The 142,452-nt window shown below is 31.1% G+C and overlaps 16 protein-coding genes, 1 long non-coding RNA gene and 3 pseudogenes across 34 annotated transcripts in view; 11 read left to right on the forward strand and 9 right to left on the reverse strand.

Moving 5' to 3' along the window:
- Positions 1–808, forward strand: part of LOC108328552 (uncharacterized) — a 1,266-nt gene extending 458 nt beyond the window's left edge. Inside the window, exon 3 of the mRNA XM_017562433.2 lies at positions 107–808. Coding sequence (XP_017417922.1) covers positions 107–505 — 399 coding nt within the window. The 3' untranslated portion in view covers positions 506–808. The remainder of the gene's footprint in view (positions 1–106) is intronic.
- Positions 809–10,032: 9,224 nt separating this feature from the next.
- On the forward strand, positions 10,033–12,303 carry LOC108327049 (probable protein phosphatase 2C 38). Its single transcript, XM_017560732.2, has 5 exons — positions 10,033–10,397; positions 10,482–10,874; positions 11,182–11,549; positions 11,668–11,904; positions 12,006–12,303. Exons 2-5 carry the CDS (start codon positions 10,586–10,588, stop codon positions 12,222–12,224), a joined length of 1,113 nt encoding a protein of 370 aa, XP_017416221.1. The 5' UTR covers positions 10,033–10,397; positions 10,482–10,585; the 3' UTR covers positions 12,225–12,303.
- A 1,154-nt stretch (positions 12,304–13,457) lies between these two features.
- Positions 13,458–17,724, forward strand: LOC108329720 (pentatricopeptide repeat-containing protein At3g53360, mitochondrial-like; annotated as a pseudogene).
- On the forward strand, positions 16,709–18,208 carry LOC108327566 (probable protein phosphatase 2C 79; annotated as a pseudogene).
- A 2,689-nt stretch (positions 18,209–20,897) lies between these two features.
- On the reverse strand, positions 20,898–23,858 carry LOC108329666 (protein MODIFIER OF SNC1 11). 5 transcript variants are annotated; one of them, XM_017563993.2, is made up of 6 exons: positions 23,402–23,858; positions 23,158–23,235; positions 22,934–23,062; positions 22,776–22,836; positions 22,289–22,361; positions 20,898–22,157 (listed from the first exon to the last, which is right to left on the reverse strand). In XM_017563993.2, the coding sequence occupies exons 1-5, from the start codon at positions 23,674–23,676 to the stop codon at positions 22,326–22,328; spliced, it is 579 nt and encodes a 192-aa protein (XP_017419482.1). In that variant the 5' UTR covers positions 23,677–23,858; the 3' UTR covers positions 20,898–22,157; positions 22,289–22,325. The 5 variants fall into 5 exon arrangements, with proteins under 5 accessions (XP_017419482.1, XP_017419481.1, XP_017419483.1 ...); XM_017563992.2 differs by having other exon boundaries at positions 22,289–22,364; XM_017563994.2 differs by having other exon boundaries at positions 22,289–22,348; positions 23,402–23,857.
- Positions 23,859–27,552: 3,694 nt separating this feature from the next.
- On the reverse strand, positions 27,553–30,617 carry LOC108328084 (uncharacterized). Its single transcript, XM_052872689.1, has 3 exons — positions 30,098–30,617; positions 29,865–29,933; positions 27,553–28,455 (listed from the first exon to the last, which is right to left on the reverse strand). Exons 1-3 carry the CDS (start codon positions 30,340–30,342, stop codon positions 27,957–27,959), a joined length of 813 nt encoding a protein of 270 aa, XP_052728649.1. The 5' UTR covers positions 30,343–30,617; the 3' UTR covers positions 27,553–27,956.
- Positions 30,618–33,769: 3,152 nt separating this feature from the next.
- LOC108329014 (glutathione S-transferase L3) lies at positions 33,770–35,775 on the forward strand. Its single transcript, XM_017562979.2, has 10 exons — positions 33,770–33,850; positions 33,940–34,011; positions 34,104–34,164; positions 34,424–34,510; positions 34,596–34,694; positions 34,778–34,880; positions 34,975–35,051; positions 35,257–35,364; positions 35,516–35,596; positions 35,683–35,775. Exons 1-10 carry the CDS (start codon positions 33,840–33,842, stop codon positions 35,686–35,688), a joined length of 705 nt encoding a protein of 234 aa, XP_017418468.1. The 5' UTR covers positions 33,770–33,839; the 3' UTR covers positions 35,689–35,775.
- Positions 35,776–35,856: 81 nt separating this feature from the next.
- LOC108329012 (pentatricopeptide repeat-containing protein At3g53360, mitochondrial) lies at positions 35,857–40,630 on the reverse strand. 9 transcript variants are annotated; one of them, XM_052872694.1, is made up of 7 exons: positions 40,491–40,630; positions 40,081–40,324; positions 39,715–39,777; positions 39,266–39,537; positions 36,515–39,106; positions 36,274–36,428; positions 35,857–36,165 (listed from the first exon to the last, which is right to left on the reverse strand). In XM_052872694.1, the coding sequence occupies exon 5, from the start codon at positions 39,051–39,053 to the stop codon at positions 36,762–36,764; it is 2,292 nt and encodes a 763-aa protein (XP_052728654.1). In that variant the 5' UTR covers positions 39,054–39,106; positions 39,266–39,537; positions 39,715–39,777; positions 40,081–40,324; positions 40,491–40,630; the 3' UTR covers positions 35,857–36,165; positions 36,274–36,428; positions 36,515–36,761. The 9 variants fall into 9 exon arrangements, with proteins under 9 accessions (XP_052728654.1, XP_052728653.1, XP_017418466.1 ...); XM_052872693.1 differs by having other exon boundaries at positions 39,715–39,782; XM_017562977.2 differs by lacking the exon at positions 39,715–39,777 and having other exon boundaries at positions 36,515–39,102.
- LOC108329015 (glutathione S-transferase L3-like) lies at positions 40,569–42,998 on the forward strand (annotated as a pseudogene).
- Positions 42,999–43,546: 548 nt separating this feature from the next.
- Positions 43,547–44,630, reverse strand: LOC128195390 (uncharacterized). 2 transcript variants are annotated; one of them, XR_008246832.1, is made up of 3 exons: positions 44,301–44,630; positions 44,040–44,120; positions 43,547–43,895 (listed from the first exon to the last, which is right to left on the reverse strand). It is a non-coding gene; the product is annotated as an uncharacterized LOC128195390 (long non-coding RNA). The 2 variants fall into 2 exon arrangements; XR_008246831.1 differs by having other exon boundaries at positions 44,040–44,630.
- A 160-nt stretch (positions 44,631–44,790) lies between these two features.
- LOC108329013 (glutathione S-transferase L3) lies at positions 44,791–47,354 on the forward strand. 2 transcript variants are annotated; one of them, XM_052872697.1, is made up of 10 exons: positions 44,791–44,957; positions 45,065–45,139; positions 45,219–45,279; positions 45,688–45,774; positions 45,862–45,960; positions 46,042–46,144; positions 46,232–46,308; positions 46,517–46,624; positions 46,853–46,889; positions 47,057–47,354. In XM_052872697.1, the coding sequence occupies exons 1-10, from the start codon at positions 44,947–44,949 to the stop codon at positions 47,095–47,097; spliced, it is 699 nt and encodes a 232-aa protein (XP_052728657.1). In that variant the 5' UTR covers positions 44,791–44,946; the 3' UTR covers positions 47,098–47,354. The 2 variants fall into 2 exon arrangements, with proteins under 2 accessions (XP_052728657.1, XP_017418467.1); XM_017562978.2 differs by having other exon boundaries at positions 44,797–44,957; positions 46,853–46,933.
- A 534-nt stretch (positions 47,355–47,888) lies between these two features.
- On the reverse strand, positions 47,889–51,227 carry LOC108329659 (probable serine/threonine-protein kinase PBL7). The gene is made up of 5 exons (XM_017563981.2): positions 50,689–51,227; positions 49,705–49,895; positions 49,309–49,498; positions 48,824–49,215; positions 47,889–48,492 (listed from the first exon to the last, which is right to left on the reverse strand). Exons 1-5 carry the CDS (start codon positions 50,786–50,788, stop codon positions 48,226–48,228), a joined length of 1,140 nt encoding a protein of 379 aa, XP_017419470.1. The 5' UTR covers positions 50,789–51,227; the 3' UTR covers positions 47,889–48,225.
- A 4,264-nt stretch (positions 51,228–55,491) lies between these two features.
- On the reverse strand, positions 55,492–62,251 carry LOC108326856 (WRKY transcription factor 44). Of its 2 annotated transcripts, none has more exons than XM_017560447.2 (7): positions 61,872–62,251; positions 61,659–61,758; positions 57,740–58,010; positions 57,532–57,663; positions 56,668–57,389; positions 56,129–56,287; positions 55,492–55,964 (listed from the first exon to the last, which is right to left on the reverse strand). In XM_017560447.2, the coding sequence occupies exons 3-7, from the start codon at positions 57,959–57,961 to the stop codon at positions 55,778–55,780; spliced, it is 1,422 nt and encodes a 473-aa protein (XP_017415936.1). In that variant the 5' UTR covers positions 57,962–58,010; positions 61,659–61,758; positions 61,872–62,251; the 3' UTR covers positions 55,492–55,777. The 2 variants fall into 2 exon arrangements, with proteins under 2 accessions (XP_017415936.1, XP_017415935.1); XM_017560446.2 differs by having other exon boundaries at positions 56,668–57,392; positions 61,872–62,238.
- A 7,006-nt stretch (positions 62,252–69,257) lies between these two features.
- On the reverse strand, positions 69,258–71,663 carry LOC108327754 (adenylate kinase 1, chloroplastic). Its single transcript, XM_017561450.2, has 4 exons — positions 71,310–71,663; positions 70,194–70,334; positions 69,788–70,060; positions 69,258–69,717 (listed from the first exon to the last, which is right to left on the reverse strand). Exons 1-4 carry the CDS (start codon positions 71,544–71,546, stop codon positions 69,574–69,576), a joined length of 795 nt encoding a protein of 264 aa, XP_017416939.1. The 5' UTR covers positions 71,547–71,663; the 3' UTR covers positions 69,258–69,573.
- A 1,693-nt stretch (positions 71,664–73,356) lies between these two features.
- LOC108329071 (thioredoxin-like protein AAED1, chloroplastic) lies at positions 73,357–76,395 on the forward strand. Its single transcript, XM_017563069.2, has 9 exons — positions 73,357–73,622; positions 74,030–74,171; positions 74,277–74,322; positions 74,821–74,880; positions 75,233–75,269; positions 75,361–75,440; positions 75,577–75,668; positions 75,927–75,987; positions 76,104–76,395. The coding sequence occupies exons 1-9, from the start codon at positions 73,430–73,432 to the stop codon at positions 76,161–76,163; spliced, it is 771 nt and encodes a 256-aa protein (XP_017418558.1). The 5' UTR covers positions 73,357–73,429; the 3' UTR covers positions 76,164–76,395.
- A 349-nt stretch (positions 76,396–76,744) lies between these two features.
- On the reverse strand, positions 76,745–85,710 carry LOC108329070 (pentatricopeptide repeat-containing protein At5g02830, chloroplastic). The gene is made up of 12 exons (XM_017563068.2): positions 85,132–85,710; positions 83,965–84,052; positions 83,543–83,747; positions 82,063–82,170; positions 81,509–81,673; positions 80,796–81,371; positions 80,049–80,114; positions 79,837–79,917; positions 79,440–79,537; positions 78,144–78,354; positions 77,434–77,494; positions 76,745–77,291 (listed from the first exon to the last, which is right to left on the reverse strand). The coding sequence occupies exons 1-12, from the start codon at positions 85,571–85,573 to the stop codon at positions 76,963–76,965; spliced, it is 2,430 nt and encodes an 809-aa protein (XP_017418557.1). The 5' UTR covers positions 85,574–85,710; the 3' UTR covers positions 76,745–76,962.
- A 1,827-nt stretch (positions 85,711–87,537) lies between these two features.
- LOC108328448 (uncharacterized) lies at positions 87,538–88,757 on the reverse strand. Its single transcript, XM_017562318.2, has 2 exons — positions 88,506–88,757; positions 87,538–87,968 (listed from the first exon to the last, which is right to left on the reverse strand). Exons 1-2 carry the CDS (start codon positions 88,636–88,638, stop codon positions 87,697–87,699), a joined length of 405 nt encoding a protein of 134 aa, XP_017417807.1. The 5' UTR covers positions 88,639–88,757; the 3' UTR covers positions 87,538–87,696.
- A 4,118-nt stretch (positions 88,758–92,875) lies between these two features.
- Positions 92,876–95,521, forward strand: LOC108328683 (protein REVEILLE 8). The gene is made up of 9 exons (XM_017562577.2): positions 92,876–92,967; positions 93,325–93,468; positions 93,702–93,759; positions 93,854–93,977; positions 94,064–94,195; positions 94,314–94,439; positions 94,532–94,641; positions 94,867–94,926; positions 95,153–95,521. The coding sequence occupies exons 2-9, from the start codon at positions 93,341–93,343 to the stop codon at positions 95,255–95,257; spliced, it is 843 nt and encodes a 280-aa protein (XP_017418066.1). The 5' UTR covers positions 92,876–92,967; positions 93,325–93,340; the 3' UTR covers positions 95,258–95,521.
- Positions 95,522–97,448: 1,927 nt separating this feature from the next.
- Positions 97,449–99,261, forward strand: LOC108326824 (60S ribosomal protein L4). Its single transcript, XM_017560400.2, has 2 exons — positions 97,449–98,613; positions 98,919–99,261. The coding sequence occupies exons 1-2, from the start codon at positions 97,519–97,521 to the stop codon at positions 99,030–99,032; spliced, it is 1,209 nt and encodes a 402-aa protein (XP_017415889.1). The 5' UTR covers positions 97,449–97,518; the 3' UTR covers positions 99,033–99,261.
- An 18,576-nt stretch (positions 99,262–117,837) lies between these two features.
- LOC108326842 (APETALA2-like protein 3) lies at positions 117,838–120,732 on the forward strand. 3 transcript variants are annotated; one of them, XM_052872698.1, is made up of 11 exons: positions 117,838–118,003; positions 118,111–118,566; positions 118,647–118,672; positions 118,755–118,785; positions 118,884–118,971; positions 119,075–119,220; positions 119,388–119,447; positions 119,566–119,672; positions 119,757–119,899; positions 120,054–120,167; positions 120,264–120,732. In XM_052872698.1, exons 2-11 carry the CDS (start codon positions 118,133–118,135, stop codon positions 120,513–120,515), a joined length of 1,401 nt encoding a protein of 466 aa, XP_052728658.1. In that variant the 5' UTR covers positions 117,838–118,003; positions 118,111–118,132; the 3' UTR covers positions 120,516–120,732. The 3 variants fall into 3 exon arrangements, with proteins under 3 accessions (XP_052728658.1, XP_017415912.1, XP_017415913.1); XM_017560423.2 differs by having other exon boundaries at positions 117,839–118,566; XM_017560424.2 differs by having other exon boundaries at positions 117,840–118,566; positions 119,403–119,447.
- Positions 120,733–142,452: the final 21,720 nt, after the last annotated feature.

Here is a 142,452-nt window from a genome sequence, read left to right on the forward strand (position 1 = left end):
AGATCAGGGAAACAAAATGACATAACTTTCTGGTTTCTGCTTGATAAACTTTATTCTGTGATTTTATTTTTGTCTCCCTAAAAATAAAAATCTTGGGTTTTAGCAGTTTAATGAGCTGGAAAAGAAGCTTAAAGAAGAGATTAAACTAAGAGATAAAGCAGAAAGAAAGCTTAAGCTTTTAAAGAAGAAGCTTGAATGTTTCAATGTGTCCACCGCGTCATTACAAAAATGTCATTCGGGTGAGAAATGTGATATCTTCTACGGATCATCTTTGTGTAGTGAAGCTTTGTTAGAAAATGAAGTCCGCAACCACAATGTTGCACTAGAACATGCACTCGTTCATACCCACAATAGTTCATTCACCACCAAAGATGGTGATTCTCTGTTAACTGATACTTCTAGTTGTAATTCAGACCTCGGTAACTTTCTCCCTCAAATTCCAGGCAAGACGCCAAATCAGAGTTCAGATAATTTGAAGAATGGCGAAAATAGGTGTTCCATTTGAAATTGAAGTCACATTGCACTTGATGAAATTTTGGATCTTTTAGTTGAATTTGTTGGCTGATTTCGGTTGTTTCGACCTTAGGCTTTCACTATGAAGCTCAAAATCACTGGGAAAAGGTTATAATTCTCAGGGTAGCTATGGCTATTATGGCTCAAATCTAAGCCCTGCTCAAGCTTCACCTGAAATGATTAGTCAGAATCCAAATCCTAGATTATAGTAGCAGGTATTACATTAGAAAATGTGGAGACATTATATTAGACGAGTAGTTTTTGTCCTTCGATTTAATTTGCTTGTGTTGACTAATTACCAATTTCAACTTAAGATGTGTTTCGGCCTTTCTGGGCTTCTAGTTTGAGCTCAAAACCACCATGGCACTGCCATTAGTTGCTGTGACTTTTCCAGCAACTTTGACATAAAACAAAACCAATCAATTAAGAGTGTTTGAAGTCATAAATGCATAAAGAACAAGTCCAACGATAAAAATTGGCCCACATTATAACTGCATATTGAGATATTAACAAAAAGTGTGGAATTTGTATTAGTGAATGGTGTGATAACTTGATTGGTGTGAGGCAGTAGCTTCCATTTACATTATAAAACTTGAACTTGCGAGCTTCAGCATACTGCTCAGATGGCAAAAAATCAGAATCATTGGCTGGCAAACTTGTCTACATCATGGATACATCTCACTCAATGTTCAAGATTATTCAAATTGATTAAATTCAAAACTTTAGTTTCCCGTGATTGTTTATTTTGCTGGATTTTTTTAAATGATATTGTATTTGTGAAAAACTTTCATTTTCTTTCTTCAAAGTTACTCTAAATGACACTAACCTGTCTAATTTCGAAGTTTTTTTTTGTTAATTAAGTTTTAAGCATGGATAAGTTTGAGTATTTTAAATTGAATCTTTATTAAATCTTTTTAGTCCATTGAGTACTCAATTTTTATGTTTTTTAATTAAATTTGTATAGTTAATTTTTCTATTAACGGAGCGGTGTAACTATTATTTTGTTTATGTGCAATACAATAAAAATTACGTACGTGATTAAATTTTTTATATTGAATATATAGATATAATATTGTATTAATAATGAAAAAATATGGACTAAATTCAAAATATAAATAATAATAACAAACGATAAAAAGAAAAAAATAAAATATGTATTTAATAACCTAATCGTTTGAGAGATTTGAAGATATATATTTAATGTATGAAATAATGTGAAATAACCGAATAATTTTTATTGTTCTCACGAAGTTATTGTGTTTTTTTTTTTATAATTTCATATAAAAAAATAAAAGTTATCTATTATGTTTTCAACAAAACAAATAAAAGTTATTCAAATGTTATTATTTGTAATACCACGCATATATGCATTATTTATTTAACAGTAAAAATTAAACAATCGATTTAATTAAAAATATAAAAATTTGAAGTATTTATTAAGGTAAATTTTTAATAAAATTTAAATAAAAATATTTAAATTTATTATGAATTTAAATCAAACTTTATATTTTATATATTTTTAATAAAATGTCATTCACACTATTTTTTTTTCCATTTTATGATTAAATTCTTAGTAAAATCAAGATAACAATACAAGATCAAAATGTGTAGACAGTAAAACATAAAACCCCTACTTAGATACATACAAGATCAAAATGTGCTAACGTCTAATTTCTATTTAGCAACTGAAAAACTAAAAGATAGAAACTTATCAATATCAAACTAACGCCAAAACAAAATAACACTAATCATTAAAAGGGATAGAAAGGGATTAGGGCCCTATGGAATCTACTAGATACAACAAATTAATAAATAAGAAAAGGAAAAAAAAAGAGGGATAGACTGAAGAGCCATGGAATGTACTAGATACAATATTTAATAAATATATGGTATGGTTTTACATTTCATGGTATATTGTATGATCTTGTTCCTTGTCTACTGCTAAGATGGTTTGAGATATGACATTGTTACGTGGTTACATTCTCATCATTATGACTTTATTTCATGTGAACATGTTACATGTCGTAGGTCAAATGTTGGTCTTGCTTTTGTTAAGCAAGTCATCATCTTAATTACTTTATTTAGAAGTTAGTGATTATTTAAAAGTTAGTGACAATATAATGACAATATAATGCCCAATAATTGCACAACTACTTAGATATATTAAAATGTTAAGATAAGCTTGTTGGAGGAATACAACTTCTGGAGTATAAAAATTATTACAATGATACCTTTGTTTCAATTCCAACGATATGGTTCAAAACGAAGGTTTTATGGTTACAGTAAAACGAGGTTGTTATCGATGTAAAATAATAAGTAATTTTTATTCGTTGTAAAATGATTTTTTGTGATAACTTATCTTAATAAAAATAATATAAATTGGTTCATGAAGTAAAAGTTAAGTTTAATCGTTCAAAAGTTTTTAATTTTCAAGTTTAAATGAGAGTTCTATCTCTTATCATTAATGTTATTGTTCTGTTGAACTAAAGTACTATTGATAGGAAACATTTATGTTAAAATCAATGTTTGTCTAACAATAAATGTGCAATCAATTTAATCAACTACCTAAATACCAAACCTATATTTATAGATTTTGGGATGAGCTTTTGATTAATGAGAGTAATGATCTAACTTATGGTTAATGTAATTATTTTTAATATTAAATTTGTTTACAATTCGACCAATCGGTTCACCGATCTGTTCATATGGGACCATAACTTAGTTGATCGTTCATGACTGACTAGACGATCATACTGTACATAAATTATTTTTATTTTATATAAAATATAATATCATTTTTGTGTTATTATATTCATATTTTTTTAATACATAGAGAAAACAAATAATAGATGAAAAATTATAAAATATAATTTTTGTTAGTATTTAATAAATAAAAATAATAATAAGACACGATTGAGAATACTAAATTTTATAAAAAAACTTCAAACTTAATTAAATCTAAAAACTAGAACAGTGTAAAATTACTTAAAGAAATATTTTTTTAAAATATAAATTTATATAAAATGGATTTTAATTATAATCCCAAATAAAATTATATCATGAACATTAATATAAATAAAAACTAAATTAAAGAAAATGTACTACGAAGTTTAAATTTAAGCAAAAATTTAATTTCATAAGCTGTAATAAAAAACATAAATCAATTAATCAAATAAAAAATAATAATAATGATTTTTTCATAAATCATTTTATTTGTTCATTTGATTCTAGGAAAGTATTTAAATAAAAAGTTACTAATAATGTGCATTGAAATATTTTAATCTTTTTAAAAAGGAAGGAAAATAACACTAAAAAACATTTAAAAAGGTTTAAACACAAAAATATTAAATAATTATGTCATTAGTTTGATTATCCAATTGATACATTATCCACATGAGAGACATTTATAACTATATAGCAAAAATGTGATCCTTCAACAGTGAAAGAAAGTCTAGGAATACTGTTTTTCAAGAAAGAAGGACAATTATCCATGGAGGTAGGACCCATTGTAGACAAAAAAAATTCACATTGCATGTCTTTTAGGAGGAAAATTGGTAACATGAACTTAAAAAAAAGTTGATTTTGAGATATTATAGATTAAGATTATACTCACTCACCCCAAAATATAGCACAAAGATATGTAATAACAATAAGATAATTAGTATTGCCTACAATTTAGTACGACTTAACAAAACAAAGTTGATATAGATAAAAGTAACATTTCATAAAGAAATATCAGATTATCGGTTCATAGCTTTTACATAAGTTTGTTAGATGAGTCCAATAACGAGTGTGTTTGGATAAATAATTTTAAAAGAGAATTTAAAATGTTTTATCATTATATATATGTTATTTGGATTAAAAATTTAAAAGAAATTTAAACTCTAATATTTTATTAGAGTAATCTAATTGCTTAATATTGATAATTTTAAATTTTATTTAAAGAAAATTCTTCATATTCTTAAATTCATTTTTTCATATTTTTTTCTTAATTTAATTTTAATTAGAGTGTAATTGACTTGATTAAAATTGAAACATTGTTAAAATTACTATTTTTTTTATTGATGTCGGTTAGAGTATTTTTTATTGATATTAATAGGAAATATTTTTGTTATTTAAGTTGTTAGATTTTTTTTGTAGGTCTTTACTATTTTTTATTTGATATTAATTAGAGTTTTCTTAATAATTTGGGAGATACTTTTTTTTCAATAGATTTTTTAATTTTTATTTGTCATGATCATTTGTTTTATAAATGTTAGAAGTAATTTTTTATTATCAATAAAAATATTTTGTTTCAATAATTTGTTAGATTTTTTTCTATTGTTAATTGGAAAATTTTCCACAGACATTAATTATAAGAATTGTGTTTTTCCTAATCTCAATTGAAGAAAAAATTCAGTTAACGTTGATAAAAAAAAAGTCTCCAAAAGACCTTCAATGACGAACATCATAAAAAATAACATTGATGTCTGTTTAAATAACTATCATCGACAATCTTAATTGAAGTCAATCTCAAGATCTTTGCAAATATCATTAACAAAAATCATTGATAATTAATTATTTTTTATTCATTTTTACCGTTTTAAAATAATTTTTACATATATTGGTAATTGAAATATTTTATTCAATTAACAAAAGTACAATTCAGTAAATTTAAATTATCTAATTGAAACAAAATATTGAAATGAGATGATCTTAGCCTTATTTATAAATAATAATTAGAAAGAAATGGAATAGAAGATTTGGCAGTGACATTAGTAGGGGAAATAACAAATGTGGTAACATGAATGGTGTCATTTGCTATGCCTCACCTTTCACACTACAAATAGGACAACACACATAATTATTAACATGTTATATGATACACAAAATGCACCAATTTTACACTTATAGGACTTCACTCTCCACCTTTCAATTCAAATTTCCTTTATGCCTTATTTCTTTCTCTTCCCACAAACATCACCAAAATCATTACATACGTAAACATGTTATGTTTACACAAATTTGATTACCCAACATGTGAAATCATTTCATACGTAAACTATTATGTTCTTATCATGTGAAATTTCAATACATAAATTTAACACTTCTTTAACTTATACATTAATTATTTTCCTTCTTTCAAATTTCTTGGATCGCATTGTTCTTGTCTTTTTTCATCAATCCCTTTCTCAATTATTATCATTTTTTTCTTTCACGATATTAACAAAATCCTTCATGAAGTAAATATTGGCTTTGTTGGCCTCAAATGGAAAAGATTTACACAAATCTGAAAACCAATTATCAAGAATTATGGTCGAGGTTTCTAAAATTAAAAATTAGGGATATGAAAGTAATTTGGAGATATGGGTGTCACATAATCATTAACATCAAATCAAAACCATATTATATGAGGCAAGTTGAATGTCACTTTCACAAATAATTGAAACAATGGAAGGATTATACCGAAGTGGAAAAATGGTTCTTGAGGAATTAGTTTGAAAAAATGTTAAAAAACTTATATTAATTAATGAATTTATAATATATAAATGATTATAAATATTATTAGTTTTATATAATTAAGTTAGATTTAAAATCTATTTCTTAAAATGATAATAGAATCATAAAAAAAAAATTTAATAAAATTTGTTATATTATTGAACGTGCTCATTGTTAAGTTTTTATCAAACTATTTATTAATGTCTATTTCGCATTCAAAATGTAAATATCTTAATTTTACATAACTGGTTAAAATTCTAAATAAATAAAAAGTAAGATGAATTTATTGAAAATAAATATGTGAAAACTTTATTTAAAAAATTTAATTTATAAGACTGAATTTAACTTAAAAAATATATATGATAAACTCTTTTAGAATAAAAATATTATTGAAGGCATTGGAGTATAATAAACTAGTTAAAGAGTTGTTGGGCATTCTAGTCTTAGCACCTTGGAAATAAAGAAAGCATGATGAGTTGCTTCAGAAAGAAAGACCAAAAATTGACCCATACGAGTAACATGCGTTCTAATAATCGAGCATCCCATGTACTAGTGTTATTCTATTATTAAAAATTTCGTTGCAAAGTTTTTCCTACAACTTCAGATCTTCCAAACTCTTAAATATGAAATTGACCTCTCACACCTTCAAATCTAAGAATAGATTGTCAATCATTTAAATTTACTTTTAATATTCTATCAGTAAATAAAATATTTCAGGAATTTATTCATATATTCTACGTTTTTTAAATAATTAATCACCTCAAATATATTTCTTCACGAATTTACAACTAGAGAAAATGGATCGTTATAAAAAAATTACATGGATGGACGTGCGGCTCATTTTTTAAAGTCTTAATGCAAAATCATTTATATTTATTTTTATGGAGAGTTACATAATATAATATGAACATTTTTCACCGAATAAAATAATATGAACTTATTATTATAATAAGTTATGGTTTTGAAGTCATATGTACGATTTCATTTATGAAATCCATTATTGAAAAAGAAAACACTGTTTAATCTTGTCGTACATGCAGGATTTAAAGATCAAGAACCATGTGTTTCTCTATCACAATCTTAATGAATTCCGTTATCCATTGTTTCATTTTTTAATCTATTAATAAATAAATGGCTTGAATAAATTTCAGTTCTGTGACATTTTTTGTTTTTAGAATTTAATATATAATTTTAGATAGTCAACATATAATAGTTTATTACTATAAAAATACATCGAAGGACAAAAACATAAACGTAAAAGTATTAAATTTTTTATTAAAAGCATAATAATAGAAGCGAAAGAAAGAAAAATTAATAGTCTTAAACAAAATTTCTATAATCTATTAGGTACCTAAATATTTGGTATGCAAAAACAAAAGTAGGTTTATATTAAACTTATTTAATATGTTTCATCCTCAAAATAATTCTCTTAATTAAATTTTTAATGATTCAATTATTATAAATTAGATTAAGAGTTAATGATTATATATATTGGACATATTAATTCAAACACTTGACTAGTTCAAAATCACAAAAGTTAATCAAAGTCAATTCTCCAAACAAACTTGTTGTGACAAATAAATCAAATCCAAAAATACAGTTATCTTAAGACAAACTACTATTAATTTCTTAGAAATTTAGTTCACAATAAATTTCCATAATATGTATTATGGGTAAAAAAATTAAAATTATTTTGATGATATGAGTAAGTGTAGTTAGTATTACTTGCTATTTTACTGGCTTAATAAAATTTTAACTATGCCATACATTTCCATTTTAATTAAAAAAATTATATTGAACGTTCAAAACTTTTATAACTTTTTAATTAATTTTACAGTTTGATTTTGTCATGATCATCATCATGTCTTCATTTTAAAAAAAAAAAAAAACAAAATAATTAAAATATCTCGTAGGTTCTATATTTTCAATGGAATCTTTGTTAAAAAAATTATTCTATTTAATGTCTAAATCTGTTATATTTTTAATCGAGTCCCTGTTATAAACTAAAACAACAAAACAGATTTATTTTGTTGTCTAAGCATAATATCACGAACTTAGCAATACAAAAATAAAATTCCAAAAACTAATTGTTTTACCAAATGACAATGTTTGGTTTCTACACATTGGTTGTTTGATTTTTGTTTACGTATTTAATTTAAAAAGAAAAAAAATCAAACAATGTAAATTTTTATAATTAAGATTCTAAACCTTAAATGGTAAATGTAATCAGTTACGTACTTCACTTGACATCAAAATATATAAAGAATTTTGGCACTAAATATAATAAATTATTTTTCTAATAGAAACTTAATTGAACTGGTTTTTTTATTGTTCGTGTGGAGACACATAAATAATGACGATAGAAGATAACAGTTGCAAAATCAAACCACATCTACTCAATTTAAAATTATAAAAAAATTAAACACTAAATAAAATAAAATTTGTAATAAAAGTTGAATTGAAAATATCTAACTTTACAATTGACTTAATTCTTAATTAAAGGTGAAATTCATTAGAAAGAAAAAGGTATTAAAATTACCTGAACCCTTGCTTGAAACAGAGAACTTGATGAAATATAGTAAAAAAATAAGAAACGATAGGTCTGAATCAGTGATTCACTTCAAACATGTCAACTTGGTCTATCTTGTATATATAAAATTGAATTTTAAAATAATTAAAAATAAATAAAATGTGAGGATATGAATTGATGTTAAAATGATGAATAATTTAATTTGGATGTATGTTTTACATGTTTCCATATTGAGTGAGGTTGAGTTGACAAGGCCACCTGCTAGCCTGACTATTCATTGAAAATCTGCTAAATACTATATATATGTTCTATCATGCGTCCTGTTTTCTAACTATTCTCTGAAGAGCACGCATCCAAATTTATTATAGGTGGAACCCATGCAAAACCATCATTCACTTTGCTACTATCCATAACCACAATATATAATCGACAAATCCTTCTATACCCACTTCTCTTTCCATAAACTATTGCTCGCTAACTAATACACCTTCACCAAATTATCATATCACCACTAATATTGAAGTTGACGGAATTTGAAAACCATACTCTGTTGTTTCATACAGTGAATGCATGCATCATTTCAAGTTCCAAGTTGTCTTCATCCGCGTATATACCTTTTCTGATGTCTACAGCTGCACTCTCTCCTCACCCTTCTCAATCATAGCTTTCAAACCTTATACACCAAAAGGGTTGTGTTTAGGACATGGATTAGTCTCAGCCAGTTAGGATTTAAATATCTGTTTAAGACAAGGATTAGTCTTTGCCTAACAAAGTTGTATCCAGAAAATAGTATTTATGAAATGAAAATGTTGCAGGGTTTATTAGACCATGATGTATGCTGGTAGGTGAGGTTTTTGACTGCAAAAATAAAAAGAAAATATCAGAATAATACAGATCATTATGCAGTGAGTCGGTGACAGAAAAATGAAATGACCACACAGGAGAAATTGGGTGAATGAATTTGGTACTGTATTGGCAGATACTGGATATGATAAGAGTCCATTTTTCTTTTCCTGGTTAAATTTGTTAGGTTAAAGCCAAAGTGAACTTTGCCATTTTACTTATTTGACCACCCCGGAACATGTTTGTGGAAAAAAGTGTTAAAGGACCACTTTTTGGACATATTTTATGTTGTGTTGTTCAGTTTCCAATTTTTCTTTATCACATATTTACACTTACCTAGATATTTATGTTTTGTTACAACTCAGACATATAGGAAAGTATTGCAGAGTTAAACAAAGTGATATGTAGCAGAAATGTGGAGATAAGTATTAGAGAGGAAAAATCAAGTGCATGAACCCATGATGGTAAAGGGTGAGAAAACCCGTGGGTCCTAGACTCTAGATTGGTAAAGTCATGCATTATCACGAAAGTTAAAGCAGGGAAAAGTCGACGTTTACCCAGAAAAATGGAAAGTGGAAGAGGTAGACAAGCAAAGTTACCTAACACTTAGGATTATACCTTTTTAATGTGATGGAACTGAAATCCTAGCCATGAAAGGCTTTTGGAAACCCACATGGCCTCAGAACATTAAAATCATGTGGGACAAATGAAAGGACATGAGTTACATTGTCAGAGTTTGTAGTTTAAATCTCTTTTCATTTTCTGATCTTAGATCTAGTCTCAGTGCTCTCAAGATCCTCTGTCAATAACATCCAAAACCCCTTTTCTTATCCATTGCTCCCTTTTATCACTCAAATCTTAGACCAACTCTGCCATATCGAAAATTTATGTGCTTTTACAGCTAAGTCTGCTGCTGAAAATTGGCACACAGAGAAGTTCCGAATGCATGCTGCTCAGGTTCAAGGTACATACCACCAAAAGGCCTCAGTATTCTCTGAACTTGCATGAGAGTTACTTGGCTTGTCATCCCAAGGTATACTTCTCAGTTAGTTTGCCCCATACCAATTTGGCTTTTAGCTAAAATTTGTTCTTATCCTATGATGTCTGCTTTTCCTAGGTATATATATAATATAACTTCAGGATAAGAGACCGTGTGAAGCATAAGCAGCTGAAGAAAACTTCTTCGTATTTTATTACTTTAAGGGTCTGAAAAAAAAAAGTATGGTTAGATTCTGCTGGAAGCCAGCTTCTGTGGGTGATGATGGAGATGTAAATGGGAGAGTTGAGGGACTGCTATGGTACAAGGATTTGGGAAACCATCTTTATGGGGAATTCTCAATGGCTGTGATTCAAGCAAATAGTTCATTGGAGGATCGTAGCCAACTTGAATCTGGACCCTTGACTTCTGACTATCTGGGTCCTCAAGGAACATTTATTGGTGTATACGATGGCCATGGTGGTTCCGCAGCCTCACAGTTTGTCAGTGACAATCTCTTCGCCAATGTCAAGAGTATGATATGCCCTCAACTTTTACTATAACCATATCTGTGTTTACTGGAAGAACAATATTTTTTTCTCTGATGCTTTTCGAATGAATTGAAGACTGTGAAAATCCGTTAGTATTTTCTTGCTTGACCCCAATATTCTGAAACTAAATCCATTACTTGGACCACAACTGCAAAGTAGCATAATTTGGACCATATTTTTGGCAGTGAAAACTGAAATTGTTAATGATTTTAAAAGTAAGGATCTATTTGAAAGTCAAATAGAAACAAACATCCATAGAAGTTTAATAACCTCTTTTCTGTGTAAAGCAGGTTTCGCAGCTGAGCATCAAGGCATATCAGAGAATGTTATACAAAGGGCCTTTTCTGCAACAGAAGAGGGTTTTCTGTCTGTTGTGAAGAAACAGTGGCTAAGCAAACCACAGATTGCATCTACCGGTACATGTTGTTTGGCAGGGATAATTTGCAATGGCATGCTATATGTTGCAAATGCAGGAGACTCGAGGGTGGTGCTGGGGAGAGTAGAAAGAGCAACAAGGGAAACAACAGCTATCCAACTGTCTGCAGAGCACAACGTTAACATTCAAATGGAGAGAGATGAAGTTCGGACAAGGCACCCCTATGATCCACAAATCGTGGTTAAGAAACACAATGTTTGGCGTGTGAAAGGCCTCATACAGGTAAAAATTAGAGAGATTCGTAGCATTAAGTGGTTCCTTGTTGATTTTTGAGAAGGTTATAAAAGCTACAAGAAGAAAAAAGATGAGAATTCAAAGTTAACAGATTTGGCCTTTGCAGGTTTCAAGATCCATAGGTGATGCATATCTGAAGAAACAAGAATTTAACAGGGAGCCTCTGCCGAATAAGTTTAGACTACCCGAACCCTTCTTTAAGCCAATTCTTAGCTATGAACCAGAAATATCAGTGCATAAACTTGGTCCTGAAGATCAATTTCTCGTCTTTGCTTCTGATGGTTTGTGGGAGCAACTTAGCAACCAAGAAGTTGTGAATATAGTCAGCAATAGTCCACGCAATGTAAGGTTCCTTTACTTCCACCAAAGGATATGTGTTTGTGTTCTTTTATCATGCAAAAGTTCTTTCTGAATATTAATGGTTGGTGGTAATTGATGTTGCAGGGTATTGGTAGGCGACTTGTGAAAGCTGCACTTCGAGAAGCAGCAAGGAAGAGAGAAATGAGAGTGTCAGACCTGCAAAAGATAGAAGAAGGAGTGAGGAGACACTTCCACGATGATATTACTGTTATTGTTGTATATCTAAATCCTAAACTCATAGATAATAGCTCTCTGTTGGCTTCTCCTCTTTCAATCAGAGGAGGTGGGTCAGCCAATTTTTAGTTCAAACAATCATGCTCTTCCTGTTTACAAAATTGTTACCGAAACAACATAGTCAAATAACATAACATCACACTTCCACAACCGCAGCAGCATGCTTCTCAAGTCCTTCAAGCGAAGCACTTTGTGATTGATTATTGTTGAAGCTTAAAATATGATCAAATAAATTTCTCAAAACCTTTTCTCAAGATGCTAAAGAAAACAAGCACAAGCGGTATTTGTCTGACATTGTGCTGATACAGGAATTTAAGGAAATAGTAAAAATTTACATCTACAGTTATGACTATAAAGAAGCAAGTTGAATTTCCAACTTTTGTTCCGTTGTTGAATTGATTAACGAGAAATAAATGTGCTCAAATTCATTCCTAGATTATACTCGATCTCCCTAAACGATAATTTTGGTGGTATCTTGGATGGCGATGCTACATTAAATTAAATGCACATGTGTCTACTGCATTTCAAAAATGTCGCGCATAATCTAGTGTAATATTTTATCCTGCAAACATTGGAACAAGCGAAAGGCAATGCATTAGAAACAGAGGGTGATGAAATTTCAAAAGCTTTGTTTCTGCAACGTTCATTAAGCTTTCAAGCTGTAGATTCCAAAATGAGCTACGAAGCTAACACAAGAACAAATAGAAAAAAGCTTCTTCAGATCACTTGAGTCTCTTTTATCTTATAGAGGAAGTTATCATCAAACAAATTAAAGACGTATCCAGAATTAATATTGAACTGCTAAAAACTAAATACTGCAGAAAAAGTAAGAGAAAAAATCTCATGAATGAAAATTGAATTTAACATCACAAGCCAAGCTAGAAAGGATGGCATAAGGAGCAATGGACTATTCACTTACAAGAAAAATTCCTACAATTAACTACGCAAGCTCTCATTCAGATACCTCCTCTAGCTTTGCCAGCAATAGCAGCCTTCTAGTTTGAAACCAAACAAAAATAGCAGTCAAAACTATAATATTGGACTTCTTTGATTCCCTTTTCACTGGTAATTAGTACAACACTGATGTCTATTTCCAGAATAATAGGAGGAACGGAAAAAAAATATGTAAAAAATCCTAACTTCATTTGTTAGAGTTACCAATATATAAAATATTATATTTATAAATAAGTATATTATTAAAACCATAAATAAGTATATTATGAAAATTATAAAATAGTCCATAATACTATTAACAAAATTCATAATTCATAAAATGTTCATATAAAAATAACTAACAAATTTACAAATTCATAAAGAATTTCATGCCAATTTTTTCAACTCTTGTCAGAACCCAGAAGACCAAAAGCAATAGAGGCGGGAAAGAAAAAAGAGTAAACAGAACGCAGCGAGGGCGGCGAGTTCCGGTAAGTGCGAAGGCGGCATCCGCCGGTGAGTGGGACTGCGGTTTCAAGAATGGTCGTCGTGAAGCTCGTGCCTCGTGTGGGTCTTCTCCTCTGGTTCTGATATGCGAAACAGAACCCTACCAGAAAGATCGACACGGCGCATGGTCCTCGGATCCAGCGAGCACCCTCGCATAATTGCTCCTATCTTCCAGCCTCCGCGTCAGCTCGCTTGGTGATGTAAACTCGCAGGACCGTACGAGTTTGCGAGTTTACTCGCGATTTTAACAACACTGCGCCCAGGTACTACATAATCATATGCGGTTTCTTGATATTCGTCCAATACCTGGCTTTACATAAGTGTTCCCAGTGGGTTCATCTAATTATGGATTTTTTATTTCATTAATCACAAACACTCATTTGTGTCCACTTCATTATCCTGACACCACACCCAGTAAGATTCTCAACAATAAGAAGAACTTCACTTGCTTTGTCGATATCCCCTGCCAATGATCATTCCAAGCCAAATTCGATGTATATATAATTGTACAAGACCTGTTGTATCAACAAGAGTAGTCTCCAGTCTCAGTACAAACTTATCAACCAACAATTACATCAACTTGATGTGCAAGCAACAGCATTACAAAGAAGCACTTGATGCATTTAATTTCAATCTAGAGAAATCGTGTATCCACCTTGAACCAAGCACGTATGCGAATCTAATACTGGCCTGTACCAACTTTAGATCTCTAAATTACGGCAAGAAAATCCATGATCACATTTCAAAATCCAAGTGTCAGCCAGACCTTGTTCTCCAAAATCATATTATTAATATGTATGCAAAATGTGGTTCTTTGAAGGATGCTAGAAAAGTTTTTGATGCTATGCAGCTGCGTAATGTGGTCTCTTGGACTATAATGATCTCCGGATACATGAAGAATGATGAAGAGAATAATGCCATCATCATGTATATTCAAATGCTGCGATCAGGTTATCTCCCAGACCAATTTACATTTGGAAGCATCATTAAGGCTTGCTGCATTGGGGCAGATATAGACTTAGGCAGACAACTACATGGTCAAGTCATTAAATCAGGGTATGATCATCACTTAATTGCACAAAACGCTCTTATATCAATGTATACGAAGTTTGGACAAATTGCACATGCCTCAAGTGTGTTTGCCATGATTTCCACAAAGGATTTAATTTCCTGGGCTTCTATGATTACAGGGTATACTCAACTTGGTAATGACATAGAAGCTTTATATCTTTTCAGAGATATGCTCAGGCAATCTGTTTACCAACCAAATGAGTATATATTTGGCAGTGTATTCAGTGCTTGTGGAAGCCTTCTAGAACCTGAATTTGGAAGGCAAATTCACGGAGTCTGCGCTAAATTTGGTTTAGGGAGAAACATTTTCGCCGGGTGCTCCCTCTGTGACATGTATGCAAAATTTGGATTCTTACCTTTGGCAGAAAGGGCATTTTATCAAATTGAAAGCCCGGATTTAGTGTCATGGAATGCAATTATTGCAGCATTTTCTGACAGTGGTCATGTTAATGAAGCAGTATCATTTTTTCGCCAGATGATGCATACAGGATTGCTCCCAGATGACATTACTTTTCTCTCCTTACTCTGTCCTTGTGGGAGCTTTTTGACACGTAACCAAGGCATGCAAATGCATTCTTACATTATTAAAGTAGGTTTAGATAAGGAAGCAGCTGTATGCAACTCTTTGTTGACGATGTACACAAAGTGTTCAAGTCTACATGATGCATTCAATGTTTTCACATATTTGGGTAAAAGAGCCAATTTAGTTTCCTGGAATGCAATTCTATCAGCATGCTTGCAGCACAAACATGCAGGAGAGGCTTATAGATTATTTAAGCTAATGCTCTTTTCTGAAAATAAGCCTGACAATATCACCATAACTATCATATTAGGTACTTGTGCAGAATTGGCATCTCTAGAAGTTGGGAATCAAGTCCATTGCTTTACTGTTAAAAGTGGGCTAGTGGTTGGTGTTTCCGTCCGCAATAGACTGATTGACATGTATGCTAAGTGTGGATCACTTAAACATGCCTGTGATGTTTTTGATTCAACCCAGAACCTTGATATTGTCTCGTGGAGTTTTAATTGTTGGCTATGCTCAGTTTGGACTTGGCCATGAAGCTCTTAATCTCTTTAGAATGATGAGGAATCTTGGTGTCCAGCCTAATGAGGTCACGTATCTGGGGGTTCTCAGTGCATGCAGTCACATTGGATTGGTGGAGGAAGGTTTGCACTTGTATAAAACCATGGAAGTGGAACTTGGTATTGCACCAACAAGAGAGCATGTTTCTTGCATGGTTGATTTGCTTGCTCGTGCTGGATGCTTGTACGAAGCAGAGAATTTTATTAAGAAAACGGGATTTGATCCTGACATTACTACATGGAAAACTCTACTCGCTTCCTGTAAAACTCATGGTAATTTTGAGATAGGAAAAGAAGCTGCAGAAAATATATTAAAACTCGATCCTTGCAATTCAGCTGCTTTAGTGCTACTTTCTAATATAAATGCTTCTGCCGGCAACTGGAAAGAAGTTGCGAGACTAAGGCATTTAATGAAACAAATGGGTGTACAGAAGGTTCCTGGTCAAAGTTGGATAGAATTTAAGGATCAGATCCACGTGTTCTTCTCAGAAGACAGTTCTCATCCAGAGAGCGGCAAAATCTACACTGTGCTAGAAGATTTATGGTTGCAGATGCTGGATCATGGTTATGATCCTTGCCAAAGGTTAGACATTAGCTTTTGATAGGCTCTCCCCAATGGTTATAATTCTTCCCATATATATGATGATCTTTTACTGATCCAATGAGTCAATGACACTTAATTTTTAGAGTGGAATCTGATCATCATCCCCATTTTATATTATAGTAATACTAATTAAAGGGGAACTGCAAAGCAGTGAATCATTACAGATACCCCTAAATTATTCGTTTTCTTCCACTCGCCAATGGCTAAGGACTAGTCGTTTTTGATTTAGCAGTTTTCTTTTTGTGATTTATGAATTCTCATATCTTACATTTTTGTATAGCGAGAAAATGCTGTTGATAACTTCAGAGCTGGAAAAACATGGGTTTTGATTGCTACGGATGTGGTTGCCCGGTAAATGGATTTCAAAGGTGTGAATTGTGTGATCAATTATGATTTCCCTGATTCTGCCTCCGCTTATATCAACAGAATTGGTATCAGCAGCTATGTTAATGTTGGTTTAGATCTGAGAAAAGTATAAGGATTATTTATAGTTAGTATTATTCTCATGGAGACTTTTGTTTCCTATATCCACGACTTATTAATATTGGCTAACATCATGTATAAGGACAAGTTAAATTGAAAACATAGATCTTTAGTAACCTTGCTGAAAAACAAAAATAATTTTGTTCTCCGTTAATATCGTTGTGGTGGTACATTTTTCTGTGTAAAGCAGGTTTTGCAGCTGAGCATCAAGACTAGACATATCAAAGAATGTTATACAAAGGGATAACCTTGCAATGGCATGCTATATGTTGAAAATGAAGGAGACTCAAGGGTGGTGTTGGGGAAAGTAGAGAGAGCAAGAAGGGAAACAACAGCTATCCAATTGTCTGAGATGAACTTCAGACAATGCACCCATATGATCCACAAATCATGATTAAGAAACACAATTTTTGGCGTGTGAAAGGCCTTGTACAGGTAAAAATTCGAGAGATTCATAGCACTAGTTGTTAACGAATAAGATTTTAGTAATTATTTCTTTTCTTCAAACCTCAAATTTGAGAAGTTAAAAAGCATTATATTTTCTCTGAAGATAATTGTTATCTAACGTTAGATTCAGTAACCAAACCCTTAAGCAAAAAGCCTTAAAAATCTAGAGTTAATTTGTTTATTTACTTAATGATAATAAGTGACAATAATTGGTTATGATTGTTGAGAATGTTATAAAAGCTACAACAAGAAAAACATGAGAATTCCAAGTTAACAGATTTGCGCCTTTGCTGGTTTCAAGATCCTTAGGTGATGCATATCTGAAGAAACAAGAATTTAACAGGGAGCCTCTGCCGAATAAGTTTAGACTACCCGAACCCTTCTTTAAGCCAACTCTTAGCTATGAACCAGAAATATCAGTGCATAAACTTGGTCCTGAAGATCAATTTCTCATCTTTGCTTCTGATGGTTTGTGGGAGCAACTTAGCAACCAAGAAGTTGTGAATATAGTCAGCAATAGTCCACGCAATGTAAGGTTCCTTTACTTCCACCAAAGGATATGTGTTTGTGTTCTTTTATCATGCAAAAGTTCTTTCTGAATATTAATGGTTGGTGGTAATTGATGTTGCAGGGTATTGGTAGGCGACTTGTGAAAGCTGCACTTCGAGAAGCAGCAAGGAAGAGAGAAATGAGAGTGTCAGACCTGCAAAAGATAGAAGAAGGAGTGAGGAGACACTTCCACGATGATATTACAGTTATTGTTGTATATCTAAATCCTAAACTCAGATAATAGCTCTCTGTTGGCTTCTCCTCTTTCAATCAGAGGAGGTGGGTCAGCCAATTTTTAGTTCAAACAATTCTGGTCTTCATGTTTACACAATTGTTACCGAAACAACATAATCAAATAACATAACATCACACTTTCACAACCGCAGCATGCTTCTCAAGTCCTTCAAGTGAACCAGTTTGTGATTGATTATTGTTAAGCTTGAAATATGATCAAATAAGCACTGGCGTTATTAGTCCGACATTGCGCTGATAGAGGAATTTAAGGAAATAGTAAAAATTTACATCTGTGGAAGCTAAAATAAAACAGTTATGACTATAGAGAAGCAAGTTGAAATGTCCCTACTTTTGTTCCTTTGTTGAATTCATTAACGAGACATAGATGTGCTCAAGTTCAAGCAAGGGCTGATAGCAGATAAGCTTAGTAATTCGCATACTATATTGTCCTTCTAAGCGTTGCTGTGAGGTCTTTGTAAATGTGAGAAACGATTAGAGTCCAACACACTACAGACACAAAATATGCACTTCACTTTAAGATAGTTGCGCAGTTCCCACTCGCATAAATTCCTATACCCACCAAACTCATCCACAAAATTGTGACTGAAGCATAAACCGCAGCTAGGAATTAAAGCTGAGTATTTCACTCTAAAAAAGATCGTTTAAGAAATTTTTATACTTTGTTACAACTTAGGATAACAACGAGTCGGTTACCGGAACTATCTATCGATTATCGATTCCGTCTAAAAAATCTATCATGTTATATGTTCTGTTACTTGTCCCTCGGATATCATAAAATATATATTTACAGGTTTTTTTATATATACGGATGTATAAGAATACCTGTATATAGACTTTTTAAATATATATATATATATATTTTAAATAAAATTATTTAAAAACAATTCATTACCATATAAATTTAAATAAAAATTAATTTTAAAATATAATTCAAATAAAATTGCACACTAAAATATTAATACAAATGAATTTGGTCTAAAAAAATTAAATGAGTTACATAAAAATATAAATTTAACTTTTATCAAAGTAACTTCAATTACATCAATCTAAATAAAAATAGAGATATTTGACGTTTTTTAATAATTAATATTTTTTTACTAATTTTGATCATTTTAAATATTAAAATAAAATTAGCCAATAATTATTAATAAATTGTAGATATTTGTGATTGGATGTTGTAATACCGGTGCTCACTCGTCAACAAGAGGATAATTAAATATTCAAATTCACTATTCACATATATTTATTTAGTATCTATAGTAGATTTTACTTATGAATAATTTTTTTTTTCATTCCTAATTAATATTACCAAGCTTCACCTTGAGAGTTTCACCAAATTATGGGAGCAAATGAACACCGAATTATGTGAGAATCAACTAGGGTTACGAATAATAAGGTGAAAATTACAAAATAAATCTTAAAACAATCAAAATGAAGGAAACAACTAAACATAAAATAAATGAAGGAAAACAGCTAAAAGAGACCGAGAATGTGCAACAAATTAAAAGTAAGAATAAAAGTGAAAAGAAATAGAAGGAGAAGAAAAACTATATTAACATTGGACAAATATTATTTTGTTATCTGTTCCTTTAAAATTTAACAAATGAAACGAACCCTAATTGGTTTTGTCTGTTCCATCAAAATTAGCTTGCACCTTCAGGACTCCAACCTCAGCTATGGGTTAGCATATGTACCCACCAAATTGCTTTGCGATCAAATTTTCAATTTAATTAATGGCGGTGTTTAGAATTTGATAAATAAATCTTATCCTCTTTATTTATGATTTATAGGACCTAATTTAAAAATTAAATTTAATTCTTTTCATAAGATCCAATCTAAAATATCTTATGCACTAATTATTTTACTCTTAATTATAAATATTTTCTGAATTCATTAAATAATAATGAAAAAGATTACGTTTTAAGTTTGAATAGTCTAAATTTCCTGGTGTATAAATAACATGTGGAAAACCTACTTTAACTATTCATATGAATAGCAAACAAAAATTGAAACAATGAATATATTAGTCATCAAAGAGATTAAAGAATTAAAAGTAAATGAATTTTTTTTAAAAAAAAAATTAAAGGTGTCTTGTATAGGAATATTTTGCAAAAGAGACCAAATATTATGAACTTTTTCTCACCTCAAGAGCCAACATTGAAGAAAAAAGTTGTAACGAAAATGTCTTACTAACTTGTGTTTTAAAAGTACTTACAGAAAGACTCCCACACAATATTTAGCATTTCGCCATCATACAATCATTTATACGGACACTCAACCTTCATTTCTTTTTAACAGTTGATGTTCACAATTATATAAAAACCTATTTTACTAAAATTTTAAACCATTCAAAAGATATGAAATATGATAATTATGAATTATAGATATTACAAAAATAAAATTATTAATAAAACTACGTACACGACAGTTAACTACAAACCCTAACATGCTATTACTAAATAAAACTTGAAAGCCACAACTATATTGTGATCCTTAATTTTATAACTTCTAATAAGATCTAACAAATAAAAACTGTCAACATATTTATAACTTTGGAGGCCTTTGATTGAGAATTAGAAGGAAATTCCTAGATTCTAATCGATCTCCCTAGACTATATTTTGAAGGGTATCTTAGATGGCGATGCTACATAAAATTTATTGCATTTCAAAAATGCTATGCAAAATCTGGCAAGGTCGTCTTCTAAGTGTGTGTGTGTGTATCGCACTATGTAATGGTCGATGAATTCATTTATACTAGCTAGCATAATACTTTATCCTCCAAACATTGGAACATACGAAAAGCTCAAATATAAATTACAAGGGAGTGATATTAAAACAATATGTAAAGAGTTCCCTCCACATCAAGCCCTACAAATGTGCAACTCTAAATTATGGCAATCAAGTAAACTACTAAACATCTTCATCGGGTTGACTTATCTTAAAGCAACAACAAAGATGATAAAAATTGGAAGCCACAGCCTTCAAAATAAACCCATTTTTAAAACACCCATTAAAACGTTTACACAATCCAGCATCGCCTTCAGGGTTTCACTTCGAATATTCAGCTTACCAGTATTCACCCTCATTTTTTTTCTTGAATGCCAGAAGATAATACCAGGAACTTGAGCTTTAACATTCAGCTGATCCATTAAAGTTGTGCACTAGCTCTAGACCAAACAAATTAACATATCTACACGCACCAAAACATAATCCATTGATCCATTCTCGAGAAACATGCTTCTAATCCATGCGATGTGCATTAATAGCTACAACTCTCATAAGATCTAATCACGATGAAAATCTAAAAATGGCTAATGACGCATAAACACACATTAACAAGTTAAAGAACACTGATCCAAGAAAAGTAATTCCACACACAAGCCACAGTAGTATTCCCATGATCCCCCCCTCTTCCTGGATTGAAGAGCAATTACTACTATAGCCATTGGAAAATCATAGAAGAGAAGTGAATCAAACATTACTAATGACGACATATTAACTAACTCTAGCCCCCACTTCCCCCACAATGCCCAAAAAATGTAAACAGCATATAACAAGTTTATCCAGCGCACATGCCTCTATTTGAGGGCATATTTTCTTATTCAATCATCATTACTCAACGACATATTAAGCAACATAATTTTCCTAAATAGTAGACTGGATCAGCATGATGTTGGATTTAAAAAACTACCTGGTACTACCTTCTGGCACAATGACAAAGGCAAATTTCATAAGCAATGCATTAGAAACAGAGGGTGGATGAAATTTCAAAAGCTTTGTTCCTGCATACCTTCGATCATTAGACTTTTAAGCTGTAGATTCCAAAATTCAAAACTTCCGCAAATTTTAAGATAAGTAACCCAATGAAGATGGACAAAATTACCCCAAAGCTGTCACCTATGAAGCCAATACTAAAATAGAAAACAAGTTTCTTCAGATCACTTGAATCTCTTTTATCTCATAGCTAAAGGCATCAGCAAACATATTAAAGACGTGTCCAGGATTAATACGCTGAAAAGTAGAAATGATGTGGAGGTTGCTCTGCAAATCTTGAACTGCTAAACTAAAAACTGCAGAAAAAGTCAAGGGAAAAATCTCATGAATAAAATTTGAATTTAACATCACAAATCAGGCTAGAATTGAACACACGCAACATACAAAAACAAAGGATGGCATAAGGAGCAAAGGATCATTCACTTACAAGAAAATTTCCTACAATTAACTACGCAACCAGTCATTCAGGTACCTCCTCCAGCTTTGCCTGCAATAGCAGCCTTCTAGTTGGAAACACAACAAAAAGAGCAATCACCACAACAATATCGGACTTCATTGATTCCCTTCTCACTGTTAATTAGAAGAAACAGTTCTCAAAGTAATTTTATTTTTCATTGCTTGGAAATCAAATCCTTCATCCAGAGTTTGGAAAATTGTTTCCAGAATAAATGATATTAAAACTAAAAGAGAGAAACAGTTAGGGTTACGTTTTCTATTGTTCTTTAGTTTTTCACTCTTTCCAACATTTTCCTCAATTACACTAAACTTCGTGTCCTGCACCATCTGTCTGAACAACCATTTATTAGTTGTGTTTTGAAAACTAAACTCTGTTTCGAAAACAGAAATCAAACAAACAAACCCGTAAATTTGTCTCTATATAACTCAAAGCATTGGAAGTGACCAAAAGTTCTTACCGGCTCAATGTTTCCTTCGCCATTACCACTAGCTATAGAAGTTGATGATGAATTCGCAAACCTGGGAACAGAAAATAGAAAGACCTAATAAGACTCCATGCATGGTCGATCTCTTAAGCAGCATGACATGGGAAAACCAAATTATGCCAAGCACCCACCTAAGTGCTCTAGCTTTCCTTTTATCTTCTTCTAGAGGATCAACTTTGGAAGCGGGTGCAAACCTAGCAAGTCGTGCTTTCTTCTTTGCCTCTTCATCTGCAGCTGTAGTAGGACTAGGCATTCCAAATCTGTGAAGCAGGATGAGTAACAGTGTTCATTTTCATTCACAGTGAAAAATAAAAGCTCGTGTCAGAAAAAAAAAAGGGAAACTTAAAAGTGGAACCTCTCTGCCCTGGCCTTCCTCTTCAACTCCTCAGATTTTGACGGCTCTGATCCCTGAGAAGCGGGAGCAGTGCCAAACCTACACGTGAAAAAAACACTCAACTGAGATAAAACTAATATTTGATACAGAAAATTAGGGTATATAAATCAATATATGAACACCGACAGAAAAAAAAAGAGGATAACAACACCGACTATAGAATGTACATTCAAAAACCAAATTGTTGAAAAGGATGGAAATTGACCTTTCGGCTCGGGAATTGCGCTTCTCTTTCTCGGAGAGCTGGACGGAAATACCGAATCGCTCGGCGCGGCGAATCTTCTTCTGAATATCAGAGAGCGGGGCATCGTTTCCGGCTTCGGGCGGCGGAGAAGTCTTGGATTCGGCAGCCTCCGTGGCGTCGGTATCTTCGGCAGCCTCGGTGGCGACAAGAACTGGATCTGGTAAGGTGGGGTCTAGGGTTTTGTTAGGGTTTTCCGGTGCAGGGTTGGCGTTATTGTTGTCAGTGACTGTTGCCATTGGAAGGGAAAGATCAATCGAATAATCAAGGGAACGAACGGGGAAGCTGAGAATGAAACGCAGCGAAACAGAGTTACAGCTGGCAAGGGATTCCTTTCTCTTCCGAAGACAAAGGGAAATTGTTCTGTCGTTCCTTTTCTAAGTTGCGAAAATCAGCCAAATGATTTTCTATTTATTATTAGAGCCGAGGAGCACGATATATACTTACCTACGCCTACATTTTCATTTGTGTGGGCTACTGGGCCTGAGCTAGAGTAATAAATGCAAAACAATATGACTTTTTTCTTCCTGCACCCCATAATTTCTTAGAGCACCTCATTATTTTAAAAGATGTTGTGTTTTAGTTATTTTTTATTTCAAACAAAAGTCTTTGTATGGGACCATCGAATTGTTTAATCTGAAGCTTAAGACGTATTTGACTTTTGTGACTTGATTTTTTGTGCTCATCTCAAAATAAACTGAGTAAGAATTAATTTATAAAATTTATGATTAATGGCATAATCTCTGGTTTTCACTCTGAGTGGGATTTTTTCTTATCTCTAAAGGATTCATCTAAACGAGACGTGGGGTTGCAAGAAATACGAGACTCTAATCAAATCTTTATTAACATACACAAAATAAAACTACATAGGTGGTAAAAAAATTATGATGACTAGTTTTAATTCTTAAATTTGTCTAACGAATTAATTATATATTTATAGGAATTAAAATACCTGTTAGTCATTATTTTAACTTGTTTATATTTTTGTTGTATTTTAATCTTATCTATTGAATGTTTTGATTAAAGATATTTGAACATTTTTTTTAATTTAATTTTTCATTCTTATTTAGTAATATATACAACAAGTATACCTTTTTTATGCACTTAACTCTATTATTTCATATCATTCATTTCATTCATTGTATATATACTACTAAAAACTTAAGGTGATAATGTAATAATGTATTAAAATTTTCAAATCAAAAATAAATAAATATAAGTAAAATATTATTATTTTTATAATATCCCAATTTAGTAGTATAAAACTACTAAAATATGACGTACATAAATGAAAACTTACAAGAAACTTGGATCTACTAAAATAAGATATTGTATTCTTCACATACCAAAGATTGTCTATCCTATTGGTTTTTCTCTCAATTAAAAGTTGAATCTCCTTAGAGATGTCCTCCCTAAACTCACACCGTTTAAGTTATCATCGCAAAATAGAAAACATACACAAAGATAGACAACACAGAAGCAAGGTAAGGTAGTGGATAAACAATTCATCTTAATCAAAGAAAGTTCCATCATACATTATATTACACCCACAAGATAAACATTCATCCTAAACATGTCACAAGCTTAGACTTAACCATCCAGATACAGTATGAATGTCGAGCTACGGTAGTCCATGCACTTGTGATGGCCTCCAACAAGACCCATTAAAATCCAAATACAAACACCAACGTATGTCATCCACAAGATTAATCCGTCAACACTTATGTCCCTAATCGTTGACCATAAACTAGGACTTCCTGCTACTCTCCATCACATAACAATTCATCTCTACTTGATATTGAGGTTATTGAGAGCGTCACGATAAATCTCAAATTAACTTCATACATTCATACAATAACAACAATACAAGGAACCACCATGTAACTCCTCTACGAGGATCATGGAATTACGTTCATCAACACTATTCAACTCATTCACAAACTACTCATCACAATATTTATATGCAAAATTTTCATTCACACAGTATCCCAATACATGAGACTGTTGATAATACATTAAAGACTAGAAACACGCTTACAAGCCATAAAAAATCACAAAACAACACAATTTTCTTTATAGCACCTTGATACCCATATTAGGCAAGGAAAATGGCTTCAAAACCCTTACCAACATTTCCGGAAGGGTTAAACCCCCCCTCTCCCCCCTCCCCCCCCCCCCCCCCCCCCCCCCCCCCCCCAAAAAAAATAACCTCATGAACATCCAAAACAAATGTCTAGAATCCTGAAAACCTCCTAAAACTAGTGCAATGACGTTTAGGGCGTCCAAGCACGAGCCGCATTGGAACAAGGGGCGCTCAGGCGACATGACAACACATAGAACACTTCAAAATTGACTTTTGATGCACTTGAGACTTGTTCTATTGATCAAAGGGATTCTCTAAACATTATAATTGATGGAAAAACACATTTATAAGTAGAAATAAACATCCATTTGATCATTAGACTCAATACTAGTGCATCAAACTATTTTTGACACTCCAAAAGCACCTAAACTCGTATTTTCACATTCTACACCGAATTTCTAATTAACTAAATAACATATTACAAAATATCACATATAACCCAGAACTTCAAATTTAAAATCTAACTAGTTAAAATTTCAAAAATTGAAACTAAACCTATACAAAACTCAACATTTCAACTACTAATTCATTTTATCTTAGATTTCTGTTAACTAAGAACCTAATCAAGTTTCAAATGACCATAACATATCCAAAAAAAAAACACAATTTCTCTAGTTTGATCCCCATAATTTGATCATTCAAGTAATCATATGTCATGTGAATATTTTCTGTAGCTAGAAAACAAGAAATTATCATTTAATATGTGAATTTGATACTTCATAAACATCGGAATACAATCAAATGTAAAGTGCTAATAAGAAATTTTCCTAAGACGACCAAAATTAGCAAAGAGTGAAGAGATTTTTGCTTTCAATCACTTAAAGTTCAAAGAAATGAAATGTGAAAGTGATCGCTAATGAGTCATTTCCTTTTTAATATTCTACTTTTATTAATAATTATGTACCGTCCCAATTATGGGTACGACTTCTTCTAAGTAGAAGCCCTAACAAGATATATGTTTTATTGGTTTAACTTTTGGTATTGCTTTTAAGAAGTAGAAGCATGAACAGTTACCCTTAAATTTGAATATATGTTATCTTGTGTTTCGTTAATTGTGTCATTTTTTTGGGTTGACATTCTATCATCAATACATAGCTCATCTTATGAAATCATGCCATGCTCTAAAATATTATGTTTTTTCTTTATCTAATTTGATCGAGTTCCTATTCTACTGAGTAATCAACGTGTGTTCATTTTGTGATCATAAATATTATCACAGCTACAAGTCTGTTTTTAATTAATGTTGTATGGTTTTGTTTTATTTTTTGAATAAAACACTTACCACATAAGTGTAAAATTCTTAAAACATAGTTCTTTTTACATTTATTTTCTTTGGAAGAGAAAAATTGAAGCAGAGATCAACTTGTTTTAGAATTGTAAAATTTGTCGAAACCTTATTGGACCACTATTGTGGTGACCAATACATTGACTTCCAAATTTTTTAATTTTAATTCATTGTTTTACATTACAAGAACAATAGGTAGAAAAGTATATTATTTATAATTTTTTAGAATTCAATGAATTCGATCAATTCAAACTTTATTAAATATTACTAATTAATAAAAAAATTGTTATGTTATATATATTAAATTAAATTAATTGGGTATTCGGTGGGCTGAAATGGTAAGTAATATATGGGTTTCATTGCTATTCAGTGGTCTAAGATTCAAAGTTTATTAAATGTTGCTAATTACTAATAAATAATAAATTTGTTATATATTATATCAATTATATTAATTTAATTTTAAATAAAGGTCTATATTGTACCTTAAATTGTTGTATATTACATATTATATATTATATATCAGACATTATATTATATATGTTATATATTAATATTAATATTAATATTTGACGTTATTTTATTTTGTTAAACTTTTTTAATGTATACACGTGCGTGTCGGTATAGATTTATTTTCTTTAAAAGATAAAAACCGTAAACTTTGCTCTGAGATTGATTGGACTGACAGTATAGACAATATATGGGTGGCTGCTACTACCTGCAGCCCATTTTTTTTCATGCACCCCATTTTTATAAAATACTCATTTTACCTTTGAATCAATGAATGAATCAATAATAAAGTGACTCCTAATTTTCCCTTTCCCATTTACTTGCACAGCATCTACCTCCTTAATTCCTTCTCTCCACAACCCCGTAGAATTTAAACTCCCATTTTACCTTTATATTAAAAAAACCCTAAAATGCAAATCTGCTACCCACCTCCGGATCCGAAAATAACTTACAGGGTGAGGAATAGAGCCTAGAGGTGTGTGTACCGAAAATGAAATTCCGGACTACGTTTTAGGATTGGGTCTCTTCTCTTGTAATTGATATCTACAATAGAAATCCCTAAATTTTAAACAAAAAACCTTTTTCTAGTGTCCTTTTGAGGTCTTTCTTTTGATATGGGGATTTTGTGAATGATCTACATTCTTAAAAGACTTAGGAGCAGATATCTTGCCTCTCCTCACAACCTCCTCTGCTAATGACTTCAGAGGAACTGTAACATCCAAAGGAAGAAGCACCTCTTCCAACTCCTGCCAATCAAGATCTTCTGAGTCCCCATCTTCATAGTGTACCCTGTACCACCGAGAATCTTTGTCGTAATCAGTTACTCTACCTGAGTAATATCTTCCCATAAACCACTTTCTCACTTCCCTCCCTTCAAACCATTCACCCAAACCTGAACCCACATTTGTTTCTATTTTGCTCGGACCATCACGGAGAGCAATAGAGCAGTCACTAGGGATTATGTCAGGCACCCCATCAATTACAATAGCAGGTTCTCCAGGTACCTCGTAAACCCCAACTTCTGAATTATTTGACTCCTGCTTAATTCCTCTGCCCTCCATTTCAAAATTTCGTTCGGAAAATCTACAGAAAACAGTAAACAATTAATCATATAGGAAATGATAATATTGTGTCTGCACTCCAAGACTCCATGGAGATTGTACCTCAGAACATGATTTCACAAAATGTTTGGCAAAATAATTATAAATGAAATGATAAATTTGGGCCTACACTCCAAAGCTTTGCGGAGAGTGTGGCTCAGAACACAATTTAACAAAAGTAAGTGTTTTTAAAAACTAATCGAAGAATTAAACAGATCATATAAAACATTCAGTTACTGCGAAAAAATCAAAGCACAAGTGAGACATAGGATATAGAGACAATACAACACAGAGAGGAATATGGCAAAATTAAATATTGGATATGAAAAATACTGACTTTTTTCAAGTTATCAATTTCAATAGGAATAATAATTTATCGGTACACAAACTTATTTAACCCTTTTGTGCACTTTGATCTCGTCGTATCTAGAGTATCATATTCACATTTCAATATATCTACCTTTTATTTGAAGATCAAATTAAAGATGCATATAATATTATGTGTTTGGATAAACATCAAGCTTGTGGACAAGTTGTTTTCCTAGAAAAAATAAGACTTCTTCAATTCCATTTCTTTCTTGGATTCATGTAAATGTCATTTCTATCTTTCTATCTCATATCAACCATTAAATCCTGATATAAAGTTCACCTACTATAACCAACTTATTTATTTGAGTTAAACTACTAGCATCTTAGTATCTTACCTTATATCAAGAGTTCTTACCCTATTTTTCTTCATCTAAGCACAAACATTTAAATGAGTTTAGGGAGATAAGAAATAAATGATCTCATTTATACAAGTTAATTGTTTCACAGTAACTGTTTAAGTTGATTTTTCATGAAAAAAATAATTTAAACAGTCACTAGGCTGATGATCTATTTAAATTCAAAATGGTCAAGTACATGAGACATAACTCCAAACAATTTTATAGTTAAGCAGTGGAAACACACGGGCATAAGTGTTCTTTCTTTTTTATTCTAACAAAAATTATTAAACTACAAATAATTATAAAAAATTGTATATATTTTTATTATTAAATAGTTTTTTATTATAAATAATTATTTGAGTTAAAAAAAGTAATTATTCAAAAGATAAAATAGTAAAATAACTATTTTTAATTTATAAATTAATTAATTTAGAGAGATTATTGAAAGAGTAAAAATAAAAAATATAATTGTTTTAATTTAAAATAACAGTTATTAAAGGATAAAATTGAAAAAAAAAATGTGTATACCTAAAAAAATACGAATCCTCCATAGTTATAGATAATAGAATACTCAATTATAGAAATGTTTCCAAAATTTTAAAATTTAATCCATTATAAATTTTAACTAAACCTATAATATTAACCTAAAATTATATATGAAATAAGAGCATATAAATCAACTTACACTGCCTTCCTCTTTAACTCCTCAGTCTTTGAGGGCTCTGATCCATGCCAAGCGGGCCCAGTGCCAAACCTACACGTTAAGAAAATACTCACTTGAGATAAACCTAAAATTTGATACACAAAAATAGGGTATATAAATCAAAACATGAAAAACGATAGACAAAAGAGGATAACAATACGAACGATTGAATGTATATTTGAAAAACAAAGGAATGGAAGAGGTTGGAAATTGACCTTTCGGCTCGGGAATTGCACTTCTCTTTCTCGGAGACCGGAGCATCGTTTCCGGTTTCGGGCGGCGGAGAAGTTTTGGCTTCGGCAGCCTCCGTGGCGTTGGTATCGTCGGCAGCCTCCGTGGCGTCGGTATCGTCGGCAGCCTCAGTGGCGACAACGACTGGATCTGGTAAGGTGGGGTCTAGGGTTTTGTTAGGGTTTTCCGGTGCAGGATAGTTGTCATTACTGTCGGAAACTGTTGCCATTGGAATGTAAAGATCGATCGAGTAATCTAGGGAAAGAACGACAAAACAGAACAAACGAGGAAGCTGAAAATGAGAATGAAACGAAGTGACACCAAAACGCTGCCAAGGATTCCTTTCTCTTCCGAGGACCAAGCGGAGGTTTTTGTTGTGTAGTTCCTTCTCTAAGTTGCAATGAGCAAAATGATTTTCTTATTTATTATTACAGTTGTATGACATATATACTCACATATGTCTTCATTTTTATTTGTGTGGGCTACTGGGGCCTGGATAACTAATCCAAATATAAAAGACTTTTACTTTCTCAACCCCACAATGTTTTCACGCACCTCCGGATTTCAAAATGACTACTTTATTCTCTGTAAATTCACTTTCAGATTTCAAAAGTTTTCAGAACAAGTTTTATGAAATTTTTGAAATAAGATTTTTCGAACAGAATTTTCACAGTGCTTTGATACATTCCAAAATAAGCTTTTCTAAATAAAATTTCTGAAACAAGTTTCTTTAAACGCATATAATGCTAAGAGTTTCCTGGAACAATCCATCAGAAAGTTCTTTTTAGAATACATGAAATTCATTTTAGAACGAACTTTTTTTGTGTTTTTTCTTTTCTTTTCTTTCTATGGTATTTTCTCTCTTATTATTTCTTTACAGCAACAACAATTATAATGATAATGACAATGGTAACAAAATAATGTGATACAGTAGTGAAGAGTACCTTCCTTTTATTTATTAGTATGGGATACAAGAAGTAATAACATGTACAAATTTTTATTCATCATGTTTATTAAAGTTTGTTACTTTTTAAATTGTTAATTTCGAATTACGTATAAACATTTTATATCATCTATATTGCACAAGAGTGATTATTATAAATTATTTTAGGTAAATATCCAGTTATAAGTTGATCTATTGTACGTAGTCATAAATCGATTTGTTTTTACCGATCATAAATTGGTTTGTTTTACAAACCATAAATTGACTTATTTTTATCCAATCACAAACTGACTTGTTTTTATTGGACTACAAACTAGTTTGTTTTTATTGAGCTACAAACTAGTTTGTTTTTATCCTATCATAATCTAACTTGTTTCTATTTAATCATAAGTTGACTTATTTATATCCGATCACAAGTTGATTTGTTTTTACTAAGATATATATAAATAATTTATAACTATGTATAAAGAATATAAAAAAGATGCATTTTTCTAGTTGTCCTTTTTTATTTTTTCAATTTTACTTTCTTAATGACTACTTTTAAATTTAAATAATAATTTATAATAATTTTTTTTCAGTTTCATCACTTTAGTAACTACTTTATCGAATTGAAATTATTAGTCATCTTAAAAAATTTATTTATTTCTTTACCAACCAGTTTTTCAAATTTAAATAATTACTCATAATAAATAAATTATTTACATAATATTATTTATAATACTTTTTTTATTTCAATAGCTAAAACGTATTTTTATCTATAATTATATATATTACTTTATGCACCTTTCTATTTATTCAATTTTATCCATTTAATTATTATTTTTAAAATTTAAATAATTTGCAGATATTTAAAAAGTTATGTGTTTACTAATTATTCATAATAAAAAAACTATTTTCAATTTTTCTATAATTATATATAAAGAGGATATATAATTATATATTTGATGTAACTTGATCTATCTTAACTTTTAATCTTATTCGTCTCGAACTTAGATTAATTTAGTCGAACCTTTAATTTAACTTAATTCGTTTCAAAATAATGTTGTATGTTAAATTAGAAAACAAATTTTAGTTTAGTAAAAAAAAAAGTAGTTCAATTTAGTTTAAACAAACTATTTTTGGATTATTGTAGTTTTTAACGGTGGAATTTATTTTACCTACTCCTAACTTAAAGGTTATTTATTTATTTATTTGTATATCATGCTAACTATCACTTTTTAACATAAAAGCTCCTTCCTTATAACCAACTTATTTATTTTACTTATTTGAACTCCTAGCATTTTACATGTATAACAACTTATTACTTTATATTTCTTTTTTCATTATCCAGTCAAACTGGGAGATAGAAAAGAAAAGCATAAATTGTTTTTATAATGTGTTTAAATAAGACATTTCCATATTCTCAAATTTATATTTTTCTTACTTTTATGATTTTAATATTAATAATAGTAATTTATATTTTATCATTTTTATTATATTATACTATTTTACTAATTATATTTATTTTATTATAAAAATATAATAAAAATTAATTATATAAATATTATAATATACATGTAAATATAATAAAACATGTATATAGCATCGAATTATATCGTTTTCATGTTATTTTACATTGTTTTTTTTAATCTTTATTCGTATATTTAGACTTCTTGAGTTTTTATTGTCGAAAACTCATTGTCTTAATGGGTTAAGGTTGTATTGTATCTTTGTGGACCCTTTGAATAAAGATGAGGAAGCTAATAATATATATTCCTCTCTTATAATACCAACAAAAACATTAAAGTCTACTATGGTTTCACAATCCCTTTTTTCATATACAATCAATTACCAACATATTTATAATGATATCTAAATTAATCAATAATATATTGATTAGTAATTAAGTAAGTGGTTAATGATTGTAATTCAATATTGGTTGTCAAATATTATTACTCATTTTTCCAAATGATGGTCCAACATGGCTTTTAGGAGAGAAAAGTAAATGGAATGGTAATAGAATATAAAAAAATTATAACTATTTATTAATAATGTATCGCGTTCCATTTATGATTATTTAGCGAATATATTTATAAAGTTTATAATTGGCTAAATTTCAAAATTTTGGAAGCGTGTTTTATTCTGTGTATATAATTCACTGAAAGCATTACATGATCAATCATAAAATTGTTTAGAGTTATCTCTCAAATGCATTTAATTGATTTCTAATTTAAATAGTGGATCAGTTTAGTAATTGTTAAAATTACTTTTTCATGAAAAAAATCAATTACTTCGTATGAATTATGAATTACTTCTAGGATGAAAGATAGGGATAGAGAAAGGGTTGGAAAGAAAGGACTTTTCAAACAAGACTTTAAGTCCCACCAATTCAAATTATGTTTAGATTCTTAAATGGGTATGAAAAAAATTCAACATTTTTATATTTCATAATGTTAAGACATTTTTTGGTGAAAGAAAAAGTTCTCCTATTATTATATATATTTAGCCAAGATTTGTTGCTTATAGTAAATTTTCAGGTCTTCATAGGCAACTCAATTACCAGAACTAAGGTTCTATGATAAGACATAACGTCACCGGATTCTCAAATCTCAATGAACCTAATACGTGCCGCCACCCACTATATAAAAAACAATAATTTCGTCACTGCTTGCGACTTCAAACTTCACAGTATAAATTATGCCCTATAAATGCAAACACTCTCTTCCAAGTCAGTGCATTCTGTATTTGCTATTCGTGTCGTGTGTTATTTCATCACTTTTCTTAAAACAGAAAGATATACATAAATGGCAACTTCGTAAGATATATCATATGTTTCTTTACATTAATTCTAGTGTTTTATTAATTCTACCATTTCATCTTTTCTAAGCTTGTTTCAATGCATAGCGTGTTAGATGTTCGGCCTCCTGCATTAACTTCCATCTCTGAACCACTCCCATTTTTTGATGGAACCACAAGGTGCCACTCATCACCCCATTGTCCATTATTGTTCTTCTTTGTATAGATATAATAACTTAATTATGAGTGTGTAATTTGGATGGTGTTTGTAGGTTGTACATTTGCTATCTGTGCCCTTATGCACAACGTGCATGGATAACTAGAAACTGCAAGGTTTTTTTCTCACTTGTACCGTTTCTTCAGTTTTCAAGTTCTGCTAAGTCTAGTTCTTCTGATATATATATATATATATATATATATATATATATATATATATATATATATATATATATATATATATATATATATATATATATATATATATATATATATATATATATATATATACAAACTCTCTGGTTCTTCTTAGAAATATCAATGCAAGTCTTGTTTCTTCTTTTTTTGTTATTTAGTGATGATTTGTGAACTTCAGGGACTGCAAGACAAGATCGAATTGGTTCCTATTGACCTCACAAATAGGCCTTCTTGGTATAAGGAGAAAGTGTACCCTCTTAATAAGGTACATAGACATGATCAGTATTTTTAACTGGAGGAAACTATTTGATTCGGTTGATGGATCATAACACGTTCTTCTTATGTTATAGGTGCCATCGTTGGAGCACAATGGCAAGGTTTTAGGAGAAAGTCTTGATTTGATCAGATATATAGATGCCAACTTTGAAGGGCCATCTCTATTTCCAAGTGTAAGAAATATACATCAGTTTTATACATTTATCTGTGTAATTTGAAAGGGAAGTCATGACTCTTGATGAGTGGAAAATTTTAGAATCCTGCCAAGAGAGAATTTGGAGAGCTAATGATATCCCATGTTGATACGTTCACCAGTGGCGTATACTCTTCGTATAAAGGAGATCCTGTACAACAAACCAGTGAGATCTTAACTTTTTTTTTTCTTCTGAATTTAAGTAAAGAAAATGAGAATACAGAATTGTTGAATGGTTTAAAATTGACAATTTGAATCAGGTGCTGCTTTTGATTACTTGGAAAATGCTCTTGGTAAATTTGATGATGGACCATTCTTTCTTGGCCAATTTAGTTTGGTAAGTTGAAATTCTCATCAATCTTGAAATTTTGTTCAGTCGTGTTGATTTCACTATAAAGTTGTATGAAAGTTAGAACCTTCTGTGATCTAGTCAGTCATAGAAGGAAAAAAAGAGATGTAGTCATATCAGATGTAATGAAAAGTTTTGTTATATCATAGTATAATAATTTCCTCATGATTTTAAACACTGTGGTTATGATCAGGCGGATATTGCCTATGTTTCATTTATTGAAAGAATCCAATTGGTTTTTTCTGAAATTTTTGAGCACGACATCACAGCAGGAAGGCCCAAACTAGCCACATGGATTCAGGTTCACATTTCTGTGCAATCCTAAAGACATTGACTTTTTAAATTAAGTTTGCATGATTTGGAAATGGAGTGGTCTATTTAAATAAGGCCTAACCATCTCCACAATTCTGATTTGTTTATATTTACTGATTCTAAGTTAACTGTGATTGCAGGAGGCTAATAAGATTGAGGGATATAAGCAGACAAAAGTAGACAAGGAGGAGTATTTGGAAGCTTTCAAGATAAAGTTTTTGGTATTATGAACTTCAACTAGTCAAAACTTTGTGTTGCAGTCTTGCTTTTGCTAGTCTGCTAACTGTTTATGTTTATACTTTTGTAGGCTTAAAAGTGAAAGTGTGTTGCTGTTGCACTGGTATTTAAGATAAAGTGAATAAAGATTTGTTTCAATTTAGAAGATGGTGTGTTGCAGTTACTTTGATTTCAGACTTTTGTATGGGACCATCAAATTGTTTAGTCCCGAAGTGTAATAAACTTACACACACACAACACAAAGTAAGAAGTTTCTTCATAATTAATATACTACAAATTGATTAATATATTTCCTTTATACCTCTGTTTTTTTAAGTGAAACTGCTATATTCGAGTCAAGAACATTTATATACAATAATATTGTAAAAAAAATTCAGAATTTTGTTTTCATGGTGTAAAACAAATCGTAATTAAAATTTTCTTCGATTTAGGAGGGTGATTAAAAAGATGTCATCTTCCCATTGGAGGTGCTTCTTCCACTTCTTATTCTGCAACTCACAGGAATGAAATTCCTTCCTCTCTTTAAAAAGTAATCGCTTCTCCACTCCATGACCTAATCAAAACACTATGTTAGCCAATAGTTATAATTCTTGGATACAGGGAACAAAAGTCTCCATGAGAATGAATATATTTTCTCAAATCAAAACCAACATTAATATACCTGCACATACCAATTCTGTGGACATATGCAGAGCCAGAATCAGACAAAATCATAACACAGTTCACTCCTTTCAAATCTATGCCCCGGGAAACCACATCAGTGGCAACCAAAACCCATGTTTTTACAACTCTGAAGTTATCAACAGCATTTTCTCGCTACATAAAAATGTATGAGATCAGGATTCATAAATCACAAAATAAAAAAATACTAAATGAAAAAGTCTGCTTTAGAATTGGAGTACCTAGGTTGAAACGAATGCCGGCAAATAAAAACGACAAGTTGTTGGCCAATGGCGAGTGGAAGAAAACGAATGATTTAGCGGTTTCTGTAATGATTGACGGCTTAGCAGTTCCCCGTTAATTACTATTAGTATAATATAAAATGGGAATAATGATCAGATTTCACTCTTAAAATTATGTGTCATCGACTCATTGGATTAGTAAAAGATCACCATAGATTTTGGAAGGATTATAACAATTGGTGAATGCCTAACAAATGTTAATGTCCAACGTCTCACAAGGAACATAACCATGATCCAGCATCTGCAACCATAAATCTTCCAGCATACTGTAGATTTTGCCGCTCTGTGGATGAGAACTGTCTTCTGAGAAGAAGACGTGGATCTGATCCTTAAATTCTATCCAACTTTGACCAGGAACCTTCTGTACACCCATTTGTTTCATAAAATGCCGTAGTCTCGCAACTTCTTTCCAGTTGCCGGCAGAAGCGTTTATATTAGAAAGTAGCACTAGAGCAGCTGAATTGCAAGCATCGAGTCTTAGTATATTTTCTGCAACTCGTTCTGCAATGTCAACATTACCATGAGTTTTACAGGAAGCGAGTAGAGTTTTCCATGTATTAATGTCAGGGTCAAATCCCGTTTTCTTAATAAAATTCTCTGCTTCATACAAGCATCCAGCACGAGCGAGCAAATCAACCATGCAAGAAACATGCTCTCTTGTTGGTGCAATTCCTAGTTCCACTTCCATGGTTCTGTACAAGTGCCAACCTTCCTCCACCAATCCAATGTGACTGCAGGCACTGAGAACCCCCACATATGTGACCTCATTAGGCTCAACACCAAGATTCCTCATCATTCTAAAGAAATTAAGAGCTTCATGGCCAAGTCCAAACTGAGCATAGCCAACAATTAAACTACTCCACGAGACAATATCTGGGTTCTGGGTTGAATCAAAAACATCACGAGCATGTTTAAGTGATCCACACTTTGCATACATGTCAATCAATCTATTGCGGACGGAAACATCAACCACTAGCCCACTTTTAATAGTAAAGCAATGGACTTGATTCCCAACCTCTAGAGATGACAATTCTGCACAAGTTCCTAATATGGTAGTTATGGTGATACTGTCAGGCTTATTTTCAGAAAAGAGCATTAACTTAAATAATCTAAAAGCCTCTCTTGCATGTTTGTGTTGCAAGCATGCTGATAGAATTGAATTCCAAGAAACTAAATTGGCTCTTCTACCCAAAAATGTGAAAACATTGAATGCATTATGTAGATTTGAACACTTTGTGTACATCGTCAGCAAAGAGTTGCATACAGCTGCTTCCTTATCTAAACCTACTTTAATAATGTAAGAATGCATTTGCATGCCTTGGTTACATGTCAAAAAGCTCCCACAAGGACAGAGTAAGGAGAGAAAAGTAATGTCATCTGGCATGAATCCTGTATGCATCATCTGGCGAAAAAAAGATACTGCTTCATTAACATGACCACTGTCAGAGAATGCTGCAATAATTGCATTCCATGACACTAAATCCGGGCTTTCAATTTGATAAAATGCCCTTTCTGCCAAAGGTAAGAATCCAAATTTTGCATACATGTCACAGAGGGAGCATCCGGCGAAAATGTTTCTCCCTAAACCAAATTTAGCGCAGACTCCGTGAATTTGCCTTCCAAATTCAGGTTCTAGAAGGCTTCCACAAGCACTGAATACACTGCCAAATATATACTCATTTGGTTGGTAAACAGATTGCCTGAGCATATCTCTGAAAAGATATAAAGCTTCTATGTCATTACCAAGTTGAGTATACCCTGTAATCATAGAAGCCCAGGAAATTAAATCTTTTGTGGAAATCATGGCAAACACACTTGAGGCATGTGCAATTTGTCCAAACTTTGTATACATTGAGATAAGAGCGTTTTGTGCTATCAAGTGATGATCATACCCGGATTTAATGACATGACCATGCAGTTGTCTGCCTAAGTCTATATCTCCCACAATGCAGCAAGCCTTAATAATGCTTCCAAATGTAAACTGGTCTGGGAGATAACCTGATCGCAGCATTTGAATATACATGATAATGGCATCATTTTCTTCATCATTCTGCATGTATCTGGAGATCATTATAGTCCAAGAGACCACATTACGCAGCTTCATTGCATTAAAAACTTTTCTAGCATCCTTCAAAGAACCACATTTTCCATACATATTAAGAATATGATTTTGGAGAACAAGGTCTGGCTGACACTTGGATTTTGAAATGTGATCATGTATTTTCTTGCCATAATTTAGAGATCTAATGTTGGTACAGGCCAGTATTAGATTCGCGTACGTGCTTGGTTCTAGCTGGATACCTGATTTCTCTAGATTGAAATCAAATGCATCAAGTGCTTCTTTGTATTGCTGTTTCTTGCACATCAAGTTTATGTAACTGTTGGTTGATAACTCTGTACTGAGACTGGAGACTACTCGTGTTGATACAATAGGTCTTGTACAATTGTATACACATCGAATTTGGCTTTGAATGATCATATGGACAAGGGATATTGAAAAAGCAAGTGAAGTTCTTATTGTTGAGAATCTTACTGGGTGATATGGTGTCAGGAGGATAATGAAATGGTCACAAATGGGTGTTTGTGATTAATGAAACAAAAAATCCACAATTAGACGAACCCACTGAAAATACTTATGTAAAGCCGGGTATTGAACGAAAATCAAGAAATTGCATGATTATAAACTAGTACCTGGGCTAAAGCCTCCATCTTGATTTACCCATCCCTATCTACGTGAGTTAAGGAGTCAAAAGCCATCAACCACCAGAGTTTGATGTTCTCTTGTCAGAAATTTCATTGTCGACAACAATGATATAAAAATAGACACCAAAGGGAATCCACAAATCCAAGAACACCAGAGCCACGACAGTAGGAAAAAATGTTACGAACTTTGTTTGATCAGACAGACAAACAGACATGAAATGTCAGCCAATTCATCACCAAACCATGTGGAGAGATTGTCTCTGCAGGAACCAAACGTAATTATATGATTTGTTCCACAAGACATTGTTTCATAAAAATCATACGCCGTCATCTATAATGGCCAATGAGAAACCCGTTAAATTTGTTCAACTAACAAAACTATCTAATACTTATTAAATATTAATGCGTAAAAGATGAAAACGAGCAATGTCACATACTGTCAAAATATCTTCCTAGTAGCTCGTCGGGGCCATTTTTCAAACAGTTGGTATGCAAAATAACTGCACTGTAAAATTAGAGATCAGGTAGTGTGGAAAATAATGTCTGTTAGTCTGTCTAAACTTTTGAATTTGCCACTAAAATGACGGGTGCATTCTGATTCAAGAGGTTTAACTAACTGGAACGTGCTAGTGGTGAAAGTTGAAGTTACGAGTTTTCATAAAAGGAAAATAAATTGCGGGAACAGAACACGATAAGAGGGAATTACAGAGATAATGGAAAGCGGGAAAGCGCAAGATAGGATAATAAAAAAAAGATGAAGTTGAAATTTTTGAAGGTTCAATGAAGACAGAAAGCGGCAGTACCTGAACTGAAACAGGGTGACCCATCTTAAATATGTTGTTTCTTCTGACCCTGTTTCTCTCAGAAGAAAAAGATTAGAACTTGAAGATCATAGTTGCTTGCAGCAGCAAACCCTCTTTCTCTTTTTCTTCTTGTGAAGAGCGAAATCAGATCTTGCCAAATGCTATGGGAGGGTAGTTTGAATTACAGGACCACCAGCTTCTGCTAATGTTAGGACTTGCCACTTGGTCTGGTAACAATGGCCATCTTCAAGCAATCAAAACCAAATTAACCTAGTCAACGATGATGCTGCGGTAAATCAATTTTATAACTTGCGAAATATTAAAAAATGGTAGAAAATGGATCCTTATTAATGTTTGTATGAATAAAACAAAAACAAAATTAGATGATAAGGATGTGGTAGAGAACTCACAATTTTTTAATTTTACTCGTCTTTATTCAGGATATTGATTCAATGGTGTCAGTTTTTGTAATAACAGATGCCGGTGTGAAAGAAAAACACTGATCACTGCTACCGATTCCTTAAAATGCAAACTCACTCCAACTGAACCTGGATGCAATTCTGGACACATTTTCTTTCTTCTCCCAAACTTCGCAAACAAACACTGCAACACATCCATGGCAAATGCGTAAGTTACTTCTTCATTCTCCGTCGTATGAGATTTATTCATGAATTATTAATTGAAACAGGTTCTCTCACTCCTCTTCGTCATTCAGCGGCGTGCAAAAAGCTCGTATTCCCCCCCCCTAACTTCCACCTCCAAGCCACCTCCTCTTTTCGACGGAACCACCAGGTTCTTCTTCTTCTTCCTGATTTTTGTGCGGATTACTATGTTTTTTTAATATTTGTTTTGAATTTTGTTACAGGTTGTATATCAGTTATCTTTGTCCCTATGCGCAGAGTGTTTGGATCACTCGGGACTACAAGGTCATTTATTATTTTAAGTAAGCTACAACTACTACTATCTTTGGTATTCGATTTACAAGTGAATACTTCATTTGTACTTTCTATAAAATGTCATACATAATAAAAGGTGAAGATGCCAAAAATAAAAAATACAAATACCACTGCATTCTTCTTGCTTAAATTATTAAACATCAGAATCTGATGTTTCAGATATTAGTTGCGCCGCTGAGATTGACTTAGGCCATTTTTGCTGCTACTCTAGAGGATCAATTTTTAATTTACTCTTTAATTCATGGTATTCTGTGAGTCATAGGTTGTTGTCTTTTATAATTGGTGATTGATTTGGGTTTACTGCATGCAGGGACTACAGGACAAGATCGAACTGGTTGCCTTTGATCTTCCAAACAGGACTGCCTAGTATAAGGAGAAAGTCTACCCAGAAAACAAGGTGTTTGTTTAACTTGCTTATTGAATGAGGAAAAATTATTAGTCCATGATTGGGTATTCAATTGTGATTTTCTGCTGATGTTATAGGTACCATCATTGGAGCACAATGGGATGGTCTTGGGAGAAAGTCTCCATTTGATGAAATACATAGAGGACAATTTCGAAGGTCCATCACTGATTCCCCAGTGTAACAACTACATATCCTTTCTCTCTTTGCCTTTCTATTTATCGTTTAGCAAGGAGTTGTCTTGAGAAGATCTTTTTTCAGGATCCTGTCAAGAAAGAATTTGGTGAGCAGTTGATTTCTTATGTTGATACTTTCTCCAAAGAGCTGTATTCATTGAAAGCAGATCCGATACAACAAGCCAGAAAGTCCGGTTTTGGGTATATAAATAGAGGAAAGTGTTGTTGGAGTCCGTATGAAATTAATTTTCAGAATTGGTGATTCTAATCAGGTCCTGCTTTTGATTACTTGGAGAATTCTCTTGGTAAATTTGATGATGGTCCATTCTTTCTTGGTCAATTTAGCTGGGTAAGTTGAAATCTTGAAATGTTCCTTTTCAATTGACTGACCTATCCTCCTGCAAGAAATTCTAGCAAAAAAGCGCATAATGATGCGATGGAACTAAGTATTAAAGTAGTCATGGCTCAAGTTACAAGATAAATGGTATGGGCTATGATTATATTCTCCCATATGATTTTTAAATGCTTGTGATGATCAGGTGGTTATTGCCTATGTTCCATTTGTTGAAAGATTCCAGCTCTTCCTTTTTGAGTTGTTCAAACATGATATAACTGAAGGAAGACCTAAACTTGCATCATGGATTGAGGTACACTAGAAGCAGTTCTATGTAAATTATTTTCCAGTTCCAAGGAATTTGTACCGCTATATGTTGTTTTATGTTACTGGTTTGTTTCCTATCATAATCATCAATCTGAGCTTGAAGAGAAAACCTCATATGCTTTGTAACAAGTGGAAACAGAATGTCTCTGATCTTTCTCATGCCTTTGACAATGGAGCCTCAAGACCAACTGCTTCAAACTTGCTGGTTACAGAAGATATATTCATTTGTGAAAATATGTTTCTTGTGCAGGAAGTGAACAAGATTAATGTGTATACACAAACAAGAGGTGATCCAAAGGATATTCTTGATCTTTTCAAGAAACGGTTATTGGTATCTAAACAACATTCACACTCTTCTCAAGATTGAGTTTTTGGCATAATTGTCGTTGATTTCTGCAATTCTTCCTATTGTATTTGCTACTGTGTTGAACTTCCTAATTTTGTGCCCTGCAGCCTCAACAGTAAAAGCCAGGACATCATCACCTAAGATTTAGATTATTGGCAATAAAGTTTTATGTGTGTGCATAGGACTTTTCTTTTGGCCGCTAGAGTCGATGATAAGCGTTGGTTTGAATGCTAGAGTTGCTGCAAAAAAATTGATTTCAAGGTTTAGGTGTTTGCGTCGGCGCTTTTTATGATGAGTTGCATGCATGGTATATCCTATGATTGTTATGTTTGGATGTGTAATATCTAATAAACTAATTGTTTTTATACTCTCCCCACCATGGAATTGTCATTATGCTGTTTTATTTGAAGTAATATATAAACTTTCGTATAAAATATATGTATAAAAAAGAATAGTGTGGTGAACTTATGGAGATTAGTACGGAAATAATAATAATCAGTGGTATGTTTACTTCTTTTTTTTTTATAATAATAAAATTATAGTTATAAAAATAAATTTAAATGATTTTTACAGGATTGTTTTTTATAATAATAAAAATTATTTTTAAAATAATAAACTACAATAAAATTATAGTTTTTATTTATTTTGTTGATAGTTTTTTTGTTATAAATAGTTTATTTTAATTTAAAAAATGATTACATTTTTTAAAAAAAGCTGTCAAATAAAAAATATAACTTAAAAGATAAAATTAACAATGTAATTAATTTAGTTTAAGAAAGTGTTACTTATTAAAGAATAAAATTGAAAAAAACAATTGTATACATTAATAGAGTGAGTCCTCGTATATATTATAATAATAATAATAATAATAATAATAATAATAATAATTTATGATAAATTTTTGTACACTAATAGAGTGAGTCATGATAATAATTATGTTATCTAATTAATAAAAGATGTAAACTCATTTTTGGTGAATAAACAGATTGCTCGAGCATATCTCTGAAAAGATACAAATCTTGTGTCATTACCAAGTTGAGCAAACCCTGTAATCATGGAAGCCTAGGAAATTAAATCCTTCGTGGAAATCATGGCAAATACAACCGAGGCATGTGCAAGGTGCAATTTGTCTAACTTACAAAACTAACTAATTTACTTGTTAATATTAAGGCGTAAAAGATGAAAATGAACCATGTTGCAGACTGCCAAAATATCTTCCTAGCAGCTCTTTGAGGCCATTTTTCGAACTGTTGGTATGCAAAAGAACGGCATTCTAAAATTCAAAATAAGTGTGGAAAACAATGAATGTTTGTCAGTATAAACTTATGAAAGCCAATCACGTAATACGTTACGCAAAAAACAATGAAGAGGTTTCTTAACCTCGTTCACCAAATAATATAGTAAAAAAAGATAATACCTGAATTAATTCCTCCTTTTGCATTCCCCACAAAAATGACGGGTGAATTCAGATTCAAGAAGTCTAATTAGCTGGAGCATGCTAGTGGTGAAAGTTAAAGTTACGAGTTTTGATAAAAGGAAGAGAAATTGCGGGCACAGAACATAATAAGAGGGAATTACAGAGAGAATGGAAAGTGGGAAAGTGTAAGATGGGATAAGAAAACAGAGATGAAGTTGACATTTTGGAGGGTTCAATGAAAACAAAAAAAAAAGACATTACCTGAAGCGAAACAAAGCGGAAGATTTCAAATATGTTGTTTCTTCTGACCCTGTCTCTCCCATAAGAAAAAAAATTAGAACTCGAAGATCACAGTTACTTATAGCACCAAACCCTCTTTCTCTTTCTCTTCTTGCGAGGACGGAAATCAATTCTTGCCAAATGCTATGACAGGGCAGTGTTTGGATTCAAGGGTGAGTTTAGAATAAGCCAGAAGCGCATCATACAAAAAAAAAAAAACCCACGTAACTATTGCCAAGTTTTAGAACAGAGACGGTGGCTTCAATTTGTTGTATAGAATGCTCTTTGATGCTGCCGTGTAGGAAATATTAAAAAATAGTAATGAATAAAATAAGTGATGAATAGGAGAATCTCACTCCTTGTTCATGTTTGTATATATAAATTAAAAATAAAATTAAATCGTAAGAGAATTCATAATTTTTTTAATTTTAGATCAATGGTGTCAGAGTTTCTAGAAGCTGGGAGAGACAGGTGACAGTGGGAAAGCAAAACATTGATGACTGCAAGCGATTCCTTTACTTGATGTGGTCCTATAAAATGCAAACACACTCCAATTGAACCTGGACACCATTCTGTACACATTTTCTTTCTGTGCCCAAACTTCGCAAGCAAACATCACAACACATCCATGGCAACTGCGTAAGTCACTTCTTCATTCTCCATCGCATGAGATCTGTTCATGAATTATGATATGCAACTACTTTTAATTTGAAAACGATTAACTGTTTCTCCTCTTCCTCATTCAGCGGCGTGCAAGAAGCTCGTATTCCCCCGCTAACTTCCGCTTCCGAGCCACCTCCTCTTTTCGACGGAACCACCAGGTTCTTCTTCTTCTTCTTCTTCCGTATTTTTGTGCTGATTATTATATTTTTTTAATATTTGTTTTGAATTTTGTTATAGGTTGTATATCAGTTATATTTGTCCCTATGCGCAGCGTGTTTGGATCGCTCGGAACTACAAGGTCTCTCTCCTTTTCCTCTTTCTGAAATGATCTATTCAGTGTTCACCTTCGTTTTAATTAATCTATTACTGCTATTATCTTTGTTATTTAATTTACAAGTGAATACCTTCCTTTGTCCTTTCTCTAAATTGTTATACATAATAAAAGATGAAGATTTCAAAAATAACAAAATACAAAACACCACCGCCTTCATCTTTCTTAAATCATTGAACAGCAAGAGGACACATTTTATGTAGAGCTAATATTCTGATGTTTCAGATATTACTTTGGCCACTGGGATTGTCTTATGCGATTTTTGGTGCTACTTTAGAGGATAATTTTAAATTTACTCTTTAATTCATGGTATTCTGTGAGCCATAGGTCGTTTTCTTTCAAGATTGGTTATTGATTTGGGTTTACTGCATGCAGGGACTACAGGACAAGATCGAACTGGTTCCTATTGATCTTCAAAACAGACCTGCCTGGTATAAGGAGAAAGTCTACCCAGAAAACAAGGTGTTTGTTTAACTTGCTTATTGAATGGGGAAAAATTATTAGTCCATGATGGGGTGTTCAATTGTGATTTTTTTTTCTTATTTATAGGTGCCATCATTGGAGCACAATGGGAAGGTCTTGGGAGAAAGTCTCGATTTGGTCAAATACGTAGATGTCAACTTCGAAGGTCCATCTCTGGTTCCCAGTGTAAGAACTGTATATTCTTTCTCACTTTGCATTTCAATTTATGGTTTAGTGGGAAGTTGTCCTGAGAAGAATTTTTTTCAGGATCCTGCCAAGAAAGAATTTAGTGAGCAGTTGATTTCTTATGTTGATACTTTCACCAAAGAGCTGTATTCTGCATTGAAAGGAGATCCAATACAACAAGCCAGTAAGCACGGTTTTGGGTTTATAAGTAGAGGAAAGTATTGTTTGAGTTCGTATGAAATTAATCTTCAGAATTGGGGATTTTAATCAGGTCCTGCTTTTGATTACTTGGAGAATTCTCTTGGTAAATTTGATGATGGGCCATTTTTTCTTGGTCAATTTAGCTGGGTAAGTTGAAATCAATAGTCTTGAAAATGTTCCTTTTCAATTGACTGAATTATCCATCTGCAATAAATTCTAGAAAAAAAGCATATAATGATGTGATGGAACAAAGTATTAAATTAATCAAGGCTCAAGTGTAAATAAAGTATAAGATAAATTATATGGCCTATGACTACATTCTCCGATATGACCTGTAAATGCTTGTGATGATCAGGTGGATATTGCCTATATTCCATTTGTTGAAAGATTCCAGCTTGTCTTTTTCGAGGTGTTCAAACATGATATAACTGAAGGAAGACCTAAACTTGCAGCGTGGATTGAGGTACACTAGAAACAGTTCTATGTAAATTATTTTCCAGTTCCAAAGAATATGTACAGCTTTATATTCTTTTTATGTTAATGGATTGTTTCCTATCATAATCAACAATCTGAGCTTGAACAGAATGGTCCTGATCTTTTCATGCCTTTAACAAGGGAGCCTCAAGACCAACTGAATCAAACTTACTGGTTACAGAAGATATATTCATTTGTGAAAATGTTTCTTTTGCAGGAAGTGAACAAGATTAATGCGTATACACAAACAAGAGGTGATCCTAAGGATATTGTTGATTTTTTCACGAAACGGTTTTTGGTACTGTAAACAACCTTCACACTCCTCTAAAGATTGAGTTTTTGGCATAATTGTCGTTGATTTCTGCAATTCTTCCTATTCAATTTGCTACTGTGTTGAACTTCCTAATTTTGTGCCCTGCAGGCTCAACAGTAAAAGCCAGAGAGTCATCATCTAAGATGTAGATTATTCGCAATAAAGTGTTATGTGTGTTTGGGACGCTTCTTTTGTTTGCTAGAGTCGATAATAAGCTGTTATAAGCATTGGTTTGGCTGATAGAGTTGCTGCAAGAAATTAGATTTCAAGATTTAGGTGATGTATATGTAGCAGCTGAGCTGGTGTTTGCGTGGCGCTTTCAATACTAAGTGGCATGGAATTATCCTATGATTATTGTGTTTGGATATGTAATTTCCTAATAAATTAATTGTCTTTTTTATATTCTCCCGATGGTGAATTCTGTCATTATGCAGATTTATTTGAAGTAATATATAAACTTCCCATCTAAAATATAAATATAAAAAAAGTTATAAAAAAAACAGCACGGTGAACTAACGGAAATAGTAATATTTTAAGATAATAGTTTGAAAATTACAATACCTTATTTATACTTACCTCCAAATCTTATTTATGCTCATTTTAAGATAATGGTTTGAAATTTACTTCCAAACCTACTCTTACTTACTTCCAAAATTCATTTAAATAAACAATAAAAATTTATCTTCAAATCTTTTCAAGTTCATTCCATTATTTTTCCTCAAATTTATTCAATTCCAAAATTCACACAAATAAACAACAAAAAAATTATTGTTTGAGGATGTCAATTGCAAGGATTCAGCTCAGGTTCATATTGGGTAACGAAAAAGATATTTAATGTTCAATTAAGCAACTGAAAAATGCAAAATGCATAAACATGGTCCTTGGGCAATATATATATATATTACCACAGAGCTGAATAAACTGTACAAGAAGACCAGCATAAAGAAGCAAAGGCAGGAAAATTGTCAAGATAGAAGGCACAGGAATTATGAGTCCAGCAATTTGTCTTAAATAAAATTTTGGACAAAAGGAAAAAGGTGGAGCAACTATCTTAGCTCCAGACATAATAAATGGAAGCGGTTTTGAGTACAGGACTAGAACAGAATTCCAGAATTATGTTCTATTTTTGGAACTGTACTATGAACTGAAAGAACACCACCAAAGGACAACTGATATTAACATCTATAAACCTATACCTTATAGTTGAGAAGCCCATTAAATAATATACTTGAATATTTCTCCAGATTTTGTTGTATCCACCAAGCATGAGCTGCATATCATAGCCCCCTCCTGGTTCTAGGAGGAGTACCCGGAGCAAGGCGTGAGTTTTGGACTGTGTGTGTATTGGGATCATATTTTTGTGAAGCAAGGTACGACAAAGCCGTTACAACATCAGCTATAACTGGACGCATGTTAGCCTGCTCCTGAACACACATTGCTGCAACAGCAAGGGCTTGGTATAGTCCTCTCGGAGGATATTGACCTTGGAGTGTTGGATCAGCCATTTGAGAAAACTTTCTTCTATCCCTAAACAAGGGTCTAGCCTGCAGTTAAATCAGAATGGTCCATCCAAAGTTATGACTCAAATAATTAAGGAGCAAGGACCAACCCATGTTATGAAATATTCTAATTTCACCACTATGAGATGTGCAAAAGCCAGTTCAATCTGAGATATGCAACTAAAAAGTTTCACAACTTTAAAACAAATATCATCTTGAAGAGACTTTTCCTTCAAGAGGACATTTTTTTTTATGCCATTCACCCTGGCTACTTTTAAGTTTAAATGAAAATATACTTAAAGATGTTTGACACTCAACCAAAAGCCTTTTCACTCAGCCAACCTTAGGAGATGAGATAACTGTAGGAGTGTCTTACCCATGCAACAAGATTCTGCTCTCCAGCAGATTTTGAATTGTCAATTGCTTTCCTTCCGGTAATTATTTCCAGAAGAACTACACCAAAGCTATAAACATCTGATTTCAGAGTCAGTTGACCAGTCATGGCATACTCTGGAGCACAATATCCATAAGTCCCCATAACTCTTGTTGATACATGTGTGTTCTCCCCAACTGGGCCAAGCTTAGCCAAACCAAAATCAGATAACTTTGGGTGATACCCTTCACCAAGCAAAATGTTAGAGCACTTTAAATCACGGTAGATGACAGGAGGATTAGCTTTGTCGTGTAGATATTCCAATCCCTTGGCTGCACCAGCAGCTATTCTCATTCGTGTATTCCACTCTAGTCGTTTCTTGCCAAGAGGAATGTCTGCAAATCAAACATATATGATCACTAACAACATGAAGATGATATTCAATTTACCGAAATGGGGAAAAACTTGCGTAGTTGGAATACAAATACCATGCAAGTGGTCTTCCAGGGATCCTAACGGCATATATTCATAAACTAGAAGCCTTTGATCTCCATCAGCACAATAACCAATAAGGTTGACAAGGTTTGGATGATGAAGTAGACTTAACATCAGCACTTCAACAAGGAATTCCCTATTTCCTTGGAGCCCATTTCGGTCAAGTTGCTTAATGGCAACAACCTATATTGAACACAATAAAGGATGAAGCTTGTTAGAAACTGCTACACAAAATGTATGCAGAGTTTCATGTCAGCAAAACTTAATCTATTGTTCTGGCTGTCAGAAGATATATCTGTGCAGATGAAGAACATTGACATAGGGAAGAATCACTCGAATTCTCAGCAACTGTCTCCTATTTTTCATAAACAAATAGAAAAGAGATTCACCTGATTAATACTTTCCAGACGTCCTTTGTACACTCTACCAAAGCCTCCCTCTCCCAGAAGACACTCAGCTCTAAAATTTCTAGTTGCAGTTGCCAACTCGCGGAATGAGAATGTCTGTGCTGCAATGTGATCAGGGTTCCCATTTTTAGATGTATCTTTTGAATTTGTGGATGTATTTCTCTTCAACTTTCCTGCATTCAAGTGACAAGAAAAATATTTAAGGGCAGAAGCACAAGCTACAGCAGGGTTATATTTGACTTCAAAATACCATCACATGTTAATGCAATCTCATGGAATCACAAACTGATTCTGCATGCATTACGCATCATTTTGAATTTACCATCAACATTACAAATTCAAACTTGCTATATATACTTTGTAACTGATGAAATCACCAGACTCAAAGAAAACAAGTCTAGTATTGTTCAGAAAACTAACAAGATAATTTCAGGTACATGGAATATTATAGACTGAAACTTGGTGCAGTAGCACACACCATCAAGAAAATGTATCCAAGACAGTAAGAAAAAAACATTCTTAAACGACTCAACACAGAGATCAAAATGATAACTCATTCTACAAATCCAAATCACACTAGCACTGAAGGCTTTGGTTAGGATATATATAACTGAAAACAACGTATTTCTAGATCGTACGTTTGCAGCTTCCACCCCTCCTACTCTCAAAATCATTCGTTTTGCTATTAAATAAAAAGATTGCAATCATTGACCACGTCAAATCCCAGCTACCTATACTCATAAACTCTAAACACCAAGAACAGCAATCGGGTGTACCAAACACATAAAACGCCCTCAAATTTTATTTCTTGATAACCCCAAGTAAAACAAGAGACAAATTTGTGCAAGAAACAAGTGTCTAGCCCCAGAAACTACCTTAATTAAGTGAAAGAACAATTGTCTCCAACAGGGTCTCACTATCATACTTCAATTTTCTCCCTCTTTTCCAATATAGAAAGAAAAGTACCTGGTGTGGCTTTGATCTGACCAACGAGACTGTCCTGAACTTCCATCTTATCAATCTTGTTCTTAGTGCCTGAATATCCAGAACAGGGAATCCAACCCATGTTTGTTTCTCCTTCAATGAACGCAGCACCGTGATCAGAAAGAAAATGAAACGGCAAATAACTCTCTCTGGACCCGACCCGACCCGACGACACGGTTCTTGGGCAGCCAACTGCAACAAAAACAACTTAGAAAACAGCCTTTGTTCTTTCTCTCTCTATGTTTACTTTTATCATGTGTCTGTGTCTTGTGTTCTATATTTTTCTGTTTTTATATTTCCCTAGTGTTTTAGGTTGAGTTCATTAATTTATTCATTGCCTTCTCTTTTGGTCGGAAAAACACCATGATTGGTTCAAATGCGCCTCACTGGATCACCTCCAAAATCAACTCCAAAACCAATCTCATAAAAAAATTATATATGTTTCCCCTTTTTGTCTAAACATAAAATAATTGCTTTGATATTAAGTTAATTTCTGTCATGCTTGGCACTTCTATTTGCCCTCTACACACTGCTTAAGATCTACAATAAGAATCTATAAAATTAGATGCTTTGTGCTTTTGTTGGAACAATTTCCTACTTGCCATTTTAATGAAAAAGCAATAAGGTTCATTTAATTTCAACATGTGATGCAATTTAACTCTAACTGAATGATAAAGAAAATATAAGATTAGCTTGGTAAAAATTAAAATGAAAATGGAAAAGTTATGAATTCAATTCTTCTATTAATATTTAAAAGATAAATCATTTAAAAGGAAAAAAAAATATAGATTCAACTCCTTTACTAAAAAAACTATCATCAGACATTTAAGGATAAAAAAAAATCTGAATGATAAAAATTTGGCCGCCCTCACAGTTCAACTTTAGGCACACAAATGAACAAGGGCTAACAGCTGTAGACCTTAATTAAAGACATTCCTATAATTATTACAAAATGGGGTTCATGTTTTCTTTCATTCTATCCCTTTTGGTCAATAATGGAAGTAATTCATTGGAGGGAAACAAGATTTTGTTTTACCAAATGCCCTTTTTTTTCCTTTTCAAAACCATATTCAAGAGGAAAATTAAGAGACTAGGCCAAGCTTGGATTCTTCTTTTTGTCCTCTCACATTACTTTGCTTCATAATTCTCATTATTTCTATGCCAATCATTTTATTTTTCTACCTTTATTCTTCTTGTTTTACATTCATTCCATTCACGGAAAAAGGAGTGTAAGATAGTTACTGCCACATTTAATTCCCTTAAGAAAATAATGAAAATATTTCAGTATGGATAGAGACTTTGCTTCTTAAAAAATCTATTACTCGGAGACAGCTGGTAGTAAACCCTCTCTACCAAAGTGCCATCTGTTTTTGCAATGCAATCATATATATAGATATATAACTAAAACAGAAATGAATTATACTAAAAAAAATAACAAAAAAAATCACCATTATTTATTTCTAAACGTTTCTAGTTAATTATATATCTTGTATTTCTTGGACGACTTATATAAATAGCTCTAGGAATATATGTTTTGACAAATTTCTTTTGATTAATAATATATATATTTTTAATTTTGTATTCTTAATATATATATATATATATATATATATATATATATATATATATATATATATATATATATATATATTAAAAACACATCTAAGTATAAGTTACTGTTTTGCACTTCAATTTTTATTTTCTTTGGTGGATCATGGTTGTGGCAATTGCCATTTTAGTTCTAAATTATAGCTATATTAATTGAGATGGGGACAATGGGTTTTCTAAGATGGAAATAGTTAGTTTCTTACGAGTAAGAACATTAATATGAGCTTCAAAACAAACATGCTTATCACATAATAACTATGAGAAACACTTCTTCTTTTTTTTTTTTTTATGAAAATGCATCAAAAGCTTATCATTCAAGATATCAGATATATAATATCATATGTCAAAATGTTGTTGAACATTTCGGGTCAAGATGAATTATTTTTATCCAACAATGTCAATTAATTGGGTGAATCTAGTTTTATACAAATAAAACTAAACTAAGATATGTTTATAAAGTTTTGAAAGTATACTTGTTTTCTATTTATCAACTTTGTAATTAATTAGTACTATCATCCATATGATTTATAAATAAAAAGATCATTCCTTTTTACTAATAAGCAAAAATTCTCACTTAACATAAATATGTCACTAATATTTCTTTCTATATAGTTAATGAGAAACATATATTTGTTTCCTACATATAATTTTTGCAATCAGTATAATCATTCATGTTCTTTATAAGCAAAAGTCACTTCTTAATTTTCTGCATAAACAAAAAGTTTTTCTTAACTTAACATGTCACTATTATTATGAATACTTTTGACATTTTATAGTAGTCCTTTTGTTAATATGATAATAATCACTGTATCTTCTATTAAGAAATGTTATTGGGTGATTATGTTGTTATAACTCTCAATTTACGAAATGTTTCAAATCATTGAAAGGGCTAGATGAAAATAACTTTTCTGTTGTGAGGGCAACAAATTGAACTCTCGAAACGTATTAATAATTCATCAATTTGTCATTTTTTTTTTCTATTTTCATGTCTCTTATTTATGGAAGTAATGGTAATTAATCAAAATCATACCAATTCAAAGTATTTAAGTAAAAAAATATTAAGACCAATTTGGTATATTATACGTCTACACATATTAATAACAAATAATTAATTGAATTCTTCAATAATAGAACAATTCTAAATATTTCATAAAACTTTAAGCACGTATTTGGATTGAACGTTGGAAACAATATAAATAAAAGGTATTTGATCTTCCAGCATAACATATTAAGTTCCACTTGATTTTCTCTTTTATAGTTATGAAAAAAAAACATGAATAATACATAGGTGCTTATAAATGAGACAATAAACCCCTTTATAGAAAAAGTAAACTTTATCGATTACTTTTTCTAAAAAAAATATATATTTCTAATTTGGCCTCTTATAAAAATAGAATATTGCATATTGTATCTACACAACTAATATTTCATAATACTTATGTTGTTAGACATAGATATAATTAATTACCACTTTAATATTTTATATATTCTTATAAAACTTTATAAATGTATATGTTAGATTATGAACTCAAAATTGTCATTATATGTCTTGAGCATGTTCAAAAAGATTTTGTTCATTGATTACATCTGCAAATAGAACCAAAACAGGTTTTTATTGCATTAATCACAACTAAACATAATAATGATAGCTAATGCTGACAGAATTAAATGACATAGACTCACATTGAAATATGTAGCATAAATATTACAAGAAGGTGACATGCCCATATCTATTTTCAACTGGTCCTTACTTGATCTCAATGAGATCAATATAATAACCTTAATATACAAAATGTAATTTCAAAATAATAAACCACATATCTATAAAATCAAATATGTTCAAAAGATAATGTATGCATACATAAAATCAAACATAGAACACAACATATAAAAGTGACTAACTCCAACTAAACTAAAGATTCCTCAAACTCTAAACTACCCATATGAGCAACATGCTCGACCTTGGACATAAGTCCCTTAGTAAGAGGATCTACTATCATAGAGTTTGTCCCTAAGTATTATATGAATATTTGTCCACTATGTAACACAACATATAAAAGTGACTAACTCCAACTAAACTAAAGATTACTCAAACTCTAAACTACCCATATGAGCAACATGCTCATGAAAGACCTGGGACATAAGTCCCTTAGTAAGAGGATCTACTATCATGGAGTTTGTCCCTAAGTATTATATGAATATTTGTCCACTATGTACCCTTTCTTTAACAATCAAGAACTTGATGTCAATATGCTTTGACTTGCTCGAGCTCTTGTTGTTGTTAGAATACAATACGATATTGTCACAATATAACTTAATTCCTTTTATAATGAGCAACCTTGTAACAAAGTTCTTCAACCATATTTCTTGATTTGATGCCTTATAGAATGCTACAAATTTTGGAGTCACAGAAGATGAAGTTGTAAGGGTTTGCTTGACATTGCACAAATAAACTATGAAACTATAACCTAAATTTGTCTTGGCATCCTGCAAAATCTCAATCAGAATACCCAGTAATCTCTAACTGGTTTGACTTCCTGTATGTGAGCATATAATTCTTTGTTCTTTTGAGATACTTCATAACACTTTTAGTTGCTTTCCAATGATCTATTCTTGAATTGATCAAATCTATGTCTAATACACTAACTATTAACTATGTATGCTATATTTGTACGCATACATATTTAAGCATATATCAAAGTCCCTGTAATTGAAGCATAGAATTCATACCACAACCGCTAGCATAGAATGTTCTAGATTTTTAAAAAAAATTAAGGGATTATGATAGCGGTTTAAGCAAAAACCGCTGCCATAGACCCTTAAAATTAAATATATATTTTTTAAAATCTGACGTACTCTATATCAGTTGTTCCTTACATAATTGCTGCCAACCCATATATGCTCTTAGTTATAAATATAATTAATTACATCACTTTAATATTTTCACTAATAATATAACGGTCTAACCCATTTAATTCTTTATTTTATATATATATATATATATATATCAGGACATGAGTGAGTGAAGCATGATTTCAATTGTTCACATCGAACTCTATATTCTTAATTGAATTAACTGATATGAAACATGGTTTGTTTGTGAAGTGGATTTTTTCTTTTGGAAAATGTGAAACTGTCATTTTTCTTTCATATGTAGGTGATGACTATTAACATGTATTGAACAAGAAAGTATCACCTAAACTATTACATATAAGAAACAAATTTATCTCCATAGCTAATACTGTATATATATAATACAGATTACCAGCACATAAGAAAGTATCAACGAGCTGCCCTAAACATCTTTGTCTCAGTAGGTATTGCATTTGAAATTGTCAATATCTTGGTCTTTCTTATCAACTTCAATTATTGGATATAACAGTAATGAATTTTCTCAATTATTTCTGATGCCTGTGGCACTGTCATTGAGTCATACTTGTTAACTAATTGAAGTGTCTATCAATCACGCTTTATCTTTACAAAGAGAAGCCTGTGAGTCTCTCTCAGAGGCCACATTTCCTGTGTTCTTGAGAGGCATATCATGATTGTGTTTTCCTTCATATGTGGTCACAAATGATCTCGGGTCATCTATTGCTCTCTCCACGTGTTTACGAACGTTGCACTTTACATTAGTACATCTGTAGTAGCTTCTGCAAAACAAAATTATTTCACATGTTCTAAGAAAACATTATTAAATAATCAGTAGTAATTTGAACAGGAACTCAAACTCACGAGTCCTTAATTTCAAGGAATCTTGAAGCAGATAATTTAAATTATAGTTACTTTGATGAGAACATGAAATATAACAATAAACCTGGGATATGGATTGCCCTTCACCACCTTCTGCCCGTATTTCCTCCAGCGAAATCCATCTCCAAGTATTTCAGAATCAGTGAAACTTTGCATCACAATCCGCGGCTCTACTAAACCTTCCTCTGATAATGCTACTTCATTAGATAGATTCTCATTTTTCCTGAACAATGAGATTCAATATATAAATTATCTTCTGACTGAAAATGGTGAATGACGAGATAAAACAATATTAAAGGACATAATAAGGACATAACTGTTTTTGGACAGGATGCACAAGAAGGATGGCCTGGATCATGCAACCCAAAATCTTATGAACTTAGTAAAGGCTTTTTATAGGATCAAGTATGTTTTTTGAATTTATAGAACAAAATAAGGACATAACTTCTTTAAAAAGACTAAAACTTTACCCTATAAGAACAGAATATTCTTTCTCATATACATCTCACCTATTGTGTGGAATTCTCATATAACTGCTTAACCAACGATTTATCTGACATGTTATTGCAGACTATGGATGAATTAGTTAGGAAAAGAATTAACCTTCTTTTACTTCTGGGTTCATCTTCGTGTGCCTCATAACCCTTGCTTCCTTCCTCACATTCCCCACTTAGACCACAGGAGTTTTCCGTGCTTCCTCCACCAGCATTAGTTGCACCAATATTTAGACCAGAATCATTAGGCTGTGGAAGTTTGACATAATAATCTGAAAGCACAGATAGTCCTCCTCCTGTGTTCTCAACTCTACTTTCATTGCCTTCATTCCTCTCGCTGTGACTATTACTCCACATGTCTTGAACCATTCCATCAGACAACACCCCCGAACCTTGTGTCCCTGTTGCTGTGTTTCTTTTAGGTAGCTGTGGCTTCAAATGGTTATGTTCACCTTTATAAACAATTTCTGCAATCTGCCCATCAAATGATCTTTCAACCTTCTTTTTCACTGGACAATTAGGATGCGTGCACTTGTAATAACTTCTGGGGTACTCACTACCTTTCACTTGCTTCTGACCATATTTCCTCCAGTTGTACCCATCATAAGAAGGTCGATCACAATTCGCTGAGGATGTTAAAGTCTTCTGCTCTTCCTCTGTGTTCTGCTGCACCATCTTACTAGCTTCACTGATCTCGTTTATTTCTGCATGCGGGGCAATACTCTGATCAAGATGTGAACTCATGTTGGTTCTAAACTTTTCATTGATGGAATGTTGAAAATTGGCCTCCATTAACTGCCGTGTTTGCCGCTGACCAGTGCTGCAATTTCCCTTCTTCAAAATGAGAGAAAGGTGACAATTGTATAATATTAATCATCATAAAATTCACCAGGTCACATTACCTTTTTCAGAAAAGTGACCTTAAAACTTTGAACTAATGTTCACCACTAAATATGTTATTTACATTACTAACCATATTTGCCAAAAGAGACACAGTTGTCTTTGACACAAGTTTTGCCGTTGGTTTGTATATGAGGGACTGATTGTGGTCAAGTTTTGCAATCTTGTCAGAAGAGTTACTGAGTGCAGCTCCAAAAGTATCAGCCTGAAATTGTTAAACACCACTTATGTTGGAAGCAGCTAGGAAGAAGAGAGTTTTTCCAAGTGAAACAAAAGTTCACCTGACAAGAATCAAACCCTGTATGGGGGTGATTCAATGATGCAGGCTTGAACCTCACAGTCTTGGGTCTAATGGCAGAAACTGTAGCCTGAGAAGATGCAATATCAGGAGAAACATTGATTGCACCAGCTAAAAGCTCTGAGAAAGATTTGAAAGTAGAACAAGTAGGTCTTGAAGCAACAGGTTTGGCAATCACCACCCTTTCTGCTTCCTTAATATCCATCTTCAAATATGTCTCTCTTTCGCAAAGTGTGTTCACTTTACGAGTGTTTCTGTTTACAATAAAAACAAAACCATCACCCTTGTTTCAATAACTAAATTAGCAGCAATTTCTAACGGTGGTGGCTTCAGTTGGCCCTAGACAAAATAACATCGTTACATATTACAAACTCAAGGGCTTAATCACGGTTCCTAGTCCGAAACAAACTTTGTTTGAAAATGATTATTTCACGGAAACAAAGTTGTGATAATAATAGAAAAGGGAAACGTTGAAGACTATAGATGAAAAGCCAAAACTATCTTCCCACCAACCAAAACAAGGTTTTATACTGATAGAACAGTGACAATGGGTTCCACCAAGAAATGAAAAAGCAACATTTAGAAGAATTGAGACAAGTTTCATCAAATTGGACCACGTTCTTCTGTATTCCTCACGGGAATGCCCCATGCATTTATAATCAATCGTACTCAGTCGGGGAGAAAAATATGTTTTTCTTTTTCAAAAGATAAAACTAAATTTTGCATAAATTAAAAATATAAATTTTAAAAATTATGTAATTCTTTTTAACTTGATTTATGTATGAAAAAAATTAAGATTCATGCAGGTCGTGTAGTTTATCTATACTGTTTTTGCTTCAAGCTAGGCTTTATTTTCATTTTAACTTAGCAAACTATTGAAATATAGGTGGGCAATGTAATGATAATATGCAGAAAAATTTACACATTGCACTGTTTACTTATTATTTTACCTCTTTTATACAGTACAACAACTCACGTGTTTTAGTTTGGTCTAAGAAGAAGGAGAGTAAAAAGAAAGAATAAATAGATAATAAGATAATTGCTTTGGATATTTTATAATATATAAGAAAATAAATGAAAAGAAAAATTGTTATTTATTTTTCTTTTATTTGTATATAACGTTATATATTTATATGATATATCCGTAGTATTAATATAAAATTCAGAATAAGTTTTTTTTTTTCATTACTCTCCTTTTCTTCTCAAATTATAGAGAAAGTAAAAAACACGAGTCTTACAATAATTTTATTCTCTTCTTTTATGTTATTAAGAAAATTAAACAAAAATATTATTTTTTCATTTTGCACTTGATCCAATTCCAACATATTAAATAGGAACAGAACAGAGCCGTATGCTGCCCTTTTCTAGTGAAAGAGCACAAACATGATACTTGGATTATGAAAGAGTTCGAAATGTTGACAGGAAGATTTACGTGCGTTCGTTACAGAGAAAGTAATAAAGGGAACAGTAAAGGGATAAAAAGATAAGAAATTGTAAGAAAGGAATGGAAAATAATTCTTTTTAAAAACTCAATTATTAATATTATTTATTATTTATTATTTATTTATTATTATATTATAAAAGGTAAAAGAAATTAAAAAAGTACACTTATAATGAATTATGATAATAAAAAAATTCCTCTCTTATATTTAAGTTATATATATATATATATATATATATATATATATATATATATATATATATATATATATATATATGGGTTTGTTAACTTTACGGTAATCTCTTTTCTTAAAGTATATCAAATTTTAGTTGACAAAAATATCATCATATAGTATTGATTATAAGTTTTAAGGTCAAAAATATTTATATAATTTCTAATTTTTTTATTTTTTATTTTAAATTAAAAATAAAAATTATTAAAATATTTATGTGTTTAAAATATGTTTTTTTATTTGAATAGAAATTTTTTTGTCAACTGATACACTTTAAAATAACTTTTTTATATAAAAAAATTATTAGTAATTTGTTAGGTAAAAAACTTCTATCATTTTACATGAATACCTATAAGTATTTTTTAATAAGTAAAATTATTTTTAGAAAAAGTTTCTAAGAAAAGTTAATTAAAAAGTTAATGAAAACAAAATTGCATCACAAGTTGAATTAAAATTAATCTTTCATAAAAAAAATTAAATAAGTTATATAAAGTTACATTAATTTAATATTTTTTAAAAAAATATACATATTCATAATAATTATAATCTAGACACTTATTTACTTACAATATTGTTTCTAAGTTTTTTTCTCCTATTTCTTTATGATTTTTTTTTATTCTAGTCTCAATGTTATTAATTTGATGTTTTTTTTTTCTTTTAAAAACTAATCAGTATAATTCCTTCCATCAAATTTGCAATAATAATTATGTCCCGTGTTGATTCCATTAGTAAGTTAACTTTCACAGTATGTTATTCCTTTTTCATGTTCCATGTTACTATTGTAACATTATTAGCATTGGTTTGATGATGTTGACTACATTGACACATTTCTTTTAAAGTGAAATCAAATTGATAATATTAAAACTAATGGGATAAAATTAAAAAAAAATATATATATTAATAAAATAAAAAGACTATTAAAACTACAAGTACATATTAAAGATACTCCTTTTATCAAAATATGAATTTTATCTAAAAGCATAAGTTTGAAATTTCTTTTTCTTTATAAGAATCCCTAATTCCTTTTAACACCTTTTGATGTATTATATGAAAGATTTTTTCACCTACAGTGTTGTTTTCTCTTTTATTCTTATTAATTATTCTGTGACATAATAATTCTTTGATTTTTTTTGTTTGTGCCCAGAAGTTTTGAAGGAATTTGAATTTTGTTTTTGTTGGGTTTTAAAGTGGCCAAACTTGAAATCTATACCCTGTTAGGAAAATTGAAGTCACAAACATGAAACCTGGCATTTCACTTATTTGTGTAGTCCTTGTCGGTCATAAATCTCCATTTTCGAAACTCACAAAAACTCAAATCTTCATAGCTTTATCTCTATATTAGATAGGCATGTGATAATGTGTACCAACAAAAACTTTCTACCAAACATGTTAAAAGCTTCCCTCTATTTCTAGTGTGAATTCATCAAGGAAAAAAATGATATGATAAAAGAGAGAAAGAGAGAAAGAGAGAGAGACATGCACTTTCGTAGATTTTTAGAAAAGAGAAACATTGCCTGTAAGAATATACCATCTTTGATTTAGTCAAAGAAAAATTAAAGCGACTTTCCAAAATATAATTTTCTTTCATCTTGAACAAACAAAAAGAGTGAAAGTGTTTCTTTTTTTGTGTTTAAAGTAGTAAACGAAAACTTTTCAAATTTTCCCAGACTCCATTTGCGTTTTTAATTCACATCAAAAGTTCCACGCCTGTACAGAAGGAGGATAAAGTATCACCTGGCTCAGGAACACTAATTTCAATCCATCTTTATGTATTGATTTTTTTTTTAATTTTAAAAAGTTGATAACGATCAACAAACAGTATATGATAAATAATAGCAAAAGGGTATGTAATTTTGTACTGTCTAATGAAATTAAAGAAAAAAAAAAGAGTGATTGAACATGTGTAAAACATATATAGTAAGAGGAGTCTGTGTAAAACAGTCTTGTACTCTTGATCTATGAAACCCAGAAAAATCTGAGAAAACCAGATCTTGTAGAATTTTACATACTCTGCGTTGTTAATGTAAAGAATGACTTTTGAAAAGTCCCAAATCAAGGTTAATTTGTGCCAAGTTTTGCCTTAGTTTGAAGATTTGAAAGGGAAAAAAACAAAGAAGCTGATTGTATCTTCCTTCTTGTTTGTATCTTTTCTTTTCATTCCTTTGTGTTTGTGTAAAGGGGTTCATGGCTATCACTAGAAAACAAAGAAGAAAAGAGTAGAAAACTAACCAGAAAGCTTAGAAAAAGCAGCATGCCATAAAAGGATGAGGATTATTTTGGCTGAATTTTCATTTCCAGCTTTATGAATAAAACCTGAGTTTAACTTTTCCTGCATAAGGCTCATAATATCACAACAAAATAAGCCCAATATATACATAAAAAGAATGAAAAAATCAGTTCAACAAGGGTAATGTGTGAGCATCAAAAACAAAAATACGAAACCTGGGTTTCACAGGCAAGATTTTCTTCTCTAGATCCAAGCAATAAACCAGCAAAAGTAAGGACCTTGAAGCAGCTTCTTCTGAGGATCTTGTTCTGAAATCTTAACAGTTCTAATGCATGAATATTTATATTGTAATGCACACAGAAACCAGCAGCACAGAGAGGGAGAGAGAGGAGGGAGTGGTTTTTGATTTGAAAATAAAATCCAGAATCTAACTGCTATGTCTGTAATGCAATGCACCCTTTTCAAAAATTAACCACATGCTCTGTGGTTCTTAACAGTGAATGTTTAAAAGTATAGTTGCATTGCATTTGCATGTTTATGTTTGTTATGTTTATTGGGGCATATGAATCTTGGGATTGGTGGTTGGCAGTGGAAGCCAACCTCCAACGTTGTACGGACAACTAACTGTCTCAGTGTCCCTCTTTGACCATTCGCTACGCGGGTAAATGGTAAATTGTTAAGAAACAGATAACGAGAGAGAAAGAACAAGATATCATGTCAAATGAACTGTTACAGATATCAGATTAGATCCCACACCGAGTAGTTCAACTCTTCGACTCCTCTACTGTTACCGTTGCAGACACTTTGCGCGAAAGCATAGAACATGAGTTAATAAATATATCGATCCCAATGTTTTTTTTTTCTCTTTTATCTCATAACATCCTGTTGTTGGATTCTTTCGCTCACTTTCATCTTGTCCACACTACACTAAATAAATAACATAAAATATATTATTTACTTGACAATTCTTTTCGCTATTTTAAAGTTTTTAATTAGGTTTTCTTTTTTAAGAATATTTATGAATTTAAGAAAACGTGACTAAAACTATAATAGCATGGCAAACGTGTAATATATTGATCTATCATTTACATATTGGGTAACGTACGCGTCATTATTTTTATTATTATGTTTTTCAATATAAGTAAATAACTAATTGTTATGATTAAAAAAATTAGATCTTATTGAAAATCTGAAAACAATGAGATCATATAATAGTGGAACAAAAAAAACTATATTATTGTCTAAACCTTTGATATTTTAAAGACTTTTAGGATGTGTTATTATTGTCTTTTGCTAAAAGTTTTTATGATGATTTTATTATTCTATTATTATATGTTATTATTATTATTAGGAAATATGTTTCAAAAATTAATAGGTTGAAGAAGTAATTCGGTGAGTCATTTTTCATGAAAAAAATAGGAGTTGTTAAACAAAATTATTTGAATAAGAATCGTTCGAGAGAGAAAAGAAAAAGAAGTTTTGGTTGTCACAAAAACACTATTAGAAGGGTGTTGTGGAGATTGTAAATGGAAAATGTGAAAGTAGTGAGCACTCCTCTTACTACTCATTTTAAACTAAGTGTTACATAGAGTCCCTTAAATGAAACTGAGAAGGCATATATGAGCAGAGTTTCTTATGCATCTACAATGGGCAGTTTGATGTATGCAATGGTGTGCACGAGATTAGATATTGCACATGTTGTTGGTATAGGCAAACGATTTTTTGTCAAACCCAGATAGAAAGCATTGGAATTTTGTGAAATGAATTTTAAGATATCTTCATGGTACTGTTGATATTAAACTTTGTTTTGGAGATGATAAGCTTAATTTGGTGGGCTATTCAGATTTAGATATGGCTAGAAACATTGATTCAAGGAAGTCTACTTCAGGCTATTTGATTAAGTTTGTAGGGGAGTTGTGGCTTAGCAATCAAGATTGTAAAGGTATGTAACATTGTCTACTATAGAGGCAAAGTTCATTGTCATTATTGGAGCATGCAGGGAGTTGTTATGACTGAAGAAATTATTACAAGAGCTTGGCTTTGTGCAAGATAACTATCCATTATTTGTTGATAGTTAGAGTGTTATCCATCTCGGTAAGAATCCAACTTTCCATTCTAGATCCAAACATATTGATGTGAGGTATTATTGGATACATGATGCTTTGGATGCTAAGTTATTGGAGTTGGAAAAGGTTCATACAAATGACAATGGTGTTGATATAATGACTAAAGAATTGCCAAGAGGAAAATTTGAAGTTTGTTGTGAGATCATCTATTTGGTGGTTATCACCACAGTTGTGAGAGAGAGATTTGTTGGGTCTTGAATATTGGACTCTCTTCCTATGTGGAGAAAAGACCCAAAAATTGAGAAGTCCATGTCTCACTTAACCTAGTGGAGAGGGAACTAGAAAGTAATTCAGAGACAAAAAAAGTTGAGTTAGAATCCACTTAAAAGCCTAACATATTGAGAGAGAGGAAGAGGAAAACATTTGTTCACGTATTTCACTAAGTTTTTATTGTAAAATTGGCATTATAGATCATGTTGAAAATTTGACATGTTCAGGACATCCTATTCTTCATTATGATTGTTCATATCTCTGACACGAGGTCTGAATTTGGAGAAATTCAGTTTGCACTACAATTGTGTATATAGGTTTTTTATCTTCATTGTTCTTTATTTGCAAACTTGTTGCTCTACTTTTTGGTTAGATGTTATAGCATTACTTTGTGCAGTTGATTAAGATTAATTTGTATTCTTTAATTATCATAAAAGAGCTATTTCTTTGATTTGGACAACTTGTAGTTTTATACTTTTGCTTTGAAGGGTTTTCCACGTTAAAAATCTTAGTGCATTTGTATGTGATTTTGGTGATTTTTTGTTGTTATATAGATTAAATTTGTGTTTCTAAATAAGAATATTATTGTGTAATTTATTTTTGAAATTTAAAATATGTTTTCTCTATTTAAAAAAAGTTATTTTTTATTTAAATGAGTTTATATGATAAATTTTATTTAAATGTATTTTCTTATTTCTTATTTTAAATTATTGTTACATTAATTTTTCTTTTATCATTTTATGTAATTTACTACAAAAAAAATTTAATTATCGACAAATTTACTATTGATAAAGCCAAATTTACAGTTGGATTTTACTGACAAATTTTGGAATTTAATTACCGATAAATATTTCTATTAGTAACCAATTCGTCGATAAAATTTATTAGTAAGGTCCATTAGTAAATTAGAATTTGTATTCCAAATGACTATTTTTGTTGGTTTTATATTTCATGGTGCATTTAGTTAGTAAATTTAGTTAGTAATTTGTGATTCTTATTATTGACAAATATTTCCTTATGTTAATCCACAACAAAATGAGTTGTAAATTTCCTGCCAAATTTTGATGTGATTTTTTTTTTATATTAAGAAAAGATGGGTGAGAAGAAGAACATGAAAAAAAAAGAGAGAAGGAGGAGGAGAGGATAACACATGATAAATATTGTTTTCATCCAAAAGACTTCTGCAACACTTGACAATTCACCTAATTTACAACTCAATTAGACAACATTATTCATAAAAACACAAGAAACTTTTTTTTTGTATTTTTATCAAATAGTTGGTGTGCAAGCAATTTTAACATAGTGTGTTTACTTTTTTTTAAAGACTAAATTTCATTCACCTCATTGTCATGCATTCACAATTATCCCAATTTCAATTGCATGTTAATATCGACTTATAATTATACTCAAATCTTATTCCTAGTACCTTTGAACTTATGATTACTCATCAAGTTCTAATCCCTTGAATCTTCAACAAGTAAAACATGCATTAAATTCAAAATTCAAAAATTACTAATAAATCAAATTGTATTACTAGATTTATGAAATATTTCTTAATACCTCAATAACCACAAATCAAGCCATGAGATCAAGTTACATCAAACATTAAGTATGAAAATTAAATATAACATGAATTAGAAAAGTAAGTTTATATATAAACTTTCCTTAATATTCTTACACTGATCTCTCATGCAACTCATGTATAAAGTATAATTACAATAAATCTCACATTACAAACAAAAAGAAAGAAGGGTAAATTATATCAAAATTAAGATAAATATATAATTCAATCATACCAATAATTCAACGTACTACATCTAATTATTTTTAAAACAATAAATTAACAAGTGAGCATAAACTCAAGAGAATACAAGATAAAAAATAATAAATAATACTACTTCTATAAAACAAGGCAAGTTCATTATGTAAATAACTATACATACACAAATATGTATGGGGTGCTGAAACTCACTCTCAACTCCTCATCAATTCATGTATTAATTTACACAATTTAGATAATAAGTGAACTAAGTACTTTTCATTTTTAATTATAAGTTCATATAAATACTACAAATCATAAAATAACTCAACATACCATCCAAAATATGTAACCTCAACAATCTAAATAACCTTAACACACATCCATTTAGTGCATTTCATACAATTATTTAGATACTAGCTGAAATAACAGACTTAATATTTACTAATTATATATATATATATATATATATATATATATATATATATATATATATATATATATATATATATATATATATATATATATATATATATCACCACATGAATATATAATTGAAATAATGGTATTGCAAAGAAATTAATAATGATTATTTCAAAGTTACAACTGGTCAATTGATTTTGTTATCCTTACGTTTAAGTTACTTTAAGAAAATATTAATCAGGTTTATGTAGCTTTAGTCGCGGAAATAATTTCTTTGACAATTAAATTTAATAAAAACTTACTGGAAATTTTTATAGTTACAAGAAAAAGTTGAATAATTCCTTTTCTGTTGAGAAGATATGTCGGAAACAGTAACTTTGACCATATCATTGATAATTGTGCATCTCAAAGTACTAGAAGAATTTTTTTTAAGGCATTATTATTTTTCTGTTGTATACTAAATTTAAGAGTAGAATATAAGTTTTTGTCAATGAAAAATAACTGAATATGAACAAATTAAATTAAAATATACTATATGTGTGTGTGTGTGTGTTTAAGTTTATTATATATGTTTTTATTGGTAAAGGTGATTAAGAGATAATAATCATATAATAAAATTAGATTATGAAAGAGTGATGAAAGATGATTTGTTTGGAATCAAAATTAGGGTTTACACATAGCATTGGGTTTGAGAGTTAGTTGAGGGCATTGAACGTTAGATGAGACGGAAAGTGAACGCGTCCGAGTGTTAGCTGTGTATGTCCCACAATTTTATTTTATTTTTTTTGTCTTACTACAAATTTTCAAGTTTTGGTTTCAATTTTTTTAAAACTATCTATGTTTATTTTAAATATTTTAAAACATATTATTTTTCATCCACTAATTTAAATATTTTTTTACGAACGTAATTAAATAACATTTTAAAACTGGAGAAAATGTATATTCTCTTAAAAATTAAAACTAATTTAACTAAGTTTCAGAAGATTAAAAATATTTTTATCAATAATTTTAATTCATCAATGGTTTGAAAAGTGTGATTTCAGATATCATGCTTATACTTTTGTTGATCCAATTGCATTGAAAATTGTACGAGAAAAGCCAAGGTGCCTCACAGAATTATTTAACGTAAGTCTCATTATTTAACTATACTAGTTGTTGAAACTTGTAACATCAACACTTATCTCAAAATTTTCCAAAGAATAGAAATCTTGATAAAAATAAATAGTTAAAGTTATAATACATTATTGGATAAAATTTTCAACGAAACCAATCTTTTGGCTGTTGCAAAATGTTATAAGAGGACGTATTCATTGAATGTAATTGATTGGCAATGACGCAGCGAACCCAAAAGTTTTGATATGAAAGTTTTGTTTTGGCATATTCAACTTGACTCATGAGTTCTAATAATAGACTGGAAGAAAAGCAAAAGGTGATATACCATTATATGTTGAACATGATTTCAGAAAACTAGTTTATTAGTGTTTGTTTTTTTCCTAATTATGTTCAGAAAGTAATGCTATACTATGAGTACATAAGCATTGCATGTTTTGTCGCTTGCATGTGACTGCACAAATCAAAGAGGATCCCAATACCCCATTTTCTGCCTCCAATTGCACAACACAACCTACTTTATTCACTTCAAATTACTGTCAAACATGCAAGTGTAAAACTTTCCTTCCATTTTCTCACCACTAATCTTTCTTTTCAAATGGCCCCAACTTTATGGTGTTGTATAAATTCTTAGTGAAAAGGTTGAATATTTTTATTGTAATGCAGAAAGTGAGTCCAAATAAAATTGTGTTAATTTTGTTCTCTCTCTCTCTATACAGTAGTAGGGCGAAGTAAGTACTGGTTTCTAAAAGTATTTACCTTCTCTACGCTGTCTTTTTGCTTTTGTTCTGGTGGAAAGTTCATTTCGATTAAAAATACTAACTTATAGTATATAAATAAATAAGTACAAACATCGTCCTTCGATTTTGTAAAATTGAATTAAAGGAAGAAAATTGTTAGGTTCACCTTCAGTTTAACTGGTACAAAATCCAAACACACGTTAAATAATCTCTTCTTCCGCTTTCGGTTGACGTTTATGTAAGATATCTTATCAATCTTAGGACTAACATATAGTTACGCCTTAGCATGTAGTGACGGTTGATTTTTAGTCTATTTCGAAATAGGGTTAGAGGTGAAAGTGATTGTTTTGGAGGTTGAAGAAGACATTGAGGAGAAACGTGGATAAGATGACAGCTAAGATTGTTGATAGAGTTAACTGTGTCGAGCCAGTGACATACTATAGCTATTATAAAAGTCTTCCATGATGATTTATCATTAGTTATATGTTTAAATCCGAGTACAGAAACATTCTCGTTTTTGTTTACATCATTTAACAAAACCTTTTACAACTAATATTCAGTTCTCAGAACTTTATAAAATTAAACGTTAGTGTGTACTGGAAAACTTCAACAGGGTTATATGTCCATTGCCAACGCAATGAAACTCGGGCCTAGTAAAAAAGGGAGACAACTTCAACACAGTTATCATAATTAAAATTTCACTAAAATTACACTCATTCAGACCTTAGATGAAAACTATAATTGGAATTTCCAAAACAATAATTTTGTTCGAAAAACATGACTAAAACACGAGAAAATGCAATTATGTTTTGTCCAAAAATAAAAGGTGGAACAAAAAAGGAACTCTTGATTGTTGGAATAAAATGCAGGGCACGATCTATCTTGCACCACAAAAACTCGAGCAGTTAAGAGCTGGTACCGTGCCCTCTCTTAATGTAGCAGCTGATTAAACTTACTGGCTCGCAAACACTATGACGACCAGCTCGGCCAGCTGCGATGTACCAAGAGGACTAGTATGACAGAATCATTGAGTATTTCTACAAACTGATACCATTTAGATAATATTGATGAAAAACAAAGCTTTAATCCAAACACTATCAGATATATGAAATGCGAATTCCTGTTAACAATAAAAGAGAACTCCTATGATTTGAATCACCATAATATAATCCAAAACAGAGTCAACCAAGGAAACATGAGTGGGAATTGTGAAATCGGGAGGCAAAGAAGAAATTAGTACAACAGCATTAATTCATTCGTATTTCATATTTCAGTTACAACACAGTAATTATGAGCCAATCTTACTGAAGCTTATTGCTAAATCCTAACCAGTCAGCAATTCTATAGGAATTAACTGTTGCTGAACCCATTAAAAAGCATAAAAACCATTGTCATTATTAACTGAATTAAAATAGTGAATTCCCAACCGGGAAGAGGTTATATCAGATTTGAACACCTCTTTGGTTCTATATCTGCAAAATTTAAAGCATGCAATACATACATGCATGCAAAGAATGAAATACTCATTTGTGTGGTATGATTTTATATCTTATGCAGCAACGGATTGCTTCTCCTCATAATCGTAAAGATTAAGAGCTTGTAGCAACTTAGGCCAAGATTCTGGGATCCCTCCTGGCAAATCAAACGCCAACAGTTTTCCTCTGCTACGGTAAAATTCTTCCACAGGCTGACTCTGCAAGCATGATAGTTATAAAATTAATACAAATGAATTGGGAAATTTAACGAAATAATAACACAAATACCTTTTCACTGTATATTCGAAGCCTTTCTTTGACCACTTCTTCAGTATCATCTGAACGTGTAACGAGCTTTGACATACAATGTGCAGGAGGAAGAAGTGGAGCCATGACCATTCCTGGGCGCCCATTCTCACCCTTAATGCTGATGGAAGCAACATTAAAATTTCCTCCACATTGATTGCAAATTCTTCTACCAAGGCATTTGGCAAGCAGTGCTTCTTCTTGGATCTTCAGATTGACTACCAAGTCAATGTCAGTCACTCCTTCCAATATTTCCTGTTCACACAGATGTTAAGCACGTTTTTATTGCATTGTTGTTGTTAACAAAGTATGGGGAGGACAGAAAATATAGCCATTGTTTGGCTACTACAAGCACATAAGGTAATCAATATAAAGACGTAATACTCACCGCTTGCTTTATTGTTCGTGGAAACCCATCAAGAATAAATCCCGATTCACCTTTTGCTTCCCCATCAGCCAGCCTCTTCGACAATAGACTCATGATGATTTCATCGGACACCAATTTACCTTGATTAACAATTTCTGATAGCTGTAAAAAGACCAAAAATAGAAAATCAAAAAGTAAAATAGATGGCTGGGTAGATAAAAAATAAATATACTACCCTCCTACAATTTATTTGGTCAAAAACTAGGCTACTTTAGAAGTTAAAGCCGTGTTATCTTCAATTCATACCCAACAGCTTCCAATAAACAGATAAAAAATAGGGTACACCACATGATGCATTGAAATCAAAACCACCAAAGGTATGTATAATTAAAACCTCAAAAAAGAGATCAATAATAGTAAACAAAGCTCATACCTGTATGCTTAAAAACATGGAAAATAAAAATGAGAAGAAACCAAGACTCAAAATTCACGGATTCAGAAGACAAGAAGGCGAACTTTACTTATAACCTAGTAAAATAAATAGCATATATCCAATCCCAACAACAGAATAATCCTTCACCACTGTCAAAGAGGCGAATGCAAGAAACTAACAAAATAAACTATTTAAATTTCATAGATCGCGGCTCAGATTGTCAAAATAAAGTTAACCAACAACAAAAATATGCCACAAGTATTCAGTTTCCAGTCTTGCAAGTTGTAACAATAAGAAGCCCAAAAAAAATAATTCAGATCCACTCAAAGCGTGACTCAATTTAATATCCCTGAGTTTGCACTATCATAACCATATGTTTCTCAAAAACAACATCACTGAAAGGGGACGAGCCACAACCTTTGGATCTCAATTCAGCCAACTGAGTGCATCGAATTCCAAAGTTAGTTAATACCAGAATGCACAACCTAGGACCAAAGGGTCACATAATAACATCACTGTTTTCTCAATGAGCAATGACATCACTACTGTGATTGTAACTAACAAAAGCATAGATTCTTAACATCATTTCACACTAACGCATTAGATTTAGGTTTCACAACGCGTGACATAACACATCAACTCAGAAATTCAAGGTCAACGAAATCGATAAAAGGGTTTTGAAATCCCCAGAGAGAGGTTGAGACCTGGGAAGAAAGGGGGCCGTTGGAGGCGAGCTCGCTACGGACGAGATCGCCGGTAGCGATATGAGGAACGCCAAGGAGATTGCAAAGCCGGCTGGCGTAGGTGCCTTTTCCAACGCCGGGACACCCCAGGAACACCCACTGGACATTCCTCTCCTTCTCCGGCGGCGCGTGAGACAGGAATCGCGCCGCGCAAGGGAGGTAGGGGGTGCGCTTTACGAGGCGGGTTATGGCCGCCATTGGAAACCCAGCTAGAGGCACAAGAACGCAGCGGTATTCTTTACAACGCTGATTGCGCACTCAGCAATGCATCCTTCTTAAATAAATTTCTTTTCTTCTTTTCTTTCTTTTTCTCCAACTGTTTACCCTATCTTTCTTTTTCTTAAATAACTTATTTTCTTTTTAAATTTTAGGTAAATTGTGTTTGTTCTGTTAGGTTTTTTTTTTACTATGACAAATGTTTATTTATTTATTTCCAAAATTACGAATATGAGATTTCTTTCTGAAAATTTACAAATAGGAACAAGTCTTGATAACTCTTGTACTCATGATTTTGGTGTTAATAATAAAGTCATTAAGATGAACAATAACTTCAACTTTAATTAAATACAAAAAAAAAAACACATTGAAATCGTGCATAATGCTGACTACTTCCTTATATTTTCCTTATATTTTTAATTTAACTAAAGTGATATTTATCTTTTAACGAATTTGGTATTTTTATTTTTATATTGATAATGGCCTTTGAAATAAGTCATATTCATAACATACAACTTCTATTTCTTACATTATTTTTTATTTTTATAGAAGTCCCAGGAGGAACACGAATTCTATTTTGCTCATTTCAATTTTTTTTAACTATTTTGCATTTTCTAAAATTTTGATACACCAATATTTTTTAAACTATTTCTAATAATTTGTTTAATTAATTTTTATAATCACATATTTTTTAATTAAGATATTTATTTTAATAATTTAATTTTTTTTATGATCTTTTAAATCTTAAAATGTTTTTTCTAATTATTTGATTTAAAAAATTAAATATTTTAAATTTATGTGTAAATATTTGTTTTTTTAGGTAATTTTTAATAACTTGATTTTTTAGATGTAAAAAAGTTTAAATCATTAAAATATTTAATAAACAAGTTATTTAAACAATATAAAAAAATAGTTAATAATAAATTATTTAAAAAATTAAAAAACACCAAATTAAAAAGTTAAAAAAAATAGTAAAAATATTAGGGCTAAATTTGTGAATCAAATTATTAAAAAATAACTTAAAGAAAAAGAATGTTTGCCCAAAAAATTAAAAAATTTAGATCTTTTAATAAAATTAATACATAAAAAATATATGATTGTATAAAAATATTAAAAATATAAAAAAAATTAATTAATCAAATTATTAAAAAATATTTTTAGAATATTTTTAGAAAATAGAATTGTACTTTTAAAAATATTATTGATTGAACTAATTGATTTTATATGAAACTATTAATTGTTAATACTTTTTACAATAACAAAAAGTCGGATACATAATAATTTCTTCTTAAAAATAATGAAAAATGATATTTTGAGAATAAAAAATCTTACATATACGGTTAGTGTAAAAATTATTAATTAAAATATTTGTATGATTTTTTTAAGATAGTTATTATAAAAATAATATGTTTAATATATATGAAATTGTCACTCGATATTTTATTAAGAAATAAATTTGGGAGAAATATTTAGAAGATACGCGTATTACTGGGATCTAAATGGTTTGTCCTAATTATTTATCTTGCAAAAAATTGACACGTGGATAAAAAGAATTAACCTTTTATCTTTTAATCTTTTGAAAATTATATATTTTACACTAGTAATCATTATATAATCTATCATTTTTCTTATACTAGTAACTAAATGGATAACTTGTTAAGAAAATACAAAAAAGATTAAAATTGTGAATTTCTTATTAGACAAATGATTTGTGTCCATATGTTTGATTGAGCCACAGAACATGCCACGTTAGTTGTTTCTCTCACTTGAACCAATAAGTTATTTTCACTTTGCTATGCAACGAGGGACAAATAGAAAGAAGGAAAAGTCTTCAATTGTTGTTCTGCTTCCTGAGACCGTGTTCCATGGCATGCTCTCTTTCTGCAACTCTTGTGTCAAATTCTCTTCACCTTAACAGAATCACAAGTCACTGTTGCTTGCATCTTCATCCCACCCTTTCACTGCACCAAAACCTTCCAATATATTCCAAGAATCTTCCCAAACTCTTAACAACTCAAAATCATGCAACGACCACACCCTTTGCTTCTGCCACTGCAGGCAAGTTTTGTCTCAATCTTTACTCTTTTCCCTTTCTGAAGTAAAGAAAAAAGATAAGTTTCTGAAATAGCATCTAAAAAGATCATACATTTTCCCGTTCTGAAGAAGCCATTTGTCAATTTTGATTGCACTGAAACTGCTGAATATATATATATATATATATATATATATATATATATATATATATATATATATATATATATATATATATATCATCGACCAATATGAGATTAATTTAATTAGAATGCACTGTCTGTTTGAATATATAGTCCTGTAAATCTTGTAATAATTTCTTTATAGTCTATAACAAGTTCTAATTAGTTGACAGCGTAAATTGTAAAATAGATATGCATGTATCTCACTCAAACTCTTGAAGGTTAACTGTTTCAATGGGTGTATGCGAACAGGAGTAGAGTCTCCCGTGTTGAGTGACGATACCACAAGTTCTCTGGATTCTGTAAAAGTGTTTGATTTGGAAGGAAACAGGATTCCAATTTCTGACTTGTGGAAAGATAGGAAAGCCGTTGTGGCCTTTGCACGCCACTTTGGGTGATTTTTATCATATTTACACAACATAAGTTTTTATATGTGGTAACTCCTGTTTATCAGTTGCTGAACAATAATTTGTGCTCCTTTTTATCTGTAAATTTGCAGGTGCGTGTTGTGCCGCAAAAGAGCTGATTATCTTGCATCCAAGAAGGTAAAGTTTTCTGCTATTTTATTTCTCTTTTCTCCTGTTTTTGTCAATTGTTTTATGTTCCAATAAGCTTCCACCGTAACTGAAGACTCGTTTGATTACTGCCAGAAGTTAGGAGGTTGCTTTTAGAACCGAGTCTTAGAAGTTTATTTTGGTTCTTTGCTTTTGAGTTTATAGTATGCACTAGATATCCATCTTTATTCAAAATGCTGATTCAAACATGATTCATGGTTTTTGTTCCCTTTCATGTGATAAATGTTTGAACTTTGGATAGCTTCCTTTTGGTGTAATCTATATTTTGCTTCACTAGTTCTGACTGAAAATATCCTTACCATGAGGTGGAAGGTCAAAGCATGAGTCATTTTTCTAAAATATAGTTTGCAATGGAAAGTTTTGGCTTGAGGAATCACATTTCATGAGAAATGTTTAGTGGTAACATTTAAATATTTCTATTTCACCAAGATTTGCATGCCTAATAACATGGATATGTTCTGCCAACAGGATATAATGGATGCATCTGGTGTGGCACTTGTGTTGATTGGACCTGGGAGCATTGATCAGGTATATCAGAAGAAATTATGGTGAATGTCTGTACTTTTTAATCAGGTCTGTGGGGTTAGATTTTATTTTCTTCTTTGGATGCTGAATTTTCTTGTACTGATCCATCATTTTATTGGCAAGGTTAATTAAGCGTAAGTCCTCTTAGAACATTGTTTTCACAAGCTTCAGTTTATAGTAAAAAAGATTCTTCCTCGGTTATCTTCTTCAATTGGAGTCTGGTTTGTATTTTAAGTGGAACCACTAATGTCCAATAGATATAATTCTCAGTGCAAGACTCCCAAGTATTAATTTCTTCTTTCTCTTATCATCTGAATGTTCTGGAATGTGTTGCTAATACCATATGTTGGTACAGGCCAAATCCTTTGCAGAGCAATCAAAATTTCAAGGAGGTGCTTTGCAGATAACCTTAGGCTTGTTATAAGTTTCGTAATTTATACATCTCATAGCAGCACTTTGACATGACTCTGTTACCTCTTCTAGAAATCTATGCAGACCCCACACACTCGTCATATGAGGCCTTACAATTTGTTTCTGGAGTTTTAACCACATTTACCCCCAATGTAAGTCACACGCCTCCAGATCTTTTATTAAAAATAATGCATAAATCACCAGTGGCCGAATGGCATATTTATCTATTGAGGTTTTTGTTAATTGCACAAAGAATATTCCATGTCAATTTCAGCTGTTACACTGCAGGCAGGTCTTAAGATAATACAGCTTTATAGGGAAGGTTATCGACAAGATTGGAAGCTTTCATTTGAAAAGGATACTGTTACCAGAGGAGGCTGGTATGTAAATAAATTATCTTATGCTGTTTTTTCCAGATTTCTAGTCTATATCGCTCATATGGTGTGTTATGATATACTAGACTCTCCCTTGTTAAATTAATCTTACTACATCTTCCAAGACATTCTGAAATACAATAGATATATTATGAGATATATTTCCTAGTTTTTCTAACAGATTCTAAATCATTTCTCCATGTTTACCCTTTGGTGCATAGCTGAATTCTCTTAACATTTTCTCTACTTTTGAGATTGTGGCAGGAAACAAGGAGGAATTATAGTTGCAGGCCCGGGTAAAAATAACATCTCATACCTTCACAAGGTATGATATTCTTTGCTACTTGTTAGCTTAACAGCAAATAGCGTCAATCGACATAATATTCATGGCATATAAACATTTTTCTGATATCATTGTGTGGAATATGTTCATGTGAGCAGGACAAAGAAGCGGGAGATGACCCAGAAATTGAAGATATCTTAAAAGCATGTTGCTCGTGAAGAAAGAAAGAGAAGGAGCCCTTCTTTCTCTGCTTTATTTATCCTGCTTCCTGAAGTGTTAATCATATCAAACATACGGCATCGTACATCATATGTAAACTGCTTCTTATGCTGAGTGGGTTTTCTTGAGTTTCGGTTAAAAAATAACGTTATTACCCGCAATTTATCCAAAGATAACTCAAAGTTTGGAATCTAATACTATGGGCTGTTTAACCGAGGATTCTGTCGATTATTTCAAAATCTTGTATATAATAATTTTCCTTCCATTTCACAAGGTGAAACCTTCGATTCCGTTCTTTCCACTGATGGAATGGAGGAATAGGTTCATTGAGCACTTTATTTCATTTTCCAGTTTGCGATGGAATGTGCTGGAGTTCTAAAACAGACTTCCATAATCACTTTCCAGTTTCCGCTTTTTAAATTCGATTTATTTGTTTGACCTTTATTCATAATTGTGTTAAAAAACGTGGGAGCCGGTGCTAATTTTACACGTTCTAGAACAATATTTCTTTTTCTTTAATTCCTTGAGCTTCTCTTAAACTTGTGATGCTGAATTGAAATATCAGTATTGCAACTTAGGATGACAGGTATAACTGGAGATAAACATTGAGAATAGCTAATTACACGATTTGATTCGACGGCACTTGGTATCATTCATTATTTTACAGCTATTTTGATTACAGATACATGGGAAGCTATAACCACATACATTATATACAGAGTTAGGAGGGGGGAAATGGCACATCTTATCTACTATTTGTACAAAATTCCTGTAAGTTGTAATGGAACTATTCAATGCTTACTTCCTGTGCAACCAACTGTATAATGATTTTCTGGTGACCTTCAACCTCACTAGAATTGCAGGTCTCCTGGTCTGAAACCCCGTTAATGTGGGTAATGCATCCTCTCCTGGTAGTGCTCCTATTTTGAGATTTGCAAAGTTGGGGTGCTTTAACTTTGGTGTGTCACTTAGTGCTAATCTGGTTCTGGCAGAAAAAACTTCCAGCCCCAATTCGTTTCTAAGAAGTTTTATTATTGCCTCTTGCACTTCTAATATGCGTTTATTTGGATTTTCGTCTACTTTAGTAGCTCCTATGACGATCAAGATATCATCATTTATTGAATGTCCTGCGTCCACAAATGTCAGCTATAAGTTATATTTAGATACATATATATATATAGATATATATTCTTTTGGTGTTTCCACCCGCTTCCTTTCAAAGTTCATATGAAGATGAATACTTATATGGCTAAAATTTCACATTCATACCTAAACTGTAATTCTCTTTGATCATACGAAGAACTGCAAGAACAACCAAACGAGCTTCAACCTGTTCACAACGTTGGTTTCATCACAAAAAGACTTTTAAGAATTTTCCAGATCAAATGTAACTAACAAAATATTGCTTATTTTATAAAATTGAGAGAAGTAACAGAAACAACAAGGAAAGTAAATGAAATGAAATGCTGCAATCTGAATTTTAAAAAAACACAAAAAAAATTCTAGGTAAAATTATTCATTTGGTACTTATAGTTGAACAAACTTTAGCTTTTGGTCCCTACACATAAAAATCAGTCATTTAGTCTGCATGCATACTTTTTTTAATCTCTTTTAGTCCTATGACTTTAAACCGTGGGAACTAAGAGATTAAAAATTACATGTATAAGGATTAAAATAATATTTGTTGGGATTAAAATGGATAATTTTTAAGCAAGATCAAAACGTAAAATCTTATGCCAAAAAGATTAAATGAGTAATTAAACCTACGTTCTATTATTGACTGAAATTCATATAAGGCTCACTAAATCATGATTCATGAGTTCCAATCGCAATTTAGTGGGACTCACATGAAATTCACACAATACTTAAGAGCATCTTGAAAAGATAGTTCGCTAGCATTTCTATTAACAAATGTCCTTCAACCGTGCTAGAGTTGAGACAGTTTCATGAAAAATATTAACTGAGGAATTTATAGGCACCTTTGTGAGACCTTGAACATCAATTGATAGGATGTCAGCTACCCTCTTTAGCAGGTGAGCAGCAATTTTTTCAAGAAGTAGACTTTGGGATCTCTCTAATTCAGATTTATTGCTGAAAGAAAATTCTCCTTGCATCTCTCTGTTATCTTGTATCACTCCTTCACACCATTCCTCAATCAATTCTTCCAGATAGCAGTCATTGGGTTTATACCTGCAATACATAAGTTATTTAGTTTGCAACTGAAGCGATGTTGGTGTCAAAGGATATTCTGGTCATTCCCTTCAAAGTACAAGATAGTCCTGGACCACATCCTTCTGTTCAATCCTTTGTATGCTACAATGTTTGGGAACTCGTTATATTGTATACCAGGATGACAATGGAAGTAAAGAATTAGAATCAGAATTCCCTCTTCTTCCTTGGACAACGAGGGATTCCAGTTCCTTTTAAATTCAAGGATACCAAAGAGGATCGTGGTATAGGTATCACTTCAGTAAAGCATATCGTCTCATCTTCAATTTGGGTCACGCCAAACTCAATACCAAAAACTAGTTTATGAGATGAAGGTTGTCCTAGTTTTTATAAGGCTCTACTTTGATAATATTTACAGTGGATGTACTAAACACCTTTCTTATGCATAATATTGGACATCTGAAGCATGAAGCTTGTATGACCATTTTTTATATTGAATTGGGAAAGCTGTGAGGCCAGGCAGGCTTTTGGACAAGCGAAGATGGCCCAGTATCATGTCTATGATAGGGGGCTCTGGTTCCATCTTGAATTTGAAGTGAACCTAATGTAAACCCCAAATGCTAGCACATTAGATGGGGGTTTCCCGAGCCTTTATAAGCTCTAGTTTGCTATACATATATAATTGATTTGGGATCTGAACTTCCCAAAAACAAACTTTTAGCACCAATTCACTATGGGAGAAATTATAACCAAGCAAACAACAACTGATAAAATCAATCAGGGCCTAACAGAAAAGAAACAATATTGAATAGGATCACTCATACCAAAGTTAACATTATGAATGTAGCATCAGCGGTAGACTACTTTATGTATGCAATTAAGTGCATATAGAGCTTGAAATAACATAAACCTTGCTGGGCATAGGTAATTCAGAATTATACTTGAAATTTGAAACCATTGAGAAGTGATCTCACAAACATCCAAATGTGTTAAAAAAGTTATGGACATATGATTTAAAATGGAACAAACAAGGTCTACATGGATACACATAACTTAGAAAAGATAAATTGTCCAACTTATCTCTGACGTGAGTAAAGCTAACATACCCTGCCTTTCGCATATCCTGGTATATAGCCAAGCATTGTTGCACCTCATGTAGGGAGCCATATTTACTGCGGGCCTTCAGAAGTGTGTTGTATGTTATCTGAGAGGTAATTAACAAAATCAATATAGATAAGATGATAAAGATGAAGCATACTATGTTAATTTTTCCCTAGATCACAAGAAAGTTTTCATTTCCCTTATTCTCAGAAATTTACTGTATTATACATTGTCTGTCATTTCCTTTTCTGTGAGTAGATATTTCAACCATCCTACTTATATTTTAGTTGGCTTTTATGGATGTAGAATAGCCGCCTTATCCAAGTTGCATTGAGTTCATCGATAGGGCTATCTAAATTTACCATTTTGTGAATATAACAACTAAAGTCACTGGGCACTTACCAAATTTGGTCTTATCTGGTAGCTTTTCATTTCTTCATATAATGCTAATGCTTGCATAAAATTCTTACTTTCAACACAAACCTGTGAACCAAAAGGCAAAATTCCCTTGTGTCAAAGACCATATAATTTAAAGATAGTAAAAGATGTCCCTTGAAGTGTACAGGTAATTTCATAAAATAAAATGTGTTCATTTTGACAGAATAACTTTTGACCTTAATGGCTGTCGTATATGCAATAACATCAGGTTTAATTCCAGCATCAGCCATGTTCTTCAAAATCTGCATGGGAAACATGGTCATCTCATCAGAGAACTAAATGCATGACCATGATATGAATAAGCTAAGAACAACAATATTTACTCTCTGCACATCAATATTCAGGCAGACTATTATTTCACAGTAATTATTTGAAGTATGATTTTTATGGAATATGACATTATGACTTCATGGTAATAACAGCATCGACAACAAAGCTTTATCTCACCAGGGGAGGTCAGCTGGAATATGATTTCATGGTAAGTTTCCAAGAATGGTCCCATAATCACTTTCCATGTTTACAATTGAAACATGACAATTTTGAATTTCCTCTATCGTCTATCTTGCAGCTATAATTTTGCCTTGTAAATATTGTACTTTTTAACATTTTGGAGAAGAGTTTTCCCATTACCTGCTCTATTATATGCCTCGGTGGTTTTAAGTACATAATCTCTTAGCTAAGCTGATTTATCAAGCTAAAAAATTGAACTAATCGATCGTATTAAGATTAAAAAATACTTTGAAGCTGTTCTTTTAGTGCAAGTGATCCATAAAAAATTACAAATATGATAAGAAACACATGACATTCCCTGTGGCAGTGTTACCAAAACATCAATCCTGATACAATTTGACTAAAAAGGTTTCCAAAAAAATTATGCAAAATAGATGCAAATATATAATACTTTAGATTAATTATAGTTTTACCTCAATGGCACCCTCCACGTTTGCTGATGCTCCACAGATATCTATCAAAATTGACCAGCTAATTTGATTAGGGGAAAGGCCTACTGTTTCCATCTCTTTGATTAATGCTTTTGCATGGTAATAATCAGTACCACAGGCCTTCAGTAAAATATTGTATGTTGTTGTAGTTGGTGTGAAAGGGAACCTCTCAGCAAAATTCAAGATGTGTGAATTAGAAATGCCATTTGGCATAGTAGTAACATTATGCACAAGTCCCGGTCTTATATTGTTGTTGCAGTCTTCACCAAATGACCTTGACATCTTTTTTCCCTTCCAAGAATTGAAAAAGCGAAAAGCCCTGTCATATTGGCAAGCTTCAACACAGGCATTTAAAATGATGTTGAAACACTGAGTATTAGGCTCGCAGCCAGCCAAAAGCATTTCTTCAAATAACTGAATTGCCTGCTCTACAAGCCCTGTATGTGCACAGGCATTGATTAATGATGACCATGCGACAATATTAAGAGAAACACCAGCAGAAAGCATGTCTTGCTTGATTGTTAGAGCCATCTGCCATAACCTCGCATCTGCGAAGACCTGAAATTGGTGTGGGGAGATGTCAAATGTACTATTTTTGTTACATAGTTCTTCACTGAAAAGAGCTGAACGAGAAGGTTGTAGATTCCATGCAATATCAATGAAATTATGGTGATGTTGAGTCTACAATAATATACCTTTATAATTGTGCTGTAGGTAAAGACATCTAATTTTAGCTGTCCCACTGATTCCAAATGCTTAAGTTCCCTATAGATGTCTTGAGCCAGATCAACTCTTCCAGCAACACAGCATGCTTTCAGTAGGATGTTATAAGATGTCATATCTGGTTTTAAACCAAGATTCTGGATTTGTAGAAGGAATTTAGCCAATATGCAGTATTTGCTCAGATGAAGAAAAACTTTAATGCTCCTGCCAACTCTTGGCATGACAATAAAAGCATATGTTGTCAATTAATATATAAAGTTATGCAGAAGAAATCTAATTAGTCTTCTTTTCTCATTTTTAAGGGATATCAGATGAAAATAATATAGAAATAACTCGTTCGATGTTATCCAACACATTAAAAATTATTGAGAAAACAAGAATTGTAAAGACAAGTGAAGTGTTCATTAAAAATAATATATGCATGGATGCATATCTCTGTTCTGGAGTTCTGCCTTTTTATTCTTTGTGTGTTCACATGTGTGTATATGTGCATATGACAACTATATTCGAGGGAAACAAGGGTTACCTGCATATTTTGATATAGATTTAATGTGTAGCTAAGATCATGAGCATTCACATTCATGAGGCTGTTGAAAACGTATATATTTGGAGTGATCTTCTGATTAAGCAAATCCTGCACCAGAAATTGTGTAAGTGTATGCTATAATATACATCAGAGAAGTGAATAAATATTACAAAAGCTTGTATTGAGCTTGTAAGCCAACATCATAACCACTAGCTCGGTATTTATCTATCAGAACAGTCATATTTGATATTTTGAAATTCTGGGAGAGTGCCATTTTAGGAAACATGTGAAGCCAAAATTACTGAGTATGCCAAAACATAATCAAAAATTAATTACAGTTTCTGTATCCCTAGCCTGAGGAGATAATCTCTCTCCCATTGTCATTGCATACCTTTTGACAAATTTAGGGGATGTTAAGTGAAATAAAAAATTTAAAACTAGATAGACTATCCCCATATTATCAAGAGCATAGCATAACTATACAGGGTTCATGTAGGCACGTAGTTCATCCCTTTATAAATTACTATCCCTTTAAAGGGAACTAAGTACTTTATTTGTTGTGCAGTTTAAGAGAACCTGGTACTTTATTCGTTGTGCAAAGAATTCAATATGGTGTGCAGAGCTTCGGAGAGAATTCAGTTACTATGGACTATCCTATAGAATTCATTATGCTATTGTAAACAATAGTGCATCAAATTCACTATATATGGTAAAGGCTTAATCAATGAATCCAAATTAAGTTCACATAAATATAGAATATGATTTGATCTCTATATGCTGACATATGTTTGAGATGTTCAATGCACATTTTTCAAAATATTAGCTTTATCCTTTTTCTAGTAGTTATGATTGTATATGAAAGGAACTTGGGTATTATGGAGTTCCTAAGTCCATCATTGAGTAGTATGGAATGCTCAGTGGAGTATGGTTTCCCCTCTTAATAGTTAGTTTTTGAGGGTAGTATCCCCCATAATACTTATCACGATAGTACTAGTTTGTTAATGAACAAATGGCAACCCTCATGTCATCTCTTCTCATTTCCCATGCAACAGCATTCTTGTGCTTGAATGCTTTCCTTTACTGTTTCATATTCAACTAAACCTTGGTGATTAACATTTGAGTAGGAATCAATAAAATAATCCTTATTATGTAAGACATTTGTGCTAAAAGATTTACTATTTATCTGGGCTACAATCTCACAACCAATTAATTCTTCTAAAACCTTTTAATTTAAAATGTCAATTAATCCAATGCAGTGATCATAACCACTAATAGCATAGCTCTACATTTAACAGGAACAAGAGCAAAAGAGCGCATAAACATGGGGGTTGTAGCTTGTAAGTAACTGGCACTGTATGCTACACCTAGGAGAATAAATTAATAATGCAGAACTCATATATGTACCAGAAAATATAAGTATGGTTTTGAATTGCTTTAAGACAAGTTGAAGTGAGTCAATGTAAACTGCCACAGAAAATACCTCATATATGTACCTAGATTTCATGTAATCACGACATAGACCACAAGCATCAATTATTGCCCGGTATATGTACATATTGGGAGTATCCACATGTTTCTTCGATAGCTCATATGTTTTCAAAGCAGAAATCAAATCCCTCCTTTTGCCAAATTCTGATATAATACTGCAGAACAATATCTGTGCATGGGGAAGAAGACATGCATACCTGAAAGAAGTGATAATATCATTCTTATCATAGGGAAAGTCGACATATATCGACATTTATTGAATTCACTAGTTTAGATTAGAAGATATAAATTAAAAATTAACTTCACAAAAGTATAAACAGACCATATATTAAAAATCAAAGACAACACATTCAAATGGAATCAAAATGCTCTAGAAATTGAAACAGTGTCTTTTACAACAATATAAAACCATACCTAACAGCTAAAATTGGTTTCCGACTAAGAACACAGCGTTTAATTACGTCAGACGGCTGAACAAGTCCCCTGATTGATATCTTGAAACCTGAAAGAAGAAATTAATGAATTTTATTCATCACAAGTCACAACAATGTCAATCATTAGGAAGCTGCTCTAATATTTTCTCCCCTGAAAAAGGAGTTCACTCAATTGATATTGATATATTGCCACCAGTTGTACTATTACAACTGGTTGTGGCAGTAGTAGTACTAAAGCTATGGTTTTTTTTTATCGACAATGTTAGTTGTTAGTATTTTTGTTAGTAGACAGAGTTAAACTTACACCTTCTCCCACCCTCCCTTTTGAAACCTACCAAACCAATCTTATATTTCCAAATTGTTAGTAGAGAACCCACAACCTCTCTCACACTTTACCACTAAATCATCCTTATATCTCCCGTGCTAAAACTATGATGGTGGGAGTGCAATATACACTTAATTGATACTAATTTTCTGTATCTCTTTTAGTTACATCATATGACATATCATATCTACAGTTCTCTCCCTTCTATTTCTATCTCTCGAAGTGTCTCGTAGCGTTCATACATAATTTTTCATTACTCAATGAATGCACAGCATAAATGCTAGATTTATACATGAAAAAAAAGTAAACACCCACTAGAGTTGGTTCCTAATAAGAATATATTAACATTTAATTACAACTGCTAAATAAAAAAATGTTTATTGATCTTTAATTCACATTAAATTAATTTTAAAAAATTAAATATACTACATTTCTTAGAATAACTATATATATATGTGTGTGTGTGTGTGTGTACAGATATTTTTTTTCGCGCAATGTAAGAATTCAGAAATAAATCACACAACTAATAAAAAATTATGCTAATTAAGATTGCAGGAAAATTATTACTTTTTATACATAACCAAAAGCGATACTAGTAGAGATAACTCCACTCAGAAGCCAGTGATCAAACGTCAATCCTTAGTCAAAGAACACAAGTCTCAAATTACTTATGTCAACTACTTTGGGGTGATTATCGTAAAAGTGGACAAATTTGCATGTGTATTTATGAGGATAGATTATATAAGATAAGATTATGAGGTGGATCTACACTACTTAGAAAAGGAAGAAAAATAAAAAGAAAATGGAGCCAAAAATAATTACGTGTGAGAATCTCCATTAGTTCAACAGCCTCCTCAATTTGGCCGCACGTGAGCAAACGGCAACACTCCTTCGCAATGGCATCAATCGAAGAGCCATTAAGATGAGAAGCTAGAGAAACTGCGCGATCCTGCACTCTGTTGAGAGTGTGAACAACACTCCTTACCTTGTTCCCTCGAATTCCCAACAGAACCATCTTGGCCAGAACCTCAGCATCGACCCCAGAATCAATGGCATCCTCATCGAACACTTCAAATTCCTCAACGAGCTTGGAATCGGCGCTGAGAGAGAGGGGGGCTTGGAGGGCGCATGAAATGTTCCAAGAGGAATAGAAAGGAGCGAGCTTTGGAATAGAGTGTTTAATGGAGAAGCGATAGGGTGCTGCAGAAGAAGAAGAAGGAAAAGGGGTTGTGACAGAGGAGCCAAGGATCACGAAATCTCTCATTATTGGTGATGATGTTGTGATTCTTGGCCAACCGTTTGGTTTGTTAGGAAACTGTGATGGAAGGGTTTATATGGGTTTTGGAATTTGGATTGGATTGAATTTTAAAGGAGCATGTTTTTTCAACATTATCGTACCCACAAATTCCGTTTCCCTTCACGCAACCCATATTATAATTTTGCCTTCTTCTTCACTTGTCTGTAGAAAATATCTAACAAGCATCTAGCTCATCGACATTACTGACAAGTTCCTTGCAGATTTTATTTTTTGGTTTTTTCTCGACAGGGCAGATTTTTTTATATTTGTTAGAATTTATTTAAAATGATAAAATCAAGTGAGACAAGTAGAATAACAAAACTTAGAAAATTGTTTTTAATACATTTTAATTAATAATAAATAATGCATATGGTATTCAACATTGATCTTCAAAAATTAGCACGTGCTCCAGTTTCAGTTAGACAATTAAATTAACTTAATATAACTGAAATTGAAAAAAAAAAATTGATAGTATATTTTAAGTAATTAAAGTTATTTCAACTGAAATTCAAACATACACTTAGTGCTGTATTTGAGATAATTTTAGTTAGTTCTCACTTTAAATATATATTGCATAAAAAATTAGGTATGTAATTTCATTTAAAAATTGATTTATTACATTAATAGAATAATATAATTTTAATAAAACTTTAAAATATGAATAATAATCTAATGTTATCTTTATCCTTCAATTTATGTTCCAGCATAAAATGTTTTCATAAGCAATTTATATATAAGGTTAGGACCCCTGAAAGAAAATTAAACTTTTGTTTGACAAAATTTGAGATCAAATTTGATTTTTAAAACTTTCAACGCGACACCCACATATAATAAAGATTTTTTATCATTACAATTACCGCATTTTAAGAACTATTTTTTTTTTCAATTGATTTATATAAGTTTGGTTTTCTTTATATACTTCAGTTTTGTTTATCATTTACAAAATATAATTCATATTAAAACTTACATCTGTTTTCATTTTTGTTAATAAATATATTAAATTTGATACAAAAAACATATGAAATGAGACAACAAATTTAATGCATTTATAAATAAATAAATGAAAAATACTACACCACTATATGTTTTGAATCCTGGACCATCACCTCTTTGTCCTAGATCTAGGACTTAATCCCAAGAGTGAAGAAAACGTGTGGTATATTGTTTAATTACAAAATCAATCACACACACACACATATATATATATATATATATATATACACACACACACACACCAATATAGTAGGTAGTGCCCCTATTATAAACCTATGAGACTTCATAAATCATCTTCATCTACAAAGAGGAAACCATAATATTGATACAAGTTTTGTTTTGCACCCAGAGGAAAAAAGTTAGAACAAATGTGATCTAGATGAAGCTTTGTATTTGTATTAAAATGGGAGCTTCAATAATTATTCTTTTGACAAAGTTAACCTAAAATTACAGTCCTAAGTAAAGTTAAGCATCTATAAGAGTCTACTTAATTGTGTTTATATTTGTATAAATTCGTGTTATAAAAATTTTACTTGTATAATTTATAAACATTTGTATTTTCATAACAAAAATTTACTTAATTCGTTACACAAATACTGGATTTTAAGTTAAATTAAACTTAGTATGCAAGATAATTGATATATTTTGTGGATAAAACATGTTTTAAACCAGGGTTTTCCATGGACTTTTGCCTAAGTATCCAAAAGAGGAGTTATCAAAATTGATAAATAACAAACAAGTGGTTATCAAGTTCACAATTGATTACCCTATAAACAATTACATAACCTAAACCCAATTCACTAATTGTCATTTACCATTCCGTCCAAGTCCAACATTTATCTTGTCTTCACTTTGAAGAATTTTTCCATACCAAAAAAATGGTTAAAGCAAGCACATAATGTGATCATTTTGTTCTATATCCATATCTCACTTCTGCATGGAGGAAAACCATCTGAAAATAGATTAACCATGAAAAGCCAATGACAAATCGGAGGAAGAAAATTGTTTCAAGTGGTTGAAGCAACAACACCAGAGAAGGAAAGGGAGAACCATCGACTTGAATCGAAAAGGATTTACATTTTCTGAGAAATAAAACTTCATTTGATTGGTATTGGTGCAAGAATGGTGTACAGTAAAAGAAAAGTGACAATAATAATTGCACCCCCTAGAGTGAAAGTGGGACTATTCCAGAATCTGAGGTTTGATCTCTCTGTTCTCTTAATAGGATCAACCTCCTCAGAAAGAGGGTATTCTGAACGCCTTGGATTCCAACTCACATACTTATCTGAAAATTTGGAGAAGGCTTTTTTGCCCCCTTGCTTCTTCAATTTTGACCATGCCTTGTCCCAGTCTGTTGAAGATTTATCACCTGACACATTCAACCATAACCAACAATTACAATAACTTGCAGTCACTTCTGCACTTTGTTTAATGGATTCAATTCTTCTGGAAACAAACAAGTTGAAAAGTAAAAGTTTGATTATATATTCATTCTATTTCCTTTCTTTGTAATGCAGACAAATTCTCATTGTACTAAATCCTGGCTAATTATCAGAGCAATGAAAACTACAACGATTGAAATCCAGATCATTTTGTTTGTACAGAAACTGACGAGACAAAATTTAGCTATTGATCTTTTAGGTAATCTATGAATGTTTTTAACCAAAAACTAACATATCGTCACTTTTATGTCAGTAATTTTGATCTAAAATGCTCTTCCCGTTACTTGATCAACAAAAACAGAAAGAGATATTTTAGCTTCAGATTAAAAAAAATCATACATTGAACTTCTCTTACAACTACATATTTGTTTCTATTTTGCTCTTAAAGTACTATCATACATGTTCATCATCACTATAATTAGGGGAAAATGAAAAATGGTGATGGTAGAAGAATAACTGTATACCCTTATTATTGTTATCGTCTTTCGGTTGAGATTCCTTGGAACAGAGAAGCTTGAAAGGTTGGTATCGTGAAGAAGAGAAACGATGCGATATGAAAGGTGGTGACGAAAGATGTGAATAAACATCCATTTGCATGCAATTGAATTTCAATTTGAATTCCAAAATTTTTCAGGTGGAAGCCAGGAAAAAAGATCGTCACCTGTTTCTTATCCTTTCATTTGGATCTCCAAATTCATCACCTCCTCACAATTGTTCTTCCTTTTTTGTCCCTCGACCTCCACAACCTTCGTCTGTAAATTTTATATTTTTATGATATAATGTTGTAATTTTCAACATAAATATTTTAGTTAATTTAATTGAACATAATTGTTTATATTAATAGAATGAATAACTGAAAATTTTAATAAAATAAATTTATAAAATAACCTTTTGAGATGGTTACAAACATTATATCATTATATGATAGTCTTTCTCAAACAATTATACAATATATCAATTCTCCTATTGTTTATGGTATACAAGACCCCTCTTATTACATTTTGTAATATTGTCGCAAGCAACATATAACTAAAGAAATTATTTATATAAATGATGTATCATTTTGTAATATTTATTTTCTCACTCTATTGCATTTTTGTTATTATTTCTATTAAAATATTTTTTTTCATTCTATTAATACAATAATAAAGTATTTATTCGATTAATTTTTTAGTTATTTATTCTATTAATATAATTAACTATAAATTATTTAATTAAAATATTAAAAAAAGTAAAAAGTACAATATTGTTACAATAAAATATACTTATATAAACTATTCAGTTAAATAAATTTTAATTTCCTTAATAAAAACAATAAATAATAAATTAAATTAAATTAAAAAAATAATTTAAAATTATTAGAGCAAGCACGTAGAACAAAAAAATTAACACTCAAGTCGTCATATCAAACACGGCTTCAGTTTGAATGCATAAAAATCATACGAACAGAAGTCATAATAATAAACACGATAAAAAAAATATAAAGAGCAAAAAGTAAAATATTCCACGTAGCGTGACTTTTAATAAAAGAAAATTTGATTAAATATGTTTGTAATTTCTTAATTTTTTTAATGAAAATTAATTAATTATTCTTTGAAATTTTCATCAAATTTAGTTTTTTTTTAATTTTAAAAATATGTGGATTTAATTTTTTAAAATAAATTTTGTTAAAATTTGGTTAAAAAATTAAATTAAAACATTTTCAAAGTTAAAAAACTAAATTAAAATAAAATTTCAAAAAATATTAATTTTACTAAAAATTAAAATATCAAAAATATGTTTAACTCAGCAAAAATTTTAAAGTAAAGTCGTGCATCCTCGTAAAATTTCAAATAAAATAAACAAATTATCCAATTTCATAATATTTTAAAAAACAAACCCCATTACGTAAATACCATTCAAATTTTCCCACTTTTCACACATAACCTGTTAAGTTTACTATTAAGAATTAAGAAAAGGTATACTAACATATCTATCAAGGTTCTTTATATGGTACTTCCTTCTATATAAAAATTTGCATTGTTTTTAATAAAATAACAGTTATACTTTTCTAGTTTTTTAAGAGGTAGTCACTTCTTAATTAATTTTATTCGAAAATATTATGCTTACTAAAATTTAACTAAAAAATATGAAACTTATTAAATTTTTATAATATAAAAGTCAAAGATATTTTAAAAATAGAAATTGAATGATTTAATTATGAAAAAAAATACATCCACTCTTAATTTTTTTAAATATCATTCATATTTTTATTTTAAAATAAACCTTTTTAATTATGTATGTTATTATTAACCTTCATACTCTTTATTTTATAGATATTTATACTTATATTTTGTTACTATTTATTTTATAGATATTTATACTTATATTTTGTTAATATATATATATATATATATATATATATATATATATATATATTTGTATCAAAGTTATATTTAGTATAATTATAAGTTAGTAAATTTAATCTTACATATTTTATATTAAAACACTATTTTTTTAAATATAATTTTTATATTTTCATATGAAAAATTGTAATGGGTCAAAATATAAATTTTTTAGATATATGATTAATGTTTGTAACATCTCATTTTAACAGTATCAAACTACTAAAATAAAACGTTACATATAGGATAACTTATAAGGAATTTGAAGTTACCAAAGCACAAGATTCTATTCTTGAAAACAAAATCTATCTATCTTACTGCTTCTCTATGAATCAACTGAAAAGATATCTTCTTTCTAAGTTCATACCAGTTAAGGTGCTCATTACAAAAGAGAAAACAACACATAGACAAACAACACAAAAACAAAAGTAAGCTAGTGATACAAAAACACTTTATATAATACATTAACATTACATGCATGAAACATAAATCACATATTACAATCCAAACATCCTAAACATGTCAAAGACCTAAACTGGACTATCTGGATTAGTATGAATGTCGAGCTATGGCAGGTCGTGCACTTGTGGTGACCTTTACTGCTCTACAGAGCCATTATTAATGGGTTTCACCCTACCACACGCACAGGGTTAGTTTGTACCGCGTCTTAGGCCATACTAGAAACACCTAAAAATTAAAACTTCCTACTACTCTCACCACATGTATTGTTGGAAGTCCCACATCGACTAGAGATAAGGCCAAATGATAATATATAATTGAGGTGCAAACCTCACCTTACAAGCCGGTTTTGTGGGGATGAGTTAGGCATAAACTCACTTTCTAATATGTATCACTCCTATGGAAAAAAATACATCCACTCTTAATTTCTTTTTTAAATATCATTCATATTTTTATTTTTAAAATAAACCTTTTTAATTATGTATGTTACTATTAACCTTCATACTGTTTATATTTATATATTTGTATCAAAGTTATATTTAGTATAAGTATAAGTTAATAAATTTAATCATACATATTTTATATTAAAACACTATATTTTTTTTAAATATAATTTTTATATTTTCATATGAAAATTTGTAATGGAGTCAAAATATAATCTTTTTTAGATATATTATTAACGTATGAGAATTAATTTGATTTATCTTATAATAAATTTATTTTATTTTTATATTTTAAAACTTTTAATTTTGTTCATATTTTTTATTTAAATTTTAATCAATGTATGAATTTTAAATAAAATAAGAAAAGTAATTGTCTTAGTTGAATAATGAATATAATTTTACTAAAATTATGGGGATGTGAGTTTATTATAAAAACTTTAAGGAATGAGAATACCGATTTATTTAACACTTATGTGACCAATTATTTTAAAATTAGATGAGTGTAAATTAGTGGAATGTGAATATTATTTATAATGATCTTATAAGAGGTAATATGTAATATGTAGGAAAATATGTTTATGAGTTTTATATAAGAATATTTAAATGTTAAATAAATAATATGGAAAATAATTAAGATTACAAAAAGATTAAAGGGGATAAGAACACGTGGAGGTGGGTAGTACAATAGATAAAACCTTAAACTAAAGCATTTGTCTTTTTTTTTTCTCATTGTCACTCTTATTTAAGCCAATAAGATTATTCTTGTATAAATATTCCGGATTTGTTATCTAAATTCACTATATCTATTAAAAAATATTATTTTAATATTTTAAAAGTAATTTAAATATCGAGAACATCATCATTCGCTCCCTAAATATATATTAAAAGTGTTAAGATACAAACAAAATCCGGGTAAAAAATATTTTACATAAATTTATATATACATAAATACTTTCATTAATAAAAGATTTTTTAAAATAGTACTAAAAACAAATTTGTGAGAGTTTGACCAGCAGAATATCTCATGTATACGTTGAACCTCCGCCAACATCGTTAACAAAGTTACTAATCAAACCCTCCCAATTATCAAGAACATGTTTTTATACGAAGAGCAATCTTTCGGGACATTAAAAGAAAATATCCTCTTGTAGTTCTGGGGTGGAGCAAATGAAATGAATAATAGGTTTTGGCGCGCCTTGTACCGAACTAAAAAGAGAAGCAGCAGTGGCACATGATTTGTATTAGGTGTGACCCACTGCTCCTTTTCTTTCACTGTCATTTCCTCTTGTTCACAAAAACATTGCCCCCTCTCTCATGTCCCTTCAACTTCTTTCTTTATACCAATCTTCTCTTTAATCTTCATTCTTTATCTATCTAATGTGCTATCCACAATCTACTTACGCCGCCAAACTATTCGACACCATATAACCCTCTTTCATGTCGTCATTTTTTGCTTTCACAACATTTTAACTTTTACTAGAAAGCTGTTTATGTTCTTGTTTCCTGATCAGCTCTTAAAATGTATTGTAATGTGTTAATTCCATTTGCACAAGTGGAACAATTAAAGTGGCAATTTTGCCTTTCGGGTATGCCAATAACATGAGAGGATGAAATGGACATGAAGCAAGTTTGGTTTGGTGGTACTGACCTAACATTTACCACATATGCACCTCACTTAACCACACAATCCAATCCAATCCACCCTCGCCATCCCTTCATTTTTCTCTCTTTCTCTTCTTAGAAATTAGACTTCAATCTAAAGCAGCATTCAATATTAGTTCATAAAGTTGGATACTTTTATACTCTATTATAGCTATATACCACATTATCTAACACTGAAAAGGATTGGATATTTCAAGCATAAAGTTTAAAAGAACATGCATTCATTGGTAGTCTGGTAACAATGACTAGTTAGGCAAAACAACATTTAGTGAAATGAAGTATGATAACATCTCTCTTTTGTTATATTTAATTTGTCACACTAACTATAGTAACAGTTGAAGTTGTCAACCGATGGCAATGGCGCCCTCAACTCCCTCTAGCGGCTCTGGCAAGAAGGTTAGAAAGCCTTATACCATCACCAAGTCTAGGGAGAGCTGGTCTGAGGAGGAGCATGACAAGTTTCTTGAAGCTCTTCAACTGTCAGTTCTTATTCTTAACCATAATGCTGCTTCACTTCACAAATTATTTCCTTATCAGTACTCTAGATTGAGTTATTTTTATTATATTCAACTTCTGGGTAGAAAAGGTGCATAACTCAACAAATTCTTCGGTCGTTCTGATGGTTCAGTTCTTTTTTGGTTTTTGAGAGAAGAGTCAAACACAATCTGCTATTGAATTGCTGACCTTTTCCTTTACATTTTTGGCTGTTCAGATTTGACAGAGATTGGAAGAAAATTGAGGATTTTGTTGGTTCAAAGACAGTTATTCAGGTTAGGAAGCAGTTCTTCAGCTATGTTTTCATGATTTGTGTATTCTGCTATGCTGTTATATGTATCTCTCTGTCTCACCATGAGTTTTCTTCAGATTAGAAGTCACGCCCAGAAGTACTTTCTGAAAGTTCAGAAGAACGGGACCGTAGCACATGTTCCTCCTCCTCGTCCTAAGCGTAAAGCTGCTCATCCTTACCCACAAAAGGAATCCAAAAATGGTTTGCTTCTATTTCATACTATGATGTTCTGTTCTTTAAAAGCACAACATGCACATTCCTGACATGCTGCTTTCTGGGTTTTGCAGTTTTGGTGCCATTTCCAGCTTCCCTGGCATATGTTTCTCCCACGTGGGATGAAAGTTTCTTGCTCATGAGTTCTGGATCCAACAGATCACTGCCCTATCAGGATGAACTCACCAATCTTCATGGAGATGAAGGCATGCGTGTTTCTTTTTATTCTTTCATATTTTTGGTTCAATTGTTCTGTTTGAGATGAAGATGTACTAAATGGAACTTTCCACCACTTGTTTATGTTATATGACGTCACTGATTCAGCTGACATTGGCTCAAAGGGGGTGACAATGATTGGCAATAGCTGCGTTAGTGATGTTGGGAACTCTACTAGAAAGTTGTCTGCTACTGAGATACCAAAACAAGGGAAACAGACTCAGGTGCTTCATGGTAATGATCTTACATGTATTTGTTCATCATAATATGCTTGCATAGTGAAATTAATAGCTGGTGGTGATTCTCATTTTGGCCAAATTTCGCAGGTTTACCAGATTTTGCTGAAGTTTATAGCTTCATTGGAAGTATTTTTGATCCAGACACAGAAGGCCATGTCCAGAAGCTGAAGGAAATGGATCCTATAAATTTTGAAACTGTGAGTAGAATGAAACTTTTTGTAAGGCTTTGTTGTCACATATAAGGCTTGTTTCCTGCATAATCGGTAATCTTCGTTAACATTATAAGGCATGTAAAAAGTTTTGTTAAAATAATGAGTTACCTGTCCTTGAGCTTTTTATTATCTCTTTTAGTTGCGATGTAGCAGAACATTGTTCTTTTTCTGTGTGACTAAGAATTGGTTTACATATTTGGTGCTCTGCAGGTTTTGTTGCTGATGAAAAATCTCACTCTCAACTTGTCTAGTCCTGACTTTGTGCCCGTTGTAAGTTTCAAATTCAAATAAGTCTCAGTCATGTATATCTATCTGCGCTATTTGTGCCCATTTAATGAATCATGTTTGTTTAATAGCCTGTGTCAAAGTATATTTTTCATAAATTTGGAAAGAAATATATTTAATCCAAAGTAATATAAGGAGATCAAATTTCTTTATTGTTTTGACGATTATAGAATGCTAGAGTATTCAAGTTCATTTTCATTGTTTTGTACAGAGGAAAGCCATGTCATCATACGATGCCAACACGGAATTACGGCAGGAATTGATGTCAAGAAATAGACAAAGGATCTATAATGTCAAACAGCTCAACAAACATTAATTGAACAAGTGCGTGTTTTTTCCCCCTGATGTTATGTAGCTTTCCTACTACAGTGATCAAATTTGAATGGAAGACTAGAGTTTTGCTCAACCAGCACACTCATTGCGAAGCTTGTAAATGCAACAAAAACCATCATCGGCCTTTGTAACCACAGCCATGGAGAGTGAGTGTTAGAAATGCTACCAAAACCAAAAAGATATGAAGGTGCACAGTGTTGCAGTGATTATATTTCCATTGTTTAATTATATTCAACGATTCAAAATAGAGACATAACTATTTAACATGATTATGCAGTAGAAGGTATATCACTAAGCTTTTCTAGTTAAATAAACAGTTTACTGCATGACAATGCATGTGGGGGGAGAGAGTTGAAGAAAAATGACTTTGTAGTCATTTTGTCTATTTTCGTATCAGTATAAATTTGCATAAAGGTACTTTGACTAATTTCTTCTGTAATAAGTTGTCACCATAAAGTGGTGTTTGTTGGGGGCAATGTACGACAAAGGGATACAAAAGATTCATATGGTTTGAATCTATTCATCTGTGTAGAAATGTAAAAATATTTTTCATGAATGCTAATCGCACATTAAATTTGATTGACAGGGTTGGAAGTTATATATTAATTAACAATAATATTATTCAAATAAAATTCAAATTACAAGTTTTATAAAATTAAATTAGATTTAAAATCTAATTCTTAATAGCGAAAAGCTCTCATAATACAATCATGTTGATTATATTTAGGATAATTATATTTTAAACCATTTTTTTTACATTATTTTTTATCAGAAATACAAAAATTAACTTTTGTTAAAATTATTTTATCTTATAAAAATTGTCAAATGCTATTAAATAATCTTTTTAATTGTGTTTAATATCTACATGTTTTTTGAATTATGGTGAACACTTTAAAGTATATAGGGTAGTAATTTATTCATTGCATGGAATGTAGTATTGATATATATACATGTCTTTATATAAGGGAAAACACTAATTTGTTCAACAATCCTTGATATTTAATCCTAATCAATTAAGCTTCCCCACATAATGAATTATACCAAACTTTTTTTCTCTCTTTGAATATATGTTGTGAGTATTATTTAATATATGAAAAGGAGGAGATCAGCATTGGAAAATAGATGAAAGGTGCAGAACAACAAATTTTCGCAAAAAAGATGGGTTGAAGTGAGAAGAAGTACATAGTCATATTTATATTTATAATAATTTTCCTACCACTAATAAATAACCTCAATTAAGTAATAGTTTATTTATGTCGCTCGTAGCTAGTTATGGAGACCACCTTGTATTTTTTATTTCCAAATATATTTTAAATATAACAGGTAAATAAGGTAACAATAATATAATATAAATAAAATAATAGCAACAATATATATAATAATAATATTATTATGTAAATAAAAAAATTAAATCAAATAATATTGTGATAAAAGTATTTTTTTTTTGTTTATATGCATTTCTTCTAATGTATTACTATCTTCTTGATGTTTTAGTTTTATTTCTCAGTTTTCATCACTCCATCCAAACCTATTTGTTGGAAGGTATTGTAGATATTAAAAGAAGTTTAATGGGGGTACGGAAGAAGAATAAGTCCAATTAGCACAAACATACGGCAATTTCGTTCTGCAACCTCATACTTTTCATACACATCCTATAGAAGTGGTAAAAAGACCAAATTATTCTTAATTATATATATATATATATATATATATATATATATATATATCCAATCTAATAAGTAGAAAAAGACTTATTTAGCTTTACTAATCTAAAGTCTTTAGAGAATATTTTAAGATATATTTTGTAATTTAAAAGTTAAATTATATAATAAAAAATGATATTTTCACTTGGACAAAAAATTTTATTTAAAGGTTTGAATTGAATTACTTAATTTAGAAGGTCTTTCTTTAGAATGTAAAAATCCGCTAATTAACATTGCCACAAATCTAGCAACCCGTTTCATTCTTCCCTTCGAACAACATCACCAAACACACCACAACTATGAAAGTGTATAACACCCAAAGCAGCGAACATGACTTAATTTGGAATTTTAAAATTTACAAAGGTGTATATGGATATTATGAGGGTGAAAGAAATGACCCAAACATGTTCCCAAGTGGACGGGCCTGAGCTGGGCCAAGCAAAAAAGGGGTCTGTATAAATATATAATCACCAATTTATCTTCTTCTGTTTTCTGCTGACAGTACCCTAAACCCTAGTTTTGTGAAAACCAACCTACAGCAATGGCGGCGGCAGCAGCAAGGCCTCTCGTCTCCGTTCAAACCCTAGAGGGCGATGCAGCCCCCACCGTCCCTCTTCCTGATGTCATGAGGGCTCCCATTCGCCCCGACATTGTCAATTTTGTCCACTCCAATATTTCTCGCAACAGCCGCCAGCCCTACGCCGTCAGCAAGCGCGCCGGCCACCAGACCTCCGCCGAGTCATGGGGCACGGGCCGTGCCGTGTCGCGTATCCCTCGCGTTCCCGGCGGCGGTACGCACCGTGCTGGCCAGGCCGCCTTCGGTAACATGTGCCGTGGCGGTCGTATGTTCGCGCCGACCAAGATCTGGCGCCGCTGGCACCGCAAGATCAACGTTCAGCAGAAACGCCACGCCGTGGTCTCTGCCATCGCTGCCTCCGCGATCCCCTCCCTTGTCCAGGCCCGCGGCCACCGCATCGAGTCTGTCCCTGAGCTTCCCCTCGTCGTCAGCGACAGCATCGAGAGCGTGGAGAAGTCCAAGGAAGCGGTGAAAATTCTTCAGAAGATCGGTGCGTTCCCCGACGCGGAGAAGGCGAAACTGAGTCACGGAATTCGTCCCGGTAAGGGAAAGATGAGGAACCGTAGGTACATTTCACGCAAGGGTCCTCTTATCGTTTATGGATCCGAAGGTGCTAAAGTTGTTAAAGCGTTCAGGAACATTCCCGGTGTTGAGTTGGCAAATGTGGACAGGCTTAACCTTCTGAAGCTTGCTCCCGGTGGCCACCTTGGGAGGTTTATTGTTTGGACCAAGTCCGCGTTTGAGAAATTGGACTCCATTTATGGGTCTTTCGACAAGGTCTCTGAGAAGAAAAAGGGCTACCTGCTTCCCCGCCCCAAGATGATTAACTCGGACTTGGCCCGCATCATTAATTCCGATGAAGTTCAGTCCGTGGTGAGGCCCATCAATAAGGAGGTTAAGCGCGCTACTCTGAAGAAGAACCCTCTGAAGAACCTCAATGTCATGTTGAAGCTGAATCCCTATGCTAAGACCGCTAAAAGGATGGCTCTTCTCGCTGAGAAGCAGCGTCTTGTTGCTAAGAAGGAAAAGCTTGATCAGAAACGCAACATTGTTTCCAAGGTTAGTGATTTTATGATTTCCCATTTGAACCTTATTCTGCTGAATGTTAATTTTTATCAAATGAATGTGCATTGTAGTGATTGTTATTACAGTATGCGTAACTGTTAATGGAAAGCATGTCCTTGGTTTATTTAGAAACTGAATTCGCATTCTGTGTGGCTCTCGTTGTTATGTGCTGTTTGAGTTTTGTATGTTTAATTGGTGGCTTTTGTTTACTTTTTTTTTGGTGTTCTCTAGGTTTATCATTTAAACATTAGAAATTGTTGTTGCTTTAAAATGACATTGGTTTTCATATTTCATCTTAGGAGGAGGCTTCTGCTATCAGAGCTGCTGGAAAAGCGTGGTATCAAACAATGGTCTCAGACTCTGATTATACAGAATTTGACAACTTTTCTAAGTGGTTGGGTGTTTCCCAGTGAACTCTTCTGAATTTTGATTAGTTCTTGTTTTGTTACTTTCTTTAGATTACATTTACAGTTTTGATACGGTAGTTATGTCGTCCTAGTAAACGTTATTTCTCTGATGCTGTTTAAAACAAGTATGGTTTGCTCATTTTCCATGTGCTTTGCGGCAATGTAATTGATATTTAGCATCTGGATTGATGTCCTTATCCTTTTCAAATGATATTTGAAACCCCATTTTCTACTAGTTGACTACTTGTCGTTAGGACCTCTTTGTGAAAAAACTAATTTGAAGATTTTATCCAGCCGAGGGTATCTCAATGGACTGAGAATCTTCAAAGTATTTCATCTATAGATGATAGAAAATAGAGATTGCGTCAGGTTTGAATCGTAAATTAGAGCAAAAATTATGGTGGAAGATGAATGGAACAAGAGTCAATCTTACTTTGGGTCCAACTGCTTTTAAGTTGAGATAAATGATGTTCAAGTTTAACAATGTCTACCAAAAAAGTATAATAAATATTGTATTCACTTACGGGAGGGACAATACAATATACATAGAAAATAAATTTGTAGAAATATATAGACATGTTGAGCAGGTTAGAATAATAGTAATTTGCATAATTTGAAATCCCCATCCCTTCAACGGCTGATGGTTTTCCTCCACCAATTTGCTTGGTAGGGTTTCCCAGTCCCAATTCTAAAACCTCCATCTTCATAAGCTTCAGCTCCAACTCTTTGAAAACAATACTGTTGCGTTTCTCTCGCACAACGAAGTTCATTCTTACCGTGATACAAAATAAGCCAATACAAATTTTACATGCATCTACCCATTTAAGCTTGCACGGAAGCATTGTATCGCTTCAACTTTGTCATTTACGAGTTCAATTTTGTCAATCTAGATAGCATAATTTTATTTATGAAGGAGGGAGTACTGTGAGTCTAGTATCACAGATCTAGTCCGCTTTGGAAGAAAGCTGTAAGACATCCCTAATAATTACTTGGTAGAGTATTATGTTGATCTCTGGGAAGTGTTTGAAAAAATTGTTGCTATCCTTAGTCCATGCAAAGGTGCTTCCCTCTCTAAGAATATACACTTACCAAATTGTCTCGTTGTATATATATCTGACATCTAAGTTCATAGAAGCAATAGTTGTTTAATTAAGCGCTTGTCTCTATATTTTAAAAATTAAAATATATAATTATAATATAAAAGATATATATATATATATATATATATATATATATATTAGGTAAGCAATAATTAGGTAATAATTATTGTTTATCCATCCGGATTTACGTTGTCGTAGCTATATCTACTTCTCCGAGTATCCTAAGTCATTTTAAGCACCCTTTAACAATATTTTCCTCGAATTTTGTAATCATTTTTCATTTTTTGTCCATGAATTGGATTTCGAAATTAGGTTTACAGACATGATTACTGAATTCCAAAATCTGCCACAGTAAACACTAAATTTGGAATAATAAGCATTGAATTTGAATTTGGAAATCTCAACTAATTTTGAAATCTAGTTAAAAGTTTTAGAATTTTGAAATTTAGTTTAAATGTGTTTCAGATTTTGAAATTTGATTTTGCTATTTCTTGAGGTCTTTCAAATTTTGAAATTTGGTTTTATAATCTCTCGGATTTTGAAATCTGACTCGAAATTTTGAAATTCGATTTTGTAATTCTCAATATTTTAAAATCCTGAGTTTAAAGTCTTCTAGATTTCAAAATCTAGTTTTTTTTATTTCATGTGATTTTGTTATTTTTTAATTTTAGTTATTTGATGTTCTGTTTTATGAATTTAAAAAAAAAATCTGTCATATAAAACAAAGAAAACTCACCTACTTTTTTTGACTTAGCCTTCCACAAATGCAAATGTTAAGAAGTGTCACATGGACCTTCATGATATCTTCTTCTTGAATAGGATCTTTGTGTTGCTCATCAACATCAATACTAACTAATGGTGCAACTTTTCCATGATTATTTCTTCTATGATTTGATGTTGTTTGTTTCCTTCTGACTTCATCTGTGCAAAGTGTAACGAGTGGAAATAAAAGGGCCACTGCAGGGGTAGAATGGGTTGGGGAAATAGAGGCTAAGGATGAGTCAGTTTGGAAATCAAGCCACATGGCATCGATAGCAGAAGGGAGTGGCAGACAAAGGCACGTGAGAGAGAGAAAAGAAAATACAAGGTTGAGGGATTTTCTGTGGGGAAGGAATGGGTACAAAAAAGGGGATTAGTTAACACTAGAAAGGGGAGGCAATGATTGAAAATTCTTCTTCTCTAGGACGTATTCCTTCATTGCTGAGAGCAACCAGCTTTTTTGTGAATTCTCTGTGATACCATTTGAACTCATATAGGGAGAAAAATAAATTCTGGAATATACACTTCTATTTCCAATTCTGGTGCCTTGCTCTGTTTCATATTACTGTTACATTGAGTATATTACAAACTGGTGCTTTCATTGCCATGGCCGAGGCTTCATCTTCAAATGACCTTAAGCAGGTCCTAGAGCTCATACATAAACGTGAACGTGAGCATGCTGCAGAGATGCAAGAGCTTCGTAATGCCATTGAGGATTTGAAGGAGAATATGGCACATGGAGGAGCGAACTCACGCAATGTTCATGGACCATTTCAGGTCAGAAATGTCAAGCTAGATTCTCCACGATTTGATGGTTCGGATGTGTACAATGGATATTTAAAGCGGAGCAATTCTTCGACTATTATGATACTTCGGATGAACAACGGTTGACCATAGCAGCAATTCATTTCGAGAAAAAAGTGGTGCCGTGGTATCAAATGATGCAAAGAAATAATCCATTGTTTCATGGAACACCTTGGTCCGTTTGTTAGAGTTGGAAGTTGGCCCTTCACCCTTTGAATCACCTAGATCTACCTTGTTTAAACTCACCCAATCCACATTTGTCAATGAATATTATGTGCAGTTTACAGCTCTTGCTAATAGGATTTATGGTGTTAGCAATGAAGCCCTTCTAGATTGCTTCATCAGTGGTTTGAAACCCGACATTCATAGAGAGGTGATAGCTCAAGCACCAAATACAATCCTCAAAGTCATTTCCTTAGCCCGACTGTTTGAAGAGAAATACACCTTCAAACCACGACCATACCAACCAAACACTTCCAGAAATGCCACCCAAAACACATCACCTACTACTACCCAATCTTATAACAATCCACCACAACAACCCACAATAACATTAAACGTCTGTCACCTGCAGAAATGCAATCACGAATGGACAAATGGCTGTGTTATGCATGTGATGAGAGGTTCACGGCAAACCATAAGTGTCCAAATCGCCAATATACATTTTTACAAGTTAAATATGATGAGAAGCAGCAGACTGATACATAAATTCCTGCATTAAAACAGAACTTGGAACAACAAATTGAGAATATGGTGCAACAAATGTTGGACGAAGGCATTATTACCCACAACACCAACCCCTTCTCTTCCCCAATTATTTTGGCCAAAAAGAAAGATGGTACTTGGAGATTTTGTACTGACTACAGAGCACTGAATGTTGTCACAATCAAAGACAAATTTCCTATCCCAACTGTTGAGGAGCTACTAGATGAATTATTTGGTGCGAAATTCTTCTCTAAGTTGGACCTCAGATCATGCTATCATCAAATCTTGGTTCATCCTGCTGACAGATTCAAAACTGCCTTTCAAACTCATCAAGGCCACTATGAATGGCTTGTCATGCCATTTGGATTAACAAATGCACTAACAACTTTTCAAGCTCTCATGAATGACATATTTAAAGTCTTTCTAAGGAAATTTATCCTGGTTTTCTTTGATTACATACCTGTATATAACCCTTCTTGGTCTGCACATAGTAGTCACTTGGAAACAGTTTTGCACATCTTGAAAGAACACAAATTATATGCCAAATTATCCAAATACTCCTTTGGTTTCTCAAGTGGATTACTTAGACCACATTGTCTCGGGGAAGGGAGTAGCAATGGATGCTAACAAGGTTCAAGCTGTTTTACAATGGCCCTGCCCTCAGGACACAAAACAGTTGAGAGGATTCCTTGGTCTAACATGTTATTATAGACGATTAATAAAAGGGTATGCTGCAATAGCTCACCCCTTGACCAATCTCCTTAAAAAGGATAACTTTCAATGGACATCACATACAACTCAAGCTTTTGAGGCCTTAAAACAAGCAATAACCACTGCTCCTATATTAACATTACCATATTTCACCAAAACCTTTGTCTTAGAGACTGATGCATCCGGTTTGGGGATTGGTGCAGTTCTGAGCCAAGACAAGCATCCTATAGCATTCTTTTCAAAGAAATTATCTTCCAGGATGCAACACAAATATGCTTATACCAGGGAATTTTATGCAATCACTGAAGCAATTGCAAAATTCAAACATTACCTACTGGGTCATAAGTTTATCATTCGAACTGATCAAAAAAGTCTCAAAAGTCTATTGGATCAATCCCTACAAACCCGAGCAACAGGCATGACTCCACAAATTTTTGGGATATGATTTCACCATTGAATACAAACCAAGAAAGGATAACCAAACCACAGATGCCTTGTCCAGATCCTTCTTTATGGCATGGTCTAATAGAGAGACTAACTTGATGTCCAAAATTCAGAAGGCCACACAGCTCGATCCTCATCTTCAAGCTGTTATACAAGCTTGCGCAGTAGGGAAACCACCTAATAATCATTACTCCTACTCTGATGGACTCTTACAGTGGAAGCATAGAGTGGTAATCCATAGAGATGAGGAAATTATACAACTGTTGCTCAAGGAATACCATAGTTCAGCAATAGGGGGTCATGCTGGCATAACTAGAACTATGGCTCAACTGTCTTCCCAGTTTTATTGGCTTGGCATGCTCAAAGATATCACTCACTATGTCCAAGAATGCCTTATCTGTCAACAAGCTAAATCTGCCACCACCCTTCCAGCAAGGTTACTTCAGCCACTCCCAATTCCCAATCAAGTTTGGGAAGATATAACCATGGACTTCATTACGGGTCTTCCACCTTCCAATGGGTATACCGTAATCATGGTTGTCATTGACCGATTATCTAAGTATGCCCACCTTGCTCCCCTGAAAGCAAATTATACTAGTAAGATTGTGGCAGAATTGTTCATTAACATAGTTGTCAAACTGCACGGGTTCCTTAGAACTATAGTTTCTGACAGAGATAAGATCTTCATCAGTCACTTTTGGCAACACCTCTTCAAGTTGAGTGGCACAACATTGAACATGTCTACAGCTTACCACCTACAATCAGATGGACAATCAAAAGCCCTGAATAAGTGTATATAGATGTATCTTAGGTGCTTTACTTTTGATAATCCTAAGACATGGACCGGACTGTTACCATGGGTAGAGTTCTGGTACAACTCAGCATTCCACAACAGTCTACAAACAACACCATTTAAGGTGGTGTATGGAAGAGATCCCCCGACCATAATTAAATACATCATGGATCTTAAAGACCCTCCATCCGTCTAGGAGCTCTTAGGGGAACAACACAGGGCTTTGACTCAATTGAAGAGGCAACTTCTTAAAGCCCAGGAAAAAATGAAGAAATATGCCGATAACAGACTGTTAGGTGTTTTCGGCAAGTGTACCGAATCGCTTCAAGTAATAAACCGGTAAGACCAGGTATCGTTTTCCCAAGAGACTCGTAATACTAGAGAATTGTGCGATTAACAACTCATATAGACTCAAGAACATAACATCAATTTACAGAACAAGTGCAGAAACATAAATTCATACATAATTACAAAGTTGGACTTTGGTATTGAAGGCACTTGGAAATGGAAAAGACTAGAAATGGTTTGAAATGACATTGTTAAGGTTACTTTTCATCAATGCACTCTTGTGTATGACTAATTTCATCTCCTCTCTATCAATTTACTAAAGTCAATCCACTAAAACACTCTAGCCCTAATCCCTTAGGTGAAAGAGCCTAGGTTTTCCTTATCAAACTCTAATCCCTTGGACAATCTAACAAGCAAACCCGCATTAAGAACTAGGATCTTAAGACAACATGTGAATCATCTTCCATCCCTAGAATCAATGACCACAAGGACTCTTGTTTCAGTTCAAGGTTTCATCTTACGTCCCCATAACCCATGAAACCCCAAAATCAAGTCATGAACGTCCCCATTACATGCAAGCTTTAAGATTGGAAACAAGAATACTAGCAATTGATAGAAAAGGCATATATAAATTCAAATCATTCAACAATTACACAAGAATTCGATGGCTACAACTAACCCCAACAAGATGGGTTGGGCTCTCCATTTCCATGGAGAGCCTTTAAGCTTACAAAATGGCCATGGAAGAAGATGAAGAACCCAAGAGGAAGAAGGGAGTGTTCCCACGAGCCCTAGCAGCCCTCCAAGCTCTCCTCTGAGTGAGATGCACCTCCAAAGAACCAAAGACCCCAAATGCTTCGAGACAACTTCAATAAATAGGCAATTTTGACACATCAGTAGCGTCACCGCTCAGCTGCACCCCAACGGCAGCATTCCAGAGAACTGGCGCTCAGCTGCACGCCAGCGACAACATTCCAGGGAGCTGGCGCTCAGCTGCACAAAACCTGTACCGCTCAGCGACAGCAAGTCGGATCAGGTGTTGTTCAGCTACAACCAGTCTGGTCGGGTGGCGCTCAGCTGCATAGAAACTGTGCCGCTCAGCCACAACATTCCAAAATTCTCTCTTTTGTTTTACTTGCTTTTGTGGCTGGTTAAGCTCTATACATTGGTGGAGGTTCTTCTAAGCATAATATTAGCTACAAAATAAGGGGATTAGTGATGATAATACATCAATGTAGCCTAAAATACATTTATTTAGAAAACATGACAAAAGAAGAGGATTAAATAAGTTACAAGTTAGAAAGGAGTTGATTTTGCTACTAAATTGATGCTTAAATAATGGTAAAAATTAGCATTATCACAGACGCATGCATAAAGAGCTGAAGGTTGGTGATTTGGTTTTGGTCAAACTCCAACCTTATAGACAACACTCCATTACCTTAAGAAAAAACCAAAAACTGGGACTGAGATATTTTGGCCCATTCCCAATCATTGATCCCATTGGCTCAGTGGCCTATAAACTCTTATTGGCTGAAACTGCTAAAATTCATCCCATCTTCCACATATCTCAGTTGAACGAATGTAAGGGTCCCCATGACATTGTTTATGTTCCACTCACATTGACTACACTGCCCGAGGGTCCTTTGTTGATGCCTAAAGCTATCCTTCAGAAACGTGACATAATCTGCAGGTTCAACAACATTTCCTAAGTCTTAGTTCACTGGGCTGGGTTATCTGAAACAGAGGCCACATGGGAAGACCTTAAAGAGTTTATCAAAGCCTATCCCGACTTTAACTTTAACCTTGAGGACAAGGTTAGTGTTGATGGGAGGGTATTGTAACGAGTGGGAATAAAAGGGCCACTGCATGAGTAGAATGGGTAGGGGAAATGGAGGCTAAGGATGAGTCAGTTGGGAAATCAAGCCACATGGCACCGATAGCATAAGGGAGTGGCATACAAAGGCACATGAGAGAGAGAAAGGAAAATACAAGGTTGAAGGATTTTCTGTGAGGAAGGAATGAGTACAAAAAAGGGAATTAGTTAGCACTAGAGAGGGGAGACAATGATTGGAAATTCTTCTTCTCTCTCTAGGACGTATTCCTTCATTGTTGAGAGAAACTTTTGTATTGCAGCCTTTTTGTGAATTCTCTGTGATACCATTTGAACTCACAGGGAGAAAAATAAATTCTGGAATATACACTTCTATTTTCAATTCTGGTGCCTTGCTCTGTTTCATATTACTGTCACATTGAGTGTATTACACAAAGCTCTCAATCTAGTATGCAGGCACGATGTGTTATTGTTATTTTTATAAAAAACAAATTCAAAACACATTAAAAATAACATACCAAATATGTAAACTTAAAACCAGAAAAATAATAAAATTATATACTAAATCTGAGACACTACTTAACTGAATTTTAAAATGACATTTTTAAATGAGATTTGAAATCCAAGACATCCCTAAATTGGATTTTAAAATCCAAGACATTCTAAATTGAATTTTGAAATTTGGCCTCTTCTTTAATTAAATTTCGAAATTCAGTATCTTAAATTCATAAATCTGGGATTTTTCCAAACATTTATAAATCACCTACAGATTTTGCCATCTGGTTCAACTGTCAAACTCAATGGATTTATAAATTTCTTACCTTTTCTCCATTATTAGCCTTAAAAAAATTACACTTACTTAGAAGGGGCGTGGAGTGTTGTCTGCCGTGAAAAAAAGGAAGTGAAATAAGAAGGGAAATAAGGAAGGGAAAGAGAAGGCTGGTGGTGGTGAGGTGTAGGTACATGGCCAAAGATGAAACTGTGAGGGAGGTGAAAGTGTGTGGGAAGAGGGTGAAAGTGTGAGGTGAATGAGTGCAAAGCTAGGTTGAAGGTGAGTGCTGGGAGGGAGTAAATAAGGAGAGAGAAATTAGATATTTAGGTTTTTTTGTCTTAGTAAAAAAGTCAAAAGGGTATATAGGAGTTTTGGAAAAATTTGGGGGGGGGTAGGAAATAAAATGTAGGATGCAGTAAGAAAGCCCCTAATTTAAACAGTCATTCTTTAAGCACCTAGTTTTGTTAGACCCAAAATGAATATCACTAAGGGGTAACTTCTTCATGCACGTTCATAAAATTGTGAAATGTTCATAAAGATGAGTAACACTAGGGATATTAAAAGGAGTTATGTTGTCCGTTGTTCTTTCTCAAAGCGAAATCTATCCACCTTTCTGGCTGTGAAAGGTATCTTTGATATTCATGTGGTCATAATATAACTACAAATTAATCTTGTGGAGCTTCTCTTATGAGAGTTGGATGCATAAAGATTCATGTTCACGGTGCAATTGCGGGTTCCAATCCTTAGTTGATTTTATGTTTTTTCTTTCTCCATTTAAACATGACTTTGCAATGTTGTTATATATCAAAATTACTATTAAGGAAATAAACTTAACAAATATCTACATTAATAAAATAAAATATACAATTTTCAGAATAAATTTTGTAGTCTAAAAAAATAATAAATTTTATAATATAATACTATAATTTAAAAAATTGGATGGGTTAGTTAATCAACTTGGTTCTAATCTTTTTTTTATTAAGTTTAGTTTGAATTTGTGATAATTTACTAGTATACTAAATTGACTTACATATTTGAATCCATTTTGACATCACTAAGGCTTTGTTCATTTGAATGGATTTAAGGGAGGGTGATTGAATGAATTTGAGAGGATTTAAAGGTAAATTTTTTGTTGTTTATTTGAGTATATTTGGAGGTAAGTGAGAGTGAATTTAGAAGTAAAGTTTGTGAGAATTAGTGTAGGATTTGATTGATGTGACAGATTAAAAAAATTTACTTTCAAATCCACTCTCACTTACCTTCAAATCCACTCAAATAATAAATAAAAAATTTACCTTCAAGTAAACAAAGTGTAAATGAAGTTATAATATAATGATGATGATAAAATCAAATTTAACTTAAATTCCAAATTAGGTTTAAACCACATACTTCACAGTGAATGAGAATTTTTTACATTCTATTACTCAAATTATTTTCATCCTTAAGAAAGGTTAACTCTCTTAGTTTTACTATTCTGAAATTATACAAGGGAAGTTAGATAATCCTTCTAGTTTTGAAAACAAAACAAAAAAATCTAAAACAGTTGTCCTTCAAAACATATATGAACAAATCTGAACATAATGTATGTACAGAAGCATGAAAATGGAAGTAGAAATTCTGGCAAGAGAGAATTACATAAAATATTAAATTACTAAATAGTCACTGTTTTTGTTAACTAGATAATTTTAATAACATATAATCTTATTTTTACTATTCTTTTTCTTTTAAGTGACTTGAAACTGATTATTAATGTTTGAATTCCTAACTCAACTCAACTTCAATATAATACATTTTATTATCTGCACTTCTATATTGAATGATATGTCTTTTCTTTATATATATATATATATATATATATATATATATATATATATATATATATTTGTTAAAGAATAGAGACAATTTATGTTTGAACATGATTGCCACCAGTAAAACTTTTTACATTTTTATATAATTAACAATTTCCACCCAAATAAATCTACTCTACTAATTCCTAAACTTTAAATAATTAAAGTTTAATCTATCTCTATTTTTGTAATTTATTCTATCCTATAGCATGAATTATTTTGTTATTGTGGTTATCATATAAATATTATCCTATTAGTGTTAACCTAGTTGGAGTAGGTAAATATAGGTATATAGAGACAAATTAAAAAAATGATATAGAGGAAGATATGTTATAGCAATGAGACTTCTTTAATGCAACTAATAAGTACAATTGGTCATAGTAGAATCACTAACCTATAATTAGTTTGTCACTTATCCAACTTGCTTTTGCAACAAACAACTATGGTATTGCAAATTTCAAAGTGAGGTTCCTTTTCAGCTGTTGGATATCCTGTTTCCATTACGTGGAACGCAAATTAAGCTTTCCAGCAACTTGGTTTTAGTTCATAAAGAGAAACCTGGTGCCAACCTATGAATTCTCGAAACAAAAGTTGAAATTGGACCACATCAGCAAATAGCATCTTCCACTAACCAACATGTACCTCAAAGAAACTTCACAAACATCCAATAAATAATGCCACATAAACTATACTTCTAATTGCGTCACTTCCTTAATTTGAAATTAAGATTACAAACTTCCACTTCTTGTCGGTAACACCACCTTTTCTATATGCATGGCTAATGAACTCTTTGTTGCCATTTTTTTTAAGAAATCTCAAGTAATTCTAGATAGATGCATATATAGATACAATAATATGTTTTGTGTTGTCTTAATCTCATCCCAATTCTGCACTACCTTTGACTGTACGCATTAAAATATCACTACCAAGCCAAACATTAGTGGGATTTAGCATGTGAACATTGTCCAATAATGTTTCAAGTACCGCACTTGCCAACTTTATTTCATATATATATTTTAAAATTATATGGTATTAAAACTCTAATGATATTTAAAAATTTCACACACACTGTATTAATCACTTTCCGTTCTTTATCATCAGAAAGGAAATAACAGTAGGCTTATATATATATATTTATATATATATATATATATATATATATATATATATATATATATATATATATTTTCATTCTCAACATAGTATTTTTTTTATTATTATCTGTTATGAAAAAATTATGTTGAAATATTAGAAAATCTCAATATTATATAAATTTTAAAATTCGAATAAAACATACTCGAATCTATTTATATATTTTTTTAACAAAGTGAAAAGGGAAAGTAAAGAAGCTTTAAGGAATACAAGTATGGTCAAATGTAGATCCGTACATGAAAATTCAACGATGACCACACCGGTGGTTTTGTGAGGTATTCCATTCATGTGCAGTTATTATTGTTATTGAACAAATTCAACAAACTTCAATATTCTGATGAAGAGGGTACTCTACCTATTATCACTTTCTAGGGTTAAAGTTTGGTATATTTTAAAGAATAAACTTTGCAAAGTAAAGCTAATAGCATCTTTTTTTTTAACTTGTATATAATTTCAGCTTCTATGAGAATTTCATCTTCTGTTTGTAGTGGGGTTTACTGGAATGGAAGACCAAAAAATGTCAAGATGGAAAGACTATATATATGAGTTTGTATAATTGACTCCATAAAGTGTTTTTTATCTATTTTAACAATCACAAAAACTACAAAATAATTAAAAATTAATCACCAAGAGTGAATTTGGTCCAAACTTATATATATATATATATATATATATATATATATATATATATATATATATATATATATATATATATATATATATATATATATATATGTATGTATGTATGTATTTTGGTCCTTAATCACATACAATTTATTTTTATTTTCATTATTCACAATAACTTAACATAACACAACTAACATTGTTATTATTATCATTACATCACAAATATATTACATATTATCAATTCAACCAATCATAACAAAAATCATATAATCAATTTAAACAACTACTTTTCCTTACTTGTATTGTGAGCTACTAATACAAAGTATTTATTGTTTCTAAAGACATCTATTCACACAAGATGCAATATTTGTACATAGAAAACTTATATCAATGATCTAATCACACCCTAACAATCATAGTCAAAGAAAGATTTATTTTTAACCCTCACACATCATGTACAAACCTAAAACACCCTATATGCAATAAATTTCACTAAGACTCAAAAGAATAGCAAAAAATGAATTTAGTCTATTTAAGATTTTGATTAGATCGGATATAACACTTTTCACATCACACACCAGATATAGAAATCGTCTTTGACCGTCACAACTAAGTATTTTCTTCTATATAATTCCAATACTAGTAGTCATGATAATTTCATTACAAAATTTGTCGTCAATATACTTCTCACAACAACACACAATAATATTCCCACTCTATGAGTTACTACATTCTCATTCTACACAATTTATACCAAACAACACCATACAATACATGATTTTATGACTAGTTTTATAAATTATAAACTTATGTTTTCACTCAACACATTCATGTCTTTTTCAAGGAGTTAACACTAGAATGATACTCGTCCAACAACAATATAACTCGTCTAGAGAAAATATATGAGTGAAACTCTCCTCTGTAATTCCAAATATAGTCTTTAATCCTAAAATAAAAGGAGTATCAAATTCTTAAAGAAAACACAAAGTAAATTTTAAAAGTAGTTGTAAAAAAATAGTATAAATTTTTGTATATAATAAACTCGATTATTAGAAAATTACTTACATTTTAATATTTTAATAATAAAATAATTGAACATTGTTTTTTAAAACTACTATTATTCTTAAATGATCTTCATTCTTAGATAATATAATGAAAGTAAATTTAAATTGATTGGAAGTTTCTCATTTGTGGGAGTCTTTTTGGAGTTAAAGTAGATACATAAAAGATACATGTTCCGATCTTTTGAGAAACATTCCCTTGTAAAATGGAACACTGAATGTATCCATAAGTCTTGCACAAAAGAAAAAAAAAGATAAAGTAATCTTATTCTAGTTAATCATTTTATAAGGTAAAACAAGTGGTTGCGGATGTTGATGAAAAAATTACCCATATAAAAGTGTCAAAACACAATTATTCAACTACTAATCATTACTATCTTTACCCTTATTCCCTTTACAAAAATTAAAGTCAATGACAGAAGTAATCACACTTACTAAGTACAACTAATTAAGAACCTATACAATAGCTGAATATCGTTTTAAGGTTTTAATTGTTTCATGTCTCATTTCCTCTTGCTACCCTTTCTTCCTCTTTGGCATCCTTATCAGTTATTATGTTTACAATGAAAGTAATGATTGTAGCATATCAGTGGACACAAAGAAATGAAAGGAGAGGAAAGATGTGCATGTCAGAACAAATAAATAATAAAAAGTCCAACCCCCACTTTCACAATTTTCATATATTCACATAATCCTTAGCAGACAAATTCAAGCTGCTGTTTTTAAGGACTTAATTATAAATTTATAGAACTAGAGATCATATAATTTTCTTAAAAGAATTATAAGGCTTTATGTGAAGTTTAACTACAAAAATGAACTAAATTTACGTGTTTTTAAATTAAAATTCATTAATTAAAAATAGAGATATTAAAATTAAGTTAAAAAAAACTTTTTTAAATAAAAGTTATGATAAAATAAATTGGTATCAACAGTAAGAATTAATGTTTAGGAGGCATAGATGTTTCCAGTTTTGATCCACCGAAACCTTTGTCTCGTATTTGAAGCCTTTCCCTGACCATTTTGAAGATGTTTGGACCGCATTTGTTGTGATGCTAAATTACTGTTGTACCGCCGCTCAACTCAATCACCTTTCCCCTTACCAACAACACTTGTACAACCTATCTCAACGTAAAATTGTCAACTTTAACTATCATAAAAACAACATAATTGTTCTATATTTTATTATTAATTAAATATGTTTTTTTTCTCTTTACTATTATAAAAAAATTGTGCTTATTTCTAAAATAAATAATAAAGTTTTTCTTTTTGTATTTTACAAAAATTGTGTAAATTTTTCTTCAATCGGTGGATCATTTGAAAGAAAAGATTTATTAACCAATTTTTTTTTTCTATTAACTATTACAAAAAAATTATAAATAATAAAATAGTTTTTCAGTTTATGGATCTTTTGAAGAAATTGATTAAAAAATATTACATAAATGTAATTCAACTACAATCTACATAAGTAAGTAGTCGATACAATTTTTAATTCAAAATCTTAAAAAATAATTTAAATAATTACAACTTTATGTAATCGAGGGTTTGGCCTCCTACACTTTTTTATATATAAATTATATATAATTTAATTTCTTTTTTAAAACTTAAATATGTTTTTAATACATTTTATATATTTTACATCTAAATTTTTTCATATATTTATATAAAAATTTTGATACCCAAAATATTTATTAAAATCTGTTGTTTATAAATTTTATTTAAACTTTTTTATTTTTTAGGCAATATAAAATTAATATAAAAGTTAAACTGATAATTCTAAGCATTAACATATTATAATTTATGAAGCTACGTTTCTCTTTTAATAAAATTTTAAATAATTTTCAGATATAAATACTTTATATGGAGAAAAAAATATACTTTTAATATAATATCCCAATTTTCATAGTTTCAAAGATTTATTACATTTTTAATAATACAAAATAGTTAATTCGAGAAAAACATATAAACTACATTTATAATGATTCAAATACACTATATAATAGAAAAATATATACACGGTCCTATACTAAAAGGAGATACACTATACTAAGTCTAAAAGTATAATATAGTTTATAAAAAAATTCGTTTCATTGATTTAAAATTCCCTATTCTCTAATTAAAGAACTAAACCAATAACTAATATAGCAAATTTCACATATTTTAGATCAGATTTTATTAAACTAAATGGCTAACCAAGTCCTAATTGACACAAAAACAAACTCCAAATATTAGGTTCCCTTTTAAATTAATTCCTCTATCATTTCATTTCACCTGTTAAAAACCCGAAATCTTTAAAAATCAATCATTCTCTAACCTATTGTCAAACTAAAATTTAACAACTAATTAATCAACCAAACCAACAACATATCATCCATTTGTCATCTAAAATTAAACATAATCCAGCAAACAATCATAACAAGTCTCTTCCAATACCAAACAACACATTTATATCAAGTTTAAGTAATTATACCATAACACAACATAATCTCAAACAAGCTTAATCTCTAAATCAAACTCAATCATACCAACTCAGATTATCAAAACACTAAAACAATAGAAAAGAGGTATTTAGTTTTCCTTACCTTATAAATAACAAAATTACTCTAAAAGGTCTAAAACAGTACTAAATGCACAAAAAGCTCTATCTTCACCTACGAACGACAAAAACACAATTAGGATACAACGTTAGAACTAGTGATCAACAAAAAAACTTATAGAAGATTCAAACGTCACATACATCCACAACAAATTCGCATGCAAAAAAAAACACAAAAAAGAAGAGCAATAAAAACGAACTTACTTTATCTAAGAAACTGATTGATTCAAAATAGATAACTCATTGTCAGGATCAATCCTATTATCTCAGTTCTTCAATCAAACGAATAGAGATGAATAAAGGCTGAAAACTCCTAAAAAAGGACAGAAAACTCTAAAAAAATATTTTTTAGAAAGATAATGTGTTTTAAAATTATGAAACTTGTTTATAATAAAATTATTTATATTAAAACTCTTTAATAGTAAAATAATATGATCTCCCTATTTTAAACCACTGTCATTTTTAAAATTTCTTTTTTAGGTCTTTACATTTAATATTTTTTATTTTTAAATCACATCCAAAATTATGGTCAAACTTTTGACGACTTTTTAGAAATGAACTAATTTTTTCGAAGACTCAACTAAAGCCTTGCTCAAACTTTTGACCATCATTTTTGGTCTTGTAGGGAAGAGCTTTAGCAAGTTTTGTAGTATTTATGCTAAGATGGTTGACACTGTTCATGGATTTATAGAGGAGAAAGTTTACTACGAGGACAATATGAATAAAATCTAATTCTAACTATATATATTAATTTAATTTAAAACTTTAAAATCATGAGTTTATAAATAATCATTCTTACATGATGTTTAATTTTTTTTCATTCGTATGAAACTTATAATCATCCTTAGATTTTGATTTACTAGAATTTGAATAGTTCGGTTAAGGCATTTAATTTAACCCTGCATCAACAAATCCTAGCTTGTAAACTGTTTGATTGGTTGGAGACATAGCATGAAACCATGGGACATGACAATTTGGATACAAGAGTGTATTCTTATACCTATTGTGAATGGAACTTGCTTATTTCTTATGTGCACACCAAATATCTGATACAATTTATAGATTTCTTTAAACTATGGTGTTTTATTGCATTCTCTTGTACAATGGGCACTGCACCTATAAATAGCCCATCCAACTCACCATTACAATACTGTGTTCTTTCCTAACTTCCTTCTTGGTAGTACCATTTCATTAAATTTTCTCAGTATTTTTAACCATAAAATATGCATTATCCAGCAAAAAAACATAACAGACATTGCCATGAATCTATTTAATTACTTGATTTTGGTAAACGATTTTATTACATTAGGTGTTAGGTTGCCCCCAGTAGTAACTACAAACTGTGGTACAGACATTAATTCAACTTAGCAAAATAAATTTTAATTTACTCACTGTATATTTTATTATATTTTAATATTATTTAATTTACATTCTCGCACTTCTTATAAACTTTTGTCTCCTTACAAGCTTTAGTAAAATATATTTTATTTTATTACGTGCTTTCACTGTCACTTTGTAATTTATTTTTTAGAGAAATACTTATATTTGATTTATTATTATTATTTTCTCAGATATATATTAATCGGCAATACAAATGTACATACATCCAGCAACGTTTTTTTTTCTCTAATTTTTCTTACACGGTTATTTACCCACTTTATTAAGATGGAAAGATAAACAAATATGTTTTCTTATAAAATATTATCCCAATTCAAATAACGTATTCAAATATTCATGTCATTGATCTAAAACAATTTTAATAGCGTTAAGGAAAAAAAAATAGTTTCAAAAAAAAATTTCATTTACTTTTTGAAATATATATTTTTAAGAAAATAATGTTTATAAAAATATTTTTTGATATATTCTTTTAAAGTTCTTGTTGTTAAAAAAGGTAAGAATATAACTTTTTTAGTTAAAAAAATTAATTTAATAATAAAATTTGTTTTAATTGTATTCAATAATTCATGCTATCAAGTTACTTTTACCAATAATTTAACTATTTATGATTTTTTTTCTCCTTAAGTTAAATTAAATGTAAATAGATATCATGGAGAATATTTCAACAGGGGAAGAATGTAATCTATAAGACAAAATTTTACTGTTTCTAGAACATGGCATTTCCAATGTTACCCTTAGAAAATTTATTTTGTATTCTTTTCAAGTGCTTTGTTATTTCTTTTCTGTTGTAAATATTCTGTTCAAGCTCTTATATTTGGATTGCTCTTACTATATTTCACAAATATTTATATAAATAAATAAAGCTTTTTAAAATTTAATTAATTAATTACATAAATAATATTTATGATAATTGCATACTATTTTTATATTTTCTTTGTTTACAGATATTCGTTTTCCTAAACAATTGAAAAAATAATGTCATTGATAGAAAAATAAACTAATTACAGGTTCTATAACATTTTTATCACCACTTTATTTTCCCTGTATTTTTTCTGGATGAATTTTTGAAATAAAATTGGTAAACATTGTAATACAGTTATTTTCTTTTTCCAACATAAAAGAATAAAAAAGTTAAAATTTTATTAACAGCTAATGAAATACCTGCTAATTAATTCAGAGCATCGATTAGAATGTTAAACGAAATTACATGCAAGAAAATAACAGAGAAATAATTAGAGGACTTTTCATTTGTCGATAAACGTACTGTCCACAGTAAAATCAATGACAATTATAAGGACTTATTTATCAAATTATATAACAGTATTTATATTTTTTTCTTTGGAAAAGATTTAAATTTATTTAGAAATCACTAACTTTCTAGTGTCTTTTCAATAAGCATGAAATGAAATACTATCCTCATTTTCTTTTATTTTTCTTTTGATATTTTTATGTAAACAGTAATTAATTTATCAATTACAATATAACCGTTGACATTTTTTATTGTTACATCATAATAAATACACATATGTAAAAATAAATTTTAAGAATGATAAAAAATCTAAGAAACGATGATTAAAAAAGCTTTAATTATATTTGAATATAAAAATAGTATATTACTGTAAAAAAAAAAACAGAGGACAAAACTGAAAAAGAGGCCAGTTGACTGAGTAATGAGATTGTCAGCCCTTAGCAGAGTGCGGAAATACAGTAGGAAGGAATTATCTCAAATATGAAATAAAATATGGAGATTGATTAACGATAAATTATTTATTTATTAGATGCAGGCGTCACTCTCATGCAAATATTTTTGGTTCTACTCCTAATTTTATTACTACAAGTAACTTCTATAAATAAACAAAAAATAATAATGGAAGCATAAATCAGGAGAAGGAAAAAAAAAAGGAAAAGAAAAACTAGAAATAATAAATGTGGGGTAAGAGTTTAAGAAGAAAATGAAAGAAAAAGGAAAGACTTGAAGGAAACATTGAGGAAAAGAAGGCACTCTGTTTTCTGTTTTTTTAACCTCAGTCATGGCTCATCACTCTTCACTCTTCTCCCTGCATGAAACTCCTTCCTATTGTTGTACGGTTGGGTCAGTCTCCTATTTCACAACGATGTGAAGGCGTTACCGTAGGAGATTAATCGCTCTACCTCCGCTTCTAACTAACTTTACTTTCCCTCCAAACGCTTCCTTAACAGATTCTAACAAACTCTCACAGCGATGCTGGATCTTAACCTCAACGCAGATTCCCCCTCCGACAACAACCACACGCCTCCGCTCTCCGTCGCTCAAATGGAGAGCTCCGGAAGCTTCAATTCCTCCGTTGTCAATGCTGCCGACACCGATGACTCCTGCTCCTACGGCGACGCCGTCGCCTACAACTTCGCCATCCTCAACAGCAACACCGCTTCCCCCTCCGCAGGAGAATCCTCTGTCCGCACCATCCAGCTCTTTCCGGCTACAGACTCAGGAGTCTCGCCGACTTGGCTGGACTTCTCGACGAAGGTGGATCAGCACGGTGCCGCCTCGGAGCAGAGGATCACTCCGCGGCAGCCGCTGGTGAAGAAGAGCCGCCGTGGACCGAGGTCGCGGAGCTCGCAGTATCGCGGCGTCACTTTCTATCGCAGGACAGGAAGATGGGAATCTCACATTTGGTTAGTGGATTTTGGTAGTTTTGCTTTGTGATAACACCTTACTTTGTCTGAACACGCTGTGTGGTTTTTGATTTGTGCAGGGATTGTGGCAAACAAGTGTACTTAGGTGAGGTCGCCATTAGAGGATTTGTTTTAGATTATGTGCTTCACCTTTCTTCAATATCGCTTTCGGTTTTTTCTTTTTGTAGGTGGATTTGACACGGCGCATGCTGCGGCAAGGTAATTTCATTTATATCGTTTTCGTCCTTAGGTGTTTCTGTTTTTGTTTAAGCGTGTGAAATGTTTCGTACAGTTTTTTATTGTTATTTTTGTTTCAGGGCTTATGATCGCGCTGCGATCAAGTTCCGCGGGGTTGATGCGGATATCAATTTCAACGTTAGCGATTACGACGAGGATATAAAGCAGGTTGTGTGTCTGAACAGTGGAGTGGTTTTTGTGTGTTGGTTGTTTAAGAAACTTGAATGAAACTGTCATTGTGGATTTGATTTACTGTTACTATGTTGTGCAGATGAGTAATTTCACGAAGGAGGAGTTTGTGCATATTCTGCGTCGACAGAGCACGGGTTTTTCAAGGGGAAGCTCCAAATACAGGGGAGTTACTCTGCATAAGTGCGGGCGATGGGAAGCTCGTATGGGGCAGTTTTTGGGTAAAAAGTGAGAAGACAAATCGGTTTCGGTTGAATTATGCGATGGATAAGCTTCACATACTTCATCAGTTTTGTTTTTTGTTTATCAATTTTCGATTTTACTATGCATTAAGTGTGGTTGTGTTGGTTGGTTTAGTTGGTGATAGATCATAATTCAATTTTAAAGTTGGCCAGGGTTTATCGCTGTAGGTATATATATCTTGGGCTATTCGACAGCGAGTTAGAGGCTGCAAGGTTTTATCAATCGTTATCAGAATATCTCTCAGACTAAATTCCTAAACATTTTGGATTCCATATATGTACAGACACACGCGTAGTGTGTTATTATTGACTTGCTGTGTGATAATTCCAGAGCGTATGATAGGGCTGCTATAAAATGCAATGGAAGGGAAGCAGTTACAAACTTCGAGCCCAGCATATACGAAGGGGAGGTGATTTCCCAATCTGATAATAATGAAGGTAGCACTTGTTTGTCGTTGAGGCTCTTTGATTTTTTTCAGTCGTTCATAAAAATCGACAATGGATTTATTCTAACATTTTCAGATGGCAAGCAAAATCTTGATCTTAACCTGGGCATAGCTCCCCCTTCTTACTCTGACTCTCAAATCAAGAACACACCCAGCAACGGAAGTGGTTTGAAAGGTCCACCCAGCTGGGATGATATCCCTGTCGAAAAGAGATTTATGGTAAGGTGGAGAAGTATTGTATGGCCATACGGTTGGATTCAATTCTTCTTTGAGTCGGCAATTTCCCTAGAGTCCCTGCTTTTTCAGAATTCATGTTTCTGAAGTGGCAGTTTTCATTCTTGGCTTTGATGGTATATCTTCACTCACTTGATAGTTTGAGCACTCTGGATCGAGATCACTGAATGTTCAGGCATCTCAAGGCATCTACAGGGTATCTGGGCATCATCCTTCCACATGGAATGGTAGCAATTTCTTTCCCATCTACGAGGTGATTCTCATATATTCTTAAGGCCGGGATAAATAGTTTTTGGGTGAGTATATATTTACTTGAGAGAGATGAGCAATTTTGGTTTATATTTTACAGGAAACAGCAATAGAGAAGAGGATGGAAGCTGGTCCCATGCCTAATTGGGCATGGCAAGTCCAAGGTCCGTATGGCGGGCCAACTCTTACTCCACCGTTCTCTACTGCAGCATCATCAGGATTCCCTTCAACAATAATACCATCAGCTGCGGATACTCAAATTCATTTTCCAAACATGACTTTCCTCCACTCACATTTTCCACCATCGATCACCAACTCGGGCACCGTATCCCCTTTCTTCATCGGTAGCTGAATGCATTGCTAGGTTTTAGAGCGTATGGTTGACACGAAACGAGTAGGACCAGCTACAACTAGTAATTGAATTGTTTGGTTCTGGAGCTATTACTATTTGGCCTTTAATATACTAATTTTCTTCAATGTAAAGAAATGCCATGCTAGTCGCGAAGGCATGATGAACTCTGCTTTTACTGGTTTGAGACTACTACTATAATGAGTTAGCATTTACTTTGGTATCCAACATTCAACCTCGGTGCTTTCTATCTTGAAAATACTTGAAAAGATGATGGTGATCTTTGAAGAGACGGAAATAGTACAAATTTGAGCGCATGCTAGGTTCAATCCGTATTTGTGGGTCATGATTTTTTAATTTTCTTTGCTTCCGTTAGTTATTCACCACTGTGCAATGTTTATTATTGCCGACATAACACTATTCACAATATTTGGCTTGAATCCTATCACATGGTTATTCTTTATATTTAAGGAAGAACAAAGCTGTCTTACGGTCTTCGCTAATGATTCCTCCCCTATCCTAGGTCGAAGTTTATACAATAGTTTTGTGCGGGCGGTACAACGTCCAAATCACTTTCTGACCCTTTTCATTCCCATGTGCATTATTATTATTATTATTATTATTATTATTATTATTATTCATGTTTTTTCACATTTTATAATTTTTACCCTTCAAACAAAAATCTATGGTATTGCGTAATAAGCATCGTTGTCAGAGAGTTTGGAAACACTGTTCGAGAAGATAATGAAACATGTTAAAACAGCAAACCAAACTGCCGATATGCATCATTGCCGACGCCTTACAATATTTTACAATAATATTAACGCAAATCAGACAAGCACGGTTTCCAATATTTCACTATTTTTTTTCACAATCGATGCATCTTTATGTTGCAACTTTTTTTATTAAAGAAGTCAAAATGTCGTTAATAATCGATAATTTATTCAAAAAAATTAACTTCGATTCTAGAGAAGAAAAGCAAAAATAAGCTCGAATTCGAGAATTAAATTTGTCATTGCACACGAGGAAGGAGATAATTTATGTTCGAAACTTAAATATCTTTTGAAGCTGAGAATTTGTACTGAGATAAGTTTCATAATTAATATTAAAGTGATGATGACAATTAGATTATCTTTGTTAATATGTACGAAAGGGATTTTTTTTTCTTAATTTAGAGGCAACAAAATGTTAGTTACATGCTTAACATGTGTTAGATTCACTAATTTGTTGCTCGCTACATCTACTTTTTATACATTCAATCACGTGTGTCAATTTTGAAAGAGATTTTAAGATGAAAATATTTTTGTACAAGATATTCAATTAAAATCATATATAGCAATTTATAAGATTTTTTTTACTAAAAGCAAAATAAATATCTTCAACATAAAAAATGATTTTTTTTTTGTAAAGATACCATGAAAATCTATATATTTTTTCTAAATCAAATTTTAAATTCTCTTCCTCCTTGCTTATTGTAGTGGAAAGCAGCACACACTAAAAAAAGAATAAAAAAATGAATTAGAAGAAAGAGTTGAAACAAAATAAATTCATAAAAAAACTATATAAAAAAAAGTAGTATTACAAGCAAGACCCTCTAATCTATTGGATTTGCTCATTATTAGAAGAGAATGGATAAGAGAAGAGGCAAACAAAAGGAAAGGAGAAGGAGGTGAGACATATGCAGGGTTGTAAGGATCAAATACGAGAAGGTGGGGAAGGCGACGAGAAAAAAAGAAAAAAAAAGATTTTAAAGCATTAAATTTTGTTCCAGTTAGATTGATCAAGTTAAGTATCAATACAAGTTAACCTGACTTAGGCAAGGAATTTATGTGCAGGAGATGAGAATTTGTGGTGAAAAAAAAAAATCAAATAATTAACATTTTAAAATAAATACTAATTTGAAGGATTTATTGTGGGATTTAGAAAACATTACTCTTAGAACGAGATTTATAACTAGATAAAAATATGAATGAGATGGTCAGAAATTTTACATTTTACATAATACAAAAGAACCCACACAAAAGTAAAACTAGATTTCAAAATAAAATATTGCACTCGAAATGTTCTAAGGGTAAAAATCATACTTTAAAATATAAAAAAAAAAGTGTAAAACATAAAACGAGATTATTTTTAAATGTAAATAGGATTTTTTTTTTCGTTTTAATAAAAATCAAGAAGAATTGATTTCTTTATACAAACAAAAAAAAAATGTTTCAAAAAAATTCATTATTATTTGATTATAACTTAGACTGAAATTAATTTAGGTGCTAAAAGTTATAAAATCTTTGTAAGTATTTTAATATAGGAGTTTGGAAACCGTAAGCCAAAACATGTTCTGTATTATCATGTATTTATTTTCATCCCTATTTAACCCATTTTACAGTCCTTATTCCCCTTCATTGCATTGTCTTATTTATTGTATTTATCACTAGAGATACTCCTTTAAGTTATGGTAAGTGTGTTTTGTTAATAAGAATAATGTAAGTGCTTCAGCAACATTATTAGGGTTGGCATATAATATGGACTTAAATTCTTTGTAAATCTACTTCAACTGAGTTGGCGACTTAGAAAGAACATTAACCAACTTTGGTTTGATTCCTTACACTATAATCCTGGCCACTTGAACCTTGACCCTTAAAAAAGTGACATTTTTAATGCTCTTCCTAAGTTATTTAGAAACTTTCACGAGTATAGTTCTACTGTTTAAAATCGTCTTCTATATTTTGGTTTTATGAAAAAATGAAACATATAAAAATATGACAATTTTCAAACATATAGATTTCGATTTTCGAGGAATCAAAGAATATATGATGTTTATACTTCGATTTTAAAGGAATTAATGTCTAAAAATTAATGAAAAATTAAAATTTGTCACACTGATTTTAATTATTTTATTTGAATGAAAAACTTAAGCTTTGATTATTGAAAAAATAAAGTCTATACAACTTATATGTTTTATATGTTTTGATTTCTAATGAATAGAAACCTGAACGTTAAAGAAAATTTAAAAATTGTCATTAAAACTTATAATTTTTTATTTTAATTAATTTTTAGACTTCGATTTTATAAATAAGTAAAACATAATAACGTTTAGGTTTTCGTTTCTTTAATAACCGAAATCTAAAAGTTATTATAGAGTTTAAGTTTGTGAAAGATATAAAGGTGATCACTTCATTTCTACAATTTCTTTCTTCTTTTTTTCTTACTGTTTATTATCTATTTTATCTCCTATAAATTTTTCTTCTGTTTTATAATTACTATTTATTATCTATTTTATCTTATGTAAATATTCTTTTTTTCTCTTACAATTAGTATTGAGTAATTTAATTCTAAATTTAAGGTCATGGTTTGGAAAAATTACAAACCCCTGTTTCCTGAATTGAAAAATTTTTCTTCTAACCTGAATTCAATGTTCATAAAGTTATTATTTTTGAAAAAACTATCTCTAATGTGCACGTAACGATGCTCTTGGATTAAGTTCTCCATGCAATAAATTTACGTGAATTATGTTTTTGTATTTGATTATTGTTATAAGATCAAGATGAATGAAAGTGATATACATGGTTAATAACAATTAAGGATATTTATTTATTTAAAATCAAGCATGTTGAATGTTGTTAGTCACCAAAGTGACCAAAGTTTTAATATTATTTGATTTTAAATTATTAATGTTTTTATTTCACTTTGAATGTTAAATTATGAATAATCGACTTTTGGGTTAATTGCAGTTCATTATTATAAGGCATTTCAAGATTATCCTAGGGTGAATTAATTAATTGTTCTTATAATTAATAAACATGATGGTAGATGATTTTGTATGTGTCATTAGTTTTATTTATATAACCAAAGTAATAAGTGATTTTAATTGGTGCATATTTTAGTTATAATTAATGTTATATAATATGATTAGCATCACTATATTTGTGTATTGGTGGATCTTTCAAAGGAGAATATGAGTATACATTGAATAATTACGTGTGTCTGAAATTATATTTGTGTGTAGTTTTATGACTCAGAGTATTAATGTTAGATATGTGTGAATTGCAATCTCAATTATGGTATCTTCACATTCGCTCGCTATTTCTATTACAATATTCAATAGATTGAATTTTCTTCACTGTATTGAGAAAGTTCAGTTTCACATAGGTGGATTGGATCTTGATTTGGTCTTTCAAGTTGAAAAGCCCACAACTATCACTAGTGCTAGTAGCAATGAAGATAAAGTCCAATATAAAGCTTGAGAAAGGTTAAATAGACTTAACCTCATGTTTAAGCGAATCAGCATAGTAAGGAACATTAAGTTTGCTCTTCCCAAAACTGAGAATGAGAAAGAGTTTATGAAATTTGTGGAAGAACGTTCCCAAATTGCTGACAAGTCCCTCGTTGGAACATTGATGAGTACCTTAGCTACCATGAAGTTTCATCGTTTGCGTACTATGCATAAACACATGATTGAGATGACAAATGTGGTACACAGATTTATAGGAATGACAGTGGATGAAAATTTTCTTATGCAGTTCATTTTGAACTCGTTACTGTCAGAGTATGGTCGTTCTATATGAACTATAACACATGAAAGGAAAATGGAATGTGTATGAGTTGAACAATATGTTGGTTCAGGAGGAGACCAAAGTGAAGAACTTATGAAGCCACTTCGTTCGTTATGTAAAGAATTAAGGAGTTGGAAATAAAGTTGTAAAGAAACATGGAAAGGGTAATGGACCATTAAAGATTGACGAGTTTTCAATCAAAATACTAAAGAAAAGTGACAAATTTAATTTTTGCAGGATGTCTAGATATTTTCAGAAGGATTGCATAAAGTGTAGAGCTTGGTTTGAAAAGAAAGTTGATCATAATACTTACGTATGTTTTGAATCAAACTTAACTGAAGTTCGCCATAATACTTGGTGGGTTGATTTTGGATGTACAACTCGTGTTTATAATGTGATGCAAATATTGTTTTCAACCCAAACCATAACCCTAAATGAGATGTTCATCTTTATAAGGAATACAGAGAAAGTTCCAGTGGGAGTTGGCAGGAATTATCATTTAATCATTGACACTGAATATCACTTATACTTGATGGATACTTTTTATGTATCTACTATCACTAGAAATTTAATTTCTTTGTTTAACTTGGTGTTGCTAGATATTCTTTTAAGATTGGGAATGATTATCTCAATTTTTTTGAGCGTACTTGTTTGATTGGATCTAGTACACTTTTATGATGGTTTTTTTATGCTGAAACTCTTATGACCTTGGATCACAATGTTGGCACTAAATGTAGTTTAGTAGATGAAAGGTCTGCTTACTTACATGTCGCATAAGCTTTTGAGACACATTTCCAAAGAAATGATGCAAATATTAGTAAAGAATGAAATCCTTTCATATTTATATTTTTCTTATCTGAATGTGTGTGAATTTAATGTGTGTGAATTTAATTAAAGGCAAACAAACAAAACACATAAAACATAAAAAAAAGGAGGCACAATAATCACTCAACTTCTTGAAATCATACACATTAATAATGTGGTCCATTTAATGTAAACTCTTTCAATAAAAATAACTATTTAATCACCTTTATTAACGATTTTTTGTGTTATAGGCATGTCAAAATTCAGTTAATGAATGTCTTAGAAGTTTATATAAATAAAGTGGAAATACAATTAGAAAAAAAGATGAAAATCATAAAGTCAAATAAAGATGGTGAGTATTATGAAATATATGATGAAAAGGAACAACACCAAGGTCTATTTGTTAAGTTCCTTGGTAAATGTGGTATTTGTGCTCAATATACAATGTCACGTACACCACACAAAAAATTGTGTGTCAAAGAAAGGTAATTGAACCTTAACCTTAATAGATATGGTTAGGAGTATGTTAAGTAATTCATGTTTACCTATATCATTGTGGGTGTATCTTTTAAAGACTACCATGTATTTATTGAATAGGATTTTTAGTAAAGTTGTTCAAAAGACTCCTTTTGAGTTATGGAGAAATAGGAAAATCAGTTTGAGACACCTACATGTTTGGCCATGTAAATAATATGGACATTATGTCAACTAGTAAATGTTAAATGTTGAATGTTAATGTTACTAGTGTTTATGTGACACTCTAAGCTTTTTAATGTACAAGTTTATTGAATTTGTGTTTTCTTCTTTATGTTTATGGATGCAAATTATGATAAAGAAAACAAGTTATGTTATTTTTATTGTTGTTAAAATAATATTATGTTTGAGTTCATTATAGACTTCTCATTCTAAAGTCATATTAAGCAGAAATAAATGATATAGTAGTACATGAAAGGGAACACGTTGACTAAATAATGTCCAACCGTCATGACTTTTGTTATTTTTGTATCTTTAATTGTGAATAATGTTGAAATTAATTTATGGAAGATTCTTTAATGCACATTATAATTTACTTATTAAATCACATAATATTATGATGAGTCATGTAAAAAAATATTTAGAATTAATTAATAAATTTATTCTATTATGTAACTTATTTGAAATATAATGATTGATGCAAATATGATTTAATAAGATATAGTGTTTTATTAGTTACTGTGAAAAATTATAATAAAATAAAATAAAATCTAACTCTGCTAAACTTTATTTTATAAAAAAGATTAAAATTTTGTTTTTGACAAAAAAAAAATCTTTCTCAGCAAGTCATTAAGAAGAGTATGAGAGGAAAAATAAAAATAGATTTCACACATTCCACAGATTGTAACCTACACTTATGCACAAATCTTCAAATAAAAACAAGCAAATCTCAGCAATTTCTTTCACTGTATCAATAAATACATAAAAGAACACAAGAAATTATAAAAAAGAAAAGTGGATAATTTTGAATAGTTATAGGTATTGAAAGAAATTTACAACAGACAGGAAAGAAAAATGAGATGCCAAAAGGACAAGAGGTACGAGATTGAAAATGATTTGTTTTTAGAGGCTGTGTTGTGGGACGGATGAGACTATATATTGCGGCCACGTGGAGAAATAGGGGCTGCCTGTGTCCGGTCCCTTTCCTTCACATTAGAGTAATTCCGCATTCGGCGGCTTTATGGCAGGGCCTTACTTCCCATTAGGACACACTCCTACATCTACGTCTCAAACCACAACCACAAAACTCAAAAATTAAATGAAAAAATAGCATGAAAAAAGGTGCTCCTGTACTGTACTTTCTATATGGTTTGTTTCTAAATGTGAATAGTAAAAAGTTGATTATTCTAGCAGGGCCACTGCTTCAAAAGTAGGTCACCTATCAAATCCGTACCAAGTTACTGACCCTATCTCTCTGTCTCTCTGTCTTTCTGTCACTCTCTCTCTCTCTCTCTTTTCTCTCCAAACTCCAACGTTGCCAATGAATGGGCTAATCCCACACTGGAAGTAATTTTCTTTGGTTTTTTCCCCATTCTTCACCTCTGTGCTATTTCTGTTCCTATTCCTATGACCTCTTCATTCATCTTTGTTCATTCACATCCATCTCTCACATCTCCATAATTACAATTCTCCTTTTTTTACCTAAACACCAACAATCTTTACCCCTTCTCCTCACAATCAATCACTGCCATACTCTTTCATTTTACACCACTCTTCATTATTACTATTACTATCTCATTCTTCCATCCTTCTTTTCATATCCATTTTACATGTTAAGATTATTGGACTAAAGTTTTCACCATTCATATATTTTATTTGTTTTTATTTATATACAGATGATTTAAAATTATAAAAGACAACGATTTTTACTATCTGAATGTTTACATTACAACTCTATTCCTATTCTCGGTCAAGTGATATGGTAAAAGGTTTTCTTTTTTGGGCAATCCACCAAGTGAGAGACTCCTTTTGACAAATTGTTGGAGGGACAGATTTTCCACTGGGAGACACATAAAGCAATTTGCTTGAAAATTAAACTGATATGGTATAAATGTTGTTTCATATTATTTGTGTTATGTGCAAGGCAGTAATAAGAAAGAAGATTAACTTTTTAATCCTCCTAATTAGCAATCGACCTTGAAACAAGAGAGTTGTCTCTGAATTTTAATCAACCTATCTAAATTTATTTATGACTTCTTAATCATTACATGATAAAAGTAACACCTCCATAGTGCTTTCTCTGGAGTGGATGATAAAATTTATTCAGTAGTAAAGAAAATAAAAACAAAAATACTGAAACTATGTTTATTTGAATGAAATGGTGAAAAAAGGTGAAAGAAAATTTAGATATTTTTTTATTAATGTATTGTTTTTATTAATAAAAAATATTCATATAATTAATGATGTATTTGATATAATTGTTATATGGATAATACTAAAAATAATTTATTTTTTTTCTTTGTGTAAATTTTCTATTTATGAAGAAAATTAAATACAAAATTAGTGTTTATTAGTTCTCTATTTTCTATTCCACTTCCTTAGGTTTTTTTCTCTTGTATTTTTTGCACATTTTTGTCTTTAAAATCAATAAGCCCAAGAGTTGCACAAAAATAAGTGAAATTATTTACATTAAATGAAAAAGAATAAAAGTGAGAGAGAAGTGATATAATTTTATTTATTGTTTTTAATATTATAATTTAATTATTTAATATTTTTATTATACTAAAAATCATAGTAAAGACATTCCTAGTATAAAACTATTACATAATAACTTTCTATGTTCTTTTTTATCTAAAAACTACCCAATTTGTTTTTCCTTCTTTGAAAACAAAACCTTAATATTTAAATAAACAAATTATTAGAAAACATAAATCTACATAATAAAACAAATGGTTAATGTTAAAATAAACAATGAAAGAAAAACATAAACCTAGTAAGAGAAGTCAATTCAGAAAGCATATGTTATGATTGTGTTTAGTCTATTCAATGAAATAAGAGAAATGTGAGAGTTTAATACAAGACAGCAAGGTTAGGCTATAATACCTGCCATTGGCCTCCTAATAGGTTCATCATTTTGATTCTACTGTTGTCACTGTATGCTTCTTCACCCTCTTAGTATAATATGCAATTCACAGGAAAAAGAAAGAAAAAAGAAAAATTATGATACTCATTAATGAAGCAATCTTACCCTCTCTTACATTGACAAGACTTCTCATCTAACACATTGGAAATTAATTTAATTTGGAAACAATTGGACTTTCTTCCAATGGTTTTTTAAATAATTTTGGAAAGAATAATATATATTAATTTGTAGTTGAATTGAAAGATCTTATGCAAAAACTATATTTGAAAAATAAAAAATTGTTCATACACCTACATTGCAAATCCTTTTTAACCAGCATCCAATAAAAAAATATCATCTTTTAATAATTTTATTATTTTAAGATTGTAACATTACAATTTTAGCAACTAATAAAATAAGATATAGTATAATTAATAAAACAAAACAAAATTTTCACCAACAAAGATATTGTATTTATACAATTATCTAAAATAAAATAAACATAATAAAGTTACATTTCTTATAAACTTAGTTCAATATTAAAGCATTCTGTAACTTAATTATCCGGATACTATGTTTAACATAGGTGTCACTAAAGGTGTAGATCCATGGTAGTATTTATACTCTGTAGAGTTATAAATAAGGATAACTCGACCTACTACACTTGAAGTTAATCTTCCAATCCTAAGACCTAAAAGGCTAGGATAAAGACCTCTTACTATTTTCTCTCTCATCCCCATTCATCTTTACATACGTTGAATTGTTAGTAGATTATTACGATATCTGCTTACTTAGTCTCACCATCAAGCATTCACCACAACTTACTTGAACAAAGAACCTCTCCTTAAGGTTCTTCTCACTTCACATATATTCCATTCTCACAATCATAGATATATCATCCAATAAGCATTAATATGTATTAAAATCATACATACTGTCATAACCAACACATCATGTGTGAACAACTACCATACATATTAATATTCAAAATTTCATTTCATGAAGCATCATGCATACCATCAAATTCATTCACCATAAACATATATATAAACATGTTCACAAATCATAAATATCCATTTTCTTATGAAATAATCAATTATCATGTGTGATAATTGATTATTCCAGAGAGTTTTAAGCAAAAACAAAAATACCTACTAAAATAATCGATTATCAAATCTGATAATTGATTATCTCAAGATACCTATTGTAATAATCAATTATTAGGTCTAATGATTGATTATTCCATAGATTTTTTTTAAGCAAGGATGCAGTTTTGACTCAAATAATCAATTATCAAGTCTGATAATCGATTATTCGTGTTAATTTTTTATAGCAACAAGATTTTATAATTTGGTTACCCCTAATACATATCCAAATGACCAAAATGATATCCTTTACACTAGAATTGATTCAAAAACATGTTTATATCCAAAATTGAATACCATTTTGCTTCTTTGGCCATAATTGAGACACACCAAATCAAACCACACATCAAAACGTAAGATATCAAATTCTACAACTTAAAAGTCATATTTTGGTGCACTAAGATATTAAACAAGTCTCAAATGACCTTAAGATAGACTCCAAACACCAAGTTTACTCCTACATTGATTCTTTAGAATTTCACTCGTCAAAACCCCCAAAATATTAGACGAGAAACCAACCATAACTCTCATTTTTCATTTCATCAAGATCTAATAGAAATTTCCACTCATACTTATAATCCAATATATCAACTTAAAAACAAGTAACGATCAACAATATCTCACAACAAGGTTATTCCAATAACAAACAACACACATTTCAACCAATTCCAATACAATCATGGTATTCAATCTCAACAAACCAAAATCCACCAAATCATTCAATCACTCAAATCGATTATCATATCATCATACAAACATCGAATAAAACTTGTCTTATCAATTAAAATCAAAGTCTTAAAACAACTCAAAAAGTCAAAGAAGCTCTACATGTTCCTATGAATAACAAAAATACGATAAGGGTGCACGGTTAAAATTAGTGATCAGCAGAGACTCAAATTGAAAACCCAAAGGACACTTGCAAATTAAGTGGAGCCTAAATGCAACAGATACAAGAAAAGACTAAGGAAAGATGGTTGAAAGCTCAATTTACTCAAAAAAAAAATTGATCAATTTATATTAAAGATCTCGCTGTAATGATCAATCATATGATTTCGATTATTTAATAAGACGAACATGAAGAAACAACCATTAAAAAGAAGTTAAAAAACTTTAAAAGGATCATTTCTAAATAATAACATGTATTAAATTAATAAAATTCGTTTATAACAAAATAATTTATATTAAAACTATTTAATATCAAAATTTATTAGATCTTACTGTTTTAAGATTAATATCTATTCTAAAATATTATTTTGTAAGTCTTTATTTTTAGTTTATAATTAATGAATAATTAATAAATAGCGTAATTTTATACTGAAAACTTTTCAGTATTGGACTATTAGTAAAATTTCAAATTAATTTATCTTAGATACTTTATTTCTGTAAAAAATTAAAATGAAATATAATTTTAAATATATTAAAATAAGAATAAATTTGTTGTTCTTAATTTTTTTTGAAAAAGTATATTCATAATTTAAATTATATATATATATATATATATATATATATATATATATATATATATATATATATATATATATATATAAGTTATGTTTATTTTTTCTATTTGGTAATGGCAAAATAGAATCTCAATTCTGTTGCTGTCATGATGAGATGACAGGAGCAGGAGGATCAAAATTTGTTCCACTAGTGAACTAAATTTCAACAAAACCTTCTATTGGTCTAGTCTTTATAAATTGTTTTTGTTTTAAAATTGTATTCCAACATTAAAAAATTAATATTTTAATTGGAGTAGAAATTTATGTAATCTAAAAATACAATCAAAATATAATATATAGATAAAAAAAACTCTTTGCAAATCAATATCGTAAAATTAAATTAAACTTAAATCAAATTTTAAGAAAGTGTCAGATATTTATAAAAGCACCTGCATATACTTAATCATGTAAATTTATGCTTCATATTTCAAATTAGACTCAAAATCAAGTTCTATTTATAAAAAAAAATATCACTTGCCCTACTATGGTTATCTCGACATAAACTATTTGTAACGAATTCATACAATAAAAGAATATTCTCTGGTAGTAGTCACAATCGATCAACCTTGAGTGTCTTCTGCATGTCTACCGATAGAAACTTACAATCTTTTTCGTACAAAAATTAAAACGTAAAATGAAAATAATTACATAACTTAGTTAATAAAATTAATACTTTAACCTAAAGTTGATGAAACAAAATGCCAAGATCATAGCTCATTCTTCACTCAATCCCAGACTTCAAGTATCTGAAACATGAAAAAGAAGCAAATCTAAAACTGGTTTATGATTATTACCACACCTTATGCAGCTCAAGTTGTGTTGTACATTGTCGGAAGAATCATGCAGGTTACAAACTAAGAACTATCTCCGAACATAGACCAAAGCATATATGCATGCAGATTCCAGGAACAAAACAAATGTCCAACCAACCAAAAGAACCACCGTATCATAGGTAAACAAAAGCTTCAAAATTGAACTGAATGAAGAAAGTGGTTCTTTCATTTCCTCAAAAACCCTAGCAGGTAGCCCTGAATCTTTTTCTGCAGCCCTTTTTTGGCACATTACTTTTACACATAGGTAAGAAAGAGATTGAAGGGGTTAAGGTTGAATTGGGGTGGAAGAGGGGTTCTCTGTCCTGTCCAATGCGTTGTCGTTGGATACGTAGGACACACCCTGCAACATATGTGTGTCGTGTCATGTGGAAACAAACATAACCCTTCTGGCCTTCTAATGAATTTCTCTTGTGACTCACATTATCTCTATCTCTTCTACCCAAACATGACCCTTGAATTGTCAAAACTGTATATATCAACAATGTTGGTGCTACCACCATGCATATGCATGCATACCTACTGCATCCTTTCTACTTATCTTCCACGTTTCAACTTCTGCATACAATGTTTTTTCTGCACTCACTGACTTGTTACATATGCGTTTTGCCTTTATTCGAGCTGTAAAGTGATTCCTGCTTTTAACCACTGGGTTTTAACATCGGTACTGAGTTTGAGAGATTGTTTGGTGATACAATCAAAACGTAGGTTTTGTTTCAATGCATTTAAACATGATAAACGTCTTTGATAACAAGAAAATCTTCACCAAACATTATTTAATACAATATCTAGTGTCTGGTATCTATCTTTCTAGGCAGTGACCAAAGAGTTTGAAAAAGCAACCTCTTCGAATATTTCAAAATATCAAATATATCCCTAGAATGGTACATCATAATTATTTATCGTATTTATAATCCTCTATTTCCTAAAGACTTTCGGAGAAAATTAGAATCCAGTAAGTTGATAACGTTGAAGTAAACACAAGCCCTTTTTGGAAGTTATATTTATTTATTTTATGGGGGCACAACAGAAGGAGGGAAAAAACCATAGATTTAGGTAGTAATCAAGTGTGGTTTGAGGAAGCAGGTTTTGTCTGGTGGCAGGAACAGGAACAGCAACAGCAACAGCTGCTTCAGAGCATGCACCCAGAAGCCAAACGTACGAAAGGACGTTGGCTTCGCCCCACACAAATTCATTGTACATTATTGTTTTGCTTGCACTATTGCAGTTATATATTACATAGTTCAGGTTTTCCTGATATTCATCGTGTTTTGCCATCAAAAGAAGAATCTATTACGAATTGCTGAGAGAGATTTACGCACTATCTACAGTTAACCTTACACTTTTTCTTACCACGCTGTTAATATATCGCATTGCTGTTTTTCAACTTTTAATTTCTATTTTTTACCCTTGTGTACTATTTTATTATTAACTACAAATTCTGTTTTGATCATTATTTTTCGTGTATAATTTATTAAGCACCCCTTTTCCATAATAATATAATAGGAATAATATTTCGATCAATTAATAATATTTTATCAAGTAATTAAATAAGTAGTTTAAATTTCAATTCACTAATATTGAGAGAGAGAGAGAGAGAGAGAGATAGGAATATCTTTACTTTTTCTATTTCTTAAGAGTGTTTAACATCTTCTTAGTTAAGTATATTGAAATTCAAGATAAAAAACTGAAAATAAGATATATTATTTACATTAATCATGGGTATGAATGAAATTAACACTAACCCTATTATACTTTTTTTATATTATATATTGTGATATATTACCTCTCACTAAGACAAATCAAAATACATATTAAAGTTAGTATTTAATTGAATAAATTTTCCTTTTCCTTCAAACAATTTATTTTTGTTTTTCCTTCTTCACATGTGTTTTAATTTTCTTTCTTTTTCTTCCATTTATACATGTTTTTTTTTATTCCTTTTTCTTATAAACTTCATCTTCCTCAAGTTCTGCTAAACTCATTTTAACGAACCCCTAAATTTGCAATACTCGTCTTCTTTCTTCCTCTTTCTTATTTTTTGGCCTCCTTTCTATTACAACCCTTTAAACTCTAAATACTATATACTCCAAACATTTAATTACTTAATGTAACAAGTTTGCATTAATTGTTGGAGTAGTAGTTGAACAAACAGATGTGGTTTGATATTTGAAACCAATGGAAGGGGAAAAGGACTTGTAATTAATAAAAAAACAAAATACATATTAATAAGTACATATACAAGGCTGAATTTAACTTAAACATGTGCCTAATGAGATGAAAGACCTTCACATCAGTACTAATTTTCATTCAGTTCTTCCAACGCTTGCATGAGTTTAACATTTAAATGAAAATAAAATCTTGATGTTCGAAGTTGAACTTTGATTAAAAAATACTAATGCTAAAAGACCAATATGATAGTTGCAACTTTACTATATAGAAAAACAATAAATACTGGGAAAAAATCTGAATAGGTTGTAAAGATTTCAAAAGGGAAACCAAGAAATATTTTAGGCTTTCACTTTCTGCACCCCATAATTTCTTTATACATTCCTATAAATTTTGAAATTACCATTTTACCCTTCGCAAGAGTGATTTCCAAAAATTTTCCGGAATAAACTTTTTTTGAATTTTTGGAACAATAGATTTTTCAAATCAAAATTTCCTGAAAGGATGAAATACATTTTGGAATAAACATCAGATTTTTTAAACAAACTTTGCAGAATACATCTAATATATTTCAGAACGAGTTTTCGGAACATCCTACATGAAATGTATTGTGAAAAATAGCTTTTTAGAACGCAAAAAATGTATTTTGGAAAAACTTTTTGGGACGAGTTTTGTTTGGTATTTTTTCTTTTCTTTTTCTTCTGTAGCAGCGACAGCGACAGCGATGGGTGGAATGGTAAACTATTATTGTGGTGGTGCATTTAGTAATTGTGGGATTGCTGGAAAAATAGCCAGAGATATGGTCATGTGAGTACAGGAATTTGGGCTTTCTGAATATGTTAAATGCATAACTGAAGTTGCTAAGCACCCCATGGTTATTTAATGTAAAAACATTACAATGTTCCTAAATTTATTGCTTTTAAGGTGAAATTGATGAAAAAGCCTATAATAAATGTTATATGAATTGTTTGATGAGGAAAGAAAGTTCGTCCCTTTCAAATCATCTACCACCATTCTCTCACCAACTTTCCACTATTGCAAGATCATTAAATTACAAATCTTCTAACCTGCAATAATTTCCAAAGGGAAGAAAAATATAAATAGTACAAATGTAATTGAGGAAGTAATGTTCATCCCATGTAAAACACCATATGGGAGACGTTCTTTTGTTGCAAAACATATCAATATTGACAAGTACAATGTAGTTGAGGAAGTTAGAAAAGAACATAAGAACAGAACCACTTTGAGTAAAACTTTAAACCACCTTAAACTGACCACAAGCATCATAACTATGTTGTACTTACCAGTACTCGACAGAAAAATTTAATCACTACAAATTTCTGACTGTAGATTTGCTCTACAGAATATTTCCTAATGAGAGTATCCTTGTTTCCCGTTCAACCATTTGATGCAAAGTTCCCACTCGAAAGAAAATGATGAAGTTGATTATGGAGGAAGACATTGAACACCCAACTCTGTCACAAAATACCTAAATTTTCATCATTCAAAAAGTCACAGCACAAAATAGTGTTGATATAAGACACGTCAAGTTCATTTATGATTACCAACAATCCCAAAATATCAGCCCGAATACCTAATAATTCTCATGTTATCAACAATTTACATCGTATCATCATAACACATGACTCTCTATTTTGAGAAGACATATGCATTGAATTAAATTAAGAGGTTTTGCATTGTCATGAGTCTCGAATCTTAGTATTAGTAATAAATGATAGGAATGAAGTTTTAATCTTCCATCCTTTGCAACAAACGAATCATTCCTATGAACGTAGTATAATGACATAGTATAATGACGTTTTTTTATCGAATCCTATCATTACATTGACCATTACAAAAAAGTATTCATACTATGAACGTAATATAATGACGCTTGGGCAAGTATGCTCTATCGTCTAGCGGTTCAGGACATCTCTCTTTCAAAGAGGCAGCGGGGATTCAACTTCCCCTGACTGTATCAGAAAATTAAATCCTTCTCAAATAACAAAAAAATTAAAAAAGAAATAGATTTTAGATTTTTTTAAGATGAAATTTCAATTATATATGTGTGTGTGGTGTGTCATGTGAGTTATAACTTAAAATAGTAAACTTTTCAAATTCCGTCTAAAAATAAAACGTGAAAGTTCTTTATATTTATTTTCTACATTTATATCTTTTCCGTCTCGTCAAATATTTATATATCCAAACATTTCAAATTTTAAAATTCAAAATACTAATTGCTACAAACAAAATAACATTCCAAACCATAAATGTGTGTGAATATAACGGGGAAATTTACACTTCCAACAGTAAAAGTGTCCAACTAAAAAAATCACCTCAAACATGTTTTTTTCTGAATAACGAGATGAGTATTTTATAAATGTAAAAGGGAACAAATTTATTTGACCAAAAAATGGGTTAAAGGCCATGAGTTTTATCACAAGAATCCAAAGAAAAGCTTTAAGTTCTTTGTATTGGTGAAAGGTTCCGTCCAAGTAAACTCGTACAGGACATAAACAAGGCTTTTGTTTTTTTTTACAAGACATAATAAACATGTTTTTTTATAAATTTAAAAAGGGAACAAAATTGTTTGGTTAAACACTCACACTTTTATCACAGGAATCCACTTCAAATGCTTTAACTTTTTACTTTGTCTTTGTGTTGAATATTAGGTGGAACTAAACTATTATAAGTTAATGGTTGGTACAAAAGTACTAGTAATATATTGTTCTTTCAATATATTAAAAATGAAAATCATTTATAAGGTACTTATTTAATAAGTTACTAATACGATATACATCTCTATCCAACTTTCAATAAATTGTTTTATCAGTTCCTTGGACATTTAAGTACAAAATAATAAAAGTTCGTCTCCATACGTAGTTAGCTTTAAGAAATCAATTATTATTAAAAGGTATAAATCTAAATATATTCACGATTTTTAGCGTTTTCGTGTTAAGGTATTTCGTTTTTATAATTTTAAAAGTCACATGGCTCCACATAATAATGATATAACATCCACTCATACCATTTTAGTTACTATTATGATATAGCATATAATCTAATATGTGCAACTACCTTTTATAACATTAGTAAGTAATTGAAAATTTTATTTATCAAAACTTAAAAATAACAAAAACGAATAGAAAAAGGTAAAGAATAATAAAAGTAAAGTTCAATCGTATTTATCAAGATTAAAATCGTATTTTACCAAATATATATTTAATAATCTTCATTGGAACTTGTAACTACCATTTTGAAATCCTAAGCAAAAAGACAAAGGCAAAAGGTATATAGTATTTTAGAAATAATGTTTTTCCATTCCATATAAAGTCGAAAAGCAAAAGTGGAAAAGGTGAAGGCAACTAAAATCCATTATAATTCTTCATCTTTTTGAAAGTTAAAGGCAATGCTCATATCAAATTGTTCTTAATTTTGTCAATAAAAGAAGAGAATGGATGGATCGTTCTTTTCAGAAAGGGACCAAACACGATAGAAAGGCATGTGGGGATCTTTCATCACCCTTTTCTTTCTTCCTTTGCATCTTCTCATCCTCACCTAAACTTCTCATTGCTCTTTCTTAATATAATTTCAACATCTAAATTAACAAACAAACAATATTAGGATGCAATTTAATCTTATAAAATTAAATTGTTAGTTATTTTTATTATGTTTATGAAGAAAATGTTCACTCAAAATATACAATATTAAAATCTGAATCTAATTATATAAAAGATTGACACAATTTTTAATAAAAGATCTTAAAATAATGAATTAATGAGTATTTATATTTATATAGTATTTATTTTTTTCATTTTTATCTCATACAAGACTCTTATACTTAAATTTTCAACAATTTTAGTATATGTAATTGATAGTAACTATAAACTATCTCAATAGAAAATGAAAAAATTGATTTATTAAGATTATCTCAATTGAAATATTACTGTATAATTATATGTAAGTTTTTTATTAGTGAAAAAATAATATATTTAGGGGATATCCTAATCCACATACAAAATTGTAACACGATATTAAATATTAATAAAAGGTACATACAAACCAAACATCAATATATTATGTTAGTCATGGTATAAATTATAATAAACCTTCAAATGAATAACAAACTTCATTTGCAATCAATCTTTATTTAAAACATACTTCACGTAGCTTTATGTTCTACAATTTTTATGCATGATCACCTTGCTTTAGTTATTAATTCTACATTTGTAAAACAAAGTAGAACCTTTTCAAGTGCTTACTTATCCTGTTTCTATTTCATCTTTTCTTAGCACTATTGCCTCCATATTCTCCCAAAGCTATATTAGTCTGATTTGTATTCACTTAATATATAATCTCATAATAACAACGAATTAATTTATTTCCATCTTTCTACCACTCTTTAGCCTATACATAATCAAATTTGCAGCCTTTTGTGAGAGAATGCCATCAATCATCAGTCCAAACAACTTCATCCTCAACATGGTTATGAACATAATCATCCAAAATACTTGTAGCCAAGGCAACCTTAAAAAACATGTGAAAAATATTGTTTTAAAGCTTGATCAAGTTTCTCCCTATTTCTTTAGCAAATCAACTTGTAGATATATATCAAAGTTTACAATTGAAATTTAGAATGTCTGATTAATATACATTTTTAGCTTGAGGGAGCTCTTAGTATATACAATTGCAGCAATTGTATAGTTCTATGGAAGACAAAATATTCTTGTATGAGAATAGAAATTTACACCTTTATACGACTCTTTGGACTTCCACAATGAATATATCTTGTATTAAGAAGTGAATTTTAAGCCTAACTTAATCCCACAAAACTGGCTTGTAGGGTAAGGTTTGCACCCCCACACACCACCTTCACGCCGAGGTATAGACATCTCGAGCGTGAGAGTATAAATTAATGGGTGGTCCGATAACGGCCGGATAGTGGATGGAACAGAATGTCCACATAGATCTCGCTAGAATAAGTTCTAAATATGAGTCTGATACCATATTAAGAAGTGAGCTTTAAGCCTAACTCAACCCCACAAAATATGCTTGTAAGGTGAGGTTTGCACTCCATTTATATATATATATATATATATATATATATATATATATATATATATATATATATATATATATATATATATAATTTGACTTTGTCTCTAGTTGATGTCAGACTTCCAACATCTTAATCTCACAAATTAAAAATACCTGTAAATTAATTATCTTTACTTATATATTTTAATTCTATCGTATATTTTTATGAGATCTTTAACATTACGAAAATATGGAATTGATAAATTCTTTTGAATTTTTTTCTCTGGATGATTTTATGATTATGAAATTATTATTATTATTATTATTATTATTATTATTATTATGAATAATAAGGTTTTTTTTCTAAAAATATCAAATATTTTACTATTATTTGAAATCATAGAAATCGAGAAATTTAAATATGTAAAGATTCACATTTCTTTGTCTGCAGAAAAATAATTATGACAGTAAAATAATTATATAATCTTACTTTGTCATTTGTTTTAATTTTAATGCAATAATCATGCTCATTGATTCAATCTAACAATGAAAAGTATAATAGTGCAATGAAAGTCATATACTTTTAGTTACGTCTCAAATTCATCGTCCCATTCGGCTTTTTGTGTTACTTAAGAGTTAAGTTTATATTTAAAGCATGTTTGACGTAAACATGCTCACCAATATGGAAATAATTGTATTATTTTTGTACTGAGGGTAACTATCTTTTGTTATTATTCTTAGCTGGTATATAAAAATAATATCATGACATTTACAGTAAAGTATAAACTGAGAATAAAAGTTTTTAATGCATAATAGAGGAAAGTAACAATACTTTTTACATGTATAAAATATTCCAAAACTAATCGATTTGTTGATAGATAGAAATAAAAATTTCTCACATGCATATATATAAACATTTTTTTCACAATAACTTTCTGTAAAATTTATGGTTTTGAGCTAATTTGTTTAACGGAAGAATCACTATCAAAAAAATATTTTTTTTGTTTATCGTGTACTGTTTTTTAAAATAATTACAAGCGAATGAAAATAAAAAAAATGTTAGTAAACAGGAACAAATTATTTTTTCTTTTAAAATTTTAAAATAATCACAAAATTATTTTATATCAACATTACTTTTTATTCTTAAACAAATTGTGATAATTAAACTGTGGAGAATGTTATTGTTGGTAAAATTACAAAATATAAAACAGAAAAATTATACATAAATTCAGCAATCATTTTATTGACTGAGTTGATTTCATAATACCTATAAGTTCAACATTTTATTGAGGACAGTTTGAGTAGAAATTGACTAGCAAAACATACTACGGTTAGTTTTAACGGTTGGGATGTTATGTTGATGTTCTTCCTTCCTCTCATTGTAACATTGACGTTATCCGTTAGTTACGTTCATCGCTGGATGTTTCATTAGTCAACCTTTACACTCGCACTTTGTCCTTCGTCTTACTGCTTTTCTTTTTCACTTTTATAATTCTATCACCACGACTTTGACTGGGAGTAGAATTTGTGAGAAAGTCTTGTTTTATATATTCTACAATAATGTTTATGATATGTAGATAAATGTTGCTATTTTTAAAATTATAAAGTTATATATATATATATATATATATATATATATATATATATATATATATATATATATATATATATATATATATATATATATATATATATATATATATATATATATATATATATGGGGTTTGCTAACACACGTACGTCTGTTTTTCAGTTAGTACATTCTAGCAATGTGTACCGGGTTTTAGTAGACAAAAATACCCTCATATATCATGGATTCTAAGTTTTAAGGTTAAGGATATTTTAATAATTTTCATTCTCAAAACTTAAAAAAAAAAAAAAAAGAAACCCCCCAAACCCTTACTCAGTTCTCTCATTCCTCTCAACCATTTCTCTTTCATCTTTCTCACTCCAATCTTTTCTCTGTCATCCCTACTGTAGCCCCAATTGAAAAAATACTGTAGTCCCAATTGAAAAAATCAAAAACACTTGTCGTTAAACAATCTTACAAAAAAAATTATTTTATAATGAGTTTTCTTCTTATAATTTTTGTCTTATCTAATTTTATCCAATTTTCACAAGCATAAAGGAATTGGTAATTGACATGGAAAAAATCAGAAATACTCTTTGTTAAACAATTTTTTACAAAAAATGATTTTTGTCGTATATAATTTTATCTAATTTTCACAAGCATAATGACATCCAAAAGAATTGGTAATTGGCCTGGAGGGTTTTTTTTAGAGATGATGATTCAACGTATGTAGATGATGAA

Source organism: Vigna angularis, chromosome 2 (assembly GCF_016808095.1).
Source record: "Vigna angularis cultivar LongXiaoDou No.4 chromosome 2, ASM1680809v1, whole genome shotgun sequence".
Classification (NCBI taxonomy): domain Eukaryota; kingdom Viridiplantae; phylum Streptophyta; class Magnoliopsida; order Fabales; family Fabaceae; genus Vigna; species Vigna angularis.

Coding starts and splice junctions, on each gene's coding strand:
- LOC108327049 (XM_017560732.2), top strand. CDS start 10,586: ATGGTTAGATTCTGCTGGAAGCCAGCTTCTGTGGGTGATGATGGAGAT. Junction 10,875..11,181: donor TCTCTTCGCCAATGTCAAGA/GTATGATATGCC, acceptor TGTGTAAAGCAG/GTTTCGCAGCTGAGCATCAA. Junction 11,905..12,005: donor TCAGCAATAGTCCACGCAAT/GTAAGGTTCCTT, acceptor TTGATGTTGCAG/GGTATTGGTAGGCGACTTGT.
- LOC108329666 (XM_052872687.1), bottom strand. CDS start 23,676: ATGGCAACAGTCACTGACAACAATAACGCCAACCCTGCACCGGAAAAC. Junction 23,236..23,401: donor CGCAATTCCCGAGCCGAAAG/GTCAATTTCCAT, acceptor TTTCACGTGTAG/GTTTGGCACTGCTCCCGCTT. Junction 23,063..23,157: donor AGGAAGGCCAGGGCAGAGAG/GTTCCACTTTTA, acceptor CCTGCTTCACAG/ATTTGGAATGCCTAGTCCTA.
- LOC108328084 (XM_052872689.1), bottom strand. CDS start 30,342: ATGGCAACAGTTTCCGACAGTAATGACAACTATCCTGCACCGGAAAAC. Junction 29,934..30,097: donor TGCAATTCCCGAGCCGAAAG/GTCAATTTCCAA, acceptor CTTAACGTGTAG/GTTTGGCACTGGGCCCGCTT. Junction 28,456..29,864: donor GAGTTAAAGAGGAAGGCAGT/GTAAGTTGATTT, acceptor TGTTTTCTGTAG/ATTTTCCGAACGAAATTTTG.
- LOC108329014 (XM_017562979.2), top strand. Junction 34,511..34,595: donor AAGTGTACCCTCTTAATAAG/GTACATAGACAT, acceptor CTTATGTTATAG/GTGCCATCGTTGGAGCACAA. Junction 34,695..34,777: donor GGCCATCTCTATTTCCAAGT/GTAAGAAATATA, acceptor GGAAAATTTTAG/AATCCTGCCAAGAGAGAATT.
- LOC108329012 (XM_017562977.2), bottom strand. CDS start 39,053: ATGATCATTCAAAGCCAAATTCGATGTGTATACAATTGTACAAGACCT.
- LOC108329013 (XM_017562978.2), top strand. Junction 45,961..46,041: donor GTCCATCTCTGGTTCCCAGT/GTAAGAACTGTA, acceptor AATTTTTTTCAG/GATCCTGCCAAGAAAGAATT. Junction 46,309..46,516: donor TTCTTGGTCAATTTAGCTGG/GTAAGTTGAAAT, acceptor TGTGATGATCAG/GTGGATATTGCCTATATTCC.
- LOC108329659 (XM_017563981.2), bottom strand. CDS start 50,788: ATGGGTTGGATTCCCTGTTCTGGATATTCAGGCACTAAGAACAAGATT. Junction 49,499..49,704: donor GTCTGGAAAGTATTAATCAG/GTGAATCTCTTT, acceptor TGTTCAATATAG/GTTGTTGCCATTAAGCAACT. Junction 48,493..48,823: donor AGCAGAATCTTGTTGCATGG/GTAAGACACTCC, acceptor ATTTAACTGCAG/GCTAGACCCTTGTTTAGGGA.
- LOC108326856 (XM_017560446.2), bottom strand. CDS start 57,961: ATGGATATTAAGGAAGCAGAAAGGGTGGTGATTGCCAAACCTGTTGCT. Junction 57,393..57,531: donor TGTCTCTTTTGGCAAATATG/GTTAGTAATGTA, acceptor CTCATTTTGAAG/AAGGGAAATTGCAGCACTGG. Junction 56,288..56,667: donor GAACCCAGAAGTAAAAGAAG/GTTAATTCTTTT, acceptor CTCATTGTTCAG/GAAAAATGAGAATCTATCTA.
- LOC108327754 (XM_017561450.2), bottom strand. CDS start 71,546: ATGGCGGCCATAACCCGCCTCGTAAAGCGCACCCCCTACCTCCCTTGC. Junction 70,335..71,309: donor ACGGCCCCCTTTCTTCCCAG/GTCTCAACCTCT, acceptor GTCTTTTTACAG/CTATCAGAAATTGTTAATCA. Junction 69,718..69,787: donor TTCGAATATACAGTGAAAAG/GTATTTGTGTTA, acceptor TCATGCTTGCAG/AGTCAGCCTGTGGAAGAATT.
- LOC108329071 (XM_017563069.2), top strand. CDS start 73,430: ATGGCATGCTCTCTTTCTGCAACTCTTGTGTCAAATTCTCTTCACCTT. Junction 74,172..74,276: donor GCCTTTGCACGCCACTTTGG/GTGATTTTTATC, acceptor GTAAATTTGCAG/GTGCGTGTTGTGCCGCAAAA. Junction 75,441..75,576: donor TAACCACATTTACCCCCAAT/GTAAGTCACACG, acceptor GTTACACTGCAG/GCAGGTCTTAAGATAATACA.
- LOC108329070 (XM_017563068.2), bottom strand. CDS start 85,573: ATGAGAGATTTCGTGATCCTTGGCTCCTCTGTCACAACCCCTTTTCCT. Junction 84,053..85,131: donor ACTAATGGAGATTCTCACAC/GTAATTATTTTT, acceptor TTCTTCTTTCAG/GTTTCAAGATATCAATCAGG. Junction 79,918..80,048: donor CATATACGACAGCCATTAAG/GTCAAAAGTTAT, acceptor TTTGGTTCACAG/GTTTGTGTTGAAAGTAAGAA.
- LOC108328448 (XM_017562318.2), bottom strand. CDS start 88,638: ATGCAAATGGATGTTTATTCACATCTTTCGTCACCACCTTTCATATCG. Junction 87,969..88,505: donor AGACGATAACAATAATAAGG/GTATACAGTTAT, acceptor TGAATGTGTCAG/GTGATAAATCTTCAACAGAC.
- LOC108328683 (XM_017562577.2), top strand. CDS start 93,341: ATGGCAATGGCGCCCTCAACTCCCTCTAGCGGCTCTGGCAAGAAGGTT. Junction 94,196..94,313: donor CAATCTTCATGGAGATGAAG/GCATGCGTGTTT, acceptor TCACTGATTCAG/CTGACATTGGCTCAAAGGGG. Junction 94,642..94,866: donor ATCCTATAAATTTTGAAACT/GTGAGTAGAATG, acceptor GGTGCTCTGCAG/GTTTTGTTGCTGATGAAAAA.
- LOC108326824 (XM_017560400.2), top strand. CDS start 97,519: ATGGCGGCGGCAGCAGCAAGGCCTCTCGTCTCCGTTCAAACCCTAGAG. Junction 98,614..98,918: donor AACGCAACATTGTTTCCAAG/GTTAGTGATTTT, acceptor ATTTCATCTTAG/GAGGAGGCTTCTGCTATCAG.
- LOC108326842 (XM_052872698.1), top strand. CDS start 118,133: ATGCTGGATCTTAACCTCAACGCAGATTCCCCCTCCGACAACAACCAC. Junction 119,448..119,565: donor AGCGAGTTAGAGGCTGCAAG/GTTTTATCAATC, acceptor TGATAATTCCAG/AGCGTATGATAGGGCTGCTA. Junction 119,673..119,756: donor CCAATCTGATAATAATGAAG/GTAGCACTTGTT, acceptor TAACATTTTCAG/ATGGCAAGCAAAATCTTGAT.